The sequence below is a fragment of the Delphinapterus leucas genome, chromosome 18 (assembly GCF_059928025.1).
Source record: "Delphinapterus leucas isolate spDelLeu-1000000601 "Yukka" chromosome 18, BTC_Dleu_Yukka2, whole genome shotgun sequence".
In the NCBI taxonomy this organism is placed as follows: domain Eukaryota; kingdom Metazoa; phylum Chordata; class Mammalia; order Artiodactyla; family Monodontidae; genus Delphinapterus; species Delphinapterus leucas.
Window position 1 is genome coordinate 8,841,304 of NC_143146.1, and position 108,167 is coordinate 8,949,470.

Below are 108,167 nucleotides of genomic sequence, written 5' to 3' on the forward strand. Positions count from 1 at the left end.
TCCCAACAACTTAGAAAGGATAGAGCCTACGGGAATATATGTAGGGGGTTCATGGAAGGTCCCACGGGGTAAAGTGTTCATTCGAGGAAGAGGGTGCATTTTAAGATGTGAATGATCGGACACAGAATATGTGAAAGGGCGCATCTCCCTGATATGCCAAAATGCCCTCGTTTCAAATGATTAACACTCGAGGTTGAAGTATCATGTATGACAACAACGGTTCTCAAAGTGTGGTCCCCAGGCCAGAGAAACTGTTAGCGATGCACATTCTCAGGCCCCACTCCAGATCTGCTGAATCAGAAACTCTGGGGTTGGGACCCATCTAGTTGTGTTTACCAAGCTCTCCAGGTGATTCTGAGCCACGCTCAGGTTTGAGAACCACTGTATTACAAGAAATGAAAATATGGCCAGATATTTATACTCTTGCCTCTCCTCCCCTCCCCCTCACACACGTACACAAACACACACACATGCAGCCAGGAGCACGTGTATAGTGTTCAAATAACTGGAAACCAGACCTTGTTTTCCCTTTTCTTGGAGACTTTATTTCATTTCGTGTGCACAGCGCTGAGGCAGGGGTGGAATTTAAACAATCCCTAATGAAGGCAGACGGCACCACGTATTTATCACATTTTACTGTGCTGTATTTACCCCTTACCGCTTTGGGTACATTTGCATATAATCTTTCATAATTCAATTCACCTGTTTAAATCATTTCTTTTATTTTCACTTATTTATTCAGATAGGGAAGTTCATTTTACAGATCACTGGGGCCTCCCAGTGGCAATGTTTGGTAATTTCAGACTCGGATTTAATTCCCCGAGTTTTGAGGGAATGGTATCCAAATCCCTAGCCTTTCACCTAGTTGGTAGAAGCAAAAGATAGAATCAATGCACGCTTTTTATCTGAAGTGGATTTTATGGGCATTCGAGCTGACATGTCCTCAGATTCTGGCTTCCACTTCTTGCACCTATCAGACTCCACATTCAGGCACTTGCTGAGTAGAGAGGTCGGTCAGCGGGCTTCGGTGTCTGCTGGTCAGTGTACACAGGAATATACGTAATAAATAAAGAGAGAAACTTATCCTGCGATTCCTTTTCCTCAGGAATCTTGAGGTTTTCTCTCTAGAGTTTCCTGCCTACCATCCCGCCTTGGAAGTTGTCACTGCCCCGGGTAGCCAAGTCCCGCCGGAAGTTTACATACATCCTTCTCTGTTTTCTGGAACATTCTGTGCTCTGGCTCACGTCGCCATCCAGCGGCGATGGCCAGGGTCCTCTGAGCGGGGCCCTCAGGGACAGCCCCTGACAGCTGCCCTGTGCTGACGTCACGGCAGCAGGCACCGGCCCGGCCCCGCCCGCATCGCCTAACATCCTGTTAGTGGTCCAAGCCTCCCGCCAGGGTGTGATGCTTACTCAGCAGTATCAGTATCGCCCTCCCGGAACCGCGGGGCCTGTCAACGGATAAACCTCAGGCTGATGGACGCCCTTGGCCGTTTCCACTTAGCCAAGTACTCTGGTGTCCTTCCAGTCTCCGCGGCACAGCCCCGGTGCCCTCTGCTGGGGCTGCAGAAGGCCACGCTGCCTGAGTCAGTTCTGCCCTCGCCTGGGAAGATTGCTGGAAAGGTGGTTTCCTGGACTGGGATGCTCCCCTCCCCCCCCGGCTTAGCTCCGTGCTGATGCAGAGCGAGCCTTCCCACCTAGGAACAGCCCTGTAAACAGCCGCGTCACTGACAGATCAGACGATGTTCTAAAGTTCAGCCCCGCCCCCTTGGCCTTTCCCGCTGAGGAGTCACCTGAGGGCATCCTCTGCCTTCACCTCATTAGGCCTGAGCTGTTTTAAGATCACTACATATCTTTAAATAAATCTTTGTCCGATTTCTTTTTTTTGCAAAGAAAATTTTATTTAAATCTTTGCTTGTACACTCATTCTCCTAGTGATTTACTGTTCACAATGCAGATACATAGCAATAGTATCCCACTTACGCTAATTTGTACAAATAAAGACAGCATTCACTAAATTCAGAGCAATTAGTGAATTGCTCCGAATTAGCTAGAATAAAATTCAAATTCAGGATTTTCTTGCAAGGTTCAGAGTGGAAAATGGACACAGGGCAGTTCTCGAAAAGAGCAGAAGCTTTGGTGCCTTAGAGACCGAGGTTCCCATCTCAACCGGACACACATCAGAGAAGCTGCTCACCCCCACTGAGCCTCAGTTTCTTCATGTGTAAAATGGGCTAATATCTCCAGGGTATTAGAGGTATTCAGTGAGCTCTATGTAAAATATCTAAAACAGAGACCAAAGCTGTGAGTATTCCGTAAATGGAGTTGTTTCAGCAAGGATTATTAGAAGCTACAATTTTTCCAGAGAGTGGTTCAAGGGGGTTACTCTCGGCTTCCCAGAAAGCGCCCCTGTCTCCATCTCCTTTCCCAGCTACAGGTTATTTCTCCAGGAAGTCCTCACTGACGCCCTGGTTGTGGATTAGTTCCCCTCCTATCACCACACCTGACACTGCACTGAAAACATGTCTGTCTCCCCCTCCATGCATTGACTTTGCTGCATCTGCCCATTTGCACTGAACTTGAAGCCTCCAGGAGGACTGCCCCATCCACCTTGTTCACTGTGTGTCTACAGCCCCCTGCTTGGGGTTTCAGTAAATACTGAATGAATGAATGAATGAATGACAGCCATTAGATGGCTACCTAGAGAAGAAAAATAAAATATCAGGAAAGTAAAAGGTATTTACATTAGTTATTTTGCATTCTTATAATTAATTGCCTTTAAGTCTCCTTGAATTACCTTCAAAAAAATATGAAATCTGTTCCCAGCCGCTCTAGCACTTTGCTCCCCCCACCCCAAGAATGCTGCACATTCTTATTATATATTATATTTATTAGAATAATTGTATAATTATTCCAACTAATTATAATCATATTAGAATTATTCCTCAATTCCTCTTTTGAATACATGATTATAAAATATGTTTATAATGTTTGACACCCTTCTCATTCTTAAACTGATGACATATTAATCACAGAGATCCTAAGGAAGAAGGAAATCCTTGGTAGAAAAGTGTTAATAATTTACTAGTTGCAAACTGTACTTTTACCTCTGAACACCAGGTGGGTAAAAAACATTACTCATGTTTTTTAATCTAAGAATTTCTTACATTTTTATGGCCTGTTCTTTGGGCTATTTATGATGGTTTGGGACAAAGAGAAAACCTTTACCATTATGATTTATACTCTTCCAACAAAGGAAACACAGAAAGAGATAAGAAACCCAAATTAAACCATGGCATCAGATAAGAAAACCCAAATTAAATCATCACACACACACACACACACACACACAAAATCCACTGAAGGTAAGGGGTGACTGATAATTTAAAATCAAAACAAAGAAGAGTATAGACATACAGACTGTGGACAATGAAAATATGGAAATTTTCAAAAGCCTAAGCTACAAAATCTAGCATTACCAAATAAAAAATTTTCAGATGCCTTGTGTCCTGTATTTGTGGCATTATGAAATAATGCCTAGCCATTAAAGTATTTTTATATGCCTTATTTTAGTTTTAGTCAGTTTGTGCTTTTGTTTAGAAAATCTAACAATACATTTTGGTATGCTAAAGTGTTAGTAATTAGCAGCAGATAGCCAATATTTTCCTTTTTTTTTCTGTTAATGCCATTTATCGAAAAATTGACCTGGACATCTGTTTTCATTTTTAGTGATGCTTTTAAATTCCTTGATGGTTGAGTGCCAATTCTAAAACTTGACTGGATTTCAAGGAAAGACAACTGCCTCAGAAATAAAGAAACTGAGAGAAGTGAGAGGAAAAGCTCCTGCCTTCAAGCTTTCCCAGTATAAGCATTGTTGATGATAGAGGCCAAAGGTTAGTTCAATAGCACAGGCAGTCAATGGTGTGTGCCCAGCAATCTAACTACAACATAGCTATACGCAATCCAAGTAAATACTCATGTCCAGGCCAGAAACTCTTAGTAAAAGGAGTTAGTATGACCACAGAACTAATTGATGCTACCTAAGGCCACCTAAGACACAACTGTCCCATTAATACAACCATACAATTGTACAGAACACTGTCTTTGATTATGTGTGAAACTTGGAAGCAGAGCCCATACTGAAATTGGGCTTGCAGGTAAATATTCTAGACTTAATTTCACAAACTTTCACAATTCTAGACTTAATCACAAACTCAAAAATGTCAAAACCTGGATGTGGAAATCATTTGTGAACTATTTCCAGACTCCATAAAGCAGACATGAAGAATTAGGTCCACACACAAACACACCACCAAATATCTATGATTTTTCAATTTTGCTTTGCCCGTATCCCCTACATTTTGTGAAAGGATTTACCTGCTGCATTCCCAATCTTATTTAGTACTGCCTTATAATTTGGTGGAAAAAATGCACATATTTGACAATTTTTTTACTTCCTTCACATGTAGATTTCCATGAAAATTAAGTTAAAGTGGAATTGAGAAAAGAGGCACAGTATAATTAACTTTCTTCTAAACTTATCACTAAGCTTACTTATCTGATCTACTTAATTTGACTTTAATTCTTTTATTTCTAGAGCCCAAGGTCCCAAGATTGTTTTCAAAATTAGTACATGTAAATATTTTCTTGTATCAAAATCCTACCCAGTGGATCTGTTTTACTACCAAAGGATATTCAGAAATTACTTATCTGCTCTCATGCCAACAGCAATGCTTAAAGCAAGTTGGACGTGATCTCTGTGTACCAGGCATTCACAGAGAACACCAAGCTGCTGGAATCTGAGGATTTAAAGGAAAAAAAAAGGAACATTCCATTGTGTTATGTTTCCTCATCTTCTTTCTTTATTCTATGGCTCCAAATCTCTTAGGAAGTCACCCAATGCCACAATTCTTTATCCAAAAAGGGAACCAAATATTAATATGGCATGAAAACCAATGTTTTAACATTCTGGTAGACAAAAATTGGTACAAATGAAATAGGATAAATCAGTAAATTCTAAGACAGAAGATTTGAGTACAGTATTTAGTTTCCTAAAGTCAGCTGATATGGCCTGGGGCACAAAAACTCTCATGTTTACATGCATATAACAGAAATTTTAAGCTGCAGAGTATTGCCAGCAAGTTGGTATGTCTGCTGTGAAGCAATAATGATTCTGTGATAACCTCTATTAAAACCTTGACAGTCAGTATTGTTACTCTATTAGAAACCCAGAAAGTTACTGCAAGAAATAGACTAAGGTTTTCAGTAGCATAGTTTAACCTGTCAGAATGAAAGACAGAAAGAGAGAAAGAGAGAAAGAAAGAGAGAGAGGGAGGGAGGGAGGGAAGGAGGGAGGAAGGAAGGGGAGCAAAGGCAAAATTCACAGTAAATTCTCTTGGGTTAAAGTTAACACATCAATTCCTAGCCATTAAAAAAAAAAACTGTAAGATAGAAAAAAGCTACTCAAATTACATCTTTTGGAATTCAATTATTGTAAAATTGAATCTAGAAAAGTGTGGAGAAAAGATAGCACAAAGATAAAAGTAGACAAACACGCAGAATGGAGTGAAGCAGGAGAGACACAGGGTATGTGGGTGGGTGCTCCAATTTGCAAGGGAATGCTATAAAACAGAATAAAACAATGGGTGTTGAGCATTGTGTTTGACAGATTGACACTTGGAGAAAGAGGAACTGTTAAGAACCACACGGCTGGCTTGGTTCTAACACAGTCTTTGAAAGAAGGACACTTTAGTCTAACTAAAAATAGCTTAGTAGTGATATACAACCTTTTTTTAGCAGAGGAGCCATTTTTTTCATTTGTTACCCCAAGATTCATGCTGTTTCACCTAAAACCCTCCTAGAAGCCTCTGAGACAGTTTCTCGGAACCTTGAGACTCTGCTGGCCAGCTCAAAAACCACAGTGGCAGTAAATTCTTTCAGAGTCAACAGACCCGAATATAATTTGGGGGAAGGAGGGCAGAGCCTCGAAAACATACCTCGGGTCTAGCTGTGTCTGACCTCAGCGCGGCCACCTGGGGGCTCAGTCCTCGTTCCAGCCCCTCTTCACTCTTTTGCTCCCCGCGTGAGCTGTGCAAACGACCTCTCAGCCGATGACTCTGATGTTCTTTGTTCTGTGATGTCCAGCAGCTCGGACCAAATACTCCCGAGTCAGCCTCACACTCATACTCAACATGGAGAGAAGGTCGGTGGGCATTAGCTTCCAGACTCTTCTAGAAACGACCCCTTCTCGCCACCTCCGGGCACAGTCCCCGCCGGGGCCCGGGCTGCCATGCTCACCACAGCCTCCCCGCTGGTCCCTCCGCCCTGCGTAGTATCCTAGGAACATCAGCCGGAGTGGTCCTTACACGGAGGGGTAACTGCTTCACTCCTCTACTCCAAACCATCCCGCGATCCTCCGCTTCACCGGAGTAAGAGCCAAGGTCCTCGCAATGGCCTTGAGGTTGCGGCTGCCCTGATGTGCTGCGCAGACCCCTCAGGAGGACTCATCGCCTCCACGCGGGCAGCGCTGCTGGCCAGCGGCCCTGGGCTGTCAACGTCCGCGGGCATCGCCTCACCCCACCCCCGGCGTAAGTCACCTCGCCCAAGGTCACAGCCTTCCCGGGCCACCCGCGTCCGGTGACTGAGCGACACGGGTTATCAAGGCTCAGCAGTCTCAGCGCCCCCCGTCCCCACACCCAGGTCCAGAGCCCCATGGGGGTGGGTCGGCTGAGGCCGTGGACGGCAGCTCCACCTTTGCCCCGCTTCCTTCTGCCCCTTCCACAGGTCTTGATCCCCACGACACTCCCTAAAAATGGCCTGCACATCAAATGCCGCCTCCTGGCCTGCTTCCGGAGAACCCAGCCTGCCACGAAGGCCCCGTCCCGCCGCCGATACTGAAGCTTCCTAGCCTCCCCGCTCGCCCTGCTCCGAGCTCACTGGCCTCCGATGTTTCCTCCTGAGGACCGGTGGGCTCCGGCTTTAAGGTCCTGGCAGAGATGTTCCTTCTGCCTGGGACACACCTCCCCAAATACCTGCACTGCTGCTTCCCTCACCTCCTTCCAGCTTCGCTTAAATGTCACCTTCTAAATAAGCCTCCCTGACACCAGAGAAAAAGATTCTCATCTTCTCCTGATGCATTTGCTTACCTTTCCAGGTACTGATTTCACTTGAAAGAAATGACTTCACTCACTTACAAAAGAGTTGGAAAATTACTGTTTTAAATACATAAAGGCAGAGCAATGGTTAAAAAAAAAAAAAAAACACGGGCTCTGGACTCAGACCTGGGCCTGAGTGCCTAGCGCTGCCACTCTGCAGCTGTGTGGCTCCACCCCTGGTGGCCTCGGCTCCTTTACCTGTGCAGTGGGGATACTGATATTACATAGACTCTTAGAATGCTTGTGAGGATTAGCTGACTTTATGTACACAGCAGGCTGTGAAAACTATAAAGGGGCGTATAAATACTGGTAATTATTGAGAGATGGCCCCAGGAACCGTGCATACCAAAAAACCCACTGAGAGTACATTTGCATCCTGGCTTAAGGTCAGAGTCCTAGGAAATAAACTTTTCAGCTCTGTTCAACCCTGAGTAGACTGAGAACTTCCAGCAAAGCAGAAAGGGCTGGGCAAGTACCACCCCAAGGGCACAGAGCCTGCCTAGCCAACATCACCGAGAACCCAGAAGAGTTACCAACTGCTAGACTTCTTACGTGGTACAAAATCCTAATATTTTGCTCTTCTTGCACTGACTTTACTTACTTCAGACTTTATTCTAATCTCTAAGGTCCTTGTGGAAAAAAAAAAAGCACATAGGATTTCAAATATCTAGGTCTCTATATGTTTATCAGAAGAGCTTTAAACTTTAAAACCAGCCATATGTCTGGTTGAGATTAGAGACTGAAATCTTTTCATGTGTATTTTTATACACATGAAAAGTTTTTATATTTATTTCTCTTTCTGTGATGCAGAATAACTGTACTTGGCCTAAAAATAAAACAATGGCTCCTCCAAAATCTCAACTGATTTTATGTTTTCTTCCATTCATTTTTCATTTACTGGAGTGAAATGTCCTTGCCTGTAACCTCGAATCCACCAGCTTGACTGATTTCAGAGGGTGTGCTGGAGACCCACCCTGCCAAGCAGAGAAGACAGACCACCAATAAGCTGGCACTAATGAAGCCACAATAATCTAACATTGACCATTACCTTCTCTGTCTGCCTAGTCAGATTTATTTGTAGAGCCCACTATAGTCCGTTTCATTATTTCTAAAGAGAGAATCACATAAGCTTATGTTTAAAACATTTTAGACATACTATTATTAACCATCATTCTACAGTTATACATTAACAATAACTGCACCATTTATTAAGACGATAATAATTATAAATGGTACTATAGAAAGATAAGGAAAGCAGACATTGTCCTAACCAATTACCACACAGAATGGCTTTGCCATCCTATACACCTGTGTGCTATATCTGGGAAAATCCCTGTCTGGGGCAAGGTGCGTGTGCACGTGTGTGTGTGTGTGTGTGCGTGTGCGTGTGTGTGTGCGTGTGTGTGTGTCCCCTTGGGAAAGTCAGCTATATCAGATCATCCAGGTTCTTTGTTAAAGCAATAATAATCACTAGAAATTGCCTTCCCTTTCCAAGTCCTCCTCTGAGGATATCATGCACTCCTCCAATTTTTCTTCATAGCTTTATACAATTTAATATTCAGGCTAGGGAAACTGGAAATCTCCTCCAGGTTAAACAACTCCTTAAATCTATCTACAAATTTATTTTCCTTCTCCAACCTGAATTTCATGACCCAGAGGATGACGGTGGTTTCTTTGCACAGATGGTCAAAGGTAATGAGGAGTTCTTCCAGAAATGGATGAGCATAGACAACATCGGCCGCCAGGATGTAGTCAAAGTTGCTGGAAGCCTTGGGAAAGTTCTTGTCTAAAGCTACACCCCAGGAGAGCTCTTTAACCTGAGGCAAATGCTTACATTTCATTTTGGTGTTTTGGGAAATATTATATTGCAGGTTTCCAAGTAACTCAGGTAAATCTGTGGCAGTCACGTGTGCACCTGGGAAACAAAGGACAGTAGGAAAAGTAACCTTCATGGGATAAGGTAAAGCAATTAGGTTTCAAGCCACCATGCACTTTGCAATTCTGCACAAATGCTAACCTCATGTCAAGGACTGGTCAGTACACACAGGAGGGAAATCCCTTCAAAATGGATGCTAAGGCACCTTTATGCCTCTCCTTAAAAACAATTAGATTCCCCAGGCACTTCTGCACTCTGCTGCATTTTTCTGTTCTCCTGGTTTTTTGTCTGTCTTGTTTTGTTATTGTTGCTGTTATTTTCTATTTATCTACTTAAAAAATCAAGAGAAAGGGAAATTCAAAGTATTTGGTACCCTCATTGGAACAATCAGATGTCACAATTGAAAGATGAAAGGGTTCTTCACTAAAAGAAGTCTGAGCCCCAGTCACGTGAGACCAAACGGGTGTATATAACACTGGGCATCGTATCGTTGACCAGGAAGTGCTCAAGTGTGAGAAATGGAGGGAGGAGAGAAGACTTTTCAATGTCATTACATGGAAAGTATCAGGACACCCATGTTCATGCCCACATATAGTGCTCATACAACCAAAGATCATAGACAGAGGACAGAATGCTCAGATGAAGAAGAGATAAAGAATCCCCAAGGTAAAAGTGAATACTGGTGGTCATTGTCAGGAAGAAATCAGAAAGCAAAAACCAATAAAATTTGGCCCTTAAAGTGAACTTTGAGCAGTAGCAGAGCCTGAAAACAATGTGTAAATAAGCCTAGGATTGGCTGATTCCACATCATCAGACATGAAAGAAGAAATGGAAGGGAAGTCTAGTTCAGCCCAGACTGGTTTAGAGCCCATTCTTCACCCAAGATGGCAAGTTTCTCTGGCCACTGACTGTATTTTCTGGAACATATTAAAATGGGAGGAAAATAAGCATTTCATTGGTAGAATCACAGAGATATGAATCTCTACATTCTAGTGGGGTGGGTGGGTCTATCATTTTTCACAAATCTTTTTAAAATCCCAAGATAAGGAAGGATCCCCTCTGTCCCCCGACCCTCTAGATCTTTGTGTCTAGAGAGGTAAATATAATCACTGACTAAACAAAGTTTCCACCTTTTGATATTTGTTTCAAGTTATAGGAGCAGACCAAAAGGATCAAACCATAATTCAAAAAGACACATGCACCCCTATGTTCATTGCAGCACCATTTACAATAGCCAGGTCATGATAGCAACCTAGGTGTCCACTGACAGATGAATGGATAAAGAAGATGTGGTACATATGTACAATGTAATATTACTCAGCCATAAAAAGGAATGAAACCGGGTCATTTGTAGAGATGTGAATGGACCTAGAGTCTGTCATACAGAGTGAAGTAAGCAAGAAAGGGAAAAACAAATATCGTATATTAACACATGTATGTGGAATCTAGAAAAACGGTACAGGTGAACCTAGTTCCAGGGCAGGAATAGAGACACAGACGTAGAGAACAGACATGTGGACACAGTGGGGAAGGGGAGGGTGGGATGAATTTGGGGATTAGGTTTGACATAAATACACTACCATGTGTAAAATAAATAGTGGGAACCTGCACTATAGCACAGGGAGCTCAGCTCAGTGCTCTGTGATGACCTAGATGGGTGGGATGGGGGGCAGGGAGGTCCAAGAGGGAGAAGAAATATGTATACATACAGCTGATTCACTTTGTTGTACAGCAGAAACTAACACACTGTAAAGCAATTATACTCCAATAAAAAAATATTTTTTAATTATGAATGAACGACTTCCCAAAACACAAATTCTGCTCTTAAATGAGGAAGCCTTCAGGAATAAATCCAATGTGCCTCTGACACTGTCCATACTAAATGGAATGGTGAGTTTAGAAAGCAATATCAAGACAGAGCAATCTAAAAATTATATTTGGAGAGGACTTCAAGGGTCTTATATTTCCCCAGTGTTTAGAAAGTTGTAAACTGCTAAATCTTGAATTCCTCTCAAGATTTTAGAGTGGCAGGTGTGCACTTCTGAAGATGAAGGAAATCAGGACAGATGTGGGCAGCACACGTCAGAGAAGGCAGCTAAATTAAGGCCATGAAATAGATAACAGCAACAAAAAAGACTGAACTGAAGCAGGCTCAGGCATACATATAGACAATCACACATTTAGTTGGAAAAGAAGATGTTGGTGAAAGAACAAGGGATTGCAAAAGAAAAATGGAAATAACTGAGAAAATTGATGGACAAATGCCTAAACTTAGAAGCAGACGTGATTTCTCATACTCTTTCTCTATTCTAACAGATGCTTTTTCATAAAAGCATAGGACTTCAAAACCCAAAAGGAATATACAACTACATGGGAATGTTGAAATGGGGCTAAAATTTAAATAAAGATCGTCTGAGTCCGCATAGTCAGCTCTGCTTATGCCTAGTATTTCACACGTCCTCCAGCAGTCAGGATGCTGGGGTGCACATCCCAGTTAGCCAGGATAAAAATCCAGCTTCCCAGAAAACCAAATGGGTGACTTTAACATCAGTTTCCTGATAAAGCCCATTCGACAAATTAAGGGGTTAAAAATAGGCCCAGGTCATAGTAAACTGGATAGTAAAAGCAAGTAATGATACAGGATAATGGAATTCGCTGATCCCACTCAATCAAAAACACCTGCTTACCAAGTAAACTCGCCACGATGGAGACTAACCCTGTTCCAGCTCCAATTTCAATCACATTTTTGTCAACCATGTTATACTGCTTTACATTTGTTTCCAGAAAATAGCATAGAACAAGGGCCTATGAAAATTCAAAAAAAGAAAAAAGTAGTGCTTGGCAAGTAATCACAGAAAGTAAAATTAAACTCTATTAGATAAATACCCCACGAACGCTATGATACATATGTGAGCCCATGTGAGTGCATGTGTGCATCCATACACATCACTACAGAAAATTATCCACAGAAGTACATCCTTCAATAGGTTCAACACTTAGGATAGGAAAAGTCCTTGGGGATTGTTGGGGAGAAAAGAGAACTAAGAATATAGAGTTCAGTTACTTAGGCTTGATTATCCTTAAAAGAAGCAACTTCTAATAATAACAGTCATTTTAAAGAAGTGTGTGGGGTTTCCCTGGTGGCACAGTGGTTAAGAATCCGCCTGCCAATGCAGGGGACACAGGTTCAAGCCCTGGTCCGGGAAGATCCCACATGCCGCGGAACAACTAAGCCCATGTGCCACAACTACTGAGCCTGCGCTCTAGAGCCCGTAAGCCACAACCACTGAGCCCGCGTGCCGCAACTACTGAAGCCCGCATGCCTAGAGCCCATGCTCTGCAACAAGAGAAGCCACCACAATGAGAAGCCCATGCACGGCAACAAAGAGTAGCCCCCACTCACCACAACTAGAGAAAGCCTGCGCACAGCAACAAAGACCCAACACAGCCAAAAATAAATAAATTTATAAAAGAAGAAAAAAAGAAGTGTGTGTTTGGGATTGAGGCAGACAGTGGGGGGAGGGGGTCTGCACCCTTCATAGGACAATTGATAAATAAGTGGTGGTCTTTTAGAATATTCTGCGTGTTGAGACTGAAATGGATTTCATTATAATTGTTTAACTCAAATGGAACCAGTTAAATGGGAAATTAAAATGTTTACTATTCTAAACTTCTGTGACTTATAGTCACAAAAAACTGAAGGTGTAAACAACACTCTTTATTAACGCTACAAATCAGAAATAGAAGTCATTGGTAAAAGCATCTTCCCTATTTCGTGATTTCTAAATTTTAGTGTTGTTTGAGGTCACAAAAGAGAACCATGGAGCCTCCTTTCTCCTTCCAAACAGTATATAATAACGAACAACATTGGATGAGAACTCATTGAAATGCAGCAAACTTTGTATGAATTCATACCGATGGCCAAACAATAGCACCGTAACAATCCATGGCTTCAGTAATCCGAATCTCATGACCAACGAAATGAAATCCCTCCCAGGAGATGGCTGTTACTAAAGTTGGAACAAAACACCTCCGCATGATCTCTGCAACCACTTTCCTGTCATCATCGGCTTCTCTGTTCTCTGAAAGGAGGGGAAAAAAAACACAACAAGGCAGTGGTTGTGGTACTAAACCATAGCGAAGGAGAACCTGATGGAGGTGCAGCATCTCTACTTATGCTAAGTTGCTTTTGAATAGGCACTGATTTTAGGTGCAACATAATAATAGTAAGGTAAGCTATTTGAAAATAACTCAACAGAAGCTAATATTTCATACATCAGGATAGCAACATCCTTCTGAATTTCACTGAGGTTGAAATCACCATTAGACATTTCTGCAATGCTATGTGAAATAAACAATTACTGATATACTTCTTTAAAAAGCAATGTATTTTAAAGGCTACCAATCTATTCACAGAGCAAAAGAAAGATTGGTGATGGAATCTAAGATCTCAACTATTCGTATTGGCTACACAGTGCGATGCCAGTTATTTGAATAATGGAATAGTAGCAGATCTTTTATGACCTGCCTTTATCCAGACAAAAGACATTTGATACCACCCAACAATATACCCTTGTATTATTTTATTATTACTTATTTTATATTATTATTTGGTGACAACTCATGGCATCTTAACATCCACAATATCACGTATGTTTCATAAGCAACATCAACCACCAATTACTGAGCACATACTTCACAGGCCAGACCACGGTAAATATGTATATAATATTTCTCGTAATTTTTGCAACAACTTGTGAGGTAGGCATTATTATTTGCACTTTTACAGATAATGAAACTAAGACTCAGAGGGCTTTGTCAGCTTGACCAAGCTCATGCAAATTGTAAATGAAGGAGCCAAAATTTGAGCTCCTTTTTGGTTGCTCTAAAGCCCCTCTCTGCACTATTAAAAAGCTATGATATAATTTTTAAAAATCCAGTTGTCTCTAAGAATTCAGAAACTAGTTATGGGGCTTCCCTGGTGGCGCAGTGGTTGAGAGCCCACCTGCCAATGCAGGGGACACGGGTTCGTGCCCCGGTCTGGGAAGATCCCACATGCCGCGGAGCGGCTAGGCCCGCTGAGCCAGCGCGTCCGGAGCCTGTGCTCCGCAAAGGGAGAGGCCCGCGTACCGCAAAAAAAAAAAACTAGTTATGGAGCAAGATACACATCTCTCTCTAAGCCTCCATTTCCCTGTTTGTAAAATGTGAAAGATAAAAGAACCTACATCAAATAGTGTTGGAAGATTTAAATGAGATGATGTATATAATGTGCTTAGCACTTTGTTACATAGAGTTCAATAAATTATTATAATTATTGTCATTGTAACTGTTATTATATTTTGGTCATGAAACTAAATGATAAAACAAGATCACCACATAAACAAAAATATTGGATTGTGTGGTACTTGATTGAAAATTCTATAGTTACTTGTAGAAGCAGTGAGTAGAATGGTGGTTACCAGGGGCAGGGGGTGGGGGAAACGTGGCGATGTAGGTCAAAGGGTACAAAGTTTGTAAGATGAATAAGTGCTGGAGATCTAATGTACAGCACCATGACTACAGTTAATAATAATGTGCTGTATACTTGAAATTTGCTAAAAGAGTAGATCTTAAATGTTCTCTCACACACAAAAAAAATTTTTAAAAAATGGTAACAATGTGATATGGAGTCTATGTATCTATACATGGAGGATAAATTATAGATTAGAGGTATTTACCGCAGAATGGTGACATCACTGTGAACTGAGAAAGTAAGACTGTTACTCCAAAGAAGGGACTGGGAGCTTAAAGATGAAGAGGCATCTTTGAACAGCCCTAGTTGGGGAATAATCCAGGAAACAGATGAGGTTATACATTAGAACACTCTGGCACATTTTCCCATGTCTTCCTCCTTTTCTAGTCCCTTACTAGCTTCTCCTTGCAAGACAGGAGAAGCCATTCATCTGATTAGCAGCTTAAAATGTGGATTGGACCACGGTTTTTCCTAGTGTGAGGGGTAGCTGTGCCTTAAAATGCCAGCCCTCATGTGCTGATACCCCCTTCCCACCTCCCTTCATGAGGTAGGCTGAGCTGGGCAAAGCCCTGCCTCAGAGAGAACTTAACCAATAAGAGTATCTAGGGCTGCAGTCCTTTATTTTCAAGTAGAATAGAATCATTGCTTACATCTAGATGATATGTTAAATGTCTGCCATTCAAAACACGTCTTTCAAAATTCTTGTACACACCTCAAGGCTGAAATTACATTCAGCAGTCCCAAATTCATACTTGCTGTTTTGAAATATTTTTTAGTACAAGATATAAAAGATGATATGAATAAATGGAGAGAGGCTCTATACACAAATGGGGTGACTTATACTATAAAAATGTCATATATATTCAATACAATATCAATCATAATTCCAGTTAGCTTTTTTAAGAAACTTGATATACTCACTCCAAAACTTAAATGGAAGAATAAACATCCATAAAGAGTTAACTTTGTAAAAGAAGAATAAGAGGTAGGAGAATATCTGCTTTATTAGATATTTAGGTATACCACAAAGCCATAGTAACAAAAACAGTATGGTATTGGTGCAAGAGATAAATGGACCAGTGGGCAAAATAGGGATCTCAGAGACAAACCCATGTAGATAGAGGGGGTGGGTTAGCTGCCACATTACATGGAGAAAAATAAAACTGGATCTCTACGTAAAATCTTTTATAAAGGCAGATTCCAGAGGGATTAAAGACCAAATGTAAGAGGAAAAAAAAATTTAATAGTATAAGATGATATCTTTGTGAAAGTAGGGAGGAGAGAACCTTCTTAAAATCCACAATACCCAAAAGTGATGAATATTCTTATATCAAAAGTGAAGATTTCTATTCTGTGAATGAAGGTTAAAAGTGTGGATGAGATTAAAAGATGACAGATGAGAAAAGATCTTCTACAATGTCTAAGACTGAAAAGAGATAATATCTCGAATATACAAGAAATCTGTATAACCTCCAAATTGACAAGGAGAAAGATAGTAACCACAATGAAAAATAAGCAAAGGAGATAAACTGGCAGATTACAGAAGACGAAACCAAAAAAGCCACAAAGCAACATGGAAATGTTCCAACTCAGATATAGACAAATTAAAACAAGGTATCTCTTATACTCATTAAACTTGACAAAAATTAGAAGCTGGACAGTGCTGAGTGATAGGGGGCTCGTGGGGATGGCAGAACCTCAGGTACCACTGGTGAGAATACAGAATGTTGCAGTCATTCTGGAGAGCAATCTAAGGTATTTTGTTAATCTAAGGTATTTTGTAGGACATTTTGTATAATGTCCTACAATCCAGCAATCCTGCCCCCACCCCCAAATTTTTACACAAGTCCTTAAATGGATATGTGTGAAAATATTTATCAAAGATACATATCAAACACACTAGAATGGTTGCCAGGAGGGAGGTGGAAAAGGAAAGGAAGTAGGAAATGCGTAAAAGAAGAATAGATGAATGGATGAATGAGACAAAATACAGAGAGATATACATACAACAGTGGGGTCTTTCTGAGATGATGAACATGCACCATGTAAGTAAGTGAAGGCCTCAAGAGACTTTCCAATTTCTCCATGGCACTGAGGCAAGAATGGGAGTGAGGGGTCTTGAGTCTCTGAGTCCTAAGGGAAGATGTAGTTGTCAAACTGTCCTATGAGCTCCAATAACATCATTTCCTAGCATTCGAGGAATATAGTGGAAAGATGGAGGTAAATTAAGTTTGCCCTTGTTGGAAAATTCCTTCAGTGGCCATAATCCAGCAGGGACATTCAGCCAAGATGATTTCCGGTCCTAAATTCTGTGATCCCTTCACAGAGCCCTGTCTAGGATCCAGACAGAACCAAGCATTCTCCAAAGGACTCTAATCTCACTGTGTGCCACAGAGGGGCCCCCCTCTACCACCCACTCTATCACCACCACAAACACTGACCTTTGGCAGAGATGCAGAGAAAACAAAGAGATGAAAAACGGATAGTCTTCAGCATGAGTCACCTCTTCTAATATATTTCACTATATTTCTCCTTAAACCACGGCATGTATTCACATTCACAGGAATAGCTCTAAGAACCAAATAATATTGGTAATATGTTGTATTTGAACTTTAACTTTCACTTCACTAGATTCACTTGCCTTGCTAAGATGGGGGGTGGAGGGGCAGCTTTTGCTCTGGAAGTTCTTTAGGGAAAAGCAGAGAACATTAATTGCTTCCTTGACCTTTAGCTGAATGTGCCCTCTTGGGCCTCCTTGCAAACCCCTTGTAAATGCAGCACTTCTTTGACAAGTCACCTAACGTATCAGGGATTAATAGATGTCAGAGTACACTAAATCCCAGGAGCGTCTCCTAAAGTTCCAATCATTGTTCTAAAAACTTTGCCAGTGAATATCTACAGCTACCACACTGACATCTCCGACTTTGCACTTTCTTTTAAAGGTTAGTTGACCAGATCAGTGCTGCTGTCCCAACAACTAAAGTGTAATAACAAATAATTCCTGTTTTTTCACTATCTTTCTAAATAAACAGAGCTAGTCATTTTTTTTAAAGAATGACATCTTTACTTCTATATAGAAATGAGATTAAAAATATATATGTGAATATATTACATAATCAAAAATGACTTACACCCCTCCAAAATAATCTTCTAAGAGATTTCATGAAACAACAGTAACCACTATTAATTGCACATACACTCTAAAAGAACACAATTCTATCCATCGTACATGGTCATTTGAAATTAGTCATACACCTAGGATGACCACATATCCTTTAGAAAACATTATCAAGCTGAAGAAAATTTAACTGACAGTGTTTTAGTATTCTCTTTGGCATTTAAAGGCTATGTAACTACAACTCATTCTGTAAGAAGAGACACTCATAAAAAATAGCATAATTTATAGCAGGAAACCAAAATATACTGAACTTGGCTACTTGAAATAATTTGTCTAGATGTAATACATTGGATTTTAAAAGCAAATGTACACACACGAACAATTATGTCCATCTTAAAACTTTGCTGTTTTTCAGCATTAACTTCTATTTAAAGATTTTGAGGTAAGAATTTTTTTTTGGCTGTGCCTTGCAGCTTGCAGGGTCTTAATTCCCCGACCAGGGATTGAACCCCAGCCCACCGCAGTGAAAGCACCGACTCCTAACCACCGGACCGCCAGGCAACTCCCTGAGGTAACAATTTTAACCATAGTTATTCATTTAAATCAAAAGACAAGTTTAGTGTTTTAGCAATATCACCACCCATTTCAAGGTTGATGACAAGAACCGTTGGACAGGAATCTAACGCAAAGAGCTGCACTATTACAAAGGTGTCCCTAATGTCACCTTGTTGTAATAACAGGGGGACATCTATACTCCAAACATAATACACAAAGAGTGGGCCCCTCGAAGTGCATGCTTAGTTATTTGTTGATTATGGGATTGAATCTTGAGAAGGTTAATGAATGAGTGGATTTTGGTTTTTAGGTAAGATTTGAACAGCAACTTTCCCCAAAAATTAACAGCATTATCACACAACGGAATTCTGGTTTACACTTCTGAAGAATAATTTTTCCATACATATTCTCTGCTTGTTATCTAGTACTTAGGCTTCAGGATAAATAACTAAAACGAGGAAATGCTACACAAAATGTTGGATTTGGTTTCCCGGCATGAAAATCAGAAAACTTCTGATATCTATACCATTAGATAAGAGCTATCTACTAGAATCTTAGAGTATTATTTTATTAATGAATTTAATATTGAACACAAATATTAAAACAGATTGTAAATAAAACATAATCAAGAAAGTATTACATTTATGTTGCTCTCTTAGGCTTATCTATTTTAATGCTTTTTTATACATAAAAAGGCTTAACACCATTTTCCTGCTATTAAATCTTTGCTGATAGTGAATAAAATCTACCAGGTGCTCTTGTTCTCCAGAGAATTAAAGGGGTTTCAAGTATGAAGTAAAAATTAGCAAGATTCTGCCCTTCACGATGATATTTTTCTTAAGAGGAAAATTCGACAGTGAATTGATTTCCAAGGCTGGATTGTAAGAAGCCTTCAAAAATAGAGGCTCTGTCTGTATTCTTCTCTTTTATACTTTTAAGGTCAATAACAGCAATAATAAATGGAAGGGTCAAATCACAGAAATAGATGAAAAGAAAAAAAATTCTTTAATAGCTATGACAAGTGAATTCAAGCTTCCATTTGAGGGCTGTCACAGAAAACTGTCTGTGAAATTTAAAGTAAAAACCCCTCAACGAAATGAAAGACACTGTCATTCAATCGAATCTTCTATTCAAAGATGAATGTCATGTGCTTCTTAGAAATACCTAGAGAATTTTTTTTAAAGATGTTAAAGGTATTTTCAGATTAGTGAATGGTCACAGGTAAACCTGAAAGCTACAATTCTGAATGCCTCAGCAATGTCAAGGTCTCAGGCCCTTATGTTGAAACTAATTCTTGAGACATTTTCACAAATGTTTTTTGTCTGGATGTCCATGTACTTTCAAGAATAAAAAGAAGCTGTAACTTTCATCACGTGGCTCAAATGACAGCTACAATTACCAAAGAAAGAAAATTCATTTTTTTACTGACACTGCTCAGGATGCAAGTGGGAAAAAACAGAACCAAATCTAGTTGTACTCAGAGCCTACTGCTGGGATTGTACCAGGGAGAGACAATTAAACAGATGTCAATGAAGTGTGATAAGTGGAATAAAAGAAATATTTCTGAGGTGCTATGGGAAGCACCACTGCTTGGTCAAATCAGGAGAAGCATCCTCAAGGAGGAGACATTTGAGTTGAGGTGGAGGGAAGGGGAAGGCTGCCAGGCAGAAAAGGAAGGAAGCAAGGTCAAGGGAGATGCAACACTGCCAGGGTGTGGAGGCCAGCTTGAGAGCCTGGAAGGACCGGGGAGCTGGTGTACAAGCTGGTGCAGAAAATAAGCCTGAAGAAAGCAGGCTGGGATCAGACCTGTGGGCAATGTTGACCTTTCTTCTACAAGGTGAACAGGAGCCAATAAAAATCATTAGGACAAGAACTGACACAATCAAAATTGGTATTTGAGAATTGACTTCTGGCAGCAGCAGCTAAGGCTACGTTAGAAGCTAATGGGAAGACGTAATAATCTAGACAAAAGATGCAAGAGTCTGAAGTGAGGCAGCAGCCCTGGGTCTGGGAGCCAAGCGTGAATTTGTGAGCTCTTGAGGCAGTGGTAGACGCCCTGTCGAGGGCAATAAGTGACGTTCAAACTTGACATTCAGCCCTGAGTTTTGAAGATATCTGAGGCAGATAATCATGTTTGAATTATTTTTATTCAATACGTGGAACATTTATTAGTCTTATCTAGCAGATACTTATTCAGGTTACTTTTTAAACATGTAAAACGTGTCAATGGATGATTTTCACATTAGTAATTATGCGGCTATAGTACTCCAACTAGTATATTAATATATTAACTCAAGACTCTAGTTTGGTATGTTTCTTAAGCAGCAATAGAATTACTCAAACTTCCTTCTTCCTCTATTGAGGCAATGTTGCTTATAAAGGCCATATTTTCCATTAATCCAACTCTGTAAAGATTTATGAAGATCCTTGTGAAAGACTTAGTGCTATCCCTAAGTAATACATTGTACCTGGTCCTGAAAAGAGTCAACTGACTAGTGGCTGGAAATACAAGATCATCCCTAATGAGCAGATTTGAAGTCCAGCCATTAGGCCTCAGTTATAGCTAATTCATTCGTTCCCTCATTTACTGAGTACATGGGCACTGTGAATACAAAGATAGAGCAACATATAAGTGGTCGAATAGAGACTTAACTAGTTAACTCAAAAACAGAAAGAGAAAGCTCCATGCCTCAGAGAGCTCAGCAAAGAATGGCCTGAGCCTTGATGACTATGGGTTTGTAAGTCAGATAAGAGAAGGCAAGATACGCCGTACGTAGGCATCTACATGTGCAGAAGCCCACTGGCAAAAGACTCTTGACCAATTTTCCAATTTGGGAAACTCTGAGAACTCGAATATAGGATAAGTGGTGGTCATAGCATGAGATAAAACACTGTGTGTCATGCTAAGAAGTCTCGATTTTATCCTATAGGAAACACTGAGGCACTGAAGAATTTTAGGGAGGAGGAGAATGTGACAAGATGTTAATTTTTAAAAAGATCATGTATCTGTGGATAAAGAAAGGGAGCCAGCCCAGGGTTGGGGAGGCCAGTTAGAAGGCAGTTACAACAGTCAAGAGAAGAAATAAGCAAGATGATGCTGCAAACAGGGGGTGAGGGGTACAGAAACATATTAGGAGGTAAAGATCAACGGGATGTGATGGTGACGGGTGTGGGGAAAGGGGAAAGACTGGCATGATTCCAGGTTTCGGGGTAGCTGGAGAAATGACGTTGCCATAAACTGAGAGAGAAAATACAGGCGGAGGGGCAAATCTGCAAAAGCAAAATTATTTTTTAATGCATCTGGATCTGCCATCTGGCATGCTGGCTACAGAGGTGTGCTGCTTGGATTAAGAGAACGTGCTGCAGCAGGTTCACCTGGCTCCTCGGAGGCCAGGCTTCCCCCGGGCTGCCCCTAAGCCGGCCCCTCTCCCGCTGCAGAGGATGCTTGTCCAGGGGGCAGCTTCTGTGGGGTGGCTCCCTGTGGGCCTGCCCAAGACCTTCTCAGAGCTGTGATGCAGCCTCTGCTCACCTGGACTTGCAGTGATGCGAAGGCTCTCCCGGCCTACTTCTGCTCCTTCCTCCTTTACCCTCCACAGACATTTCCTCCAATAAATCTCGCGCATGTTAAATCCCATTCTGGCATCTGCTTCCTAACTAACACAAGGCAGAATGGAGGACGTCAAGTAAGCAGCTGGAAGGACAGATCTGGGAATCACTGCATGGGAATCACTGCGCCTCTGGTTAGTACGAACCTGTTCCAAGGCTACAGACCCTGAGGAGTGTCCTTTATAACACACTGCTACTTGTGCTAACAGCCGGAGAGCCACCGTTGGCAAGAGTAGGCAACCTGAGAGATTCGGAATAGTTAACGTGGATGAGGTTTTAGACAGTTTAGATTATAATGCAACATTAGAAACCATAGACAGAGGAATTTTTAGCATCCACTACAGTCCTAACTTTAATCTGTACATAACTAAGTGACATCCTATAATTCTTTGGATCTTCAGGCCAGTGTTGAAATACAAGAACTGGGCTGTGGGTTTGCTCCATCCTTTCCAAGCACAAGATGACTAAGTATAAACAGTTAGGACAGGAAAAGTCACTACCCTACAGTACTTGAGAACTGAGTGTTCTACTGGTTAGTGGGAGCCTTTCCAACAAAATGCAATCTGACTCTGTCCCAGTGGCACACACTTCATCCCCTTAGCACTGTGCCTATGAATGTATTTTTAAAGCTTCAGCTGACAATGTAGGTGATTATGGGCTGTGTCTGTTCATGTTGTAAACTATTTTCTTGTTAGTTCTGTCTCCACCTTACCTTGAACTTCTTCCATGGCCTTTGTAATTTGCCGAATTATCATATGCAAAGTTGAAACCAAGCATTATGGTAATGATAATGATGACATTTTATTCATAAACTGCAGAGAAACTGCATCTTCATTCAAATCATCTAAATGGCTGGATTCTCTAAGTGATTATGACTTTAAATGTTTAGATTTGCAAAAATTACTACAGCAAAACCGTACATGTTTAAGCTACATAGGCTGCCAACACTGGGCATACACCCAGCTCTCTTGGCCTAAAGACATGCTCACCTAGGTAGAGGCCACCTGGTATGCCTAAAAAAGGCGAAGAAAACAGGACTCTAGTCCTTAGAAAATATCCACAGTGTAAAGGAGAAAGAGAAAGAAGTCAGGATAATTAAATTTGTACTACAACTGTGCTACAAAACCATGGTAATAATTCTTCTAGTCTATGTCAAGAGCATATGTCTGCACTTTTTATCTCAAGACAGTGGGGATATATTACGTAATCTATGCAAAGTCATACTTGATGTTTAGGATGATGTAAAAAACAGTGGGTTAATTCCAAATAATTCCACTGGTGGTAGAATTCAACCTTAAATTCTCCTTACCACAAGAGGTCAAAATACATTATTATTTGCCTCTAATTAATACATCAGAGGGACCATAAGCACAGTCTAGAAATATTTTATAGCCTAAAATCATTTTTCATGGAAGCATTTGTAAAAAATCTTTAGTTTTACATAAAACTATTTTATCTCTCTTGCAATCTTCCTATCTGAAAAGAAATAACCACAAAATCACAATCATATATTTAGTGTACAGCACTTGGGGAAAAATTTATTCCACTTTTCCAGATTAAAAAAATAAAAACTCTAAATACCTAGCAAGTCTATATATTTGATTTATTATCTGTCCAAATTATCTCTAACATATCATCAGGCCCACAGGTATAGCAGGGGACATTAAACATTACTAGAGATAGTTACAGGTTAGCAAACACAAGCCAAGGTATAATATGGCTTATTATATAGTATGCATATAAGATATAATATGCAATTGATAAAAGTCCTAGCTCTCTTTATGACATCAGCAAACACTGCAAAGGTAAACATTTACATTCTGTTGTTTCTCTTCTTAGAATTGGCCAAATTACATAAAGAAACATAAAATAATTTACCTTTTTTAGCTTTGAGATCCATTAAGCGATGAACTAAGGGATGGCTATATATTGATGCTTTCTTGATCATTTCTTGAAAACTAGGCAAATAATACATTAAAATATCAAATGGTAATAATTAATTCAAAATGTGTGTTAAGTGCTTTCATATTTACCTAATAAAGTTTAACATCAAATACAGCAGAGAAAATTATATTAAAATATCTTATTAATAAATCATGATTTTAAAAAGAGTGCACTGAAATGCAATCTATCTAGTACAACCAAAATTCAGGGTCAGAAATTTTAGAAGCTCCTGGAAAAAGAAAACATGTTCTTCACCAGAGACCACCTCAGCTATCATGAAGCAAGGCATCATCTTTATACTGACTAGTCAGAGAGCGATCCTAAAACTTAAGAGGCGATTAAAACATTGGGAGAGAATGGGTTTCATTCAGTGTAGTGAAAACCATAGCATTAATCTAAAACAAAGCTTCCTACATAGTAATAGATGCAGAGTCCCTCTCATCCGTGGTCATCAGCATGTACCCAGGGGCAAAGAGCCCAACCACCAGATGGTTTTTTTAAGTAGCTTCTTCTTTAAAGAGAAATCCATACAATCTCAGCAAACACATTTAAAATTAAAGAAATTCAAGTATTTTATGCCTCTCAAGCAGAGCATATCATGTGAATAAGCTTAAACAAGCTGTAATTCCAACTTTGGAAAACAACAATTTGACGTTCTAGGTATCAGGTTTTGAATCATTTAATAATCACTGTACTACCATGAATTTATATTCATTCCTTTCTTCTAAGGCTCCCAAAACACATTTCATAATCAACACGTTTTTCTTTACAATATGCTCAGTAAATTAGGAGACAAATTATTTTCCCTACAGTTTACAAACGAGAAAAATCAAAGGTTACATGGCTAAACAGTAGCCCAAGTGGTCACCCATTTTGTTCCCAATTTAGTTTCTCTTCCATTAAAGAAAGCAGGCTTTATGACACATGCCTACCTGAAGGTCAACATTTATTAAATGTTAAGTCTGGACATACCTATATATATGAGTTAGCTGAGTTTCTAGAAGGTTAAAAAGTATCATCCACAACTTTTGCTTTGCTGATGAGACCTCTGATGGTGCCTGAAAGGCGAGCACCAAAGCATGCAGTTTACTACTGTACACACTGACAGCGAGTCCTCACAGAGAACTAACCCTGACAGCTGCAGCTTCACAGCCTCTGGTCATACAGCAGTGAGGCTGGAACGCCCCTAAATAAGGGGGTTGAAAAATGTAAGTAGGCACATTCCACGTGAGTGTCTCGTGAACAGAGCAAGAGCCAACAGGTAAGTAAAAACATTCCTGCAAGTGAGTGAAGGCTATCGGGGCAAAGCGATTATTTTTAACTTTGATGCCAGGAGTTATTTAAGAGTCCACAGCTATAACGTCCTGTGAAACGGAGGCCATGTGTTTTTCAGGTCATCTGTCTGGGTGCAAACACTATTTTTAGAATAAGACAACCACACCAGAATGTTTGAGAGTGTGTGTGCAGCAGTGATCTGGACGCAGGAATTATATTTCCACAGTTCCTTCCTACTCAGAGTGAATAGGAAGGCTGAGGGTGTATGTCGCCTGTGCACCTGCTCATGTGCATTTAGGGCTGCATCTCAGAGTACAAATTAATTCCCCCGATCACTGAAAATAGCCTGAATAAGAAGTTATTACAGGTAATGAAATTGAGCAATATTGTAAAGTTAAACTTAGGAGTGTGGGTACAGCTTCTAGGAAATACTTCACATACCATGATGGACGGAGGTCACGTTAATGTATCAGACAGGACTAGTGGTCTGGGAGCCTGATTTTAGTCATTCCTGTCAATAATTAGCCTGTGATTTTTAGGCATTGACTCAGTGTGTTTCTTGGCTTCCTCATCTATAAAGCAGAGACATAAAAGGTACATAACATCTATTTGTGAAATGAATATGGTAGGTAAAAAACATCCTGGAAACTGCAAAATCCTAAATGATGAAAACAATTATTCATAGGCAGCTAATTCTGGGCAGAGGACACACTCCCTTTTTTGGGTCTTTTTAAAACAAGAATTAAGAATTATTTGGAACATAAAAACCACCTGTCTCCTCCCACAAGTTATTTAAAAGATCAAGAAACCTCAGTGCTGGATTCCCTAGGAGGCAGAATATCTAAATGAATCATCTAAACCGACATGATGGCAATGATTATTTGTTTCATTGAACGGTTAAAAAGAAGTACACAGAGACTTCTGCCTCCCAGTATAACTAGAAAAGCACATTTTACTTACACACACACACACACACACACACACACACACACACACCTGTTACAAGGCATCAGACAGCTTCCAAGGCAGCCAAGAATTCCATGCTTTTGCTGATTATTGGTGTAAAGGGGCTGAGAAGCCCAAGAGAGGAACACAAGAAAGGACACCAGCAGAGCTTTAGCTAGGGAGACAAGGGAACTAGGGAGACAAGGGAATAGTGTTTGGAGCTGGCGAGGCTGCCAGGAATTGGGAGCCCAAGATCCCAGAAAGAAGGGACAGAGAAGTAAGCCTGACACTCAGCACTGACTTTTCATTCAAGGTATTTGCACAGTAAGATGTTTAGGGCAAGATGCTAATTTTCCAAGCATAATGTGGCTAAAAACAGAGCAAAGCTCAAAAGACGAGAGAAACACCCCAGCAGACAGTATCCCTGGAAAACTACTTTTTAGGAATGGGAGGAAACTAGGAGATGGAGTCTTACAAAGACTAGACTTGCATCCACTCGGTCCTGATTGAAGTAAAATAACGTTCCCCTCTGCTGCCTGCCAGAATACCTTCTGGAATCCTCTCCAGAGGAAGATGCACAAGATCCACAATCTTCTATACGTAACGTCCAGCATTCATTCAAAATTTACTAGTCAACTACTAGGAAACAAACCCACACATAACCCAGATATTGGAGCTTTTTGACACAGACTTTAAAGTAATTGTGATTATTATAAAAAATAGATGACAAGAATTACACCAGAGAACTGGAATCTGTAAGTCAAATAGAACTGAAAATAGAATAAATGAAATAAAGAGCTCCACAGATGAGTATAACAGCAAATATAAAGAAAGCAAAAGAAAAGATTAATAAGCTGAAAGATAATTTTATAGAAAAAGTATATGATGGTCACCATCCTAAGTAAGTTACAGGTGTCCCACTTACTTTGAATAATGATAAATTTGCTTTGCTGCTGTTTGTCTTTAACAGGCAACCTATTTTCTAGGTAATATAAGCACCCTGAATTTTGAATTAGAAGATTAGAGTTCAGGTCACAATTGTTTCCTACTAGTTGGGTGAATTTGGTAAAGTCAGTTAACATCTGTAAACTTGTTTCTTCCCTTGTAAAAGGATATACCTTGGTTGCAGGGTTAAGCGAAAAAAAAGGTATAGTATCAAACTGTTCTGTAAATACTGTACTTATGGCATAAGCTACTAATGATTTTTTTCCAGACTTCTATCTTTATTAGCGTACAGACGAGTAAACAGGCTTTTTTGCAAACATATCTAGGTCTTCTATTAACGGATCCAAATATCTATTTTTCCTCTCTTTCTGGATACACAGCCCATGTAGAGATTACTTTGCTGAGTGCTCCTAGTATATGGTCAGTTCAGTTCAACAGGATGGGAGCAGAAGTGATTTTTCTAGTCACCTTTAACATAAGACATTCGGCTCACCCAAGGACTGTGGTTCTTTCCTCTTCCAGCAGGTTGAAACGCAAATGTAGCCGTGACCCGGTATAGACCACTGAAGCAGTACAGCAGCCTAGGGGATGGCTGAACCTGGGACCCTGAATGACATCAAGGTGCACAACTGCCTTACCAGCTCAGACTGGCCAGACTGTTGACTGAGAGGTAACGTTCCAGCGTTTAGGCCACTGCATGTGAACATCTCTTTGCTACAGCAGCTTAGCCTTCACCCCAGCTACTGCAGTGCAGGACAAATGTCAATTACCTATGAAAGGCAACAAAATTAAATTTTAGAAAAACTACTGCTTTTCTACCTACAAACACATATGCAGAAAACTCCCAATTATAAGTAGCTTTGAGAAATGAGAATAATAAGAAAAAGTTAATGTCTCTCTCCCCAACCCTTCCCCAAAAGCGTTCTGCTTTAAATACCTCCAGAGAAAAGAAGCATTAAGAAAAGACTTGAGTTTATGTGGAAGTCAGTGTTGATTTTAGTAGAAAGCTGTCAGAGAAGACTGAAGCAGAAGACATTTCAAATTAGGAAGGAATAAATAACGAGCAAAGAAAAGCAGCAGCTGTAGTCCAAGTATTTGAGAAGTTGGACTGAAATGTAAATATAAATGAATATAAATATATTTATATAAATAAGATGAATATAAATATATTTTCTTCTCGTCTAGGTCGGAAAGTCAGAGGAAACGCACATTGAGTGAGTACTGATCAACAGAAATCCTTTTTCCCTTTTTAATGTTGTCAGAAAGCATCAGATGTTGTATAATAATAGAAACATGAGGCTTCCCTGGTGGCGCAGTGGTTGAGAGTCTGCCTGCCGATGCAGGGGACGCGGGTTCGTGCCCCGGTCCGGGAAGATCCCACATGCTGCAGAGCGGCTGGGCCCATGAGCCATGGCTGCTGAGCCTGCGTGCCCGGAGCCTGTGCTCCGCAAGGGGAGAGGCCACAGCACTGAGAGGCCCGTGTACCGCAAAAAAAATAAAAATAATAATAATAATAGAAACATGAACAGACAAAGCCTGTAAATACAAGGAAATATTCAATGAAGTGGAAAACACTAGAAAAAGGTAATATATTTAAAAATAAAGGTCGAGTTTAACGTCCGCATTTTTAAAAACCACACAACAAAGACTGTGCAAATACTCTGAATTTTATTATTTCCTCACAACAAATTCATGACGAAATGTTAAGCTGTACCCAGTTAGAGAGAATACATGTGTATTTAGGTGTCTTTACATTCTCCTCTTCCTTCCTCTCGTACTTCTCCGTTTCCCCTCTTTCTTCCCAAACACAGACCTGGCGGTCACCAGGACGGGCTCTGCCTTCTCTCTGTCATCATCGCTGGAGCTGCTTGTGGTGGCACCTCCGTCTCTCCTGGGAGCAGGCTGCACTGTGCTCTGTGCACCTGAAGAGCTGACTCTTGACTCTACAGTTGCTTTTCCCCTTTGCATGTTCGCTACAGGGAAATATTCCTCATCCTCACTTGAAGAGGCATCAGATGACTGCGAGAGGTAGGCCTCCCCCAAAAACCCACCACATTCATGCCCCCGTTTAGAATCCAAAAGCCTCTTTCTTTTCGGGCTGGATGACTCTTTCCATCTATTTGTTGTGCCTCTCTTCTGGGTTTTTCCTTCTGCCTTATTGAGGAACTCAGAGTCTTTCTCCATGGCAACAGAAACTGCTTCTATTTCACTGGCTGCTTCTTCTCTTTCTTTTCTCAGCATACATGTCACAGCTCTGTTAAGTCTCTGGCTCTTAATACCCTTAGCCTCCTGTTTCTCCTGTTGAGCTAATCTAAAGAAAGAATCAATTCGGAGCTGCGTCTAAAAAAATGAAATAAAATAATAATAACTCAGACAGGTAAGTAAACTTTCTAAAGCAAATCAAAGAAATCCACCCTGATTACTGGCATTGGATGACTCTTTCAGAAAATACTAATTCATTCTCTCTCAAAAGCCGATCTCCCCCAAATGAATGACTGGCAGCAAATTTTACTTTCAAGATCGTACTTAAGGCAGTACATGTACCACCTCCATCAACTAAGACCTCTGCCCACATATCAAGTAGGAAATCCTTTCCTCGGCATTGAAAGAGAGTTAAATATTTTTTAGGGGCCAAATATATCATCTTCTTTTAGAGCAACACAACTTCATGGGGTCTGTTTCTAAATTCTACTCTTCCCTTCTTTTAAAAACATTGTCATCATATGATACCTTCAGGAAGAAACTTCACAGTATTATATATTAGGAGTCGTAAGAAATATTCTTGACTTCTGTTCAGCAAATCCACTTTCAGGAAGACATTCTTTAAAAATAGTTACATTTGAGAAAAGTCACATGCCTGATGTTCATCACAGCATTACATACGAAAACCTGAAAATTCAAGGTCTACTAAGTGAAGTGAACCAAGTTAAATCTCTCTGACAAAATGTAATCTGGCCATCTGAAACAATGAAGGCCATGCAATACAAAGAAAAAAAACTTACCTTCACCAGTGAATGGGGGCTTTATTTATAACAAATTGCACTTATGTCTGATAATAAATATATGTGGGAAGGAGGGGAAAAATAAGAGAAAATGGACATAAATGTTAACATCCATATTAGAGGAAGCAAACAATGAGTTAATTCATTTTTTTCACTTTCTAATTTTGGGGAAATAAACTTATATTAACGTCTACAATGAAAAGGGAGAACAGTATTACCACAAAACTTATCTGAAATTAAGGAGTAATCAGTTACTATGCCAACTAGCTTTCCTTGTCGGTGGGCGTACAATGTTTCCAGTACAGAAAGTCGTCAAACGACACGAAAGTTTCTGGAAAGGTGGTCTACCTCAGTTTTTTGTTTGTTTGTTTTTCCAAAATTAACCTAATCTAATGGAAAAGGATTTAACTTGAACATGTATCTTGCAGGATCTGGTCTGAATTCCACTGAATGGTTTCCCTGTATGTATGTTTTGTGGGCTGCCTCTGGGGTGGGAGGAGGTCTCTGTGTGGGCAGGAACACACTCAGGGATAAAGCGAGATGCTGTTACCTACCTAAGGGAACTGAGGGTCATCTCTCCTGCCAGTACACTATGACTGAATTAGTACCTTTGATGATTCATTTACAGAATTTAAGAATATTAGTACTTGAAGACACTTAATAATCAGAACTGCTTTGGACTGGGCACTTCTTAAACTTTTTAAAAATGAAAATAGCTCTAAAAGGGTTAAATATTTAACCATAAACACCTCAGTATGCAATCCATTATTAGACTGTTTTCCTCAAAGTCAGAGTGAATACAAAAGGATATCAAAGTTCAGCCCTAAGAGTGAAAGTGGAAAATGAAGACAAAGTCCAGCTTTCCCGTTTTCTGTTTTCCTCTGTTCTCTTACTGAAGTATAATAATTTTTAAATGTATGTTACGTGCTCTAAAATAAAAGTAACTAGTCTTTAACAGCTGGCCCTCACAGCCTTCCTAACTTTACTCTCTATCCTGAACTTAGGAAAAGAGCTGCCATGATTACCTGCTGGACATTCAGTTGCTTTAATACAGGAAACAGAGATTCATCTGTCTTCGTCCTGTTCCAGCCAAAATACCGCTGACAAAATATGCAGGCAGTTAAGACTCATACATGTTTTTAAAGACATTTAAACAAGTGATAAATAAAAAGGTCCAAAGAAGCCACCCTTGATTCCATTCCCCATGTCTCCAAAGATTTTCTTATTTATAAAGATTAAAATGATAAAAGAAAAGAATAACAAAGCAAATTATTCCAACATAATCATCTGGCACGATGTTCTTATAAATATCCTCTAAGATAAAAGATATTCAACTCTCATTTTAGGACATCAAAGACTCATGACTATGAAAAAAGGTTAATCTAGAATAAAAACTAATTTCTGATATCACATATATTTCTTTTTTCTTTGAGAAAAGATGTAGTTAGAGTAATACTATGGCAAACTTTTAAACATCTATCCAAATGATTATTTAAATATGCAGAAAGGAACAGTAATAGAAAGAATAAAACTAATAATCTTTTCTATTCTTTCAGAATGAATACTTAAGTATGTAGTGTATCTATGAATGCTTATCACTACTTACTTGAAATAAAGATTCTCTTTAAAACTAAAAAGATGATTCACAGTAACTAAAACATGGAAGCAACTCAAGTGTCCATCAACAGATGAATGGATAAGCAAAATACAACATTACATACAATGGAACAGTATTCAGCCTTAAAAAGGAAGGAAATTCTGACACATGCTACAACTTGGATGAAACTTGAAGACATTATGCTAAATGAAGTAAGCCAGTCACAAAAAGACCTAAACTGTATGGTTCCACTTATATGAGGAACATAGTCAGAGTAGTCAACATCACAGGGACAGAAAGTAGAATGGTGGTGGCCAGGGGCTGGGGGAGGGGAACGGGGGAGTTAGTGTTTAACAGGGATAGAGTTTCAGTTTCACAAGATGAAAAGAATATGGGGATGAATGGTGGTGACAGTGACACAACAATGTGAATGTATTTAATAACCACTGAATGGTATGTTTAAAATGGTTCAGATGGTAAATTGTACGTTATGTATATTTTACCACAAAAAAAAAAATTAAGGAGAGAGAGAAAGGAACAGAAAGGAGCATCTTAGCTGACGGAATATTTAAAAAAAAAAACGGATCCAAGTTCATGTCCCGTAAGTTTTAAACCAAAACACATATTTGACTTGATATTCCTGAGGTTTGAGGAAGGGAAAGGATATTCTCTAATCTTCTCGAGATCGGGTTTGCCCCACAGAAACGACCCCTTGGACTCATCCACCACAGGCTTGAGGTAAGCGTCTGCCACGGCCGGGTTAGGGAAGCCAGGCGTGAGCTGCAACTTGCGTAACTTTTTTTTCACTTTGGTGTCATAAGGATTAGGTCTTATCTTCTTATTCTTTTGAGCTCCATGCCACCACTCGCTACAAGGCAAAGGAAACGAACCTTCGTGAGGCAGTAAGACCTTATGGCAGATGCACCACAGACAAAGGGCTAAACGTAAAGTTCAGAGACGTGAACTCAAGTCCCACCCAACTCCAGAACAAAGCCTATGACTTACAGAATGACAATGGTGTCTTTCTCGTGTTATGAACACAGTATACAATGAGGCAATCACTGACTGACCCCTTCCTCTGGGCTTGGCACTGTGTTAACTGCTCTACAGGCCCCGTCATCACACGAGCACAGTCCTGCCACTGTCCTCACCTCACAGACAAGGAAACTGGACTCAAACAGAAGCCACTTGCTCAAGATTTCACAGCTGGGACTGGTACAATCTCCCTCCAGAGCCCACTCATAGAAAAGTCACAGTTCCTCTCCTTCCCAGTGGTAAAATGAAGTAATATCAACGTATCCATATTATTTACCTCCAGTCAACTATAATCAGGAACCAAGAATATTTAATGAAATGTAAAAATGCCAAGAAGATGTTAAATTTTTAAAATGCAGAATATAACTCTACATCAAGTGTGATCCCAATACTGGGGGAAAAAAATGTATATATGTGGAGAAAGAAAGAAAAAGTAAACAGGGATATTTAAAATAATAAAAAACACTAACAACAGTTATTTTACCGTGTGCTAGGCAATGTTCTAAGCAAGGATACAGCTGTTAATTTTCTTGATGTTTTATTCCTTTTTCAATTTTTCCTTTGTGAGTATAAATCACTATGGTGGGTTAAAGCCCATTCTTGGACCCTCCTCCCAACAAGAAGTGTTGGGGTCCATGTCCCTTACCCTTGAGTCGGGCAGGCTCCGTGGCTGAGGAAGGGACATTGTGCCAGGCCTTTAAAGACTGCAGCTTCCACTTCCTGTCTCTTAGAATATTCGCCTTGCAAGCAGCCAACATGCTGTGAGGAAGCTCCAGCTCGTGAGGAGGCCCAGATGGAGAGGGTCCAGGCGCCCCGGGCCACGTGCTGGCCGACAGCACCGCTCGCCAGCCACGAGCGAGACACCTCACGGGGCCCCTCTAGCCCAGTTGAGATGCCCCCGACACAACTGGCACCAGGCGAGGCAGCCCCACCCCGCGCAGCCTGATTGAACTGCGGATTCACGAGCAAAATCTCTGACTGTTGCTGTTTGAAGTCACTGAGGTTTACGGTAGTTTGTAATATGGCAACGGACAACCAGAAAAATTTACCCAATTGGGATAAATAAATGGCATAAAAGTTAAAAACATAAATATAACCCTCTCCCATCTACGCACTAACGGAACCTAAAAAACCCTACATCTGCTGCTTCACGTACTCATTGGTCTGAGGACCTGACTCACAGGCGTGGTCTCCACCAGTGCCGCACCTCACCAAGGCAGGAGTGCCATCTGGTGTTCTAACTTCAGTCTTCGTGCAGGATCAAAATGCAGAAAGGAAAAAAGGATCTATCTTCATCAGTTTTAAAATACTGTTCAAGAGGGCGCTGGGAGAACACCTACAATTCTCCCGTACTCTCTTGTGAATCTTCATCTTTGAAATAGTACTCATGATTGCCAGCACAACACACTGTAAGCTCGTCAAACCAAAAGGACCACCCCTCCTTCAAGCAAGAGGGCCAGGCACTTGAGGGTGGAAGACGGCATCTGCCCATCAGCTGAGCTCGGGGGACACAAGATGGGGCAGCAGCGACTGTGATAAAGTGGAAGGGTTTGTGCCCTGACCAAGCCAGTGGGGTGGAATTGCTGTCCTCTGTTTCTGGGCTATTTGGGAATTGGGGCTCAGTATTTTCAGATGTCATTTCCCCCCAGGAAAATCCAAAATTTTCTGTGAAATCTCCCCCAATTTAAATGTTGGTAGCCCACTCAAAATTAAAGAACATACTGTGCAGGCCAAAGCAAACACAGCTGGGCTGAACTCAGCCTGCAGACTCAGAGCTGCTCTGCTTTAAAGGGGGGCCGGCCGGCCAGGGTCTGGTTAGGAAAAGGGAGAGCAGAGAAGAAAGCAAGGCGACAGACACTCCCAGTCTTACTGCTCTTCCACTGTCTCCGTGCCCTGTAACTGCACCTGTCCTAGCCCTGCAGAGCCAGGTAGGCAGGGGCAGCTCCTATCTGCCATCAGCGAGCTAAAAAACCAAGGCAGAAATTGCTAGAGCTGACTAAAAACGTAACCATTCAAACAGCAACAAACGAGCAAAAACTGTTGAGAGAAGAAAAACGGCATAAACAGGCATTCACTAGATCAGCATGGCAAACTCAACAAACATGAAAAAAAATTACTCTCACCAATAACCAGGACACCAAGTCGAAAAGTTAGATACCATTTTCACTTATCCTAAAATAATAATCAGATAAGAACTCAAAGACATGTATATAAAGTCACTCAAGGCAGTATTTGTTTAGACTTTAAAAAAACCAGAAATAACAGTAGGCATTTGATTAAATTAGTTATTCATGATACATCAAAAGACTCCTATGGAGTCATTAAAAACAGCAATGTAAATCTATACTTCATTGATAATATGCCCTGTTCTATCACCAAATGAGTTGCAGGTAACACAAAAAGTATACAGCATCGTCCCATGCTTGTAAAAAAATAATAATAATAACAGACTTATGAGTATACTTGTACGTGTGTGTGATTATATATAAAATGCATGCGTATATTGTGCAAAGAAAAGACTAACACTGTATAAACCAAAATGTTATCTGTAATCTTTATAATTCATATTTTGTCATTTTTCTAATGTGTGTTTGTTATTTGTATAAAAGTTACTTGTACTTTTGCAAGTTATTTACATACCATGACTTACAAGCAACCTAACAACGTACCTCCACTATATACATTTCCTCAACAATAAGAAAATTATGAAAAGAGAGATGACGAAAACAAAAAATAAAATACAACCCTGTGTGTGCTAAGGCTGGAGAACAGCAATCATTCAAACAACTTTGTATTTAATTCTAATCACTGAATCTTCAGACCAGAACATCCCGAAATTTTTGAAACCAGGAGCTACGACTGGAGAGAACACTAAAGAATCATTAAATCAGCTACTGCCAAATAGTATCCCATGTCAAACTGATGATTTTAAAAGATGCCATCACAACCTGTGACTAGACGAAAAACCACTGAATTGTACTTTAAAAGAGTAAAATTTATGCTGTGCGAATTATATATATATTTTTGAAAAATGCCACCAAGGAGCAACCTTAAGAAAGAACTACTTTCACAGACAACTTTGTAACTAGCTCCATCTCAGAATCTCCAAAAACAAAGAGTGTACCCCGAGTACAGCAAGACTCTGGGTTCCGGACAGAAGGAGACGCCACCACTGAATACATCACAGTCTACACACAGAGAGAAAACGTTTCTGGCATATAGCTCCATGCCCCTGTCTGGTCGACCTCCCTCAGAACACTCGGCACACAGCAGTACAAGCATGTGGATGCTTCTCCCTCGCCCCCAGGGTGTGACAGCTCCTTGAGGACACAGCCTGGGGCTCAGTCACCTCCCCTACTCCAGCCTAGCACACTGTCTAGCACATAGTAGCTGCTCAGGAAATATTTGAATGAATGAAATGGTAACCTCTACACTCCCAGGAATTCCCACTGGACTGGCTATGTATCCTCAAACTCGGATAAGCCTGGCACCTCTAAAAATAAATGCCTATGATTTCATCAAACTCTAGAAAAGGGAAAACAAACTTTAGTAACCCCAACCATTACCACCTCCTGTTTTCTCAGGGGACAATGATTTGTGACAGTCCACGATGTAAGGAATAGTTCTGTTTAATTTGGGTATTTATATATAAACACCTGAATTAAAGAAATTAAGAAAGGACTTACGAGAATCTTAGGAGAGGTTCCAGGCCATGTCCAGGGAATTCATTGAGAATTTCCATGGCTGTAACACAACCTACAGTTGGTATTCCTTCCGTATAATCACTTCCAAGCAAATAGGCCAAATTTATTAATTTGTTCCGGTCCAATCCTATAAGAGTAAAAATTATTATATATTTTTCCACTTTTTATTTTATAAACATTTATTACATAACATTTATAAACACTTCATTATATAGATAATATACATGTATATATCCTTATCCAATACCCAAAGGTATCTCTCTTTCGCTATTTGAAATAGATTCCTTTTTTTTCTTTTTTTTTTTGCGGTACGCGGGCCTCTCACTGTTGTGGCCTCTCCCGTTGCGGAGCACAGGCTCCGGACGCGCAGGCTCAGTGGCCATGGCTCACGGGCCCAGCCGCTCCGCGGCATGTGGGACCTTCCCAGACCGGGGCACGAACCCGCGTCCCCTGCATTGGCAGGCAGACTCCCAACCACTGCGCCACCAGGGAAGCCCTAGATTCCTTTTTTTTTAATGGCATTGTGCTTGGATTTTTCAAGTTTCACGCATCCTTGCAGTTTTAAATGCCACATAACCTCTGACCCCCAAATTCGGCGCTCTCACCGGGACCTCTCCTCTGAACGACAGTCACACAGACTTAACTGGCACCTTAACATCTCCGTGGAGATGTCTAATGGGCACCTCAGAGACAACACGTCCAGACCCGGGTCTTCACTCCCGGAACACCCACACCCGCTCCTTCCCCGTTCCGCCACCTCACCAAGGCCAGTCCACTCCTGCACTGCTGTGGGGGAGAGGGGGTGTCATCCCTGACTTCTCCTCCTCTCACGTCCCAGCCCAGTCTACCCGCAGAGCCTCTCCACCACACTCTGGACTCTCCTCCTTCCTCTCTGACCTCACCTCTTGCCATCCTTCTCCTCATTCACTCACTCTGGCCCCTGAAGTCGTTTCCTGGGCCTGCCATAACAAAGTGCTCAGACTGAGAGCCTTACACAAAGGATTCATTTCCCCACAGTTCTGGGGACTAGAAGCCTGACCTCACGGTGTCGGCACGGTTGGTCCCTTCTGAGCCTCTCTCCTTGGCTGGCAGACGGCCGGCTCTCCACGTGTCTGCACGTGGTCTTCCCTCTGTGTCCTAATCTCTCCTTCTTACAAGGACACCAGTCGGACTGGATTAGGGTTCACCCTAATGACCTCATCTGACCTTAGTCACCTCTTTAAAGAACCTATCTTCAAACACAGTCATACTCTGCGGTACCAGAGTTTAGGACTACGACACATGAATTTGGGGGAGACACAATTCAGCCCGTAAGTATCTCCATGCCTCCCTAGAACACACCAAGCAGGCTTCTGTCTCAGAGCCTTTGCACATGCCAGTCCTTTTGTCTGACATGCTCATCCCCACGGTATCCATAGCACGTGCTTCCTCTCTACTTTAGGCTCCAGCCCAAAAGGTGCCTATTAGTAAAGCCTTTTCTGACCACAAAGGACACGCACTTCCTGCGACTGCAGGTCATTCTTGCCTCTCTTTTACTGCTGTTTTTCTATATGGCTCATACCACTGTCAAATTACAATTTATGTATTTTTTTTACCATCTGTTTCTCCTGCTAGACTGTTTTATTCTCTGCTGTTTCCCCACTTCCCATTGCCAAGAACAACAACTGGCATATAGGAATCGCTCAGTGTGTATTTGCTGAATCAACGGGAGGATGAAGGATCACTGCCAGAAACAACAAGGACCATGAGGCTCATGATTCCAGCAGGAGTGACCCCCACCTGTCTCCCCACTCTACCACCTGTGGTTTACTATGGACAGCTCAGGTAACCAGTCAGAGCGTAACCAGGCCTGATGATTAAAACCGCAGAAAATGTCTGAACATTACTAGGGTTTTAATTTCTTAGCTCCAAATTAAAAATCGTATTCTGCTACAGAAGCAAAAGATCGTTTATATGAAAACTTGTAAAGATCTACCATTTCCATTAATGCACCAAATTAGCTCCTTGGAAAGAAAGAATTCATACTACAAAATTCTGAAGGTAAATTTCAGAAAGCAATCGTACTCTGAAGTCTTACCTAATTGGTTGTGAAAGTCCACATACTGGTAATATTCTACAAACTTGTTTTTATTAAAAAAGTTTTTATAGACATGCCGTGCTCCGAACAGCCAAATGTCACTGTCATCAGTGATCGTTCCGGAAGTTTGATCAGTCAGATCCAGGATGGCGCACTGAGCTTCTGCTTCCATGGGAGCCTCGACGTAGGGGATGCCGAACAGGCGAAGAAGTTCCTGAAGAGGTACAGACACACGATGACCCCTGCTGAAGTGCAGGACCTGGCCTCCACCCGGAAGTGGGAGCAGTGCTTCAACAGGTAATTTAATGCATGTGCCCTCCGGGAGTCTGATTAAGGAAAGAAGTCGGTAGGTATTGTTCGAGGACACTCAAGCTGTCCACCTACCTGGCTTTCCTGGAACATCTGTCCTGTCACAGTAGCCGCGACCCGTTCTTGCTGCTGTTTTTGAGCTTTCAGTGACTCCTGCTGTGTTAAAAGGTTGCTCTCCAGCGTCTCCAGCTCCTCCTATAAGATAATTTCGCTTGTAGGTAATTATATTAATAACCCAATTAAGTTCATTGGTTATAAAAAGCCTGTATTTAGTCTGACTGAAGTTACCAACAAGCTTTTTCTCCTTATGCAGGTTTCCACTTGGATTTCTGAGCGAGTTTATAATAGCTTTAGAGTTCCCTCACTAACCCACACGGGAAGTGGACACTATCCCGGCCAGGAACCTCCACAAAAAAGGAGCCATGTCAGCAGGAGTAAGAAAATGGGTGCAAAGAGCTATTATGTCTTCCTTCATCAGCTCCTTAAAAACTCAGAAGCTACTTAACTTGGCTTCCTCAGCAATGAGTAAAAACATGATGTCACGTTATTACCAGGTCAACATCTTGCCATTCGTTGAGCAAATCGTCTGCATCTTTTTCTTCAGGTGGCTCAGTGCCCACGGCCTCCCTCTCAGAGTTGTCTCTCGGGAGGCCCTGGGGGTCACCTGTGGCTTCCTGCGTCTCAGTTCCTACTGGTTCCTCTTCACCTTGTTCAGAGGGAGGTCTGGAAGCTTCGTGTAACTCAGCTTGAAGTTCATCGCTGCTATTTATACTCTGCACTTCAATGAAACTTCCTGTACCAAAATAATAAGATCATTTTGTCTATAACTAAAACATTTAAATTACCCTGAAATCATCAAGAGCTTTCCAAAGTATCGTGAAAAATGTTTTACCCTAAAAAGAAGAGATTTAAATGTCATAGAAAACATGTAACAGTAGTATATTGTTATTAAATAAATTTATTAATAAGTGCCTGTAACTTCAAAATAAGCCTTTTCAATTAGATACACTGGCACTGTCTTTGAAATTAGGGACCACGCTCTCAAACATTTGCATATTTGCTTTATACAAAAACTTCCTCTAGGGCTTCCCTGGTGGCGCAGTGGTTGAGAGTCCGCCTGCCGAAGCAGGGGACGCGGGTTTGTGCCCCGGTCCGGGAAGATCCCACATGCCGCGGAGCAGCTAGGCCCGTGAGCCACGGCCACTGAGCCTGCGCGTCCAGAGCTTGTGCTCCGCAACGGGAGAGGCCACAACAGTGAGAGGCCCGCGTATCGCAAAAAAAAAAGAAAAAAAAAATGTCCTCTAAGTTAACTAATATTGTTTTGAAATTCAAAAAGAACTACCAGGGTATGTACACAATCATGGAGTTTTTAAAAAATGTTTGTATGCTATTTCACTATGAACACAGCAAAGAATAACACTGTGACACAGAAGAGAGAACCCTGGATAAGGACACAGAAGAAACAGCTCTTCCTCTCCCACCTCCTTCCTTCCTCTCTTGATGTCCTTTCTTCTCTTTGAAAAGCATTTATTGATTCCCTTCCTTCACTTCAGGGGGAGGAGTCTGGATCTGAGGACACACTCAGGACGGAGGGGCTGGGATCAAGGGGACAGCCAGGACCAAGGAGGAGGCCAGTGATATCGGGAGCTGGTTACAAACAGAGAATGAGCAAGTAAGTAAATACATTGAAGATAACAGAAGGTCCCTCACTGTTAGACAGGGAAATTATAAAGAAGGCAGAGTGTAGAATGAGATCTGGGATGCTGGAGAAGAACTGCAGATACGAGCGTGAGCTCATGGGTGTATACAGAACCCCACAAACAGGTGCCAGGCAGGGTTGGGGTTCAAACCCCATCCAATGGCCCCAGAGCCAGAGCTTCTTGGTCTACACTGCACTGCTCTCTCCCGTCTCCACCCTCTGGTCACCTCTGCAGGGGAGCTGAACCAAGAAGGCCAAGTGTCCCCCTGGCTCAACCTCACCTGGGAACAGCTTGGCAACTCAAGTTTCTGGCTGTTCTACACATGTCCACAAACGACCACAAAGACACTACCGTGAGGACTGATTCTGGGGTTAGATATAAATTTTAGTGAGTAGGCAATTTTGCAGATTTGAAATCTGTGAAAAATGAGGATTGACTGTACATAAGCGTACACAGATATAGACATATAATATACATGTGTACATATAGAAAGCGAGAGAGACAGAGAGAGAGATATGATAAAGCCAATGTGGTAAAATGCCAGCCACTGAGGTCCTAGGTGAGGGAAATAGAATGTTTTAAGATACTTTTTCAACTTTTTAAAATTTGTAATTATTTCAAAATAAAAAAAAAATTAAAGGGAAACTCACCTTTACCTTCTCCAACTAGGGCACTCCCTCCCTTTAAAAACAAAAATGAAAAGAGCAGCCAAACAGCAAAGGTCAAGATTCCATTACTAGCTGTGTGTCCTTGGCAAAGTCACTTGTCCTTTCTGGACCTCTAGTTCACCACCTGAACAATGTGGATCTGGACGACACTAAAGAATCTCTCGGTTCCTGCAGATGCGAGATCCTACTTTTCTTTATCTCTAAAAGAGCACAAGCACTTACCATCAGATTCACTTTCTTCAGAGCCTGTTTCCTTTGGTTCCATGGAAGCTGGAACTGAAATTAAACCCTGGCCTGCAGATTCAATGGTCTCATGTTCTTGGATGGTTTTCAAGAAATTCTCATGCTCTTTGGCATTAACAGATGCCACATTTCCTAAGTCACTTATTGTCTCTAAAGGGACACTTAGCGTATCACTCGATTCTTGCAAACTGACGGTGCCTTCAGGAGCAGGGTTCTTTTCAGATTCTGTTTCATCATCACTTGAAAGAACAGAGGTGTCATATTTACTCTCAGGTGGAAGACCTTGCTGTAGCTCAAGCACTTTGGTATACGTTCCACTCCTTGATACGGAACTCAGACTTGTCGGAGGTGTCGGTGTCCACTCTGGTCCGCTCTGGAGCCCAGGTGCATCCCTGGGTAGCACCACAGTGTTTTCCAAAGGAACTGGATCTTTTCCATCCTTAAGTGCAGTCTCATCGTTTGTCTGAAAGGCTTCCTCCACCAGGGGAATAAACAACATCTGCTCTTTTGGAACGCTAGAGTCGCTGCCTTGACAAAAGACAGTCCTCGGTAAGTGAGCCGATTCTGTCCGCTCTTTGTCGGCATCAGCGCTGGTTACAGGCTCCTCTGCGAGGTTCACACTGGCTGCGTGAGATGCTGCTGCCAACGGCACTCCTTCCCCATCTCTCATTTTAGGTCCGTCCTCAGTCTCCTCGTCAGAACTGCTCTGGAGCGGTTTCGGTTTTCTCGCGCCTGCCCCTCCTGTCTGCAGGTCGCTCCTGGCACGCACTTTCACGTCTTCATCATCGTCATCGAGAGCTCTCTGCATGGCCAAGAGAGTCAGCGGCGACACAGAGCCCGCACGTGCGGTGGCGGGCGCGCACCTCACATGGTGCAGCCTGCGGGTCTCACTCTCCAGCTCATCTTCTGAGCTGCTGCCCAGCAGGGCCGCCTGCAGGGCCAGTAAGGTTCTCGGGGAAGGAGGGGAGGCGTCAGGCTCTTCCTTTGGCTCCAGCTTTTCACACGGAGATGACTTCATGTCAGAAGACCTGCTGTGCATTTCACTGCATGAAGGAAGAGACTCTGAATCCACTTCTGCAACTTTCTTAGCTTGAATACCTTGAGAAAAATTAAATATTCTCACTATGTAGCTTTACAGTGTGACAACATGCTTCTAGTTAGATGAATAAGAGCATACCGGTTCTCATAAATGAATTTATAAATTCTCATTTAATCAGCAACTAAGAGTTAATTTGTTAGTTAATTTTAAAGTGGGTTGGTATGATACTACTTAATACATTAAAAGCTATATACATTTATTATTGCATTAATAATAATTATAGTCAATAAATTAAGTAGGACTTCATTCATATTATCTGGGGGTGGTAGCTTATAGAATTCAGAGACATGACATATTTTTGGTTTTTAACCGTCAAATAAGTGATGGTACCTGATACCTTTAATCAAGATGTAATGTGAAGTATCTTCAGAGACCACCCTCCTTGACTCTACCTCCTTCAAAAAGCCTCCTTCATCTTCATATTGCCTTTGGATTTGTCCTGAATGTTGCTGATTCATTTCCTTTTGGACATTTTCTATGTGTTGGTTTAGATAGTTTTTTTTAAGCAAGCCTTTGAGCTGGTACTGTGAAAAGTCATTGGACTCCTAAGGCAAAATAAATAAATAAAATTTATCTTATATTAAATACAGATAGTATTCTCATATTTCCATCCTTTTCCCCCAAAGGGGATAAAGAACAAGTGATTTTTTCCATTGGTGGTACTTTCATACTAGAAAAGTAAAATTTGAATAGTAGGAAAAAGCTATAATTGCTTTGTTAAAGGATAATCTTTCAAACAAAAAGAATTGGGCAAAAGAAAGGAAATCATGGATACTGTTTATGATTCCATCATTTACTCAAAAAACATTTACTGAGCATGTGATGCATGCCAGGCACTGTGACATGTTGATTCTGGCTTAACAGACAATCTTTTAGAATGCAAGTAAAGTGCCCAGCACAGTTCCTGGTCCATAAAAGACACACAAGAAATCACTGCAATCACAGTTATTAGTAATACTTAACATTTATAAAGCACTTCCTGAGTAAGACATTCTTCTAAGTGTTTTTAAATATATCATCCCATTTTATTCTCAACCACCGATGAGACAGACGTCATTATCTCCATTCCACAAATGAAGAAACTGAGACTTAAACAGCTTGAGTAACCTCTCTAGAGCTGCATGGCTAGTAAGTGGTAGATCTGGGGTCAAAAGCAAGCTACCAGGGCTTCCCTGGTGGCACAGTGTTTAAGAATCCGCCTGCCAGTGCAGGGGACACAGGTTTGAGCCCTGGTCTGGGAAGATCCCACATGCCGCGGAGCAACTAAGCCTGTGCGTCACAACTACTGAGCCTGTGCTCTAGAGCCCGTGAGCCACAACTACTAAGCCCACGGTCCACAACTACTGAAGCCCGCGTGCCTAGAGCCCGTGTTCCACAACAAGAGAAGCCACCGCAGTGAGAAGCGTGCGCACCACAACGAAGAGTAGCCCCTGCTCGCCTCAACTAGAGAAAGCTCGCATGCAGCAACGAAGACCCAGCGCAGCCAAAAACAAATAAATAAAATAATAAATTTATTTTAAAAAAACCAAAAAAGCAGGTTGCCAAGCCTTATACTAAATTGCTCCTATTACTATTAAGATTATTACTCTTATTACTTACCAATACTACTATTACCAATTTTGCATTTGCCCAATGTTCAGACAATGCAAAGGTCCAGTCTGTATGACTTAGAACTTCCCTTAGCTACCAGAAGGACGGATCCAACGAGCTGTGCACCATCCTACCCTGGCCTACCCATCCCAGAGGCTCTGTGGTGGCAGAAAGAGAAAAAATGGAGCAAACCATCAGGACTGCCTCTCTTTCTCCCATCCTTCCCACTGTTGTTTACATAATCCAAATTCTATTTCCTCAAAGACCAGCCAGAGATCCATTTACACTCAAGAAACAAAATGCTGGATGGATAGTCTGAACCTGGATGTTTCCCCTGAAACAAAAATAAATTTACTTCTGTCCTTTGAATATCATTTCTGTACATCTTAGCATTTTCCTATGTTCACGTTCTTTGTGGAAAAGCAGATAGGAGTGATGGGAAAAGAAACAGCTCCTGCCTTTTTCATATTTTTGGTATCAAAATATGTTAATATTCTACAATGTATATTATGGGTTAAAATAACTTTTATGAACTAACCTAAGAATTGAACCACTAAGCGTACACTAGGCACTTACTATTGTGAAAGATACTGAGCTGAGTGTTAAAAATACAGAGGTGAGCAAGGTAGGCACATTTGGGTGCTAAAAATCTAAAGAGACACTACAGGGTGCTGTGAGAACACAGAGCAGGAGACAAGACCTGGTCTTGGTGGAAAGTCAAGAAAAGCTTCCCTGAGTAAGTATTTATAAGTTCAAACTTATAAATGCATGTTTCATAGTATCTCGGAGATACACAAATGACATTTACTGTAAACGTATATTGTATAAGTAATGCTTATCAATTTTCTTTTTCTAATGAAAAATTTTGCTGATATTCTTAATTCTAAGCATTAATGCGCGGTTGTATAGTTTACCTCTGGCATTGCTTCAAATAATGTTCTTCTTCGCTTGGTAAATTCTTTCATATCAGTCAAGATTTCATGCTTTATTTCAGGGGGCAGGCTGCTAAAGTCTTCAGACTCAATATCTACTGCATGAGGATTCTGAAATAACTCCTCCTGTAAAGAGTAAAACGTAACACCATGAAATTTACACTTTATACACTTAATTCTATTCACCATGACAGATATTTTTCGGTGCTTGTATCATAAACAGAGTCCTGCATATTCTACAATAGGTTAAACACAGTTGTACATTATCTGCGATAGGCATCAAAGTGAATAGGCTGATTAGGGAATGTATCCATTTACTCATTCATTCATTCAAAAGAAAAAAAATACTTGGCAGGCACTGTTCTAGGTGCTAAGGAACTACAGAGATCATGTCAGCTAAGGTCCCTACTCTTAGGAGCAGAAGAAGACACATGATAAAAAAATAAATGAACAAGATAACAATGAGAAAACAATGCAGGTTAATCTGATAGGAGAGTTAATTAGAAGAACAGAAAGAGAAAAAACATTATCTTATAGAGAGGACCCCACTAGGAATAATGACCTGCAAGCAGGGACACAAAAGACAACCAAAAACCTGCTCTGGGACAGAGCATCTCAGGCTGAGGGAACAGCAAGTGCAAAGACCCTGAGGCAGAGATAAGCCTTATGAATTTGAACAATATTTACAGTCCCCTTGGTTAGATAAGTTCTGTCTTGCTCTTAACCTAAAATCAAAAGTAGTCATTAGTAAAGATAAAATAATACAATTTGCTCTCTTGTATGTATGCATGTTGTGTGTGTGTAAACCAGCAAGCACTTAGGACAGGCCAGTCATTTCGCTCAGAGCTTCCCATGTTTTCCCTCAGGAATGCTCCCATCGTCCCTACGAGGAAAGCATCAATATTATTGTTTAAAAAAAAAAAGGAAATAAAGCCTTGGAGAAGTTGATTTGTCTAAGATCTCACAGCTAGTGAGCTGTAGAGCCTGGACTTAACTGCAAGTATTTCTGCCCACAGGGTCCACGGTCTTCACCAAGACTGTGCTCACTTGCTGCATTAATAATGCAGGACCTTCACAAGCTGAAGAATCTTGCAGTTTCAGCTCTAAAGTCTTCTACCAGACATACCAGAATAACATGAACATACAAGAAATGGTGAGTTTGGGAATCAAAGAATGTTACCTGCTCTTCTGAGAAATGTGGAAAAAATTTCAAAAACTGGTATATGCAGCACAACCTCAACTTGTAAGCAAGTTGTGCATTAAAATATGCGTGGTGGTGGCTCTGCAACCTGTGCACGGTTCTCTGACCCTCTTCTCGCCTAGCTCCCCTCCCATTAAGTGGGGGCTGGCCCTAACCAGCTGCCAGTGAACAGAGCGCCATGGAAGGAAGGCTGTGCACCTCCCACAGCTGGCCAGAAAGGGCAGCGCGGGCTCTGCTGGCACTGCCTCTTGGGCTCCTGCCCCGGAACACAGCGGCAAGCTGTGCCAGAGCTCAGGCCACACGGAGAGGCCACAGGCAGGGGTTCTGGCTGACAGGTAATGACAGTTGCCAGGCACGTGGGGGAGGAGGTCTTTGAGGGGCTCCAGCCCCAGCTACCGTCTGACTGCACCTACACGGGAGACGCTGAGAGGGAACTGCCTCGCTGAGCTCATCAAGCCCCAGAACAGAGAAGATGATGATGATAAAAGACTGTTTTCACAGCACTAAGTTATGCAGCAATAGGTCACCACGGCCTGTGCATGAGCATACATCTTCATAAATATATACATACACACATACCCTTGATACACATACACATACCCACACACACACACACACACACACACACACACAGGTATTCAACTACACGGGGGCGGGAGGGGTACTAATATACAGCAAAATGTTACTAGAAGTTATTCATAGGTGATAGGCTTCCCGTATTTTTATACAAGCATTTATTGTTATTTCTATTTATTTATTGGTTGGTTGTAAAAGAAAGATGGCTTATTGTGGATATCTAGATAGGCATAATTCCACACATATGTTTATGAGTCTGTGTATATTTTGTATGTATGTACATTCACATGCACACATATATACACACAGTAAAGAAGGTTTTTGTATTTTTTACCAAGAACATTCATAAATCCATACTACCTCATTAAAATTATTCATTTGCATGTTATTCATTTCAAATAGAATAAATCCTGAATTCAAAAATTATTTAAATACCTGTAGTGCTTGTTTTTGATTCATTCTCTCTTGCCATTCTTTTTCATCCTCCTCTTCTGAACTGAAAGTCAAACACACGTTTATAATATCTATGATTTAGTGACTACTTACAAAAATATTTCTTGAGTGCAACGTGCTGCTAGTTACGGGAGCTGCAACAGTAAGACGGCCTCAGTCTCACAGTGTGATGGGGACACCTGTAAGCGAGCGATTGTAACATGACCTAATATCTCCCATCACCAGGGCAGAGCAGGTTGCCGAAGCTGCAATTAGGGGTCACTTCACCCCAGGAGCTTTGTGAAATCTCCTGCAGTTACACTGCCTGATTAAGGGGTTGAAGTTTTATCCTAGAGAAGGAAGAATCTAGGAAGTGCTTTAAGCGAGGAAATGACAACATCAGATTTGGGCTTAGCAGGTTCTACACTACCAGCCAGACACTGGGCTTGGCAGGGAGGGGTTCCCCCAGAAGGGTACGATCAGAGATGGAGACACAGACAGAAGTGTGGAAGCCAGGACGGTAACCTCGAGACACGATGATGGCCGCGGCGGTAACTCACAAGCTGTGTGGCCTCACAGGAGCCCCGGGAAAGGAGTGGGGGAAGGACAAGCTGGCCCTCCACCTGCACGTCAACCAAAGAAGCCGCTGAGGACTAACATCCAGCCGGAGGGAAGAGTGCACAGGGGTGCCCGAGGAAGAGTGGCCAGAGAGGGTCCCAGACATCAGGCTGAGAAATGCAAAGCAGCCACTGGATTTAGCAGGGAAGACGTAGTGTGCAGACTTTAGTGATGGCGTGAGAGAGAAAACACCCGGCTGAGAAGCAGGTAGAGACAGCTGGCGTCAGTGAAGTGTAAGAAAAACCAGAATCCACGTCTCCACGAATTCTAAATGAACAGTGCTAGCACAGGCTCCAGAGAATGAAAAAAGAAAACTGCCACAAACCACCAAAACACAAAGGTAGTAAATAAAAAGTTTGGTCTTAAAAAATATTCTAAAAGGTGTCGAGAATGCGTATTTCAGATGCATTAATTCCCACATGCCTTATTATGTAGATAAAATAGAAAGGTTTAAATCTGTCTGAATACAGCAATAACATTTTTAAGTAGTTAAAACATTTACCTATCTTTCTCTGCCTCTTGTAAAGGTGGCAAAACATAGATGTCATCTTCTCTTTGAACTTGAGTAAGACTGGGAAGTGCTTCCTCCCTGAAAAGTACACAGAGACTTCAACAGAGATCACAGGAAACAGTATTCTGAGAGTCAATAATACTCCCCAGTGATCACACAAACGCTGACGAGGAGGTGAAAAGGGGAAACCCAGGGGCGATGGGTTCGGCCCCTGCTAGCCTGGCTGCCGGGCTGCTGGACAAGAGAGCAGCCTCCAGAAAGAGGGGACCTGGTCTCGGCGTGAAGGAAAGTGTTCTGAGAGTAAAATGTGCAAAAGCAACGCGGCAGCTTTCCTTTCTCGTGATCAGAGCTGATTCTCACAGAACAGAGAGTTTTCACAACTTCAGCTAGGTCAAATGGACACCCCATTTATTCCTCTCATTAGGGAAAGGCAGCCACAAGAATCTGATGCAAATATTTTAAATTAATCTTTTAAATTAATGTAATTCCCCTCTTGCCTTTTGCTTTTTAAGGCAGTTTTGATAACTTGTCTTTTCAAAAATGTTTTCAAAAGCTTCTCGGTAGTTTTTTTGGAGTCATTGGTTGCCAAGTCCTTTCTCTGCCTTCTTTTAGCCTGTGAAAAGAAAGGATACAGGATTTTATTTCAAGGTATTAGTATATCAAAAACACTTCTGTGGGTTTTTTCCCTAGAGAATTTGGTTTGTCTGAGTTTTCGGACTATGGTTGTTTTGGTATCTTCTCCTAATTACCGTATGAGTGAATACCTTCAGGTTTTTGCTGTGGAAAGGACACCCAGAGTTTCCAACTAACGAGTACTTAATGGGCTGGCTATCACACAATATATTTGGGAAGCTATTAATTTACTTTCAATTTCTTTTAAACATCCTTTATTGTCCTTAAGTAGCCTAAAACTTGATATACAAGTAAGTAAATGCTTCCCTAAAGGGATTATTATATTAATTAATTTCTTCTTTAAAATGCCACTGTTAAGCCAAAACCAATTCCTGATATTAGTTTTTATAAAAATACATTACTGGTATGTAACTCTGTCCTTCCACATCCAAGATTATGTCATAAGAAATCCTAAAATGTATAGAAATATCTTGTAAGAAATGTCCAAAACAGGGAAAAATGGAATAGTCTCGGTGCTTACAGTTTAATACAAGGCAGAAATATCAAAACATTCTTTCCATTTCCTCTTTTTTAACTGAGATAAATTGCCATATAACGTTGTGTAAGTTTAACTGTAGAACACCTAAGAAGACACTCTATTGTCTTAGGGGAAAACTCTCTATTGTAACTTTAGTAGTTTTATTAAAAGTTAAATATTATTGCACCTGTGATATACTTTCAGAAACAAACCTCTTTTAAAAGAAAAGTGTTTGTTCAAGATAAATTTTTAAAAGTTGAATTAAACTAGATATATGTCGAAGTTAAGTCTTGATTTCCAAAATTCTAAGGAGAAAATTTAAATTTTATGTGAACTTTTCCTTCTTTCTAAGAATGCATAAAGAAAAAAATAGATGACTCTTACCAGAGTCTGTTTCTTCAATAGTGGAGCATCCCCATCAAACACAAAAATAGGACGAATTCGAAAAAATAAGAGTTTGCAGAGCCGATGGAACAAAGTAAGAAGATGAGCATTTTCTATTGAGTTCCCATGGCGATCCCGAACTCCTTTAAGTGCTTGGTTTAACCAAATGCTAATATCTAGAAGGATTGTTAATGGAAAACACTTTGCAATTTCTTCCCTCACCCTCACAATTTCAAATTCCTAATGTCTGATATCATCCAAAGATTAAAACTGAGCACCCATCACAACTTACTTGAAACTGAAAAATGGTTAGCCCTGATGGAATCTACCTAAAATCAGTTAACTGTATTTGGGACCTGTTATCACTATTTACATTCTGAATTTTTAAATCTTACATAGACATATGTCTCCTTTAAAAAGTCTAATCGCAAAGAAGTGCTTCTTTAAAAAAAAAAAACTAATGATCTGTATGGAATTTTAGTAAATTAACACAGCTTTTTTGGAGAACAATTTGGCAATTCATAGCAAAAAACTTTAAAACTTGCATTCTATTTTATGTAAGAATTCCACTTCCAGACATTTATCCTCAAGAAATCATCATAGACTTACAATAAGAGTTACTTATAAGACGGCTTGTTTATAATAATGAAAATACTAAGAATAAAAGTTTCCCAACAGGTCTTTTTTTAAATTAGATTATGATATAGTGATTTGCTGGAATCCAAGGGTCTCTTAAAAATGGAAGTCGCAGAAGCACATGAGGCAGAGAGTCACAAAATATTATTAAAGGAAGTAAAACGGTTACAAAAGTATGGAAAATATAATTCCATTCTGTAACATATGCAATATGCTAAATATTAAAAAAAAGACTCGAAGTTCAGACATCAAAATATTAAGAGTAGTTGTCTTCTGCTGTGATTATCTAATTTTTCCTTCTTGGAGTCTTCTTATATTTTTAAACTTTACTAAAGAATGCTTTTTAACAGATTGTTTTCTATTTGTTCATAAGAGAGGGACACAGCCCTCTGCCCGCTCCCCCGACCCACCATTAAAGTGCTGACTTCGGCAGTGATGGCCTGCAGGCCCTCCCCTTTCCTCCTGTCTGCACTGGCTACCCAGGTGACGTCCGCCCCCCATACCACAGCCCATAGAGCACCGAGCTCCACACACGCGCGTCTGCCCCAGAGCGCTCTCCCAACCCCAGGTCTGATGGCCTCGTTGACATCTCTACCTGATGCCTCAGCCGCTTCAGACTTACCACGATCAAAACTGCACTCCGTGCCTTCTCAGCAGGCTACTCACGCCCCCATTTCAGTGGATGTCACTCCCATCCACCCAAGCCAGAACCCTGAGCGCCATCCCACGTACGCCTCCACCCAGCCATTGCCAGGTCCTATCAGTTCTACCTTTTTATCTATCTTGAAACTGTTATGTTAGATTTCACCGACAGACCTGTAGTGAAAACTACAGTGGAAAGCTCCCACTGCCTTTAGAATAATATCCAAAAGTCCTTCCCACGGCCTACGAATCCTGAATGATCTGTCCTCTGTTCACCTCTCCTGGCTCATGTCGAGCCACTGGGCTTCTCTCAAACCCTGGAAGTCACTAAGCTCCTTTCTGCCTCCAGGGTCTCCTCCTTGCTCCTTCCTCAGCCTGAAAGAGCCCCTCCCTCTCTGAGCCTAGAGATTCCCTACCCTTAGGTCTCAGTCTAGGGGTCACGCCCTCAGCCGAGATTAAGACCTCCAGTTACACACTCCTATTCAAAAACACCTTGCTTATTTCATGGCAGAAATGTTTCTATGCACTGGGGATACAGTACTGGACAAAACAAAGCGTTTGCCCTAATGGAGTTTACAACCAGTGCGGGGGGAATCCAGACTGTGAGCTCCATGACATGTGTAAACCACAATGCTGGGCACTGCTCTCCCTCTCAGAGCACACAGGAGGCAACAAAGACCTGCTTTCAAATGAGATGAACGGTTAAATATTTAAATGAATGTACATTACCTACTTACTACCATAAAAAATTAGGCCCATCAACAATTAACTTAATAAACATTACATAAAAAATAACTAGTGGAGAGCAAGTTATTACTAGATTCATTCCTATATTTGAGGGTTACTAGGTGCCAGGTATATCCAAGATCCTAGGGATAGAACAGTGAACAATACAGCTATGAAAAAAACAGATAGGGCCCCTACCCCTGAGAAACTTGCATTCTAATGGGGAAAACAATGAAAATCAAGTACAGACGTCTAATACATTAGGTTGCTGGTAAGTGCCAAGAAAGAAATAGAGCAGAGTAAAAGGACAAAAGTGTGATTGGTGGTCAATAGCTCTTTAGTTAGGGAAGTCCTATCGGAAGAAGTAACGGAGGCCTGAACGAATGAAGAGGAACGAGGGAGAAAACAGTGGGGCAGGAGGTTCAGCAAATGCAAACGCCCTGGGACAGAAGCAGGCTTCCGTTTAAGGACAACATGGCAGGTGCACGGCCAGAGGAGCAGTAAGAGGAAGTGATGGGTGTATATAGTCACTGGAAGGTTTCTAGAATGTGACTGAAGGATCACCCCAGTGGACATGTGAGGAATAAACTATAAGGAAGCCAGCTTTAAACTAGTTACAACAGCCCGAGGGAAAGCAGAACGCAGTGGCGAGGATGATGAGAAGTGGTCAGAAAAGGATCCATCCTGGAAGTAGGATCTGGCATTGGCTTAGCTCTGTACTGGGTCAATGGTGTTGTTATTGGGTAAATATTTCTAATTGGCTTGTTTCTGGTTGCTACACCATTGTATCAGATGGAATAAGTTTCTACTTAGCCCATTCCTTTAAATGCTATAATCAATGAGAAAAATATAATTTCAGATCAGTAGCTCTCAACTCTGCTGTCCTTTGGAACCAGATATGAAGCTTTTGAAACACAGATTGCTAAACATAGGTACACCTAAAATTCTAAATCATAGAGATTGAGATCGGACTTTTTTTTTTTTAATTAATCACAGGTAGTGCCAATTCTCAGCCAGGTTGAGCGTTCCAGCTTAAAATTCTCTTTTTTTTTTTTTACACTCTTTGACATAAACCACAGCAAGATCTTTTTTGACCCACCTCCTAGAGTAATGGAAATAAAAACAAATATAAACAAATGGGACTTAAAAGATTTGCACAGCAAAGGAAACCATAAACAAGACAAAAAGAAAACCCTCAGAATAGGAGAAAATATTTGCAAATGGAACAACAAAGGATTAATCTCCAAAATATACAAACAGCTCATGGAGCTCAATATCAAAGAAACAAACAATCCAGTTAAAAAATGGGCAGAAGACCTAAATAGACATTTCATCAAGGAAGACCTACAGATGGCGAGGAGGCACATGAAAAGATGCTCAACAACACTAATTATTAGAGAAATGAAAATCAAAACTACAATGAGGTATAACCTCACACCGGTCAGAATGGCCATTATCAAAAAATCTACAAACAATAAATGCTGGAGAGGGTGTGGTGAAAAGGGAACCCTTCTACACTGTTGGTAGAAATGTGCATTGACACAACCACTATGGAAAACAGTATGAAGTTTCCTTCAAAAACTAAAAATAGAACTACTGTATGACCCAGCAATCCCACGACTGGGCATATACCCTGAGAAAACCATAATTCAAGAGGAGTCATGTACCATAATGTTCATTGCAGCTCTATTTACAATAGCCAGGACATGGAAGCAACCTAAGTGTCCATCGACAGATGAATGGATAAAGAAGATGTAGCACATATATACAATGGAATATTACTCAGCCATAAAAAGAAATGAAATAGACTTATTTGTAGTGAGGTGGATGGACCTAAAGTCTGTCATACAGAGTGAAGTAAGTCAGAAAGATAAACACAAATACCGTATGCTGACATGGAATCTTAAAAAAAAAAAAATGGTACTGATGAATCCAGTTTCAGGGCAGGAATAAAGAGGTAGACATAGAAAATGGACTTGAAGACATGGGGTGGGAGGGCGAATTTGGGGCAAAATGAGAATAGCATCGACATATATACACTACCAAATGCAAAACAGTTGGCTGGTGGGAAGCAGCAGCACAGCACAGGGAGATCGGCTCTGTGCTTTGTGATGACCTAGAGGGGTGGGATAGGGAAGGTGGGAGGGAGACGCAAGAGGGAGGGGATACGGGGGCATGTGTATGCAAATGGCTGATTTGCTTTGTTGTGCAACAGAAACTAACACGGTATTGTGAAGCAATTATACTCCAATAAAGATATACTATTAAAAAATTTTTTTTAAATTTTATTTATTTTTGGACGTGCAGTGCAGCGTGTGGGATCTTAGTTCCCCGACCAGGGATTGAACCCTCGCCCTCTGCAGTGAAAGCGCAGAGTCCTAACCACTAGTCCGCCAGGGAATTCCCGCAGCTTGAAATTCTTAAAAAAGAAATATGCAGAATTAGGCAAGCTGAAAATATTTCCATAATTTAATTTGTCTAATTTCAATAAGTTTATAAAAGGCAACATTAAATTTATCCTAGGACTGGAAAAGTTAAATGTGCAGCCAAGCCAAAAACCATTTTATAGATGAGACCCAAAAGACCAGTAACATTTTGAAACAAAAAATAAATTACTTTAGTTCTATTGTTAGGCGATGTAAAATTTAATTAACCCCTATCAGTATGCAAAGCCTAAAGAGACTGTAAGATTTTGTTAATAGAGTTAAATGTATTTTACAAATGTTAAGGTCCATAAGAGACAAAAGTTTAATTATTAATTCTTTATTATTTGACACAAACACTTAGATTGCATAAGTAAACAAGACACTCATCTAGAAATGGTAAAAAGACCAAATTATTTTAGGGATCCAAGAATAAATTATGAAACTTGTATGTCATGAGTAATTTTATTAACAAATAAAACCAAAAAACCTGAATATATTTCAGATATTTGACTTGGAACTCCCATGAAAATGAAACAAAGCAAAATCAATTAGAGAACAGCAACCAACTAGTCTCCTTTTACATATACGTATTATATATGCATATATATATATATGAAGTTACCATTATAACTACATTACCTTTGACAGTCTTCTTTTAATAATTCATTCTTTCAGAAAAGCCTAATAGCCCCATGAATATGACTTCATGTCCCAAAAAAGTTTCTGAGTCATCTGAAAATAGATGATCTAAATTAAATTCTTTACATTTATTTTGGACAACTTTCTAAAAAATCAGAATGCTGAACTTCACATCACATCTCAATTGTTTTACAAATTATTAATTCTTCATACGGGCTGCAACGTAAACTGATCTAAATCTTTGCTGAAGTCTTAAGTGTTCCTGACACTGAAAAATGCTTTCATTCACATGTACAACATATATTGATAGTTCTATGAAGAAAATCTTCAGAAAGCAGTAATTTGAGAAACCACTAGAGGGCAGCAATAGCACGTGTGCTTTAAAAAAACTTTCCCACAAGCTACCCGGCATAAAACTTTTAAGCCACAATTCATTACGGATGTATTTCAAGATGACACACATTGCAAAAAAAACACAATCATCATCATCATGTTACTTTATTTAAAAAATTATCAATGCTCCATTATGTATAAGTTGTCTCTATACGAAAGGCAATGGCTCCTTTCACTGAATCCCCACATCCTCTGACAGTGCATTTACCACGGGACAGCAATTATTACATGACTGTCTCCTCCACTCCGAGTGGAGATCCTAGGCTCATAGGTTCCCACTTAGGGAACTGGTGTAAGGTACCACCAGCTTCTGGAACACAACAGACACTCAGAAAAAGAAAGAAAAGAAAAAGAAAATGAAGACTGCTTAATGAATAAAAAGATCAAAATGTCAGAAACAGCCTTCACATGTTTTGGTAATGAAGAAAAACATTAAACTCCAAAGGCACAAACAAAACCAGCCAAACATGCACACCATCAACAGTCCTTAAAATGTCCATCATAGAGGCTGGGAAGAAAATAATTCACTGTAGACCTTTTGAAATCTTTTCAGTGTTGTACTATATGAATTTCCTATTCCAAAATACATAACAAAAGATAATAAAAGTTACTTTTTTAAAAAAAAAAAAAGGTCAAACACTTGCCCACACTTTTCTTCCTCTAACAAACATAAATAAAGCAAGACTCAGGACAGCAGGCAAAACTACTGGTCCGAAGTCCACTTCGTTTTCTCCATGCTGACCTCCCTGTCGGGATAACAGATTTAGAATTTACCATACTAGCAGCGACAGTCACTATTCTAAGCTTCTTTCATTTAAATAAGCCCTTCATTCCTCACACCAACCCTGTGTGCAAAGACTATTATCACCTCCACTTCCCGGATGAGAGAACTGATGGATGAGAGAACTGACGCATACACAGGCACAAAGCACCACCCCTAAGTGATTAAAACAAGACTCCAATCCAAAGCTGTGCGACTGCAAAGCCAGAACTGGGAGATTGGGATTGACATATACACACTACTACATATAAAATAGATAACTAATAAGGACCTACTGTAGAGCACAGGGAACGCTACTCAATACACTGTAATGACCTATACGGGAAAGAATCTAAAACAGAGTAGATATATGTATGTGTGTATATATATATATATAACTGATTCACTTTACTATACAGCAGAAACTAACACAACATTGTAAATCAACTCTACTCCAATAAAAATTAATTTTAAAAAGAAAAGAAAAGAAAGGAAACATCCCAAAGAAGACCCTATAGCTACCCGCCTGGGTGAGACCTAACAACGCCCCTCTGCGCCCCCTGGAGAACCTGAGAGCAAAATCCTGGCACCCATCGTGCATCCCTGGCACCGACACCCGGAAAAGGATACCCACGGCAAGGACCTTCCCCTCCAACGTCTCCGGGTTGACCTGCCGCCCGGAGCACTCCAGCAGCTTCCAGAGCCCCTGGACTCCCATGAACGAGGTGTGCCCTCGGAGCGCGTCTCGCAGGCGGGATCGCGGGAGACCTTTCACTCCAAGTCTTCCACGAGGGGCTGCACCAACGCCCCGGACCCCGAGAAGAACTCCCCAAGCTCCCACCCGAAGAAGACGGAAAACAACGAGGAGCGCACAGCTTTCCAGGGAAAACCGGCCCCGGCGAAAACCGCACTTCCCAGAACCTGACACGGCCTCGCGTTAGAAAGACGGGCCCAGAGAAAGTCGGAGGCACAGAGGAGCAGGTCCTCGTCTCGCCCAGCGCTTTGGCCCAAACTTCTGCACTCCTAACAGATGACCAGGGTGAGGGGACAGCTCAGGCGAGATAAACAGCCAAAAGACGTCCCTCAGGCAACCCCTGTCTCCTCTAGGGGGGCCGTAAACTCACACGAAATGGAGCCGCCCGGTTTCCGTTTAATGCATCGCGCAGGGCGGAAGTCCCGCCTCCCCACGCTGATGTATATCCGCTGCGCCGTTACACTCCGGAAGTGAGGGGGTGGTTCGGTCTTCGTGTTTGTATTGTGTCGGCGCCCTGCTTCTTCCACACTGGCAACTTGTTGCTGTTAAATGTTGAAACCATCCGCAAAGCGTCTGCCTTCAGAGGTTGCGGTTTTCTAGGTGCTTTACCGGTATCAGTTTCTTCCCACTGAGCCGCCACTTGTGAAAACTCTTAATACTAAATATTGTTTTACATGTGAAAGATGGACCCTTTGGTTGGTGTTTGTAATTAGTATTTATTTGTCCGGTAACCTGTGGTAACACGATTTAAAATCTTAACCCTTGAAATATAGTCTTCTCCGGCCTGTAAAATTTAGGAATCCACGGCATGTAGGTCAGAAGTAACAAGAAACTAATTGCCAGATTAGCACCTGGGTAGACGGTGGCTCGGACCCTCGGGCTGAGATTCACACCCCGACCGAGCTACGTTATGATGTTTATCGTTGTTCAAGTCGCATTTGTTCAGAGTTCGTCTCTTCATCTGTAAACTGAGCGGGCATAAAGCCAATCTTGCAGACGGTTTTAAGCAAGGATCAGAGGTAATGTTTGCAAAGTACTTACCACTCGGAGTTAATAAGTGATAGCCTTATCGTACATATTGGTTCAAATTTGGACTACTGAAACTAGATTCAAAATCAGTGAAAAGATTGATTAGAAATCAGTTTTTAGCAAAGCTATGTTCTTGCCCAAACAGATGGGTTCCCAGTAGCCAAGTTTACTTGACCTAGTCACAACTAATTTTCTGTCAGGGATAATCCTGACAAAGTACTTATTTTCATTTCCTCAGTGTGTAAAGTAATCCCCAGAACTGTTGTTCCAAAATGTATTTTGCCGGAATTAATATAATCGCCTGTTCAATTTTTGTCTCCCCGCCTCCAGTAGTTTACAGTAGACTGTAAACTTATTGAAATCAAGAACTATTTTGTTGACTTACATACCCCATTCCTGATATTTAGCAGGAATCCTATAAATATTGCCTAAATGACCACTTTGCCAGCGTCAAGTCTAAATCTCTGCAGGGCACCTTGCACCCTGTTGAAAGAGAATTTCCTCAAGCCAGGCAGATGTTAGTTCAGATCCCATCTGAGCCATGTCATAACCCTGAGTTATGGGCTGAATTGTGTCCCCTTCCAAAGTTCATATGTTGAAGCCCTAATCCCCAATACCTCAGAATGTAACTGTTTGGAGATAGGGCCGTTTCAAAGTTAAGTTAAAAAGACGCCATTAGGGTGAGTTAATCAATCTGACTGATGTCCTTATAAGAGGGAATTTGGACACCCAGACACTAAGGATGATTGCACAGAGGAAAAACCATGCGAGGACACAGGGAGAAGGGGGCCAGCTGCAAGCCAAGGAGAATTCAAGAGAAACCAAACCTGTCAACACCTTGATCTTGGACTTCTATCCTCTGGAGCTATGAGAAAATAAATGTGTTGTTTAAACCACCAATCTGGTATTTCGTTATGGCAGCCCTAGCAAACTGAGACATCCTAGGATCCTAGGCAAGTTTCTTCACCATTGAGAATCTGAATAAAATGGAGATGCCACTTCTTTTGTGGTTGCTCTGAGATCAGTGACTTAACATTAAACACCTAGTGGGTAATGGTGCTCAAATTAGTTTGTTGAGTGAACGAGGGGGAAAAACTCTGTGGGTAAAATTGAAATACAGAGTGTGACTGGATTGTAGATCACCTTGCCTGAGCCCCTCCAGTGTCTGGGAGAAGGCAAGTTGGGAAGTATTATAGCTGCTGCACCAGTTTGGCTTGATGATGGGGCTTAGTAGCGGGAAAAGTAACAGTTTCAGGATTTGATCATTTTTTACCACCTGAGAGCTGGGTAAAAACAAATAGCCAATGTGAACATTTCAGTACTACAAGTGCTTGTAAAACCAGAGCAACATTTCTTGAATACAAAATATTTTTTTAAGGAACAGCAACTAAGGAGTGTACATTTGATTTGTAAGAAATTGGTTCCTTTAGATGCTGTTTAAAGGGCTCTCCATCAAGATTCAGACAGGAAAATACACATCGTTTAGGCCAATAATAATAGTAAGCACTTAAAGAGCAATTCCTATCTACAAAGCACTGTTCTAAACACTTTACATGTATTAACTTATTTATTCTTCAAAACAATTCATAAAATAGATACTATTATCTCCCTTTTACCAATGAGGAAATATGCACAGGAAAAATAATCTCAACTCGCCCAAGGTGATACAGCTAGTTAGTGGAGAGCCGGTAATATGAACTTTTGTTGCTTCTATGGAGACTTCTGAGAAAAATTGACCAAGAAATTAAATATGACAGGAATGTTACTAATCTTGAAAGAGAAAGGTGCAGTCACTTGCTTACACATTCTGGAAAAGCAGTCCCTGTAAGTCTCGGTGTGCTCTTGATAACTGCCAAACTTGTAAGCCAAGTTATTAAGTGATTGGATATATTAAGACATTTATAAAAGTTGACTATGCCAATAAGCAATACGTATAAACTCATCCTCTTTTCCTAGATGTCACTATATTCTCTATTTTATGTTGCATTCATCTCCTTTCTTTACCAATCTCTTCTCTGAAATATTTGGCTGAACTATATGCAATTGCTGATATTCAACCATATCTGACCTACAAAAATTACAGTTTAATTTGGTTCAAGCTAAAGAATTAAGTTTTCTATTTCCTCTTATAAAGTCTTAACAAAAATCTAAAATTATAGATATATGCATATTGTCTCACTGATTATAAAAGTCAGATAGAAGATGTTTCTTATACTACTTAACACAGAATTGACAAATTGTCATGTACTTCAAACAAGATTATAAGGGTACTCCTTAAAACAAAGGTTCAAAACATTCTCATGATTAAAAGTAGAAAGCAAAACTTTATTGATGAAAACTTCTTAAAAGTTCCAGTATGAAGTAACAAAATCAACAACCTACAAATCTTTCAGTCCTTTGCATTTCAAGCAAAATATTCTCTTCAGAAAAATGCCCATTTCATAATATATATCCCCTTCTGTAGGCTAGGCATGTCTGAGTGGATAAATGGATATAAAATTCAAAAGAGAAGAAAATGAAAATATTTTAAAAAATAAAAATCTGAACGTTCTCCTTGAGGTGTATTACGATGTGGTTACCAACATATTCAGCACCTTGTAATAATCAAGTTACTGATTTGAGTCCCAGAACAGCCCCTGAAATGAAAGAACAAGAGATCCTAGTTGTTTGTGAGTCACAGGTTGGCAGCAGAAGAAAAACTGACAGCAACTGGAGAGGAGCTTAAATACATGAAATCCACACTTTCTGAACTATTTCACACTCACTTCAAGCAGCTAATTGTCTACATGTTTTTAAAAAGGAAAGAGCTCAGAGTCTGGAATACGGATAGTTGCCCTCTGAGTGGTGGGGTATTCCTAACACGTCCTTAATTCTGTTATCAACATATGACGCCATATGTCAACTAGCAGATCTCATCTCACAGGTTACCTTGGGTATAGAAACTTCAGATGCCACTTGTTCTTTTACTCTACCCCTAAAGCAAGGTTTATTGTAGACTTATGAGTCTTTCAAGACCTAAAGTTCTTGTCAGCATTTGACAGTAACATACCAAGAAAGTCAAGAGTACCTGAATCGATGCACTAAGTCACCCATCTGCACCAACAGAAAAGATCAGTATCTTGAGTCTTTTCTCTTTTGCCTCTTTATTGAGAATCCTGAGAAAGTTGATCAGGAAAAAAATGAGGCAGGCAAGATACCACTACAAGTAAAAGAATTTCTAGACTCAATAAGTCATTTTAAATGAGCTTTAACCGCTAGAGAAAAACTAGAAATCAACAGCCCCAATTTGTTTGGGCAGATACTTAGTACCTTACATTTTGAGCTTGGGAACAAAACTGCAACAAATATCTGGGGGTCATGTCATAAGAAATCACTTCATGCTTAAGTATTTCAAATCGTGATGCTATTGAGTGAAATTGTGTTTGATTTGTTTATGTGTAATTTTATTGGACTTTGTGAAACTGCCCAGAATGTTTATATACTCTTAACTTTTAAAAGGACAAAAAAACTCTGCGCTTATCTGGTTATATACCGGAAATCACCCATCATAATCATATACAATCTTATTTACTGGAGAAACTACAAGGTTATGTGTTGTACCACAAGATATGTTCCTATTTAATACAGACTTAAAATCTTGTACTGCCTTGATGCAGTCCTGTATAGACAAGCTGCGTGAATAACACAAGTCGTCAGTATGCAGCATGGTCAGTCGTTCCCATCGTAATCACTGTAACCCTGGTAACCACTGTTCCTTCTCTCATGGATACTTGACATCTTTTTCCATGTCAAGTCCTGATGGAAACTAGCGCTAAAAGACCGGCCCAGACGCCCATGCTGCTTCTTGGAGATATTGTCCTCACTCTCAGATTTGGCAATTCCCTGGGCATGTGTTGAAGGTTGTGATTCTTGCCTAATTGTTCCAAATGGAAAGTTCCAAAGGCCAAATCTTTGCCAGTTAAGTCTCTGGAATGCTATGATGCAATGCAAATTTCCTCCAACCTGGGAAAAAAAAAATGTTGGGTTCAGAAAATGATAGGAAATTAATTATACTAATATGTGGGTTCCCATGAATTCCCTTATTTTTCCCCCTTCACCTGCATCAAAACAGGGCTGATCCTTTGATTCATAATCAGATCACATTATCCTGCATCTTTCCTGACCAGCTGCCTTTACAAAAATATAACAATGCCCACAGGAGGCAAAACCCCTTCCCCCCATATGCCTGTCTACCACTCACACACGCTGTACCCGCCCAAGTTGACTAATCCAAACACCAAGATCGTTCCTCTTCCTCTCCCTCCTACGCATTCTTCGTATGATAGTAGGATAATATGGACGGGATGTCTACTCAATCCACAGAACATACCATTCCCTGAGAACCACCCCCAGCAGCCTTGTTGGTACACATGGCTCTGCCCCATGGCCACAGTTAATCGCCCTGGGAGTGAACACCTGACCCAAGCTGGGCCAAGACTACAGAACTGGGCTGGAGGCATGCCAGTCTTAGTCTCGACCGTTCATCTGAAAGGGAGACCTAAGTTGAAAGATGATCTTCGGGAAGTAAATAGACAAATAGACAGCTAAGAACAACACAACTCCCAAGAGAATAAGACAGACTAGCTCCCTGGCCCCTGCTAACATTCTCTTGCGTGGTACCAGTTCCCCCTGAATCCAGGCTAGACTTCTTAACCTTTCCTTTTGAAGATACCCCTGTGTCCTTAAAGTAATTTTCACTTTTCTCTCTAAAATGGTCTGAACTGGGTTTCTGTTATTTACAACCTAGAGTGCTGGGTAAAATAACTGCATTTTGGCCAGTTGAGAAATACTTTGAAATACAATGGTGTTCTTACCTTCTTTGTTTTTCGATACTGCAGCCCCCTCTCTAAGTGCCGGATATCTAGATATTCTGGATTTTGAGTGTTTAGATCAGTAACAATATCCGCCCACCTATTGTTAAGGAAGATACAGCACAGTTTTCTTTAAGTTCAAAATACTATTGTAATGGAACTTTTCACATGAGCAATTTGCTACAAAAGCGCCATGGCAATAATTCTCTTATCACAGGATTGCTGCATCCAATAAGCTTTCATAAATCCTTGTTTTTATGACAATTCTGTTTATCCAACTATTGCCAAGGTTAAAAGTGGTTACTTTGCATATGAAATAACTATATATCAGCCTGTTAGATGACATCCTGCAGGGTAACATAGAAACATTCGATATTTCCTTTTTAATTGGAGTCAAGTACATTTTCAAAAGATGTATAAGTTAATATGTCTTTACTCACAAACAACATGATTGATTGTATAGAAAATCCAAAGCAATTTGTAACTGCTTTGGATTGCAAAACTATTACTAAAACCAATAAGTGAATTTGGTAAAGATGCAAGATTTAAGTCCTATATAGAAAAATCCATTGTATTTTTGTACACTAACAGAAAATAATTGGGAAATGAAATGTTTTAAAAATCAATTTGCAAGAATAATATTTAATATCTTGTAATAACCTATAATGGAAAATAATCTGAAAAATATATATATATATAACTGAATCATTTTGCAGTACACCCAAAACTAACACAACATTGTAAATCAACTATACTTCAATTAAATAAATTTACAATAGCATCAAAAAATATACACACTTAGGGAAAATTTTAACAAAATACATATAAAACTCTATGCTAAAAATACAAAACATTGCTGAAAGAAATTAAAGCTCTAATTAAGTAGATATAGTCTATGTTCATAATGGGAAGACTCCATATTGTTCAGATGTAATTCTCCCCAAACTAAACTATGGATTCTATGAATTCTACTCTAATCAAAATTCCAACAGGCTTTTTAGCAGAAATTGAAAAAAGGGGGGAGAGGGAAGGAGTTAACATACTTTTTGCAGTGAATAGCAGGATGTTTTCTACTTGATTCTCCAATTAAGATCCAATATTCTACTTCTTGTGGTGAGAGGGGGCCCCTGCTAAATTAAAGATACATTCACAGTAAGCTTCATAAAGTCATTCACCTCCTTGAAAATACTGCTTCAATTATACACTGATAAAAGATACACTGAAGTTTATGCATAGATAGCAGTCACCAACACTAGAATAGATATTGGAGTTTAGGCTTGAACAAATATCTGAAGGCCATTAAAGAGAAAGCATAAATTAAATTTAGGTTTAGAGGGCTTCCCTGGTGGCACAGTGGTTGAGAGTCCACTTGCCAATGCAGGGGACACGGGTTCGTGTCCCGGTCTGGGAAGATCCCACATGCGGTGGAGCTGCTGGGCCCGTGAGCCATGGCCGCTGAGCCTGCGCATCCGGAGCCTGTGCTCCGCAGCAGTGAGAGGCCCGCATACCGAAAAAAAAAAAATTTAGGTTTAGATCCCCTCTTACAAAATATAGGGCTAAAAATCCACCTCTCAGCATTTAGGAGGAAAAAAAAAAATCCTAGCATGCTACCCGCCAGTACCCTTAAGCTACACTTCTTTCAGTTTGCATTCAAAAAGTTTCAAAAGGCATCCTAAAAATAAAAAAAGCAGCAATACACCTGTAGAACTTTTAAACATACTGACACCCTAACCCCACCCCTGGAAACTCTAATTCAAGTAGGTGTAGGGTGGAGCACAGGGAAGTATTTACACAGCTGTAAAAGCATCTCAGGTGGTTCTTAGGTTCAGGCAGAGGTGAAGAGCTCTCCTCTAAAGGGGGCCAAGTAGGAGTACCTACTTCTTCACGTTTTACATTTGACAGGTGTCTGGAGTAAGGTGAAGTTGCAGGATCAAACTATAGAAAAAAACCACAATAAACCCCACAGCCAGAGAGATGAATAGGACACTTCAGCGTCTGGAGAGACACCGTGGTTTTTCTCTTGCTTCTCGTTCACAAAAATACAACGTCCAGCTTCCCCACCCAAAGGCCGCATGGCCTCCAGCCTCAAAGAACCCATCCTACCCCAGATGACCAAGCCACGTTCTCCCAGCCTGACCTTCAGCCCTCGCTGAGAAAGCAATGCTGCCTGTTCTCCTTCTCATTCACCAATGCCACCCACCCAGATAGAACAAACCAGAACTCAGCTGGGTGAGGATAACTGTGCCTATCAATCAATGCTTCTACCCAGAGTACTCATGGCTTCTGTTTTCAACATTCTCAAATAGGACACTTCTTCCTTTGCTTTCAACTACGCTGGCATTATCTCAACCCCATCAATAAGAAAACTTGCTAAGGAGGAAAAAAAGTATTAACATTCAGTCACCCTCTCTTATTTACAGGCTGTCTCTTCTAAAACAATACAAGTTTACCTGGAAGTAGACATACATAGTTAATAAAATAGAAACTTTGGATCAACAAAGGAACAAATATAACCATTAGGGTAACATGGTTCCTGATATTAGAAATAAAAATTGGCTGCAGGCTTCCTGGTAGCCAGGACAAAAGGGGAACCCTGATAAATTTCATGTTAGTCACCATAAGAAAGGAAATGCTTTTTAATGTACTCAGTTGCGACAGTCTTCTTGACACTAGACTCCACAGTACATTTTCCCTGTGGGATCCTGGATGAGATCACTGAGACATAATATGTAAAGTCCTTTGCAGCCGTTTTATAATAAACATAAAAGTGATTTTTCAAATGGCTTTCTCTTTTCATGACTCTAACAATAGTATCTAAGTGGATAATGTAAAAGCACAATTAACCAAACAATTCCGCAGACGATTAAGCTACTATGTTTAAAAGACTAGTCTCAGTTGATGTAAGGAAAGCAAATCACGAAGTCTTCCAATGTCTAATCAACCAAATATTTCTTAAATGCTTTCTACAATATATTTTCCTGGTGGAGTATCCACATAAAATACAGAAATGCTTACCTGAATGCTTTATTAGCTTTAACAGGGGTTGCTTCAAAGCCAATTGGACAAAAATAATGATTTTGACAATGGTAGATATAAGCTAATGATTCATCTTTCAATCCATGAGTTAATTTCGACAAGGCCCCAGAAGCTACAAAAAACAAAAACAAACCAATTGAGGGACCATAAAGCACTATCTATGCTTTATACAAACAACTAGTTAAGGACTCAAAGACAGAAAAGATATTACTTGGAACACATGGACGTTGCTGGGGAAAAACAATGAAAAGCTATCTAAAGGTTAAAAAATAATTAATGGATTTCAGTTTTACCCTTTAGACTGAAATTCAGGCAAACTGAATAGCAAACTAAAAAACTGAAAGTCCTTGCTTACCCAAACCTTCAAATAGCATACATGCTTGTCTACAAAATTTAATTACCATGTAAAACCTAATACCTAGTGTATATAGCAATGGTCTCAACCCCTCTGGTTGTACACATCTGTCACTTGAAATTTCTGAGTAAGCATGCCCATTATAAGCATGTTTGTTTATAAGCTTTGTACATGTACTACTGTACTAATATGTCTTTATAAAAGATACACAAAAAGTAGACATTTTTAATTAGATTAAAATATAAACATTCTAATACATTCTTCCCGTACCACAAGGATCACCTTGCAGCTGCCATAATGCGGACATCCAAATCTGAAGACCACTGAGGTATATGGATAAATATAAACTCCAAACAAGTTCCAAAAATGAAAACTTTTCCCCACTAACACACACTTCAATCCCTTCTACAAACCAGAGGAAAGACTTTCACAAGCCAAGTGATAAGAACATCTTAAGAGACGGGCTGGTAGTACCACAGCATCCTCTTAATAACTGCTTCTCCTTGTATATTTCCCATGGCTGCATATATTACTTATGAAGTAATTTCAAAAGTATTACCATAAGAAACGAGTTTTCACCAGCACTAAATACTTAAAGCCATTAACTGAGGTTTCATTAACTTGCATCTCCTGGAAGACACTAAATTATTCATGAACAAATAGCCCATTAAGACTGGAAATCCTGAAAATGGTTTAAGTCGATGAAAGCTTGCAAGTTATGGTTTTTCCGATTGACTTTCTGGCCACTGAAATAGCTGAAGACCAAAAGTGGCAGGTCAACGGCTGTAGAAGAGCCAAGGAGGCGGGACCCCGCCCCGACTTCTGCAGATACAATTTGTGAGTTCCAAGGAGACAGTAATATTTCTGTCTTAAACTCTTTCTCCAAGGTTTCAGCTTGGCCTTCCCCACAGATATTTACTTCATGGCGTACCGCCAGAGCATACCTGCACACAAGGCAATCTGTTCTACTAAAATCTCTATTTCATAAGGATAAATAGGTCTTTCTGCTGTTTTGGGTTAATTTTCCCAGATGAGTTAAAAACTGACATCCAAGGGCAGCTCTAAATGAAGAATGATAAGACCTAAAATTCAGAAGATGGTCAATATTTCATTTCCGTAGTTGAACTTGATTGTAGAGATGTTTCAGTATAGTAAGCGAATGTAAATAGATTTAGACTCCTCCTAAATTCAGTAAATACTAAAGATGTTTATACACATAAGTGGTCTAGAAAGAACTCTTGACATCTTTTTAAAATTGTGAAAATGCCAAGTAAAAAGTTATCCGAAATAACTAAAGCTTTTTAATGAAAGAACTTTATTGTAACTTCCTAATGGAGATGTTTAAATATTTCACACTTTCCTCCTTAAGTCAAATGTAACACAGAACAGCTGATTGCTGTGATTATGAACAGTAGTCACATAAATATACTAGAATACATCCAGGGGCAAATGAGATAGTTATGAACATTTGCTCTCATTAATATTCACAGTATTTCATCTGCTACAAATACTCTAGGACCAAGTCCTAGTTTTCTAGAGGACAGAGGTGGTGTTTCTTCTTTGGAGTAATTATCATGCTCCTCAAGGATGTTTCTTCTTCTTACTTCAAGGTTACATGACAACATTCTGATGGATTTAGATTAGGAATCAGCGAACTTTTTCCTAAAGGGCCAGTTAGTAAATGTTGGAGGTTTGTGGATCGTGGGCAGTATGCGCACTACTCAACTCTGCCACTGTAGCTGAAAGCAGCCACAGCCCAAAGCAGCCAAAGGCCATGTGTAAGCAAATGGATATGTCTTTGTGCCAATAAAACTTTACTCACAAAATGGGCTGCCGGCTCATGGGCTGTTGTTGTTTGCAGACCTCTAATTTAGATCAATAATTTTCAAACATATTTTGAGATGGAATCCCTTCTGCAAGGGAAATTTACATGCCAGCCCAGTCCATAACAGGGATCAAAGCAGAGTTGCTGTGGCCAAAGAGGAGGTATAGGGAATCTAGGTGCCCACCCCTTGCTCCCCACCAGCCCGAGGCAAACTCAATTGAGCACAGATTGAAATTTGCGCACTGAATTTCCTATCAATGGAAGGAAATTCCTATCTGAATTTCCTATCAATGGAAGGAAATCCCCATCTGAATTTCCTATCAATGGAAGGAAATTCCTATCTGAATTTCCTATCAATGGAAGACCACACTCTTTATAAAGAAGCTGAATAGCATCTCTTTAGAAAGACTGCAGCAGTAGTTCTCAAACTAGACCACAAAGGGCTTGTTAAATAACAGATTGCTGGTACCTACCCCCTCGGTAACTGACGCAGTAGGTGTGGGGTGGGGACCAAGAATTTGCGTGTCTAACAAGTTACCAGGTGATGATGATATTCATCCAGGGGCCACATTTTGAGAGTCACTGGTCTAAGATTAAGAGGAAATTTTCATTTAACTCAACTCAGGAAGTAAATTATGAGCATCTACTAACTACAACAGCAACCACAGGGAAACAAAAGATAAGGAATGCACAGTGCCTCAAGCTGCCCTCATAAAACAAGTAACTTTGATATAGGGTGGAAAAGGACAGTACCACAAAAAAAGGGTGTAATTCAAAGGAGAAAGCACACATCAGGTTTGAGGAACCAAGAAGGGGGTGGCATCCAAGACAGAACATAATCAAGTGGCAGCATTTCAACAATCCAGACAGAGGAAAGAGCATGAGGAGAAAACAAAACCACTGCAGGAGAGGGATGGAATCAGGGAACAGCGTGTAGCCCAGTTCAGAATGTAGGGCACGATAATGTGGAGAGGCCTACAGTAGGGCAGCCCCCAGAATTTCAGGGTAAGGTCAGAAAAAGATCACCCTCTGAAATAAAAGACAGTAAAGACAATATTTAATACATTAAGCTAGTCATCCAAGAAAGTGGTTCTATTTAGGAGAAGACATATAAATGTGTTACAGATGGAAGCTAAATTCAGAACGACGTTGAGTCTAGACCAGAGTATATCGAAAAATCTGAAACTTAAGAGACAGAGCAACCACTACCAAACGCAGAGCCATGATGTGCATGGTGTAGAGAAAGCAGAACAAACTAGAATTAGCCAGGCTGCTGTACTGTGAAGAACAGTATATGTCCTGAGCGGCCGAGAGAATCCTGGTGCTTTTGATAGTGTATTTCTCACCCTCAGTTAATATATTAACATTCTAACATTTTTTGAGCTTGTTTAGTACAAGTCAGTTTTGTAAAGGCTTATCATCTATAGAAGAACTCCAGAGAACTCTAAAAGAACTCATTAGGATGTATTTTTATACCCTCAAAGACAAGGACCAGATTCTGTAACCCAGCAACATAGTATCATCCTGCAAGGCTCCTACTCCCTTGACATCTTTTAAATCCAACTGGTATGTAGAGGACAGCAGGGAAAGACCAATCTGTTCTTGCCTGGAATGATGCTAAGGAGTTTAGGCTTTAAGCAAGCACTAGAGAGCTCCCAAAGTAAAAAGGGATATATTAGCACCACACGTCGAAAAAATTTATCCAGCCTTGTGTCTAATATGAACTGGAGAAAACCAGAGAATGAGGAAAACAGAATATGAACGCACAGTCCACCCAAGATGCATTAAGACACTGTAGTTAACTGGTAGCAATGGCCAGGGTGTGGGTATACATGAGTTATGTCAGGATAGGGCAGAGGTAGATATTCTTGGCTAAGCAAATATAAGAAGTTACAATATCTACCAGAAGAATAAAAATGAAATACATGAATAGTAGTGTAATTTTCAAGCTAGGTATTAAAAACAAATGAATCTAGACATCCTTGGTAGCTAAGTGAACCAACAGTTTGAAGTTACTCAAATAATAAAATAATAATAATACAATAATAGGAAGTGAATAATAAGTGAACCAATAGGTTGGAGCTAACATTGGCAACTTCTGGCACAAATTTTTATTATGAGTAATTACATCTCTAAAGAAAATACTTCAACTCATATTCATAGTCAAATCTGTTAATTCTGTCTTTATTCCAGGAGTGAGCTCAGTTTACATTTCCTGAAGGCCCACTGGAAATAAGCATGTCAATCAGCAAATAGGGAGTTACGAAGGAAGCGTAGTCGCCAGGAAAACTTAAAGCCTGTTGTGGGAAACAGGCCTGATATTCCTTAAAAAAAATCTAAACCACAACAACAAAAGATACAAAGTATTTTTTTTAATGCACACTAACAACTAGCAATGGTTTTCACTACTGAATATCCCAGAGACAAATGAGAAAAGCCTATCTCTGCAACTCTTTCTTCTACAATGAGAGGGAACAGAAAAGACTTCTGCTTGACACAGGCAATACCCTCCCAACTCTGAACACAATCAGAAGTCCCAGGGTCACACATGCAAGGCCAGGGGGCATCAAAGGGCTATTGAGAGCACTCCCTACGGTCAAGGAGACGGGCAGACACATTAAAAAGATGCAATGTAGGGCTTCCCTGGTGGCGCAGTGGTTGAGAGTCCGCCTGCCGATGCAGGGGACACGGGTTCGTGCCACGGTCCGGGAAGATCCCACATGCCGCGGAGTGGCTGGGCCTGTGCATCCGGAGCCTGTGCTCTGCAACAGGAGAGGCCACAGTAGTGAGAGGTCTGCGTACCGCAAAAAAAAAAAAAAAAAAAACAGATGCAATGTAATATAAGGCTGCACACTCCAAATGCTAAACAACAGATGCAAACAATCAGAACTACAGGAATTAAGAGAAATCCAAGCATCAGAGATAAGACAGGGCTTGCAAGGGACCACTGATTCTTGAAGCGGAAGACAAGAATATTCCAAGGGGGAAGCAGATCAAATATCCTTCAGGAAATACGCATAGACAAAGAGACAGCAAGGAGTGAAGGGTTGTAATGGGGACGATGAACACAGGAATCAAACTGGGAAAATATAGTATTGAAATTTATTTTAAAAAATTACAGCAACCATTCCTTTCCCCTCCCAGAAAAGAGGGGGTGGGGGGAGAGAAGAGCTTGTTTATCCTATTACTCGAAGGAAAAACACTGAGGTATGTTGGAAAGTATATTCTTTCTTAGTTTCTAATTGTCTGATCAATTGCTGAGAGAGATTGTGTTGACAGCCTCACTGGAAACAAACAAAAAAAATTACACACCATATAAAGCCGCGCTTCCCACGAAGACAGGCCCCCCTGCAAATGCACAGAGTTCAGTTAGGAAGAATAAAACCTAACATTTATTGAGTCCTTACTCTGTGTCAAGCAAGGTGTCAAGTGTATTACAAATATGTCTCCTTTTATCTTCACAGTGACCCCATGGGGTGGCTCAGTAAGTGAGTGTTTACGTGCCTTGTTCAAGGTCACAAAACCAGTATGTGCAGAAACCAACATATGAACTCCAAGTTTGCCTGACTCACAACCAACTTGATAGACCTGCTAAAGGTCAACAGAGATATACCCTATTCTTTGTTCACTCCTTGATTTTGATAAACCATATACCCTCTCTGCTGACAGACTCCCTGCTTGACCAAACTTCAGTTAGGCATCTCTGAGCCCTCTCCTCAGCTAGGCTGGGATCTTGGGCTTCTGCGTCCATCCTTGCTGAATCCAGTTTTAGCAAAATTCCTGCTGAAATCAGTTTAGAGAGAATCCCCCCACCCTGAATACCTGATCAACGTCCTCACCCTTCACCCTTGGCCTGCCTGTCATAAGAATCCTGTTAGGCCAATTTAGCAAGATTCCCCACAGCCCCACCTTGATGTCTCCTCTTAATAACTTTCCATCCACGGAACCGCTCACTTTGGGAGTTGGCTACAAATTCCCAGCTGTCTTTGTTGTATTCAGGGTTGAGCCAGATCTCTCTCCCATATCCCAGTTCTGCGTTACAACAGTCTTCAGTAAAGTCTTCCTTACCCTTTTAACAAGTGTCAGAATAAAATTTTCAAGTATCAGAATAAAATTTTCTTTAAAATTTTCCTTAACACTGTATTGTAGGTTTCTGATTGTAAAGTCAAAAGATGACTGTGAAGGGGCTTCCCTGGTGGTGCAGTGGTTGAGAGTCCACCTGCCGACGCAGGGGACGTGGGTTCGTGCCCCGGTCCAGGAAGATCCCACATGCCGCGGAGTGGCTGGGCCCGTGAGCCATGGCTGCTGAGCCTGTGCGTCCGGAGCCTGTGCTCCGCAACGGGAGAGGCCACAACAGTGAGAGGCCCGCGTACCGCAAAAAAAAAAAACAAACAAAAAGAAAAAGATGACTGTGAAATTTTAAAAATGGAAATTGTCAAATAATTCAAATTATTTAACTAGCGCATAACTAAAACAATCCTTAGGATCGACTCCAAAACTCTCTGTTATAATCAAGACCCTTCTAAAATAGAACTTTGTCCCTTTCATAGTCCATTGTCCTGTTGTTATATGTTATTATGCAGGTCTGACATCAAATATTCTAAAATCCTTGCATTCCCTTTTAGGAAGAGGAACTGCAAATTCCATGCCGCTTCCTGAAAGGGTTTTAGTAGCAGGCAAGTAAGCACATGCGCACACGCGCGCGCACGCACACACACACACACGAACACCATGGACCCAAACAATACAATGTGTTAAAGTAGTGTTTATGACATGCCTTGAATCTTTAAAAGTTTTTCATGCAAAGATGAAAAGAGTTAAAATATTAAACTGTATATTGAAAAGTGGCCTACATATTACTATTATCTATTATGGTTTCCCCTTGGATAAAGAGTGATAGACTGTATTTTGGATTTACATCATGTGCCATGAATCAAAACCAATCTTCAAGATGGATCCTAAAGCGTGTGTGTGTGTGTGTGTGTCTGTGTGTGTGTGTGTGTAAATCTTCTATATGTTTACTTACCAGTTTCTCCAGCTGTTTTATTCTTCCCATGAGGCTTATATAGAACATACGAGCATCCTTTTACGTGGAAGTGGTCGTTAATTTGTCTAAACCACCTGAAAATAACAAGAAGACTCGCTCATAGCAACAGTTCCATAACAAAGAAGGCACTATTCCAACTCCAGAGAAATTCAGGCAGAGCCCAAGTCTGGCATATCTACCAGAGGTTGGGCCCAAACAGTTGGATGCATGGTTTACTATCAATGCACATCTACAGCATTATTATTTTGCAGAACTAGAAATAAGGTATTGCTTCTAAGCGAGGGCTTCGTACCTCATAAGTGTCGTATTTCCAGTGAAAGGGCCGAACCTAATATCCTCAAACGGGGGTTGAAAACCCAAAATATGTAAAGCTTCTTCTTGGGTGATAGCTGGAAGACTACGAAAGAAATATTGCCTTTCATTTCACAGTTCCAATCATATGCAAATATAACCTGTCTCAATGTTACTGTGTCTGTCTGATTTGCAAACAATTTTAGTAGTATTTTTCATTTTTATTTTATCAAAAATAATGCATGCACATATTTTTAGCTAAAAGGCCTAAAACAAAATATGGCAGTTTTTCCCCAATTTATGAAAAATCTGTTCTTAAAAATCTTCCATTATAGAAAAAGCAACACCAAATAACTTTTGAATTTGGAGTTGAGGGATACCACTAAATTAATATACTTACTTTCCAGCTCCCATTGTGCTATATAAGAAATTCCAACAAGAAATTAATGAGGAGATACCACAAGAAGTCTTATACTGTGGTCGGCTTATGCAGTACCTGAGAAAATAAGACTGTTTTCACTTGAATGAATACAAAATATGCATACAGAAATAGAACACTCATGGCAACTGAGTGTGTTACATAATGAAAACTTTGATCATTTAAACCACCAATGTAAAATCTTTATTCATTTAAAGTATTTTCATATTTATTCAACACATTATAAATGCATAATGACAATAAATCATGTATTTTAAGAATGATGGCTAAGTATGACTAACTATTAGTTAAAGTGGATGTTACCCAAGCCAATGGAAAATAATGAAAGATACATAAATTTAGACACCAACGATTAAAATTTCGATGTAAACTCCTAGTTGAGCTACACATATGATTATTTGCAACTTCAGTTATAGTTCTTTATACAGTGTGAATATTAACCCCTTATCAGGTATGTGATCTGCAAATGTTTTCTCCCACCTTGTAGGTTGCCTTTTCACTTTGTTGATTATTTCCTTTGACGCACAGAAGTGTTTAAGTTTGATGTAGTCCCATTGGTTTATTTTTTCTTTTGTTACCTGTGCTTTTGGCATCATACCCCAGAAATCACTGCCAAATCCAATGTCATGAAGCTTTTCCCCTATGTTTTCTTCTAGGAGTTTTATAGTTTTAGGTCCTACATTTATGTCTTTAATCAATTTTGAGTTATTTTTTGTGTATGATGTGAAGAAAAGGTCTTAAAAGACCTTTTAAGAGGTCTTTTAAGGTATCCCTCATTCTTTCACATGTGGGTATCCACTTTTCCCAGCACCATCTTCTGAAGAGACTGTGCCTTCCTCATCCTGTGGTCTGAGCACCCTTGCAGAAGATTATTTGCCTGTTTACATGAATGTCTATTTCTGAGCTCTATTCTGTTCCACTGGTCTATATGCCTGTCTTTATGCCAGTACCACACTGTCTTAGTTACTGTAGCTTTGTAATATGTTTTGAAATCAGGAAGTGTGTGGCCTGTGTTGCCCTCCTGCAATCACCACCTTCCCTGTAATTCACTAGAGGCAGTGTCCTCAGCTGGTATCTAGGGGATAAGCTGGAATCTTGGTGGCAATCAGCACAATGTTTCCTTCTGCAACCTTCTCTGCATTTCTGTAGTGCTAATCTGGATCTCCACAAAGAACCCAGATTCTTCCCCACTGACTCAACGGCTCATACCCTTAGATCTAACCAAAGAGTCACCAACCAGTTTGGGGTCATCCATGAACTTTAAAGAAAACTGCATTGTTTGAGGCCAGCCGTAATCTGTGAGTTCTTGGCGTCTCCTTTCTGTTAGTCCAGAATGCACAGGATTTGAAAAATGTATTAGAGCCTATGGTTTGGGTATGATGCTATTTCTTTGCTTCAGGGAAGATAGAGGTTTCCACATTTTTCATTTTGCTCTTATTGCTTTCATGGGTTTGAGGGAAGGAGTGGAGTAAAAAGACCTTACTCTGTCATATTTTAATCTCCCCCTTCCATCTTAAACACTTCTTCACAAATCCTTGGGAATCAACCCTAGGCACTTTTAAGATTTTTCACATTTTTTCATCAATCCAAACTTGTTTACTGGTCTTGCTCATGACCAGCTTAAAGCTTTTACCGACATTCTACTATCTTCTGTGGGTCTTTCCATTCCATCTCTAATCTTGTAATATACTCTGGGAAATAAGCTTGCGATCCTGGTAATTTTTCCCCCTCGATTATTTCTTCTATCTGTCCTTCCTCATCCAAGTCTTTATGTCCTCACATATTATGCTATTAAATATAATTACTCATATATGTGGTTATAACAAATCTTAAGTCTAAGGGATTCAGAGCAAAATGCGCAAAGCCTCGCTCCAAAAAAACTAAAATTAATGTTTTTGATTTGTGTCTCTTCTCCAATACACTCTACATACTAACTATTGATACTAACAATTTATCTTTGTAAAATAACCTTTTGTTAAGAAATCATCAATGGCTTATCTCTACTCCAGAAAAAAGAATCTAAATCCTTAGCCTGATATCCAAGAACTAGATTGTGACGTGTGTTATAAAGAAAGAACATGGGGACTTCCCTGGTGGCACAGTGGTTAAGAATCCACCTGCCAATGCAGGGGACACAGGTTCAAGCCCTGCTCCGGGAAGATCCCACATGCCGCAGAGCAACTAAGCCTGTGCCCACAACTACTGAGCCTGCGCTCTAGAGCCCATGAGCCACAACTACTGAGCCCATGTGCCACAACTACTGAAGCCCGCGTGCCTAGAGCTTGTGCTCTGCAACAAGAGAAGCCACCACAATGAGAAGCCCACGCACTGCAGCAAAGAGTAGCCCCCGCTCACCACAACTAGAGAAAGCCTGCGCGCAGCAACGAAGACCCAACGCAGCCAAAAGTTAATTAATTAATTTAAAAAAAAAAAGAAAGAAAGAACATGGACTTTGGAGTCCAACTCTCTTCAGTTTCAATACCACATCTGCATATTTGCTATGTGACACTGAGTAAGTTTCTTAGCTTCTCTGAGCCTCGCTCCAGACAGGCTGATCTACTTTTCATCACCAACCTGCCAGACACTTTCCCACCATCCGTTCAAAGACCTTTAGACCCTCCATCCCCTCAGATTTTCTCTCTTAAGACCCAGCTCCTCAGTGAAGCCTTTCAGTGATCATTACCGCCTCTCATATTGGTTGTTTATTCCCACCCATCATCTGACAAATTTCCTGAGATATTTTACATTTTCCACTGTTCTCAACTAGATTGGAGAACAAACACCCGTTTTGTACATCTCTGTATTCTCAGCCCAGAGTAAATGGTCCAATATTTATTAAATAAGTGAAAAAAATCTAATATTTCTAAAGCCTCACACAAAAGGATTTTTAAAACCTCAAATTATAGATCAGTAATATTTAAAAGCTATCACAAATTAAACATCTTTTTCTTTAGAATAGGAACTGTATGTTAAGGTCACCAAATGGCCCCAGTTGGTAAGTGAAAGATCTTATTAAAAGAATGCCAGTTAGTAAAGGCAAAAGAAATGATAGAATTTTGAAATTGCACCATTTTATAATAGGATTCGGGCAGGGGTCATCAATGGGTCTGGCTGAAACCACGAGGTGAAAAGTTGACGGTTACCTAGATGCTAACCTAATGCCACCGTCACCCCACTGATTACTTGATGGTTCCAGAAGAAAAAAGGGAACTTGACAATGTGGGCTAAGGCTGTTGCCACCTCCTTAATCCAGTAATCACTCTTAGGATCTCTAATATCAGATGACCAAACACCATGTACCTTCTGATGGGATATCAGGATGAAGGTCACAGGGCCACCTAGGCAGTATTATTGCCCAAAATGTTCAACCAGAATCTAATCAAGTCTTTATATCTAACTTCCGGTTTATAAGGACTGATGTTATATGAGTAATTTAGACCACCAGCAGGAAAGGAATCACACAAATTGGGGAAGAATCAGATGGGGAATGTTCTAGTTCAGAAGAGATTTATGGGCCACAACAAGCAAACACAATATGTGGTTCACGGTGGGTCCCACTCTGAACAACCAAGTGTGAAGACATTTTCGGAAAAATCTGGGAAATCTGAATTTAGCCTGGAAATGAGATGCTAAGGAAATATTGTTAACTTCATTAGGTATGACAATGGTACTGTGGTTAGGTAAAAAAAAGGTCAATTTTTAGAGATTACCATCGTCTGAGGTCTAATACTTTCCGTTGCTTAATATCTTCAAGAGGAGAATACTGAGGCCACTCCCTTTGATGTCTTCTTCCTTTCTTGTCTGAAGTTTTTTTCTTGGAAATTTGCTTCTTTCCATTGCCTAGAATACAAGAGTATAAAATGAAGTCAAATGAAGTAAGATGCCAAGGCAATACAATTAATTATGTAACAAAATATAAAAGTAACTAGGTCTGAAAATGCTATTTGCAAACATACTGAAGAAATACATGTATCTTCAAGAATACGCCCCTGCGTTAAAGAGAGACAGAGAGAATAAAAACACATTTAAACAACCATGAATGTTACTTCCTATCAGGTTCTTATATTCCAATTCCTGAGCTAGTTACTTAGCTAGTAAAATAATCAATCACAAAATGTTTTGCCACATCTAGAAAATAAAATTACCAACAGTAAAATATTTAACTAGACCACTTTCCAGAAAATGAAACCTTTCTATAAAACAATAAAGCCACATTAATGTAACTCTGTTGAGAAAGTAAAAGCAGTAGATCCAGTAATCCGATGATGTGATATTTAAAAATAATTCCAGGCCTACAGAGACCACAAAATGGATTAAGAATGATGCACATGGGCTTCCCTGGTGGCGCAGTGGTTGAGAGTCTGCCTGCCGATGCAGGGGACACGGGTTCGTGCCCCGGTCCGGAAAGATCCCACATGCCGCAGAGCGGCTGCGCCCGTGAGCCATGGCCGCTGAGCTTGCGCGTCCGGAGCCTGTGCTCCGCAACGGGAGAGGCCACAACAGTGAGAGGTCCGCGTACCGCAAAAAAAAATAAAAATAAAAAGAATGATGCACATAAGTACATTATTAAAATGCAACTTTAGCACCAGGAGCCAGAATGGAAAACAAAGTCTCCTTTCTGTGTGCAAGTATGTACACATGTGTGGGCACGTGCACACACACACACATCACACACATTCTCCAAAAGACACAGGGGGAGGGGAATTTGGGAGCCACACAAAAGGGGAGGCAAAAATGAAAGTGAGACTTTACACTCTTTAATTTTTATACTTTTTTATTTCCATCTAATCGATCACCCAGTCAAAAAATTATATAAATTAAAATATTATTAAATAACATCCAAGCCTCATTTCACTAAAACACCATTAACATTTCAGATAGCTACGTGCACTTTAAAATCTCTCACACATATCATATTTTAAACAAAATAAATCTGTTACAAAAATTAAATAAAAGCTAATATTTCATTTTAATGAGTTAGTCATAAATTATAAAACATAGATTATATAGATATATGCCTAGAAAACAAACATGGAAAAGGATCCATTTTATTCATTCTACAATGAAACAATTTAGCGCCCAAAACCAGCTGGAACCAACAAGGACTTACTGTATAGCACATGGAACTATATTTAATATTTTGTAATAACCTATTAAGGGAAAAGAATCTGAAAAAAATATATATATATATATACACACATATGTATAACTTAATCACTGTGCTGTACACCTGAAACTAGCATGACATAGTAAATCAACTATACTCCAACTTTAAAAAATACATTAAAAAAAACCCAGCTGGACCTCAGAAACTGTTGTTACACAGGGAATTTCTCTAATTTGTGTAAAATGGCGTAATATTGAACACTAGAAAAATCAAGAAACAAGGATTTTTTCCCCCTTCCCTTTAGTTATTCTTCCTAAGTCTTCACAGAAACGCAAAGTTTCTCCCAGAGCTGAACAACCCCTGGCAAACACGAGCAAAATCTCATTCTGACAAATTTCTTTCACTAATAAAATAAATCTTAGTGGGTGAGAAGATGGAAAATCTACTTTCCACCATTCCTTGAGATGTCTTCACTGTCCAATAATGACTTAATTCCCTAAGGAGTTTTCCAGCCACATAGATTTTTAGTGGCTAATGAAGCACAGTAACCTGTGACCTCAGCAGCTCATAGGGTCATCTGTACCCACCTGCAGTCCTCAAAGACTCACCTGAGCCTGCCCTCTGTTCTCTCCTAGCTTACTCCCATGAACCCTGGGATAAAAAAAAGTATATATGGTCTATATGAACATCCTTCATGACATCTCCACACTGCCAAAGAGAGAGCTGGTCCCACAGGCAAAATTCCAGTCAATTTGAGGAAGGAAGCTCTGTCAAAGTGGAAGCCACATTTGAGAGGGGAGCATAAAAGAGCAATGCCTGAACATTTTTATCTCCCCATCACGTCAGCTCCAGTAACCATTGTCCACTGCCCCTTGTTATTGCCATATTCCTTTTTCCATCCCTCACCCTGCTTACAACATACCCAATTTAGCTCCCAAACCAAAAATACACACACACACACACACACACACACACACAGACTGGCTTTTAGAGAAAGGTACCAGGATAGCAAATAAAAATAGAATACTCACCATCTTTTTGACTTAAATAACCACAGGACAGAGTTCCAGGCAATTACCGTCATTAGAACGTGAGGTTGGGGGGATCCCAGAAATAGGGCCAGAGAAGGGAAGAAGCCAAATTTGACCCAAATCTTAGGCTGACCCTTGAACTGTGCATGCACAGAGCAGAGCCCAAACAGTACAGCTAAGGCTAAAAGAATTGAACTGAGATTTGAGATGTCCTCAGAGGACAGAATTTGCAGCTTTAGTCCAACCAAATTAATTGCTGCTAAAATTTTAAAAGCAAACAAACAAATAAAACACTCTTTGGGGGACTATATCAGAATCCAAAATCACCATAACATTTCCACCATCCTGAATACAATCCAAAAGTACTGAACACGTGAGAAAACTGAAATATGTGACACATTCTCAAGAAAAAAGATAAGACCAACTCTGACATGACCAGCAGGTTAAGATTTTAAAGTGGGTATTATAACTATGCTCTGTGAGATGGACAAGGCGCTCTAGCAATGAATGAAAAGATAGCAAACCCAAGAAACTATTTTTTAAATGTAAATTCTAGAACTAAAGTAAACAATATCTTAAATAAACAATTCACTGAATATACTTGACAGCTATCTTTAAGAGACAAACTTTAAATATAAAAAGACACGGTTTGAAAATAAATGGACAGGGCTTCCCTGGTGGCACAGGGGTTAAGAATCCGCCTGCCAAGGCACGGAACATGGGTTCAAGCCCTGGTCCGGGAAGATCCCACATGCCACGGAGCAGCTAGGCCCGTGAGCCACAACTACCGAGCCTGCGCTCTAGAGCCCGCGAGTCACAACTACTGAGCCCACGAGCCACAACTACTTAAGCCCATGTGCCTAGAGCCCATGCTCCACAAGAGAAGCCACCGTAATGAGAAGCCCGTGCACCGCAACGAAGAGTAGCCCCCGCTCACCACAACTAGAGAAAGCCCACGTGCAGCAACGAAGACCCAACACAGCCAAAAATAATAAATAAATTAAATAAATAAATTTTAAAAAAAGAAAATAAACAGACTGAAAAAGATAGACCATGCAAACATTAGTCAAAAGAAAGCTGGAATAGCTATATTAATATCAAACAAAGTAACCTTCAGAACAACAAATATTGCCAGGAATAATGTGGGATGTTTCATAATGAGAAAAGGGTTAATTCAAGAAGAAATAAAAATCATAAATGCGTGTGTACCTTATAACAAGGCTTCAGATTACATGAAACAAAAATCAACACAATTAAATGGAGAAAAGACAGCTCCACAATCATAGTTGGAGACTTTTAACACCCCATTTTCAGCAATTGTTAGAACAAGACAAAAATTAAGTAGCAACATAGAAAATATGAGCAACATTTTCAAACACTTTGATCCAGTAAATATTTAGAACACGACACCCCACAACTCCAGAATGCACCTTCTTTTCAGGTGCACGGGGAACATTCAGCAACAGAGACCATATGCTGCCTCGGGAAACAAGTCTCAGTACATTTAAAAAGACTGTGAGCTTAGCACAGGGAGCTATACCCAATACTTTGTAATAACCTATAAGGGAAAAGAATCTGAAAAAGAATATATATATATATATATATATATCTATCTGAATCACTGTGCTGTACACCTGAAACTAACACCACATTGTAAATTAACTATACTTCAATTAAAAAATAAAACAAGACTGAGGTCATATGTCCTCTGGAACTAAATTAGAAATCAGTACTTAGAAAAGCCCTAAATACCTGGAGATAACATAGCATACTTCTAAACAATCATGTATCAAAGAAGAAATAACAAAGGAAATTAGAAAATACTTCAAATTAAATGACAATAAAAATAAAGTGTATTAAAATTTGTGGACTGCAGCTAAAACAGTACTGAGTGAGCAATTTAGAGCATTAAATACTTCGGTAGAAAAGTCTTGAATCAAGAGGTTAGAAAATGAAGAACAAATAAACCCAAAGTAAGTAGGAGGAATGAAATAATAAAGATCATAAATCAATGAAATAGAAAACAGACAATTCAGAAAATTAGCAAGCTAAAGCTGATTATTTGCAAAAGACAAACAAAACTGATAAACACCCAGCTAGGAAAAAAAGAACATAAACTACCAGCATCAGGTATGAAAAAGGAGTTATCACTAAAGACCATACAGGTGTTAGAGGGAGAAAACAGACTGTTAGAAACAACTTTACATCAACACCTTGATAACGTAGATGAAACGGACAAACTAAACTGACAGAATTGATGGGAATCAAAACAACTCCATAATCATAATTAGAGATTTTTAATACCCCTCTGAAAACCCCTCAAAAAACAGGAAGAGAGAACACTTCCAAACATGTCTTAGGAGACCTGCACAGACATTATGAAAAAAAAATTATAGACCGATCACCCACAAATAGAGACACAAAGTGAAATCCCCGGACACCGTGAGAATTACAAATTTACATAACATTCTGTAAAACAAGTTGATTTTGCAAATGAATGAGTAGACAGAGGTTTTACAAAACGATCAGAGAAGCCTAGAAGTAAAGTACAAACCTGACTTCTGCCTCTTTCTAGCTGTGCAGTTGTGCCCAAGCAATGTATCCCCTCTACGTCTCCATTTCTTCACCCATAAAATGAAGACAACAGTACCTACCTCACAAAATTCCTGTCTTACTGTGAGTTCAAAAGAAAAAAGTGGAGAGCATTAGCATCTGCTCCAGAACCACCACATTGTAATTGTGAAGGTTGTACACTACACCCTCTTAAACTGGGCAGTGCACAACCTACTCAGTGGTACCTGGAGACCCTGTTGAGTGTTCAAAAATTTTTAACAACAGAAAAGCCAAAATGTTATGTAGTAAAAAAGAAAACTATGGGCTTCCCTGGTGGCGCAGTGGTTGAGAGTCCGCCTGCCGATGCAGGGGACACAGGTTCGTGCCCCGGTCTGAGAGGATCCCACATGCCACGGAGCGGCTGGGCCCGTGAGCCATGGCTGCTGAGGCTGCGGGTCCGGAGCCTGTGCTCCGCAGCGGGAGAGGCCACGGCGGTGAGAGGCCCGCGTACCGCAAAAAAAAGAAAAAAGAAAAAGAAAACTAGATTTTTTTTTTTTTTTTTTTTTGGCTGCGTTGGGTCTTCGTTGCTGCGCACGGGCTTTCTCTAGTTGCCGAGAGCGGGGGCTACTCTAGGTTGCAGTGCGCGGGCTTCTCATTGCAGTGGCTTCTCTTGTTGTGGAGCACAAGCTCTAGGCACGCGGGCTTCAGTAGTTGTGGCACGTGGGCTCAGTAGTTGTGCCTCACAGGCTCTAGAGCGCAGGCTCAGTAGTTGTGGCGCACGGGCTTAGTTGCTCCGCGGCATGTGGCATCTTCCTGGACCAGGGCTCGAACCCATGGCCCTTGCATTGGCAGGCGGATTCTTAACCACTGCGTCACCAGGGAAGCCCCAAAACTAGCTATTTAATTGAGAAATATGATTCATGTCACTGCAAAACCATGAAGTAGTATGTTATTCTAGCCACATCATTAACCATTACTAAACTACTGAGTACTTATCTACAATACTTGTGTTTTACAGCACTCTTAAATTTGTTCAAAGCTCTCAAAATGCAAAGGTTATGTTTGAAGTTTCCAGTGGCAACACATTAGTGAACTAAATGTCCTACGCCCAAGATTATTTTTTAAACTATGTCAACAAACAACATGATAGCAATGTGCCTTGTTTGGTATCATAAAAAGAAAATCTGTCTGAAGGCAAGTTTAAACAAGCTATATTGCTTGTTTTCTCCCCATTTTCACATGAGAACATCATGGCTCCTTCCTTACCTGACTTGTGTTTCAAATTCGTGGTCACTCCATCAAATTCAGATTTGTCAATTTCCCACGCAAGAGGTAGCTTGCCCAGGCTGTTGGATAAGTTTTCCAAGCTATTTTCTTCATTGTAGATGATTTCTGATGTACTGGTCGGGATGCCAATGTATCTTGAGGAATTATTTCCAGCAGATAAAGAGGTACTATTGGGGAGGCAAGAAGAGCGGGTTGGATTTGGAGTTTTGTAGATTGAGGTCGCCTGGTTGAGAAAGGCATAGTCTGAACAGATGGCATAAATTTTCTCCCGAGTGTGGGTCACTGGACAGCTCCATGGATAATGACCATCTCCTTTGGGACCCAAGGGTTCTCCCGAGGCACGAGTGCAGAAAGATTGTACGGCACCTTGTAGATTCTCTTCGGGAGACCTTCTCTCAGATTTGCACTCACCATTTCCAGAATCATTTGTCCTTTCTGCTTCTGCAACGTTAGGCATTGAATGCAACTATAAAAGTTCTGTTATGAGGAAGAGGTTGCAACTCTTTCTATTTCTTGAAAAACAGCTGTGACAATTGTTTACAGCATTTTACAACAACGTGAGCGCTGCAAAAATGGGCTCCTAAGAAAAGAGGGAAGAGAAAGAAAGATCAACAATCCACTAGACACTACAAAAACACTAAAAAATATTTTCAGTGTTTCATATGCCTTCACTCAATAAATGTTTATTTTACAACTACTCTATGCTTAAGTCATGATCACTGACCATCTGTCTTGTTAAAAATTATTTTAAAATGATGCTTTAGGGCTTCCCTGGTGGCGCAGTGGTTGAGAATCTGCCTGCCAACGAAGGGGACACGGGTTCGAGACCTGGTCTGGGAAGATCCCACATGCCACGGGGCAACTGGGCCCTTGAGCCACAACTACTGAGCCTGCGCGTCTGGAGCCTGTGCTCCGCAACAAGAGAGGCCGCGACAGTGAGAGGCCCGCGCACCGCGATGAAGAGCGGCCCCCGCTCACCGCAACTAGAGAAAGCCCTCGCACAGAAACGAAGGCCCAACACAGCAAAAATAAATTATAAATAAATAAATAAATTTATTAAAAAAAAATGATGCTTTAGGATAATAAAAAAGACAAGTAACTCAATTCAAAGATGGGAAAAATATCTGAATAGTCATTTCTCCAAAGACGGTGTAGAAATAGTCAAGAAGCACATAAAAAGATGTTTAGCATCCACAGCCATCATGGAAATGCAGACCAAAACCACAATAAGAAATCACCTCACATTGACCTCACATACCACCTCACATACCACCTCACAAACAGATTAACAATAAGGATCAAACAGGATGTGGAGAAATTGGAACCCTCATACACTGCTGGTGGGAATGCAAAATGGTCCAGTAACTTTGAAAAACAGGTCCTTAAACATTATACGTAGAGTTACCATATGATCCAGCAATTTCACTCCTCGGAATATATCTAAGAGAAATGAAGACATATGTCCACAGAATGTTCATAGCAGCACTACTCGGAATAGCTAAAAAATGGAAACAATCCAATGTCCATCAATAGATGACTGGATAAATAAGATGTAGTCTATCCTCCACCTCACTCTCCTCTCCCCATGGGCCACCTTTCCTTTCTCTGAATGCTGTCTGCTCCTTCTTCCCCACCTTTATTTAGTTAATTCCCATTATCCTTCAGATGTCAGCTCAAATGTCACTTTCTAGGGGGATGATTTCTTTGCTCCTCCAACCAAGCCAGGTCACCCTGTACAGACTCGTACCTCGTTCACAGGTCTTTACCAGGGTGCAATTCTACCTTGTGTGTTAGGGTGTTTACATGATGAATGTCTGTCTCCTGCAAGTCTGGTTTTCCTGCCTACTGTATCCCCAGGGCAATTTGTAGAAGTCTCATCAACAGATATTCTTAAGTCCCTGCACCATGCTGGGTATTACTGTAAGCCAGGGATTTGGAGCCTAGATTCAGAAGGCCACCAGGAATGGCCTTAGCAATCAAGAGCTGGAGTTCTAGCCAAGGGCACTCTTTTTCTCCTTCCTGGCTCTCATCTGTGAGAACTGAGGTTCCCTAATCCAGTAAATGAGGTCATGCTGTATGAAGATTTACTAATAAAAGTGATTGCAGGACCTAAGCTCAATGACTTAATGATTTATTCATAAAATCATATCACAAGCAACAGAAGTACTGTTTAACTCTGTGCAAAAGACATTTTATAAAATGGCCAGCTTTAAATGCACCGCCGGAGTAAGGATTTTTAAGTCCCTGGAAGGAACTGCTCTGTAAAATAAACATTTGTAAATCCAATGTTCATGGCCTGGGTTACACTCTCTTTTCTGGTTAGATCCTTAAATCCTTATTTTTAAGCATCAAGTTTGCTTAGAGAACTAAACGTCTTAAAAAGTCTCTTCAGTAAAGCCTTCCACGTATGACAACTATTATGATCTGTATTCTGCACGGAAGGCCGCTTAGACGCAGGGGCAGGTAAGGACTTACTAAGGAGGACTTACTTATTGTCTTTATTACTAAGGAGAATAAGTAATATTCTTCTGAGAGCCAGACGCACTAAGCCTCAGCAGGTCTGATCTCGGTCCTTCCCCTCCAGACCCTTCCCCACGCCCTCCACGCCCCTTCCGCGATCAGACCTGAGCCCCTTCCCAGGCAGAGGCGCCGGCTTCCGAAGGACACCGGGGGTCCTCCCGCACTCCGGCCAGAGTTGAGCCCAAGCTCCCGGGCAGGCGAGCGGAGGGCCCTCCGCCCTTCTCTGCGAAGCTCGCGGCGCCTGGAGGCCCCCAGGATGGAGGCAACAATCGCGCAGGCCCGTCCCCGCCGCGCGGAGCCGCTGTGTGCGGAGGCGGCGCGGGCGAAGAGGAAGGAGCGCGGCTGCGCCCCCTGCCCGCGCCGCTCGGTGGTCCCAGCGCCTTCGAGGGCCGCGCGTCGCCGGGTCCCCGCAGCGAGGCCTCCGGGCCCCTCCTCCCGCCTTCCGCCCGGCCGGAAGCCGGAGTTCTCGGCGACGGGGAGCGGGCAGAGGCCGGCGGGGTGTCAGCCTCCTACCCACCCGGGGGCCCGGGGACGCGCGCGTGCTCAGGCGCCCGGGGGGGAATGGGACGCGGGCAGATCACTGCTCCCGGGAGAAGAGGGAGCCCCCGATTCGAGCTTTTGAATGCACTAGTAGATAGCATTACTAATGACAACTGCCGAAAAGGAAACAGTAAAGAAAACCCCCGCCCAGGCCCGCTTTGGCTGGCGGTTCCACCGGCCCATCAGAGTTTGGGGGGTGCAGCTGAAAAGGTCGAGAGAAGGGGGGAAGGGAAGGAGGAGGCTCCCGGTACGATTTCGGAGCTGACCGTGACCCCTCCTGCGACCGAGCGGGCCCCGAGCGGGCGTGCAGGGGCAAGGGGACGGCCGCCGCGCGTTCCGGTCGCGGGCCCTGCCGAGCGTGGCGTGGAGACTGACGCCGGGCGGGAGCCACCGGTATCCCCGCGGCCCCTCCAAATCGGGCTTTGTTCCCGAGAGGACTCGTCCTTTCTCTCCCGGACCCTTCCCGCCACCCTGCGGCCCAGCTCTTCACCCCACTTCTTCCCCGGAGGACGGGTCCCCACGCACTGGCGTCCACTCGGATGGCCACCGGGCACCAGAGAGGCCAGAGGCCCCCGGCGCGCAGGCTGCGTTGGCGACGCAGAGAGCAGGTGGGCGGCGGCAGGCCTGGTCCGCGGCGCTCCAGTGCCCGGCGGAAGGCACAGCGCACAGTCGCCGGTGGCCACCTCGGCCCCTGCCTACAGCCCGATGTACCTCTGGCCTGTCCGGTGGGGTCGGGTCGCTGCGGCCGCAGCGGAGCCCGGCACCGGTCCCGGATCACAGCTTCCAGCGCTCGGCCCGCGACGCGCCTCCGGTTACCCTGGGGCTGGCGTCTCTCGTCCCATCGGAGCGCGCGGGGACAGCGCCCTGACGGCTGTGCCGGGCGACCGATCGTCAGATATCATTGACAACACCTTCCTTTCATCGTGTTTTATACCTGCCCTCTGCACGTGCGGGGGACAGAGTGACAATTTTAAAAAAAATCTTAGCTGTGCCTCCAGGCCCACGTGCCCCTCTACTGGGCAGCTACTATTTATTTGTCCGCTGAAAGCGGTGACAGCAAAGTAAATAAGTGAGAGATGGTAAAACCTGGCGGGATTTCCGCTAGTCCTGTCGCGAACTACACGTCCCAGGAAGCCTTGGCGCCGGACGCGTGTCCACTGCGCCATCCACTTGGAGGAGGCCTTACTCAGTCCGGGCGGACGCGCGGGCCAATCCCCTCTCCGTGCACCTTGGGCTGGAACCTGAGACGCGTTCGCCCTCAATGATGCTCCAGTTACAGAAGCAACGCAAGTTTGTCATTATCCCGAGGAAGAGGAGCGGCGTGGTCCTTGCGCATTTCAGTAGAACTACTGGCACCTTTCAGCTGGACAAGCCAGCGCCCCGGTTGTGACCTTTCCGGGGAGACCCACGCGCCTGCCCAGCACAGCAAAGGACCCCACTTGGAGCCGCGTCTGCTGCTGCGATCGGCCGACGTGCCCCTGCCGGAGCCGCGGCTGGTTCCGTCCACCTCTTCCACTTCATTTATCTGTGGATCATTTTGAGTCCATCTTGTAAATGTTTAGCACTTTGCTGCTTTACTGCTTCTTTCTGGGGACAGTTCCAGCACTGGCCGAGACCGGCGGAGAGAGGCGACTGAGCCCGGAGAAGAGCGAAATATGGGGACCCGGGCTCAAAGCAGCTGTGGTCCTTCCCGCGCGCTATTTCTACATCCAGGCGGTGGACACATCAGGAAATAAGTAAGTCGAGCAATGGCTCCCTGACTATTTTGGAATACAGTTAAAACTTACTGGTTTTCCCCTTAAGTTTTGTTCGCCCAAGAACTTGTTTCTGCACAGCAGTTTAAAATCCAGGACATTTGGGTGCTATTCACATCTGGTTGTAACTGTTCTCCCCATCCAATCAATTTTTCTCTGTAGCTTTACAAATAATTTCGAATTAGCTCTTCTCCTGGCTATTTTGATAGGGATTTCCCCATGGCTGGGGAACAAACTCCTGTACTTTGCTGAAAGTACTCTTTCTAATTATTTTTGCATAAACTGTTATAAGGAATTTAAACCCAGTTTTTAGAAACTGCTTGGTTGCACCTTTCTCTGTTTTCGGGTGGACCTCTGCAGGTAAGCAGGTTTTGAAACTCAAAAGAAAAATAAAGCACTATTTGAAACTTTAGAGTTGAGGGGGAACATATCAAAATATGAATCTTCTGTGTTTGTTACAACTTTATTTCGTTCCACTGAATTCAACGGTTAAAAGTATACTTGAAATTTATTTGTAGAATTCACTTACTTCTGAAATGATTGTCTTCTTTTTAATTGGTGGATGCTGACTGTGTGTATTTTGTAGGCAGAAAATCTTGGGACTAAGAAGTTTCCCAAAGGAAAGGAGAGTTATAAATTTTGTCACTTGTCTATAAATAGTACGATTGGGGAAACTAAATACCATCTTAATCGTAACAGCCAGAGCACTCACTCCAAAAAAAACTTTTGTGCAATGTCACTTGGGTGGTATACTACCTACTAGCTTTTGCCCGTGGCTGAGCATGATTTATAATACTGATTCTTTAAAAAAAAATCTTTGAGAGAGATTTTTCAGAAAATCATTATCTTTAGAGGCACCATTTCATCACAAATTTCCAGATGGGCATGAAATAAATAGTAGGTTGATAAGACTATTTTTATATATGAAATGCATAAGTATGTTCTATGTTTACATAAATTAGTAGTCAACATATCTTCTTGCAATTTTCTAATAAAACTGTTTTATGTTATCTTGGCCATTGTAATCCTCTTCTTTTTTTCCTCTCTGATCCATCCTATTCATTCTGGTACTAAAAGCATAAGGAAAAAGAAACAAGCATATGTTAGGGGGAGAATGTGGAGGAGAATAGGAAGGTTCACAGACTAGAGAACATAATCTTTGCACGGTTGTTTCTTAAAATAATCTTTATATCTCATTGTTCTTCCCATCACAGATTCACATATTCTCCGGGTGAAAAGGTGTTCCAGATTAAAATCTCAGCCCCAGATGAGCAATTCACTAGAGTGGGCGTCCAGATTTTAGACCGAAAGGATGGGTCCTTCATAGTAAGATACAGAATGTATGCGAGCTACACAAATCTGAAGATAGAAGTCAAATTCCAAGGTCAACATGTGGCCAAGTCTCCATATATTTTAACAGGTAATTTGGAACATAATTTTAACACAGCAGCATTTGAACACAATAATACATGTCATTTGATCAACAAAAACAAGTTAGCGTGGTATTTTTTTCACTAAAAGGAAAAAATAGACATTTCCTACTTGAAAGCTAAATTGAGAGTCCTGGTAAAAGAGAGAAATGCACGATTCAAATGGAAATTACAATTTGCTAAAGAGGAAAGAACATATTAATAGAGAATTTGCTCCCTAAAGGCACAACATTAGCAAGAACAGTCAAGCTATATATACGGTCACCGATGGCGCTTTCTTAATTAGAGATATATGACTTAAGTAACTGATGAGTGTTACTGAAATTTGGTCGGTCACTTCAGGAAGAAAGAGGACTTGATGGGAGAGCGGGGGAATTGACTGTGGGTTTTTTTTGTTTTGTTTCAGTGCTATTTTCCAGAGAAATTCTGTTTTCTTATACAGGATAAGAGTACAACTTTCTTACCTAGAGCCATATCATTCCCTCTCAGCAGAGACAGTACCCTAAAATATTAGAGAAGCAGGGTGTATACAGACACACGAATCTTCCTTGTCTCCCTGCTCCACGAAAGGCAAACATTTTTCTAGAAAGTGCCTCCATTTCTTCCCCACACTCCACCAGGACCACACAGTACCATATAACCTGCTAACCTTAAAAGATGTCCCATTGTCTACTACTGCCTGGGTCAGGTGACAATCTGAGACTCATAGAAATAAATGACAGTGAAATCTCAATTCAGATTCTATATTATGTTAGTATTATTTCTACAAACATGTAATTAATTCATTATAATATTAATGAAATGGGTGTTTTGAGGATTACTTCTTTATATTTTCTTTAAAAAAATATATTATACTAAACATAGTACGGGTGTTTTATTTATTTGTATTGGTTTTATTTGTTTGCTTTTTTGTTTTTGCCTCACCTCAAGGCTTGCAGTATCTTAGTTCCCCCACCAGGGATCGAACCCAGGCCCCGGCAGTGGAAGCGTGGAGTCCTAACCACTGAACCGCCAGGGAATGCCCATTTGTATTGTTACTTATGATGATTTATCCATTGAGAAAAGTACCTTAGACCCTTTAAGAACTAGTTTGTATAATAGACCATTGAAATATAAATTTCTATCATTTTGTCTTTCATTAAAACAGGTATACTCCTCTGATATCCTTTTACCAATGTTTGGTTATTCTTAAGTACACAAAACATAAAGAGCAATGCTTTGCCATACAGCAGAAGCTAACACAACATTGTAAAGCAATGATACTCCAATAAAAATTAATTTAAAAAAAAAAAGAGTAATGGACTATGGTAGCCACTTAGAGCAAAAAGTAGCACCATTGGCTTTCTTTTGAACTCATGCCAAGTGGGCCTGACTGTGAAAATATCATAACACCTAGCTGTGAAGAGCGGTCAGAAAAGACTTAACTTGAGATACAGCAGGGTAATAAAAATGTTTTTCTTTTAAAAATATGTTTTCCATCAAATTGCCCTCCCCATCTAAATAGGCAAAACTTGTAAAGTCATATTACGAATATTTGTTACATGTTTCAAATGCTGAGTGAAATTATTATGGTATACTTTGTTCCTTGTGTGTAATTAGGGCCAGTTTACCATGAGAATTGTGACTGTCCTTTGGAAGACAGTGCAGCCTGGCTATGGGAGATGAACTGCCCAGAAACCATTACTCAAATTCAGAGAGATCTGGCACATTTCCCTACCATTGATCCAGAAAAGATTGCAACAGAAATTCCGAAAAGATTTGGACAAAGACAGAGCTTGTGTCATTATACCTTGAAGGATAACAAGGTACAATTCATGACTGAGGGTTTCTTGCCTTAGTGATTTTTTATTTTGACCATTTGGCTACAACTAGCTACATAGTTTTATTAAAAATCATTCTGCAGATCATTGTGATAAGATTGATCTCAGTGAAGTCAGTGGGTACTTTTAGACAAACAGTGAATATTCAATTCTCTTCCAGGTTTATATCAAGACTCACGGTGAACATGTAGGTTTTAGAATTTTCATGGATGCCATACTACTTTCTTTGACTAGAAAAGTAAGTATTTCTTTTCTTAGATGTATAATAGACAATTTGAGCCCAGGTTTTACACTATAATTTTTCAAAATAAAAATAATAATAATACCAGGGTTGTTCTATTCTGGACCCTTAAGTACTATATACTATTCTGAAGTTTTATGTCAGGTAGTATACCTGTATTAGTCTCCTAGGGATGCTGTAACAAAGTACTGTAAACTGGGTGGCTAAAAACAACAACAATTTGTTCTCTCACCATTCTGGAGGCTAGAAGTCTGAAATCAAGGTGTCAGCAGGGCAGTGCTTCCTCTAAAACCTATAGGGGGGGATCCTTTCTTGGCTCTTCCTAGTTTCTGGGGGTGCCCGGCAATCCTTGGTGTTCCTGGTTTGCAGCTGCATCACTCCGCTCTGTTGTCACATGGTGTTATCCTTGTGTGTTTTGACATCTTCATCTCTTCTCACAAGGACACCAGTCATATTGGATTAAGGGTCCACCCTAGTCCAGTAGGATCTCATCTTAACTAAATACAACTGCATCAGCCCTATTTCCAAATAAGGTCATTCTGAGATACTGGGGTTTAGGACTTCAGCATATCTTTTGGGGGGGATACACTCAACCCCAAACAGTATATTATAGATGAAAATACCTGGGACTTACCTGGTGGTCCAGTGTGTAAGACTCCGCGCTCCCAGTGCAGGCGGCCTGGGTTCGATCCCTGGTTGGGGAACTAGATCCCGCATGCATGCCACAACTAAAAGACCCCGCACGCCGCAATGACGATCCCATGTGCCGCAATGAAGATCCTGCATGCCGCAACTAAGACCCAGTGCAGTCAAAATAATAAATGAATAAGTAAATATTTTTAAGAAAAGAAGATACTTTACAGTAAAATTATTTTGGTACTAAACCTACTTTGAGCCTAAAGGAGAATTGCCATATGCTGAATCCTGTCCCTGGGTGTAGTGTGCTTTAGCAGGGTTTTAGTGGAGTTTTGACAATGATAGTGAAATGGCTGATATGAAAAACTATACCATCATTTTAACCATCTTGGCTTTCTTTTCCTAGGTGAAGATGCCCGATGTGGAGTTTTTTGTTAATTTGGGAGACTGGCCTTTGGAAAAAAAGAAATCTGATTCAAACATCCATCCGATCTTTTCCTGGTGTGGCTCCACAGATTCCAAGGATATCGTGATGCCTACCTACGACTTGACTGACTCTGTCCTCGAAACCATGGGCCGGTGAGAGACGGGTCCCGGACGACCCAGAGCCTTGGTTTTCTTTCCTTGGTGAGTTCTTTCCCAACAACCCTTGCAGTGTGATGGTTTGGGAGAAAAATCTGTTGCACTCTGTCTTCCAGAGTCAGTCTGGATATGATGTCTGTGCAAGCCAACACAGGTCCTCCCTGGGAAAGCAAAAATTCCACAGCTGTCTGGAGAGGGCGAGACAGCCGAAAAGAGAGACTTGAGTTGGTTAAACTCAGCAGAAAACACCCGGAACTCATAGACGCTGCTTTCACCAACTTTTTCTTCTTTAAACACGATGAAAGCCTGTATGGTCCCATTGTGAAACACATTTCATTTTTTGATTTCTTCAAGGTATGACATCATCCGTGGCGAATCCTTTGTGTTTTTCCAAATACCTGCATTTGGGGGCGGGAAATCGAGGCCTGTAAATTTCAGGGGTGAGAGAGGTGAGCACAACATTTTAGGAACAGTGAGGAATGGAGCCCCGGGGACTAACCAGTTCCTAGGGGGGCAACCTGGGTTGTACTCAGTACCTAGACCTGATATTAAATATGCACCACAGGAGCTTGGGACCTGGGTAGAGCTATAATTTTTCCCCCAACTGACCCTCAAGAAAAGCATATTTTAGCTCCAAATCCTTTTTTATTAATAAATGCATGTAAGTAATTTTACAAATATTTCTCCCCAGAGCCATAGCATCATAATAGACTAAAGAAGAAATATAAACCAGGTGTCTCTTATTGGGCCTTCTGGTAGGGAAATGACTTGGAATCCATCCAAACATTCTGCCCAGGAACTCTGGGGATGCTACACACTTTCTGTGTCTAGAATGTGGATTGTTCCTGTTTCCCCAGTATGGATCCTTTCTCTGACAATTCCCCTTTTTCAAGCAGTGGGATGCTGCCCTGATCTCTAGACCACTGAGGGGTTTTGAAGCCCCATGGGGTGAACAGGGAAAAGTGGGCCAAAAAGTAGTCAGCTGTCTTCTGCAGGTGGGAAGGCCAGTGATTAGCTGTCTGTGCTGTAAATGGCCTGATTTTCTTTTGATGGGTTACCTGGTACGAGGAAGACCTAAAGAAGGCCATATGTTGAATTGTCTGTGTTTCTTCCACATGCATATCACAGAAATTTTGGAAAGAAATGGGAGATTTGATACCAAATCAAATCTGATACCAGCCATCCCTCCTCAGAGGGTGTTTTATCAGACCTTTGCTTTCTTTCTACCTGTTGAATTTGCTACAGCTAAAGACTGTTGACTACCACAGTGCTATAAATATTTTGATTCATAGGTGTTCTTGCCCCAGAGCTTGTTAATTTCATTAAAACTTGCATGTGGCCACCTGATGTTAAAAGGTAACACGGCATAGAATGTGCCATCGTGAAGTGCTCACGTGCCATCAAGAAAGTAGTAAATGGATTACAGAGTCACGGTAAATCTATCTTTCCTTAGGTTGTAGCCTTAGGACAACAGTTTTATAATTTTATTGGCTGCCCCACCATTAGCCTTGTGGACCCTTTTTGAAACTTGGGGGAACATCAAAATGTTAGAGCCCTTAGCTCTAGGTCAGCATGTTATATATAATAGCGCTTACTAAGTGGTGGAGGCCATGGGCAAAATCTGGCCAGTTTGTATCTGAGGTTTGATGTGTGGAAAGAGAAGGAGAATAAAGAAGAGTGGGAAAAAGGAAATTTAATGGAGGTTCTTCTACTTTACTGCTGTTTGCAGCATAAGTATCAGATAAACGTCGATGGCACCGTTGCAGCTTATCGCCTACCGTATCTGCTAGTAGGTGACAGTGTGGTGCTGAAGCAGGACTCCATCTACTATGAACACTTTTATAATGAACTGCAGCCCTGGAAACACTACATTCCAGTTAAAAGCAACCTGAGCGATCTCCTAGAAAAACTTAAATGGGCAAAAGATCACGATGAAGAGGTAAGGTCAGTCTCTTTGTACCCCAGTTATCATGGGTTCATTTTCAATGTCTTGTGCCTGGAAAGCATTCGGGATGCTTAGATGTAGACCCTTACCTGTAAATGGGAAGCCACCTCCCGCGGATAGCACAGATCTCTTCAGGGTAAACACAGGCATAGTGGCTTGGATTAGCTGTCCACTCTGCACATGACACAAAAAGCTAAACCTTGGCCTTGATTATGCTCTCTCCTTTAGTCAGTTTGATTTGAGCCCCAAGCACTGCCTCACCTCACCTAGCAATATGAAAATGAAGATGGCCAGCCTGGCAGGAGGAAAAACTAACTGTGCTATGGATTAAAATGAGGGATTGCATGAAAGAAGCATCAAACTAATTGTCTGCTGAAAATTGTTAAGGCAGTGCATTAAGCTTCATCTTACATTTACTTTGCAAAGTCATTGTTAGTTCAATTATTGTATGCCTTTTCTCTCCAAGAGAGGCCAATTCTAGAAGGCCCAATATGACTTCTCAAACTTTCGAGTCTTAAAATCGTCCCTTTGATTTGAACAAACATACTCTGTTAAATGTTCCCTTTACCTCACAAGACCCCAAAGATATTTTTTCCACTATTGTCCCACTAAAATGTCCTCTGAAGATCAGTTAGCGTATGTCTGTATGGGGAAAAATATGTTTCATTAAAGCATATTATTCTTGTTCCCACAGGCAAAGAAGATAGCAAAAACAGGACAAGAATTTGCAAGAAATAATCTCATGGGTGATGACATATTCTGTTATTATTTTAAGCTTTTCCAGGTCAGTATTTTCTAAGAAAATAGACATACTTGTAATTGGTCATGTTAGTAGCAAGTAATATTTCACTTAACAATTTCTAATAGTATATTCATTAAGGAGATATATGTATACCTCTGTAGGCAAAAATCAGGGATAAATATTAAATAATAATGAAAATAGTAGAAAACCAAAGATTAGCTAATGGAGAATGCTACAACCTTAAAAGAAAAGTATTAATGTTAGAACCATGCGGTATGTGGTTAGAAAATTGGCGTCTGATCCTACAGAGTTACTGTGCGTGGATTCACATTTCCTCTCTGTACAATATTGCTGCTGCCTTACCATTTCTTTTTCTATACAGTGCAAGGTATGTTTGGACCTGTTGTGCTGACCCCATGTGGGCCATGACTTTTCTTGGAAATTGTTTTTATGGACCTACCCATTTAGGCATTGTAATTAGAGCATATCTGACAATTTGAAAAGTTCTTTTTTTAAAAAAAGTGCAGTAGTAAACAAGTAATTGGCTAATAATAGTACTAGATCTAAGTCAAGATGTTTTAAATTCAGGATTGCTGATATTGAGCCCCGTGTCTTAGGCTCTGCTGCAGAACAAAGTTTGTCATTCCTGGTCCCTTCCTCCTTTATAACCTTTCCTAGGGGATGGTGAAGTATGTAAACTGAAGAAGGAGCTGGGGGGACGTACTATTTGCATTCCTAAAGAGCCACAGGGTAGAGTTCATTCATTCAACTCACATTTTTCGAGCCTAAGCACCTCGGCCAGAGCTTAGCCCAGAGCAAGCACATGACGAATGAAGATGCGACTGAGGCTGTACCAGCCATGGTGGGTCAGGCAGAAATAGTCTGTCCTCAGATTCTCAGTCTAGGGAAGATGGGAAGCACAATTATTTTCTCTACGTGGCAGAAGGTCAAAAAAAAAAAAATACCGTACGAGTCATATCAGTGAAGCGTAGACTAAGGAGTGGTCCCTTAGAAACAGGCAGCCAGTGCCCAAAGGTCAGCCGCCTCTCAGAAGCTCTGTTGTTGGGCTTTTAAGGGGAATATGGAGGACCTTGCATATCACAACTTGACATGTGAGTTAAGTGGACTGTGTTCTAGCGGACTCTGGCGTATCTAATTTGGTAAGTGGATGTTAAGTGATATATAAGACATGTTTTTGTATTGTTTCCTATACAGGAATATGCCAGTTTACAAGTGGGTGAGCCCCAAATTCGGGAGGGCATGAGGAGGGTAGAACCACAGACCGAGGATGACCTCTTTCCTTGCATGTGCCATACAAAGAAGGTAACCAGAACTCACCTTCTAGCCAGTGTCAGAGTAAGAACTAACAGTGATCCAACTCTTCATTCATTCCTTTCCTCGTTCAGTCAGGCAACAGCTACCTGAATTCCTCCTGGAGCCTCCAAGCAATTCATTCTAGTAGAGGCAGATAAAATAGATCCCAACAAGGCAAAAGACAAGCGCCAAGATGCAGTGAAGTGAGCTCTCAGCAAAGCGGAGGGAAGCCATTTTTACTGTGAGAATTCAGATCACGTGGCATTTGAATAGATGTTTACAGTTTGAAAAGTGTTTTCACACCTATCATCTAAGAGCTTCATTTCTTTGTGAGATCGTTTCTGCAGAGTTCGTCATCCCAGTTTAGAGATGGAAAAACGTATAACCATCATTATTCATGTTAACATTCATTTAAAAGCAATCTCGGTTGATACCACTACATACTGATTTTGTTTATAAAAGGCAGATGCACATATGGACTTGGCAGGCTGAAGAGGACCTTAGAGATCACCCAGTAAATGCCTTCATTTTATAGTTAACAAAACCGAGCCCAAAGAAGAGTTTAGCTCAGAATCATCTATCTGGATTATAGCAAAGCAAGAACCAAAAACCAGTGTATCACCTTCAAATTGTGTGCATAATTGTGCATAAAGACAGTGTGATGGCTTGGGGGGGGCGGTGATTATAGGTATTTTTCATTTGAAGGAATATATACTGTATAAAGTTATTCTATGTATTATATGTGTATATAAAATATGCTGGCTTGACATTATTTTAAGCAACAGCATCATGTCTCTGAACGGACAAACTCAGAACTGTGGCATTGGAACCAAAGTTGAGAGCGCAGATTTGGCAATTATTACGTCCGCCTCTCAAGCGGGTTTAAAAGGAATAAGAAGACTACCAGCCCCGATGGCGTGATGGAGCCACACCTCATCCAAGTTCACAGATTGTTAAATATTTAGGAATTTTTCACAGTGGTTAAATTTTGGTAGCTTGGAATCCACGTGGTGGAAGTATTTACACCATGACAACAGTACATGCTACAAATCAGTTTTGGGTGTCTGTTCTGTTTTGGGGGGGAACTGATTGGCCACCAACTGGCTCTCAGAAGTGGTGCATCATCAGCATTAATTCCTCTTAGTGCTGCAAGGCCATAAAATCAGTGAAAGCCAGTGACAAAACAGAAATTTCCAGACTCGAAACGTGCTCCCACATGGAGTTAGTGATTTGATATCAGAACGCTTCTGTTGGCTCCAAATGAAAGTGGGCAGCTCCCTTTCTCCACTCCTCTTTTTAAATTTTTATCTCTAAGTGACTTTGAGGGGTGACAGATGATTCCCCAGATTCATAGCAGTTAGGGACTAGAATGATAGCTTTGTTTATTTTTTGCCCATTGTCTACTCTAGCCGTTCACTGATACCATTCATAACACAAGCCTTTTACCATAATACAGACCCTTAGATGTTCAGGTTCCCCACCAATGTGACTTTACCCTTGGGTGATTCCAAATAATAGTCCTAAAAGCCTCTAGCAATAACTTGGCTTTTTTTTTTCCCCTTCTTTCATCTTTAGGGGAAAATAATTAATAGACTAACGTAAGCCTTCTTGACTCGTAGAAGACTTCCTGATGGCTCTAAATATTTTGTTTCTTAATTGCAGACCAAAGATGAACTCTGATACGCAAAATACCTTTCCTTCAAATAATGGTGCTCTGAAGACTCTTCTTAACTGAAAAGAAGAAGACTGTCTTTTAAATATTAATTCCATGGACAATATAAAATCTGCTCTGTGATTGCCTGGATTATGAAGATATATTTCTTCTTATTATTGCAGTATTCCCATGACTGACCTTTAAAGCACATTTTTAGAATTTTATAATAAAAGCACTTTTATTTTAAAAGGCTGTGTTGTGCTAATTGTTAGCTGCGTTTGGACCATGGAGCCTTAAAAAGAGAGGGTGTCTGGGTCCTGGACTCAGAGTGAAGCGTCACAGAAGCCACCACCTACCCACACACGGGGTTTACATGAGAAAGCAATAAACCTCCGTCTTTTTTTTTTCTTAAAGATTTTTTTTATGTGGACCATTTTTAAAGTCTTTATTGAATTTGTTACAATATTGCTTCTGTTTTTTTATGTTTTGGTTTTCTGGCCGCAAGGCATGTGGGATCCTAGCTCCCCGACCAGGGATCAAACCCACATCCCCTGCATTGAAAGGCGGACCTCCAGGGAAGTCCCTAAACCTCTCTCTTATTTACACTATTATTTTGGATAATCAGTCCCTCACAGCCAAACCTAATTCTAACTAATACATCTTCCAAGGCTTTTCTTAATCTGGCCTCTGCCTGTATCTTTAATCAAATCTCTCACAGCTTCCTAATATGTACCCTGTAGTCCAGCAAAATCAATCCCTGTTCCTTCTGTGCCTTGTTCCTTACCTTCCTTGTACATGCTTCCCCTTGGTCTGGAATGCCATGACCCTCTTCTTCCTCTGGCTTAGATATCCTTCAGTGCTCATTGCAGGAATCACTCCCCTGAATCTCTCCATCTGTGTACTTGTATTGTTGTCTCTTCCCTGCTATGTGGTCATGATCTAAATTGTAGTCTGTCTCCCTGACCACATGTTAAGCAACTTGATAACAGAGACCGTGCTCTTCTTCTGTTTCATACTGTGCCTGAAACTAGAAAGATGCAATAAGTATCGAATGGATGAATGAATGACTGAACGAAAATTACCCTGAAATGTGATTAAGAGAATCAAAAAGGAACTTGAAGTCCTAACACTGAACAGTAGCATATGGCCCACAAATTCCTAATTGTTTCCCTTCTACCCATCTTCCAGTTAAATAATGTTATAAATTTTTTAAATTGTGGAATGTTTCACATATACAAAAGTATATAAAACATAAACCTCCAGCTTAAAAATAATTATAAGAACACACTCATGTAACTACTGAAAAAGAATCCTGAACCTTCTTGGCCCATCTGTGCATTTCCTTGTAAAGTCTAGTCTGCTGGCGATTCTTGGTGTTCCCTGGCTTATGGACACATCCCTCCAATCTTTGCCTCTGTCATCACATGGTCTTTCCCTCTGTCTCCGTATCTTCTCCTTTTCTGTCTCTTATAAAGACACTCGTCATTGGATTTAGGGCCCACTCTTAAGTCTAAGATGATTTCATCTTGGGAGTTTCAATTACATATGCAAAGACCCTGTTTCTAAGTAAGGTCACATTTCAAAGTAGTCAGGTTAGGACTAGGACAAATCTTTGGGGGAGCCACTATTTACCCACTACATCTTCTAAAAACATTCCTTTTGAAACTAAGAACAACAAGGATTCCCATCATCACACACTCCATTCCACCTAATGCTGGAAGTCTGAGCTAGCACAGTAAATCTAGAAAAGAAGTAGAAAGTTGAGGATTGAAAAACAATAAAATTATCATTAAAAGCAGATGATAGGGGACTTCCCTGGTGGTGCAGTGGTTAAGACGCTATGCTCCCAATGCAGGGGGCCTGGGTTTGGGTTCAATCCCTGGTCAGGGAACTAGATTCCACATGCATGCCGCAACTAAGGAGCCCGCCTGCCACAACTAAGACCCAGCACAAACAAATAAATAAATAAATATTAAAAAGAAGAAAAACAGGTGATAGGCTATGGTACACAGAAAATCCAAATGAATCTACAGATAAGTTGTTGGAATTAACAAGAAAAGTTGGCATTTGTTGGGCTTCCCTGGTGGTGCAGTGGTTGAGAATCCGCCTGCCAATGCAGGGGACACAGGTTCGATCCCTGGTCCGGGAAGATCCCACATGCCGTGGAGCAACTAAGCCTGTGCGCCACAATTACTGAGCCTGTGCTCTAGAGCCAGCGAGCCACAACTACTGAGTCAGCGAGCCACAACTACTGAGCCCGCATGACACAACTACTGAAGTCCACATGCCTAGAGCCCGTGCTCTGCAACAAGAGAAGCCACAACAATGAGAAGCCCACTCACACTCACCGCAACAAAGACCCAACGCAGCCTAAAATAAATAAATTTATTTTTTTTAAAGTTGGCATTTGCTAAATACAAAACTAGTATATAAAATTCACTTGTATTTTAATATACCAGCTAGTAACAGAAATAAAAATGTTTAAGGTAAAATTTACAGTAGCTCTGAAAACTATGACATAATTATTTCAGGAATTAAATCTTGCAAAAATGCCCAAGATCTTTATAGAGGAAATTATGAAATCTCTTTAAAAAGTAGTTAAATCGAAAGATGTTACATGTCCATGGATTGGCAGACTCAATATTAAAGATGTCAACTTTCCCCAACATAATATAGAGTCAATGTATTCCCAATCTAAATGTACTCTGCCCCTTTTTCCATGGAACTTTATAAAATTTCCTTTAAAATGTATGGACCTGCAAATCCAAGAAAAATTAAACACCTTTGAGGAAGTATGAATTGCAAGAACTTTCCCACCATATAGCAAGACACTTTATAAAGCTATAGAATTTGAGACCATGTGATACTGCTGCAGGGACAGAAAAAAATAGAGCAATACCTGAGAGCGATGCATAAACAGACTGGAAACTTGATCTGTGATCCAGAACTACAGAGAGTTGGAAATAGGTTGCACATTTCAGTGAATGGAGCTGGGACTGTGTAGTATATTAATGATTCTGATTCCAATTTCAATGTGTGGCGGTTCTCCCCACACCACCAGGCTACTTTCCAACACCCGTTGGGTGTCCAACAATTCAACTCAATTCTGACACTCTCTACCCAGAGATAGTATCAGATTCCTCAGGTTAACGGCTCAGTCCTTCACTTCAGATGCCAATCACAAGTCCAGGCTGCCACCTGTGCTTCCAGCCAACTGGCCATAAATCAGAGGTGCTCACAACATGGGTTCAGTTAATTTCCTAGAGCAGCTCACAGGACTAAGGAAACCAGGTTAGTCACTAGACTACCAGTTTATTACAAAGGATATTAGAAATATAAAAATCAACATCCAGATGAAGAGATACACAGAGCAAGGGCCAAAGCAAAGGAGCTTCTGTCCTCATGGAGTTTGGGGCCAGGCTTAATGACTTGTGGAAGCATCTAGGTCACCAACCTGAAAATTCTTCAAACTCCACCCTTTTCGGTTTTTATGGAGCCTTCATTACATAGGCATGATTGATGAAATCATTGGCCAGCCCCCTCCCTTCCCCAGAGCAGGATAGGAGGATGCTAAAAGTTCCAACGCTCTAATCACATTTGTTTCTCTTGGCAACCAGCTCCCATCTTTTGGTACTTTCCAAAAGTCAACTCATTAACATAACGAAAGACCTCTTCATTGCTCTGTTACTTCAGAAATTCCAAAGGTTTTAGGAGCTCTGTGCCAGAAATAGGACAAAGGAAGACAAAATACATATTTCTTATTATAAATCATAATGTCACAGATATCCATATATGGAAGAAAAACAATTGGATACCCAGCATACACTCTATCCAAAGATAATTCCAGGAGGGTTAGTGACAAAAGGCAAAACATAATATAGGTGGGCTTCCCTGGTGGTGCAGTGGTTAAGAATCCACCTGCCAACGCAGGAGACACGGGTTCGAGCCCTGGTCCGGGAAGATCCCACATGCCTTGAAGCAGCTAAGCCCGTGAGCCACAACTACTGAGCCTGTGCTCTAGAGCCCACGAGCCACAACTACTGAAGCCTGCGTGCCACAACTACTGAAGCCTGCATGCCTAGAGCCCGTGCGCCACAACTACTGAAGCATGCTTGCCGCAACTACTGAAGCCTGCGCGCCTAGAGCCCGTGCTCCGCAACAAAAGAAGCCACCACAATGAGAAGCCAACGCACCGCAAGGAGGAGTGGCTCCCCCCTCGCCGCAACTACAGAAAGCCCACGTGCAGCAACAAAGACCCAACGCAGCCAAAAATTAATTAATTAATTAATTAAAAAATATATATTTGTAATTAGCAAAGAGGCTGTCTCTGAATTATAGTAGTATAATAGAAGTATGATGGCAGCTGCAGTGGCAGAAGAATTATTAATTCCTTCACTTTGTGGCTCTGATAAATTAAGCCTTATAACATTATCAAAAAATGCCAACTCCAGAAGTTTCTGGAACATGTGTTTCTCATTGTACAAAACTGTTTTTCTTTACCCTGAGAAGGTTGCCATTTTAATCCGTCACAGTGGCACTTCCATAAATGGCCCGTATGTTCATTGGACCTCAGATGACACATTAGCATAGCAGGAATTCCTCTGTCAACACTGCCTCTTATAAAAATAAGTGAAAAGTAGGTTCTGACAGGATGGTGTTCATACTATATCTCTGCTTGTCTTATAAATCTTCTGTTTAAATGAACACAGTTGAGATTCCAATAAGGAACTCAGGAGAACTGACTTTGGTTGTTGAACTTGGAGTCTGTGACCTATTGATGGATGATTAACTTGACAAGTCTCCTCTGTCAGTGTGTTTCAAAGTTTGGTTTAGAGAACCAGATTTTCAGTTTGAACATTTGAATTAGGGTCTAAGAAATTGAATTGAAAGTTTCATATGCTCATATAAACGTACATAAATTTTTCCCTCCTCAAAAACATTTTTCTGTAACAATTTTCCACTCAGCAATAAATCATGGCTCTCTTTCCATAATCTTACATTTTTCTTAAGAAGAATATTTTGGATATGAAGAGAGGACGTGGCTGTAAAGGTGTGGTGTAAGGGTTGCTTGTGATTATAGATCAGTCCCATATCTTCATTAGAGAGCTGGTTACATAAATATACACATATGATAAAACTACATAGAGCTACGCACACACACACATACACACATGTGCACCTGAATGCATATATAGTTGTTGAAATCTGAATAAGCTCTGTGAATTGTATAATGTCAAGCAAGCTCCTGGTTTTGAAACTTTTTTAACTTCCCATGAATATATAATTATTTCAAAATGAAATTTTATTTTTAATAAAATTTCAAAAGTAATACATGCTCATAATAACAAAAAATCAACTTCTTCCAATCCCTACTTTCTTCTCAGTAGAACACCTGTGAAAAAGTAGATTTTCAGACATTTTTTGGATCCATAAACTTGGAGGTTAGGTCCATCAAGGACCCAGATCACAATAATTTATCTTCTCCATCCTTTCTACTAGGTAGGAAGGATTGTTTCTAATTTTCAGCTGTCCTAAAAAGAAGGCTGCCTGCTGGTAGTACGATGGGATAAATTTCTCAAAGTGAATTACTGAAACAATGGGTAACTTAAATGTTTATAGATAAAGCAAAACAGAGAGGGACTATACAAACTATTCTCCCATTACTAGGGTTTTAAAATCCCATTTTTCTATATAGTCAGAAACACTAGGTATTCATTTTTTTCATTTTTGTCAATTTGAATACAAAAATTGTTTTTTAAAATATTTCCCTGATTATTTATGAAATTGACTATCTTTTTTTTCCTTGTCTTTGACTTTTCGGCCTTGTCAAATTTTCAATTTTTAAAATTTTTTCTTACTGACTTTTTTCAACTGTTTATATATTGTGGACATCAACGCTTTCTATTATGTTTGCTGCAAATGTCTCCCAGTCTTTTTTGTCCTTTGACTTTGCTCACAATGCCTATATAAATATAGATGTTCTTAATTTTTATGTGGTCAGATCTGTCCATTGTTACTTTATAATTTCTTGGCTTTGCATCTGACATAGAAAGACCTTCTCACCTTGAAATATAAAAAACATTTTCCAAATTATTTTAAAATATGATCCTGTAAATTTTTAGGATCTTTTGATAGCAGTAAAGATCCCTTCTTACTGTTCTTCTTAAGATTGTTCTCAAATTTTTTTGTCTATTCTTCCAGTTGAACTTTAAAATCACTGTAAAAATTCCAAGTGAAATTTCATTAATTTGAATGGTTGATGAAACTAAAATGTCTATTGTGTTTTCCTATCAGGAAAGTGGTGCATATTTCTATTTATTCAGGTCTTTTTTGGAGAGGGGGGTGGCTCTTAAGTAAAATTTTATGTTTTTTTCATATAAGATCTTGAATGTTTTACATTATGTTTTTTCTTGGGCAGTTTCTACAATTGTTTCTATTTTGCTTAGGCTTTTTAAAAAAATTATATTTTTCTAGCTAGTTATTTAATGTGTTTAAGAAAACTGTAGATTTTTCTGTCCTGTACCCAACTACATACTGCACTATTTTATCAGATCTAATAAACTTCACTTGATTTTCTCAAAGAATCATATCTGAAAAAAATGTATCTTCTTTACCATATTTATCGTTTTACTTATTTTCCAGCCTTATCAGATTGAGTGGGACTTCTAGCACAATGTTGAATAATTGTGGTGATAACAAACATTCTTACCTTGTTTCAGACTTCAGTGGTGCATTCGTCAGGGTCCTCCAGAGAAACAGCCATTAGGTTGTGTGTATACAGAGAGATTTAAGGACTGGCTCACGCCTGATTATGAAGGCTGGCAAGTCCACAATCTGCAGTTCAAGTCTGAAGGCTGTCACGCTGGAATCCTAGGAAAGACCTATGTTGCAGTTCGAAGCGGAAGGCTGTCTGCTGGCAGAATTCCCTCTCACATTGGGGACGTCAGTCTTTTGTTCTCTTCAGTCGTTCGACACATTGTGGAGGGCAACCTGCTTGACTCAGAGTCCACTGATTTCAGTGTTAATCTCATCCCACAGCACACAGAAAATCCAGAGTAATATCTGGCACATATCTGGGCCCCTTGGCCCAAACAAGTTCACACATAAAAGTAACCATCACAAATGGATTTTATTCAACAAGTATTTATTAAGCACCTGATATGTGCCAGACATTGTATTAGGTTCTGGGCATACAAAAGGGAACAGTCACTATCTCTTCTGAAAGAAGAATGAAATAAACCTGTAAAAATAAATAAATAAGCAGGACAATTAAGGACTGATAAATAAAACCAGTTATTACAGAGAGAAAGTGGGCTGGGTGGTGGTGACTACTTTAGACTGGGTGACCAAAGATGCTACTGATTTTTCACTGTTAAGCAAAATGTTTGTTATGATTTATCATAAACAACCGCTATTAAAATACGAAATTTCCAATTACTAACTTATTAAAAAGGAAGAGCATTAAAATCTTATTAAATGCTTTTTAGACATCTATTTAAATGTTTGAGTTTTATTTTGATTTGTTTTTGTTAAATTCATAATGAATTACATTAATAGTGCTCTAATTTTGAAACTGTAAAAACTCCATTATAAAAACTCCAAACATCTAATTATGTATTATTCTTTTAATCCATGGATGGATTAATTGTGCTAATATTTGGCTAAATCTGGCCCACCACTTGTTTTTGTACAGCCTGCAAGCTAAGAATGATTTTAACATTTTTAAATGGTTGGAAAAAATCAAAAGAATAATAATAATGATGACGATGACATGTGAAACTCATCTGAAATTGAAGTTTTGGTGTCCGCAAATAATGTTTTGTATTACTCTCCTATTGCTGCTGTGACAAAATACCACAAATTTAGTGGTTTAAAACAACACAAATTTATTCTCTTATAGTTCTGGATTTTAGAGTCTGAAATCAGTGTTTCTGGGATAATGTCAAGGTGTTCATGGGGCTGGGTCCCTCCTGAGGCTGAGGGCAGGATGCCTTTTCTGGCTTCTAGGGCCGCATTTCTTACATTTCTTGTCTTGTGGCCCTTTCCTGCATCTTCCCAGCCAGCAGCTGTGTCTTCAAATCTCTCACTGCTTCTGTCCTCACACTGCTTTCTCTCTCCCTGAGTGTTATAACAGTGTTATTCATAATAGTCAAATAGTGGAAAGAATCCAAATACCCATCTACTGGCAAATGGATAAACAAAATGTGGTTTACCCATAAAACTGAATACTATTCAGCAATAAAAAGAAATGAGTTATAAGAGGGAATAAAGTACTATTACATGCTACAGTATGGATGAATCTTGAGAACATGATTCTAAGTGAAAGAAGCTAGCCATAAAAAGACCACATATTGTAGGAAATGCCCAGAAAAGGAAAATCTACAGACAGAAAGTAGGTTAGTGGTAGTCTGGGTTTAAGGGTAGAAGGCAATGAGCACAGTGTTCTTTTGGGGGTGATGTAAATGTTCTTAGATTATGGTGATGGCTGCCAATGTTTATAAATTTACCGAAAACCACTGAAAGGCACTCTTAAAGTGAGTGGCTTTTATGGCACGCAGATAAAGCCGTTTTTTAAAATCTGAGCTAGAAAATTAGGAGACATGTAGAGAAACGTTCATTAAGCCTCTGTAATGCGCGAAAACTCTTGAGATAAATGACCATCAGTGGTTTTCTGCATTGTGTCTCCTTACTTGTGCTGCGACAGAAAAGAGGGTGGTTCCTAACTGCCCTGGGGTTGGGGAAGATTCATTCATCCGAGACGTATTGATTTGCCAGGAATTCTTCCATAAGCGGGAGATTCAAGACGAAATAACAACGACAATAAAGACCCCTGCCTTCGGTCCGGGAAGGAGACAAATTCACAGTCCGTTCGGTGACCGGGGTGGAAGGATGATATGTGGAAGGTCTTTGGTGGGAGGACCAAGGTGCGCGTGAGGCGCTTAGAAAAGGCCTCACTGAGAAAATGACAAGTTGAGCGAAGACCCCAAGGAGTTGCACCGGTAGCCACTAGATCTCTCCGAGAGGAGGGAAGACCAGGACAGAAGCCCTGTCGTGAGGCCTCGCCTGGTGGGTTTGGGTGTGAGGGGAGTGAAGAGGCCCGGGCGTCTAGAGCTGAAGGAGCCGGGGAAACAAGATGAGTAGGAAACGGGTAAGAGGGGAAGCGACCGATCGTATGAAACCTTCTGATTACGGGCGAGACGGGAAGCCTTTGCAAAAAGCGTTGAGTTGAAGGCTCACCTTTCAATGGGGTCCAGCTGGTCACTGCGTGGATAAGTAGCGGAAAGGTGGCGGGCGGGCGTGGGAACGAGAGGCCCTTTGGCCAACTCTTTCAATAATCCGGGCAAAGACGGTGGTGGGGCTCGGGCGGGTCTGGTGTTAGCGTGAGAAGTGGTTGGATTCTGTACCT

At 40.8% G+C, this 108,167-nt stretch overlaps 4 protein-coding genes across 9 annotated transcripts; 1 reads left to right on the forward strand and 3 right to left on the reverse strand.

Annotated features, from left to right (window-relative positions):
* Positions 1 to 5,326: 5,326 nt before the first annotated feature.
* On the reverse strand, positions 5,327 to 23,778 carry LOC111176404 (methyltransferase-like protein 21E). Its single transcript, XM_022576814.2, has 4 exons — positions 23,699 to 23,778; positions 12,945 to 13,111; positions 11,717 to 11,834; positions 5,327 to 9,068 (listed from the first exon to the last, which is right to left on the reverse strand). The coding sequence occupies exons 1-4, from the start codon at positions 23,766 to 23,768 to the stop codon at positions 8,665 to 8,667; spliced, it is 759 nt and encodes a 252-aa protein (XP_022432522.2). The 5' UTR covers positions 23,769 to 23,778; the 3' UTR covers positions 5,327 to 8,664.
* A 4,800-nt stretch (positions 23,779 to 28,578) lies between these two features.
* Positions 28,579 to 57,694, reverse strand: ERCC5 (ERCC excision repair 5, endonuclease). The gene is made up of 16 exons (XM_089899809.1): positions 57,641 to 57,694; positions 57,104 to 57,275; positions 49,758 to 49,933; positions 48,721 to 48,836; positions 48,215 to 48,301; positions 47,098 to 47,158; positions 44,868 to 45,011; positions 42,701 to 42,908; positions 41,244 to 42,362; positions 39,205 to 39,446; positions 38,729 to 38,848; positions 38,345 to 38,558; positions 36,250 to 36,394; positions 32,194 to 32,396; positions 30,957 to 31,039; positions 28,579 to 29,269 (listed from the first exon to the last, which is right to left on the reverse strand). The coding sequence occupies exons 1-16, from the start codon at positions 57,692 to 57,694 to the stop codon at positions 28,679 to 28,681; spliced, it is 3,735 nt and encodes a 1,244-aa protein (XP_089755935.1). The 3' UTR covers positions 28,579 to 28,678.
* A 2,372-nt stretch (positions 57,695 to 60,066) lies between these two features.
* BIVM (basic, immunoglobulin-like variable motif containing) lies at positions 60,067 to 87,733 on the reverse strand. 5 transcript variants are annotated; one of them, XR_016388637.1, is made up of 11 exons: positions 86,208 to 86,524; positions 83,563 to 84,163; positions 77,316 to 77,445; positions 73,567 to 73,662; positions 73,168 to 73,272; positions 72,855 to 72,949; positions 65,628 to 65,760; positions 63,656 to 63,742; positions 62,616 to 62,712; positions 60,830 to 61,764; positions 60,067 to 60,398 (listed from the first exon to the last, which is right to left on the reverse strand). XR_016388637.1 is itself a non-coding variant. In XM_022576809.2 (10 exons), the coding sequence occupies exons 2-10, from the start codon at positions 84,038 to 84,040 to the stop codon at positions 61,471 to 61,473; spliced, it is 1,515 nt and encodes a 504-aa protein (XP_022432517.1). In that variant the 5' UTR covers positions 84,041 to 84,163; positions 87,355 to 87,733; the 3' UTR covers positions 60,067 to 61,470. The 5 variants fall into 5 exon arrangements, 3 of the variants coding, with proteins under 3 accessions (XP_022432517.1, XP_089755516.1, XP_089755515.1); XM_022576809.2 differs by lacking the exon at positions 86,208 to 86,524 and adding an exon at positions 87,355 to 87,733 and having other exon boundaries at positions 60,067 to 61,764; XM_089899390.1 differs by having other exon boundaries at positions 60,067 to 61,764; positions 63,656 to 63,739; positions 86,208 to 86,527.
* Positions 87,734 to 87,888: 155 nt separating this feature from the next.
* On the forward strand, positions 87,889 to 99,010 carry POGLUT2 (protein O-glucosyltransferase 2). 2 transcript variants are annotated; one of them, XM_022576803.3, is made up of 10 exons: positions 87,889 to 88,379; positions 89,612 to 89,817; positions 91,427 to 91,632; positions 91,808 to 91,885; positions 92,931 to 93,103; positions 93,223 to 93,460; positions 94,836 to 95,045; positions 95,746 to 95,835; positions 97,009 to 97,116; positions 97,200 to 99,010. In XM_022576803.3, the coding sequence occupies exons 1-10, from the start codon at positions 88,198 to 88,200 to the stop codon at positions 97,263 to 97,265; spliced, it is 1,557 nt and encodes a 518-aa protein (XP_022432511.1). In that variant the 5' UTR covers positions 87,889 to 88,197; the 3' UTR covers positions 97,266 to 99,010. The 2 variants fall into 2 exon arrangements, with proteins under 2 accessions (XP_022432511.1, XP_022432512.1); XM_022576804.3 differs by having other exon boundaries at positions 87,893 to 88,379; positions 98,770 to 99,010.
* Positions 99,011 to 108,167: the final 9,157 nt, after the last annotated feature.

Coding starts and splice junctions, on each gene's coding strand:
- LOC111176404 (XM_022576814.2), bottom strand. CDS start 23,768: ATGATCAAGAAAGCATCAATATATAGCCATCCCTTAGTTCATCGCTTA. Junction 11,835..12,944: donor GTGCTATTGTTTGGCCATCG/GTATGAATTCAT, acceptor GAATTTTCATAG/GCCCTTGTTCTATGCTATTT. Junction 9,069..11,716: donor CATCGTGGCGAGTTTACTTG/GTAAGCAGGTGT, acceptor TTTGTTTCCCAG/GTGCACACGTGACTGCCACA.
- ERCC5 (XM_089899809.1), bottom strand. CDS start 57,694: ATGAAGAGACGAACTCTGAACAAATGCGACTTGAACAACGATAAACAT. Junction 57,276..57,640: donor ACAACGATAAACATCATAAC/GTAGCTCGGTCG, acceptor AACATTTAACAG/CAACAAGTTGCCAGTGTGGA. Junction 42,363..42,700: donor ACATTACATCTTGATTAAAG/GTATCAGGTACC, acceptor ATTTTTCTCAAG/GTATTCAAGCTAAGAAAGTT.
- BIVM (XM_022576809.2), bottom strand. CDS start 84,040: ATGCCTAACGTTGCAGAAGCAGAAAGGACAAATGATTCTGGAAATGGT. Junction 77,446..83,562: donor GAATTTGAAACACAAGTCAG/GTAAGGAAGGAG, acceptor CTTGTATTCTAG/GCAATGGAAAGAAGCAAATT. Junction 73,663..77,315: donor GTATTAGACCTCAGACGATG/GTAATCTCTAAA, acceptor TTATTTTCTCAG/GTACTGCATAAGCCGACCAC.
- POGLUT2 (XM_022576803.3), top strand. CDS start 88,198: ATGTTTAGCACTTTGCTGCTTTACTGCTTCTTTCTGGGGACAGTTCCA. Junction 93,461..94,835: donor CATTTTTTGATTTCTTCAAG/GTATGACATCAT, acceptor TGCTGTTTGCAG/CATAAGTATCAGATAAACGT. Junction 95,046..95,745: donor CAAAAGATCACGATGAAGAG/GTAAGGTCAGTC, acceptor TTGTTCCCACAG/GCAAAGAAGATAGCAAAAAC.